This window comes from Urocampus carinirostris, chromosome 3, assembly GCF_059441175.1.
Source record: "Urocampus carinirostris isolate Australia breed hairy pipefish chromosome 3, RoL_Ucar_1.0, whole genome shotgun sequence".
NCBI lineage: Eukaryota > Metazoa > Chordata > Actinopteri > Syngnathiformes > Syngnathidae > Urocampus > Urocampus carinirostris.
The window spans coordinates 17,624,069-17,768,247 of NC_142351.1; the positions used below are offsets into that span (position 1 = coordinate 17,624,069).

The following is a 144,179-nucleotide window of genomic DNA, read 5'->3' on the forward strand; positions in this document are numbered from 1 at the left end:
TTGTGTTTCTAAATGGTCAAAACTCATGTCTTCCCACCTCATTTTGAGTGTCTACAAAACTATAAACTTATCAGTTATGCTTTACAAAACTATTTCCTTTTTCCCTTGATGCATTTGTGTATAGGTTTTTTAAATAGAAAAACAATATACTGCTGAGCGCAGTGGTTATAGCATATGCAGCACAGTTCTGAGGTCATGGGATCAAACCTTCCTGTGTGGAGTTTGCATGTTCTCCCGGTGCTTGCATGGGTTTCCTATGGGCACTCAGCTTTCCCCCCAGATTCCAAAAACTTGCATGTCAGGTTAACTGGCCGGTTCAAATTGTCCCTAGATGTGAATGAGCGAGCTAGTTGTCTGTCTCTGTGTGCCCTGCGACTGGCTGGCAACCAGCTCAGGGTGTCCCCTGCCCGCTGCCTTAAGATAGCTGGGCTTGGCTCCAGCACCCCGCAACCTTATTGAGGATAAGCGGTGCAGATAATGGATGGCTGGTTTATGTCAGACAGCTGAAAAAAAATGCTCATTTTAGGGTTTTACACACTTCCTATGTCTGTCTAGCTAGCTAGCTAGCTAGCTAGCTAGCTAACTAATTACTTACTAACTAAGAAAAGGAAAAAGTACCAAAAAACACAAAAAAAATTGACCATGGCCTACCCAAATGCCCCAACACCCAAACAAGTTAAGGACCTCGGCACCCAAGTCGGTCATGCTTTCGTCCCTCCAGATGAAACGGGACACAAGAAAGCGTCACTTGTTACTTATGTAATATAGTAAAATAAGAGGGTAGGAAAAGGACATAGTAACCGAGCATAATTATCTTATGTGTTCTTATGTGCAGGCTTGGCCAGGTCTTGGGTAAAAGGTTGTGTGTAGCGCTAGCACAGATTACGTCTCATTCGCTCATATCAAGATGTGTTTTGACGAAAGAACCCTTTGGAAATATAACAACTTTTTATCCCTCTTTTTGGGATGTTTATGGCTGCTCCTTGTTAGCTACTTCTGCTCAAATGCTGCATTTCCTCAGGGCGAAGGAAAGCCCTCTTACTTAAAAACCAAAGGATACCTCTGATCTCAGTCTTTGCAGCTTAACTTGTGACACACACAGAGATATTTGTTCAGTTTTGGCTTCTACTAATGACTCTTTGACACAGAACCAGTGTTCACATGGGTGTTTGTCCATAGTATAAAAAGCATCACTTTGAATGCTTGCGTCCCACTCGAGATGTAACGCAACTGCTTATTTCACAGGATCCACGCCTTATCGTTGCCATACGCAACAAATTTAGCGTGTACATTTTTCTCTTAGCGGTCGCAAATAAACACTGTCTTCACATGCAAAAAAGTAAAAAAACCTTGAGTTACTCCAAGTGAGAAATCGCAGTTTCGTTATAAAAAGAAAATGATTATCGTTGCTTTTAGGTTGGTTTCTATGGTTACTGTGTTGTTGCTATGTCAAAATGGAGGACACCGCATTCAGTTTACGCGCAGGTGCAATTTGTGTGATTCACAGCACACTGGAATGCATGTTTATACGATTGGTTCTGAATTTGAAGTCAGCGAAGGGATAAGTAACTCTGCTTTAGGTGGCCATTGTTTGCCAGAGGGATTAAATTGATTCAATACTCAATTAGTACTGTTTTGTTTATTCACTCGGGGGCCAATATCTTGGTGATTGCTGAAACACTGAAATTAAACAGAAAAAATAACTGGATTACAGTACCAGCCCCTCCCACTGTGATTCTTTTAGTTCTCTTCCTGACTCCTAATGAACTGCAGTGAATCTGAGATCGGTAGGACTGCTGATCACAAAACAGCGGAGCGCTTCTCTGCAGTGTGTCTTTTTAATAAGGTCTGCTTCGCTGTGACATGGCTTCCACGATGAGTATTATTAGACATGCTTTACAAAAACAATGTTGCCAGCTGCTATTATTCATGAAGAAGCTATTTCAAATTCCGCCATTCCCACCTTTGACTGCACAGGAAGCCTCCCTGCTTGATTTATTCAGTGTGGAGACGAGCATCCAGGAGAAGACTGTGCATCTAGTGTGTGAATATTCACATCAGCATTCAGTTATTGGTGAGATACTGGTGGAAAAGAGCTAATTTGTCCACGTACGAGCCTACCGACACCAGTTGGCTGCTTGTAAATGTGCAGTTTTGGCGCAAAAACAAGAAGCTTTGGTGACAGATGGTTCACACTTTCACACTTCTTTCTCAAAGACAATATGGAGTTTTAGTACATGCTTAATGAGGGCAGTTTGACAGGATCTCATTTATACTCATAAAACAGAACATGCATATAAGTCATCAAACCATTGCCTCTTGATGTGGGCCTACTTGTATCCACTGTTTTATTTTCGAAAAATTGTAATGTTAATGAGTTATTGTGCCAATGTAATACTGTAAATACTGACTATGGGGACGCAAAGTGACAAAATGGCCCAATTTTACTAAATTTTTTGCGCAGCCTTTTTGAGGTTTTTGGTGCCCGGTCGTGTTTGAACTACAACATAACAAAGGAACACAATTACTTTTCTAATAAAAATGTACTGTAATATGTTAATACAGTACCTTGAGAGTAACGCGCTATGGGTGTCAGTAATCTGTGAGGTAATGGCATTACTTTTTAAATTAGGTAATGAGTAACTGTAACGAATTACAGTTCTTCATAACACGCCCAATATATTTGATATTTAGTTTTGTAGTTTTTCTGTAGAAGTTTTTTTCAAATAGACACAGAAAGTGACAATGGGGACACCAAAAAAGTTAACCACTCCTGGAGGCCCCCTAGTGGTTGTGGGGCCATAAGCAGCCGCTTTTGCCTTGGGCTTGCTCTGGCTATAGACATGATTTATATATCTGTGATATTCTTCAGTACCTGAGAAATGTACTATTTGGTGGTACAGGATTAATAGAAATATAATATAATTTTACTGTTATTCTATAGAACACATTTACAGTAGGAGACAACTAATACATTCTACAAAGCAGGTTTTTCAAAACTAAGGGCTCAACGACCAATTTCGGCCGTCCAAACATTTTGAGTGGCCTGCAGCATGTACCGAAATCTTTACTCCCTCTTAAAAATGAGTTCTGAAGAATGCAATTTTTTGTTCGATATCTCAAAATTATAAATATCTATTCAAATTTTGGAAAACAAGTCAACAATTTATTTCGACTAACCAGTAGAATGTGAATTGGGTATGTGTTAAAAATTCAAACAAAATTATGGATTTTAATACAGAAAAATTACTAAATAAATACGTACATAGAAAAATAAATTAATAGATGAATACATGTATAAATAAACAGTATGTCCTTCAAAGGTTTTGTGAGTAACTCTTAGATTAAACATTTTGAACACCTTTGCTCTGTATCTTAACTGCTGAAATACAGTACAATGTTTTTATTACTCAAAGGGACATTGTGTATTATTTAGCTCCTCCTAGTGGTAATAATTGCTGCTATGGGTACCCCCAAAATGTGAAAAGCGTGGGAAAAAGTTGAGAAAAAGGTGCAGTTTGGTGGAGACAGTTGTCATGTTCCTGCACTCTGGTTTGGTGTCTTTGTAGGCTCTGCCTTCCTCTCCCTCTCTTTCTCCTCCCTGTTTTCCGACCTTACTGTATTTCAATCACCTCCTGGTTCAGTTTTCCACCTCACAGCTGTGGTCAATTATCCTGATTACCCCGACTCTCCCTCTTCACTGATTTAAGAACTGCCCCCTTGGCTCTGTGCTAGCTTGTTGCCTTCCTTGTCACATCCTAAACCCTCTTGTTGCAGCCTTGATGTTATCCTCGTGCACTGAACCCTTACTAGCCCTCCAGATCACAAGTACCACCAGTTTAACTCTAGTAGTACTCTAGAGTATAGCAGACCACCAACCCTTCGTCTGCATCTTGGACCACGATTGTTGACTAGCCCCCTGAAATCCCGTGGACAGAACCCTGTCCGAATAAAGACAGTTACTGCAGTAATATGTGTTTCTGTGATGTGCTTCTGTAGCACCCCGAGTGGGTCCATGACAAAAGTGTCTCTAAAAACATAGTTTTTTCGATTGTGGACTCTCTCTCCAACACATCCCGCAAACTGAACATGAAGAAAATAAATATGACAAAGAACTAGTTGCCATCAGATAAGACGTGTTCTTGGTGTGCCCAATGGATGAGGTTCGCGTGGAAATCTAATTTCCCACATGAAACCACAGATGCCACTTTTTTGCTGCTCTGAAACGACTCTGCAGCTGTCAATTGCAGCTTTGTCATTTGGTTTACATGAGCAGTGAAGCAAAACAGCTCACTTTTGACCCCCTTAGGGTTGAGACTAAATGGACAAACTCAGCTTTTGTTACAATTTGCAGGGTTTGTACGGGTACTCAAAGTCCTTGAAAATGCTTTAATTTTAATGCGATGTTTTCAAGGTTTGAAAAAGGTTTGAATTTTGGGTGAAGTGGTCGTAAATGCTTGTCCTTTTTGCCATTTTTCTCAACAAGTCAGCCAAACAATTGTGTTGACACTGCTCTCTGGTGGCTTTGTTTTGCCATTGCATTTCTTCTTCCCCTCGTGATTAACTGCAGCTGGCATTAGTTCGTAGGGCTATGCCAGGGGTGTCCAAACTTTTTGGAAAGTGGGCCAGATTTGGTAAGCTGAAAATGCGTGAGGGCCCACTATATTGCCTTTCATTCCTTGAACAGTCTTTAATAAATTCACCCACTGTGAAAGGTTTGCAGTGCTTGGTGATCAGCGTCGCAACCTTGTAGCTCGCCTTTGTAGCTCGCCTTTGTAGCTCGCCTTTGTAGCATTTTTATTTGACTCGCAGGGTCTTGCGAAAAAGTGCTGCTGTGTCCAGTTACTTCACATTTTCATAGCGATTGTTCCCAGTAAGCTAGTTGTAGTCGGTATATTTTGTCTGGCAGTGCCTCTTTACATTATATCATCTAAAAGCAACAAGTCTCTTTGCAAATTAGGCAGACACAGTTGTTTCAAATTCCTGTGAAAAATATTTTAATTTCCACTTGTCGGCGGCCCTCAGTCAACTTTCTTTTTTTATGCCGGAAATGGGGTGGGCTAAGATTCTCACAGAAAGCCAAGGGCAAGGTGGCCAAAGGGTGAACATTTTATGTGCAGATTTATTTTATATTGGGGTCAACAATACTGGCAGGTCACATATTAATTTTATGATCGAGGTCGCGGGCCAGTGATATTTTGATCACAGGCCGTAACTGGCTCCCGGGCCGGACTTTGGACACGCCTTGGCTATGCCCAATGAAGTGTCGCTATGGTTCGTGCTCAAGAGGACTTGTGCATGTTACACCTAAACAGGGCACAATGAAATGTGTATTAGTGCAAGGATTACGTATAAATTATGAACATTTATGATGGACCGTGCTAAAAATTTAGTTTCCCAGTTGTAAATTCAAATGGGAAGGACTTTTTGCAACTGTTTATATAAGCTACATATTAATGCCATTTTTACCCGACACCTACATGGGGAGAGATTTGTCCAAAAAAACAAAAATATTTGCAATTTAGACAAGCTCTAAATATCACGACTAGATAAATGCACACGCAAGACTAAAAAGCGCATATGTAAATCACACATAGTTGTGGCTTTGCAAAATACATTGTTCACACCAGTTGTTTTTTTTCTTTTAATGGTGCTCGAGAATTTGGAAATTTGGCTTTGAAAGTCCTCAATAAGTGCATGAATTTGGCCATGAAAAAGGTGTCCGAACCCTGAATTTAAAGCACTTCAAACACTTCATAACGACTCCCTACTAAAAACAAACTTTTGAAAATCAGAGATTCCATTTGAGGTCTGGCTGTAGTTTGAACAGTTGTGTATGCTCGTATGGCAGCGCCATACGGAACCAACAAAACTGCCTTTCGAATATATTCGCACATTCCCCTTCCAGTCAGTAGTAAATCTGCAAGTAGAAACAATTATTTGACTCAAGAACTTTAACTTCAGCGTCGGTGGGGACCACAGAATTGTTACTTGTAGTGGGCGGCAGTTGTTTTCTGTTTTTGAGAGGCAGCTGGGTAGCACACAGCCACACAGAGCAGAGGTTCAGGGTTCAATTCCCGCTACTGCGCCCTCCCCATGCGGAGTTTGCATGATTTTCCCCCCTGCTTGCGTGCGTTTCCTCCGGGCTCTCTGGTTTCATTCCAAAAACATGCATGGCAGGTTAAGGTCTGGTCAAAATTCTCCCTAGATGTGAATGGGCGAGTGAGTTCTCTGTCTCTGTGTGCCCTGCGCCTGGCTGGCAACCAGTTCAAGGTGTCTCCTGCCCAGCGCCTGAAGATAGCTTGGATGGGCTCCAAGACCCTGGAGAGGATAAGCGGCGCGGAAAATGGCAGGATGTCTTTGAGAGGCCTCTTATAGCTGATGAGAAGCCATCACTAGAGTCCCTGAATAAGACAACACTTTAAACTTTAAGAGCCCAAGCCAATTTGGTACAGCCAGTTGCTTAGAGTAATGGTTTCCGACTCAATTTACTCAGGGTGCCACCGGAGTTGGCTTTAAGGAAAAGTGGGGCCGCATCGCATCAAACATTCCACCACAGTAATCCCTCGTTTTTCTTGGGGGTTGTGTTCCAAAAAGAGCCCACAATAGTCTAAGTGAAGTAAAAACCTTTTTTATTGTTTTTTATTACTCAAATATTCCACTACTCTATTTTGCATTGGGCGGCAGTAGCTCAGGAGGTAGAGCGCTCGTCTTGGGATCAAGGGATCCCACTTCAAATCCCGGCTCGTCCGTGTTACATGTCGAAGTGTCCTTGGGTAAGACACTGAACCCCTAATACCCCCAATAAGCAGGTCAGCGCCTTACATGGCTGCAAGGCCGCTATTGGGAAATGTGGAGCACATTGTAAAGCGCTTTGGGAAGTCATTGACTTGAAAAGCGCTATATAAATGCAGATCATTTCATACCAAATAGCAAACCCAAATTCATGGGCTTAACTATTTGTTTAACAAATAGAAGTACTGTACTTAATACACTTTTTTTTATATAAACAACTTTCATCCTGTCAAATTATAATTTTACAAATGATATTGCCGCTTTATTGCACAACTGAATTAAGGACACGATCCACTTTACCCATGCTGCAGCCATTGAGTGGACATTAGGGAAGCATTTACTCTTCGGTCGCCAACCCAAAATGTGTAGCTATATTTGACGCAAAAAAAAAATGTCTGGAGCTGCAAAAAAATTAAAAGGCTTATAAGTTTTTCAAAGATGGTGTCCACAACTTGAAATGTTGTTTCTCTCTGCTGCCATCTTCTGGCTTAAAGGATTGATCCCAGCCTCAGTCAGCTCATCGCTGAAGTACTAATCGTCTTCTTTTTTGGGGTTTGGGTTGGCGTTTGGACTGTATTTGAAACAGAACTTTTCTTACTCTTAACATGTTTATGCTACACTGACCAAAAACCCAGGAACAAGTATGAAATCACCCTTCACTTTCATTTTTTTACTGCTTTTTCAAATTTAAACAAATCTTGAATCTAAAATAGTGGAATCTAGTTATTTGTATAGCCATTAATCACAAGAAGTCGCAAAGGGCTGTACAGACTACTAGAGACTATTATTACACCATCCACTGATCTAAAACCTACATGAGGGCAAGGAAAAACTCAAAAAACTGAAAATGAGCAAAATGAAGAAACCTCGAGAAGAGACCGCATTAGGTAATCCCCCTTCTTGGATGACCAGGCTGCACCAGATGTTGCAATAACAATGACCTAAAGCATTCAACAGCACAGGGGCCCGAATGGAGAACGCTCTCGAACCTGCAGATCTCTTCTTGGCTCTTGGGAGTAGACCAGCATTTTTCAGCACCTTATGTTCTATTGGAAATGTTGACATTTCCCTGCCAATTTAGTTTGTATGTGCAATGTTCAATAAAAAACAAAAAATCAGAAATAATAATAATCGTTAAAAAAATAACGCCTGTCAATGTGCAAAATATATCACGCACTTCCGGGTCCAACAAATAGAAAAAAAGAGACAAAAAACATAAACTCACTCTGCTCCTACACAAACATGTATTTAATTTGTATATATTCTGGAGACTGTGTTTATGGGTAAAATTAGAGTGCATGATAAAATCTACCACTTTTTAATATAAAAAGGATAGCATATATGTCATCCCTTCAATAAATCAAGAAGATGAGCAATGGCATGGTAACTTTCCACTGCATCTTCAGAAAAAAATGACGGCACAGAAGCAAAAGTAACATTAATAGAGGTGGTAATGTGATAAACACCTCCAATACTGCAAGCTGGGGTCACTATGGCAACAGAGGCGATGCTATTTTAAATGGAATTGCAATTGCTACACAGTGTAATGCAAACATGGGTTGTCTGTTTGACGAGTCGCTCTACTGTAAACTGTGATGTGAGCTCCTTTTTTGTGCTTACTAAAGCAGCACGGCCTCTCAGCTGCAGGATCAGAGGATTTAATCGAAATCCTGTTTGTTTTTGTCATTATTTTCTTTCTCAATCTGAGGCAACCAACCATTAACTCGATAGTATTTTTTTCAGCAATAAGCAATGTCTGTTATAACAGTTTGCAATAGTCTTTGATCTGTGCAGCCCTTTGAGACTCTTTGTGATTAAGGGCCATGCAAATAAACATGACCTGACTTGACTTGGAAATTATTTCTATTTTTTGCAAGCACCAGAACAGGTTAATCCCTCAACTGTTTACGTCCCGTTTGCATCTCTGGATTGAGTTGTGCACTGAGTGAATTTTCGTCACGTACTTTCAGGTAATTAGTGTCCTGTGGTTCTCTTAAAGGCGCATTGACTCTCCCTACTGTCACAATATACAGCAGACACTGACTCCAGTAGGTAGACAGTGATTGACATTTCCATTTGTGTATTTTGGAGACTTAGTTCACCAAACATACACTTTTGAGTAGTTTTTATTTTAAAGGAACACGTAGACATAGATCGAATTTGTCTTCTAAACTTGTTCAACGTTTTAGGTCTTTCGTGACGACGGACATGACTCCCAAAACATCTGAGTGCAACACAGACGAGGAAATAAAATCACAGAAAGGCAAAGACATTGAGTTTGAATATTTGAATATATCACATTTGGAGTGGCACTCCCGCTTTTATCTTGCCACGCAGCACTCAGGGGGACCTCTACTTACGAATGTCTCCATATGAAAGTTTAAGTGACAAAGTACCTGAACGGAAAAATATTACTTCTAGTTACGAAGGGGTTTCAGGATAAGAAGTAAAAAATAAAGTACAGTACACGGCGCACCCAGAGTTTCCCGAATGTGATAAACTGGCTATCGCTTAAAAGCTGCCTGGCAATCCTGGCGTGCTTGCTCCGAGCATGCTCTTTGTGTCACTGTCACAGTTCAGACAAGGAGGAGACAAGGAGGAGGAGAGGTACCGGCAAGATGGCAAAGAGGAGGACGCAACTATCATTCAATCAGCCTAAATTAAAGGCATTTTAGAAAAATTCCATGAAGTCTTGGAATTTGTGGGGGGGCAATTTACCAGGAAAATGTGTTTGTATTTATTTGTATTCAGCCAGTATAAACCATAAACATGATATTTACAAGAAATCATTTGACACGCGAACTCTCAATAATGATAATACAATGGATGTAAAAGAATAGAGTAATCGTCGGGCTATGTTACGTTTCCAACTAATTGTCAAAAGTCGGCAAAAGCGGACGTCATTGGATCAGTTTTTCAAGAAACACCAATATTGAGCAATCATTGTTTTATCCACCCAATTGCATTAAATCAATCCAGGCCCCCAATTGGCTGCGCCCGTGTGTGTCATGGCTGCCAGGCGCCCACTTGGCCACGTCCGTGTGTGTCACGGTTGCCGTGGTGCCCAATTGGCCCCGCCCGTGTGGCGCAGCTGCGGCTCATTTAGAGATTGGCTTTCTGTGTATGTAAAGCTCAGCGCTCTCTGGCTTCAGTCTCGGCCCGTCAACAAACTTCTGTCCCACAAGACGTAGGTTCTGTCCTGTTTTCCTGTGATATCTGTAGTCCGGTATTGTTCCCCTTTTTCGTTGTACTATTTAATTTTGGGTTCCAGTTTTGTTTTCCGTCTATACTTGTCCTGTTGGTTAGTTTCTCCAGTTTTGGTTCCCGTCTAGTTTCTCCTGTTTATTTTCGTTACCCTGATCCGTTATCAATCTCTGGCGTCCTGTCCTTCCATGCCAGACCGGCTTCCTAACGTACATAATAATAATAATAATAATAATAATTTCCTTGTATTGTCATTCTGTGTAACAATGTACACAGAACGAAATGTCGATTGCACCTGACCCGTTGTAGCGAGCCGATGCAGCCGCAGCCAACAGAGGGCGCCGCCGACCACTTTTTAAGTCTTAGGAATGACTCGGCCGGGGCGTGAACCACCGACCTCCCAGTCTCAAAGCGGGCGCCTGACTCCCCATTTCCCGTAAAATAAAGAGCTTGTGTGAGAACGTCACGCAATTGGGTCCTGTATCTGTTCTGGTTCTGACAAAAGCGCTATGTGCCTGCCAATATCATGCAATCATCATTTTGCCCAAACCAATATTATATATATATATATATATATATATATATATATATATAAAATATGCCAGAAGATTCCCCACCAATACCAAGACATACCTATGCTCTCTGCTCAGAGGAACAATGGATCAAAATGAATACATTCTAAAAGGTTTGGTCAGTAAATGTTACTTCAGGCTGCTATAGTTTTGAAAATTCAAAATTATATGATTTTGAACATCAGCCTTTTGTATAAAACACTGGAAAACTTCAACATTTATTTTTGTCCGCGTTGCAAATAAAAAGTCACAAATTGTAGAGGTGCACCTTTTCTTAAAGAGTTCTCAGTAAACTATTAATTATAGATAATAGGAAAAGGGACGGCAGAGCTGCTGGAGCTCTACTATTACCTAATGTATTTCGGTGTGTGGCTGGAAATTAATAAATGAATCCAATTTCATTGCTACTATAATGCAATAAATGCATGATACATTTGTTACTATTGGGCAATTGAAAAAGAAGATTTCATGGGTTGCCAGTTACCTCATTTGGACTCACTGTTGTTCGTTGTTTTGACTATTGCATCATTATCGCTATCAGCCAATCATGTTGCTGTTCTTTGATATCCACACCCTTTAGGGCTAATCTGTTTTTGGTAACCTTGAAGATTTAATAAAAAAAGGCTCATGGAAGGTTTTCAGGAAGGAAGAGGATCTGAAAATGTCTCTCCTCGGTCCTCTTGCAAGTTCAAAATCAATTGATGTCTTCTTGCCTTATTCTGAGTGTCTGGTAAAGTTGAATCTTAATATTGCAAAATTGAGTACACACTGGGTGGCTGAGTTGTTAGCGTGTTTGCGGTACAGTTCTGAGTTCAGCTACCAGCCTTCCTGTGCAGAGTTTGCATGTTCTCCCCGTGCTTGCGTGGGTTTCCTCCAGGTACTCCGGTTTCCTCCCACATTCCAAAAACATGCATGTCAGGTTAATTGGCCGATCCAAACCGTCACTAGGTATGAGTGAGAGTGTAAGTGGTTATCTCTGTGTCCCCTGCTCATTGCCCAAAGACAGCTAGGATAGGCTCCAGCACCCCCGCGACCCTACAGTGGATAAGCGATGCAGAAAATGGATGAATGAAAGTACACACCTTGGTTTGATGGCTCCTCCGTCGGTTTTGGAATATTTTGACTTTTGAAAGCTGGATGAATGAAAAACTACGTTCATCATTTATTCCATTTATGTGTTTTCTGTAAGTGCCAGTAAGACGTTGAGTGCTGAAATGGCACATGAGTCACGGTAGGACGTGTGTGTAAGAGAATTCCAAAGACAGGTCATATATCGGGCGAGACTTTTCATTGGTCCTGACGTCATTGACCAAAGACTATTTGAACACAAGCTTCATTCACAAAGACGGTACCAAACAGGCCGTTTCCATAGCAACAGTTGCCCCACAGTCTAAGCAACACATCCCACCCACCTCAACAATCCTTGCTGTCATTTCAGGCTCTGATAAAATGTTTGGCTGGGTCTGAACAGGCATTCACCCATCCGTCCATTCAAAAAATCTTGAATGATATAGATCAAGGGTTGGGAACCTTTTTTGCCCAAAGAGCAATTATAGTAAAATATTTTAATTTGTTGTTGTTGAGAGGGCCATACCTTATTGTTTTAAGACACAATTTACCAAAATAATAATGCCTGAGCCTGTGTTCCATGTCAACAAATATACCACTTTAAACTTGTCTCCCACAGTTACTTAAGATCACCGAGACTCATTTTGACCTTACTTTTATTTCGTACATAATGGTTGCAGAACAAAGTGCAAGCAGTGTTCTTTTGTAAAAATGTCACAAAAACTGCAAACAAAAAGTTTAAGGATTTACATTCCTTCAGTGCAGTGGGCGTTTGTGAGAGAGCGGGGAGTGTGTTGCGTGTTCATAGCTCTGCCCACCCCTACCGCTTACCTAATCAAATTGTTCTGTGCGCTAAGCTATCGTTTGGGGGGGTACTTTTTATTTTGTGGGATTTAATCAAAAAGTGTCTCAAAAGTTAAACTACATTATTTAATGAGTTTCTATATAAAGGATTATTTACAGCCAAAATGGGGTCTGTTTGTGTGACACCTTGACTGTAGGCATGGGTGTGTCTTTTATATACTGGATAAAAAGTGTTTTAATTTTAGCACTGCTGTAGTTAGGCTCAAAGTAGACTGATGCATGCATATCAGAATTGGAATGTGCCACAAGGATTTTTTTTATAAGCAGTATTTTATCTACGAGCGTTATGTACTCATGAAATGAGCCATATATTGCTTGTTAGCCAGAAGTTCCTGGCCCTTTTATAGATTCCAACTTTCAACCCACAGAGTCAAATGACCCGGATCGCTATTAGGGTCCTGCAGAGCTCAATGCCCAGTTGGTAAAAGGAATCAGATGTGTTTGAGGACATAAACATGTTAAATCTGCAGGGCTCTGATCCTCAAAGATCAGAATTGGAGTAACATGTTAATCTCAATTGTAAAAGAAAACAAAAACTGGGCAAGGTTCACATTTAAGTTGTGTTGTTTCCACTGCGATTTTTTTTAATCAACCTCAGTGTTGCACATACCATAAATCAGGGTTATCAAACTCGCAGCCTGGGGGCCAACTGCTGTCCTCAGGATTAGTTTGAGGCCCACTCCTTAATATGAAAGTAAAAGGAACAGTGTGTAAGATTTGACCACTAGATGTCACTACATTCTGATATGCAACAAAAAACAAGAATACACACTACGAGGACTCCAAGTAATCATAAAAACTCGTTACAATTATTATCATTGATGTCATCAAAGGGACAGGGTGTATTATATCAACACTAGGTGTCTCTGTATTGTGAAAAACGAGTGCTCCAAAGCACAAAAGAGAATACAAATTATGGAGGCTCAAAGGGACCAAAAGCACGATTTTTCAAATTTTGTTGCCCAGCCTTTTCGCCAGGGTTATCATTTTTTTTTGGAGGGGCAAGATGTTGGACAATTATGTCAGCTCCCTCTAGGTGAGGCTCATGTTATGTCACCTACAAGAGAGTGCAAATTTACATGATATATGATCATGTATTTTTGCTCTTTTTAATAAGTTATTATTTTTACCACTAAGAGGCAATGAAAAATACACAATTTCCTTTTAAACACAGCCCAAGCAGATAATGGTTTCATTTATTTCTGATTTATTTATTTTCATATCACCCATTCTTGTTTTTTTTTTCCTTTTTTGGTTCCTATTCTGGGTAGAGATGTTTAAAAAATGATATCCGAGAACAGGGGAATGTTTTTAGCATAACTTTTGAATCAAACAACAACAAACATTTGGCCCAACCACAACCAGACCCGAGCTCCAGCAGTAATTTGAGTTTGAGACCCCTACAATACATTATTTAATCGATTTTAAATGGTTTTAATAAAACTTGTCTGAATATTCTGAAGACTAATATGTTGTTTCTTCCAGGTAAAATGCAACACATTATCATATCTGCAATAATTTCTTGTATGTCTTAAACTCAACTTTCAGACTCCTTCATTATCCCAGTTTCTGGAGGACATAGATGAAATAATCAGAATCATGAAATGATATATTTAATTGCCCGTTTCATACAAAACAAACAGACTAACAAAAACAGCGAGACTTTAATTCCAACAGGGAATACCGCATCATCAAATCTAACTGAAATTAAACAGCTGAACAAAAACACAAGATTCCAAATACAAAGGAAGCTTCGTTCCTTTTAGTTTTTTTTGGTTACGAAGCAAAAAAAACAAAGAAAACAAAACACACACAAAATTAAAATGAACGCTATGGCACATTATATTAACACAGAAGAAATTACACAATACAACAAACTACAAGTACTTCATAAAATCGCACTTTGAGGGTTATATTTACACAAAAAGACGGTGATTACGGTACATTCATTATAAGACAACTGTAATTCTGCTGCATTGGCTCATTGGCAAATATCATTCCTATCAATGCAATACTGTATAACAAAATAGAAGATTCTGTTTCCTAAAATGTCTTCTCTGATTGGATTTTGTAATATATCTCTTCTTTTTCCCATTGTCCTTTTTTTTCTTACAAAAGCATTTCATATCAAAAAAGGGTAATTCAGAACATTTATATAAAAATATTTTTCACAGAAAACTATTTGAGTCCAGCCTTAAAAGCATGTGCAAAAATAAAGCTGATAGATTGAGCACTGTTTACAAATGGCTGCAAGAATCTAGTGCATAGGCAAGACTTTGGCAAACAAAATTCAATGTAACATTTTATACACACAGGTAAAAGCTTCAAAAAACAACATGAATGCACTTTAATTCCAAAAGGTCACTTAGATTGTATCAAAGTACTGATTGTCAAGCAATTTGGAATTTTAGATCACAACATAAATTGCAATAGCAAATGCAGCATAAGTGTGAAGACCTTTCACATGAGCATTATGCATCGTACAGTGCACCTGAAGTTCCTTCTTTTGGTTCAGTTTATTTGGTAAAGGCTGTAACTACAAACGCTCACCTACTTACGAACATTTGAGTTACGAAAAACGGTAGACACGAACATTTTTTTGGGGATGTCGAAAAATATCCAGACATCGCTTTAAGTTAGATTTTGTATTGTGCACCTTTTTCCGAGTACAGGACAGTACTGTAGTGCTTCTTTCAGCCGCTACCGGCGTGTGGTGGAGCTGCGAGAGGTAACTCAGCATCCACCCCGTAGAAGAAATTCGGCTTCCTCTTCCTATTTCCTTTGTAAACATTCTATACTGTATCTCCAGCGTGCTAAGAACTTTGACATTCTTATAGTTTAACGTCTCGTGCATCCATTCAATGTGGCTGGTTTAAAGTGTAAAGAAGAGGCGAGCCGTTTCATTTGAAATAAAAGTGGAATAAGAAAATTGATGCGGTTGAGAAAATGGTTGGATCGCTTTGTTTTTTGCCACTTTCTACCACTGAGGAGGAAGTAGCCTAACTCTTGAAGCCCATCTTCCACAAGTAAGTTAAACTTCACTTTATTTGTCTTTATAGAGCATATTATTTTATTAAATGTTTATTTTTCAGTACAAAACAATAAAGGTTACTTATACAAGCCTTAAACATACTTATATAAACCTTAAACATACAAAATATAGCACTGAAGCAACTTACGAACAAACTCAACTCACGAACAATCGTCTCGTTCATAAGTAGGGGAGCGTCTGTATTTACAAAACTGCACTTCTGAGATGATCGACCGCTTTTGATATAATGGATATTTGGTTAGTAAACAGGCATAAGTCAACATAAGGCACGGTTACTTTTTAAATTTGTTTACTCATTTTTGCATGACCTGCATCGCGGCATCTATGTCCAGGTTTGGCCGAGGTGCAAAAAAACCCAAATGTCCAACACTGAACCGCTCCGTGCGATGAGATTTGTGCTTTAAGATTGGCCTCCAGTTTGAACAGCAGTCAAGTCCTTGCAGATGATCTCATTCACTGCAAAACAAAACAGGAGATTTCAGGACCTTCAAAATAAAAACAAGAGCAAGTGAGTACACTCTTTACATAAACTTCCATGATGATATTTATATTTTGATTGTTAAAGTTGTGCTGCAACTAACAGTTAATTTCATATTCGATGAATATGGTCGATTATTTTTTTCGATTAATCGGATTTCTAATCTCCCTCCTATTTATTCAAATATTAAAGTTTTGGATAGATGGATGAAGGTGCACAAAAAATATTTTATGATATGAAACAATTAAAAAATGCTTAGAAATGTATGCTATACACTTGCAAATATGTAAGCTACTCTATTTTTCTACCACCTTATACACAGATCACATTACATTTGGACTTATACGAAACAAAAAAGGAAAACAATACATTTTAATTTGTGTAAAATTTTTTATCCACAAAATAAATAAACAATCAAAAATGTAAACAAACCCACTTTTCAGAATGTTAACAAATTTGTTGTTAGGGGTTAAATTTGGGATTTGATACATTGCCAATATGAAAATGATATATGCTCAATTTGCCCTTGGTTAGAGTTAAACATGTCATTATTATTATATATTTTTTTACTTTATTTATTTTATACTTATTTTCTGATTGTTTTTCTCTGTATTTGTGTCTGTTCCCTTGAACATTGTTAACTTTGTTTCATGATGAAACAGACAAACACGACAAAGTTGAAACTTTTATGTCAATTTTGTTTGTAAATGATGCAATGTTCAAAATGTAGGACTGTATATAGAAAATTTAACATAGCTTTTTTCATAAAAACTGTCTTGACGCCCTCTGGCGGACCGCAGCGGTATGACAGTTCCCAACGTCAATGTAATTTGCATTGATTTAACATTCTTGGTGGCTCATAAATTATGTGACACAACGAATCGATTCTGCAATCAGTTGCAGACGCTTTTAATCATCGATTAAAGTAACAGTTTGTATTGATTAAGGTGCGTGCAGATCTCTGAGGACCTCTACAAGTCGTCCAAACACCGAAGGAGTGTTACAGAAAGCCCAGCAGCGACTTCATTTCCTGAGAGTGCTCAGCAGGTACAACCTGAAGGAGAAGCTGCTGGTGATATTCTTCATTGCAACAATAGAGAGCATTCTAACGTACTGCAGAGAATAGCAAAGCCCTACAGAAGATCATAAAAACAGCCCAAAATATCACTGGCTGCCACCTACCCAGCCTGGAGGACATTGCCAGCTCACACTACCTCATCTAAACACATCCTAAAGGAATCCTTAGACTCCATTAACCGAACTGTTATCATTGGGCCGACGGTACAGATCCCACAAGGCCCGAATAAACAGACTGAGAGGTAGCATCTTGCCCAAAGCTATCATCACACTAAACCACAACCACACATGGGACACGCGGAACAGTTATAAATGCAATATCCCGGTTGTGTATCGTTTTTTATTTTAGATGTGGATACTTTATATTAGAGGTGACTACTTAATATTTTTCTATTTATCATATTTGATATTTGTATATATTTAGCCAACTGGAGTGCGACTCGAATTTAGTTTTTGCAACACAATGATAATAAAGGGGATTCTGATTTAGCGCCTTTTAAAGGTGATTTTTTTTTTAAATCGTTAAAAAACCCCAATTGATTTAATCCATCTATCCATTCATCCATTATCTGCACCGTTTATCCTCAGTAGGGTCGCGGGGTGCTGGAGCCCATCCTTGTTGTCTTCAGGTAGTGGGCAGGGGACACCCTGAACTGGTTGCTTGCAGGGCACATGGAGACAGACAAATTCACTCACTCATTCACACCTAGGGACAATTTGGACTAGCCAATTAACCCGACACACATGTTTTTGGAAATGTGGGAGGAAACCCACGCAGGCACGGGGAGAACACGCAAACTCCACACTGTACTTGAAGCGGCCATCTTTCATGACTATTATGCTACACTTCGATAAAAACAAGTGCAGAAATGGGCATGACGTTACTCTTCAGCACTCCCCCTCACACTCAATTCCTCCTACATATTGTGTTCCGATCTAAACAGCTTTGCTAAAAGATAAAAGCATATAGGCACAGTGGAAAATAAAGCATAAGATCTATTTTAACTTGGTTTGCCATTTTTTACACATACTTAATAGAGAAGTGTGTGTGTGTGTGTGTGTGTGTATAATGTTCACAAATGGGAAGTGATACTCCCATAAAAGTTTTCTTAATGATCCTAAATCACTTTAAGTTGAGAATAAAATAAAGGAATAACCCGCCAGACACTAGAAATGGCCTGGAGAGGGATGGGGGCCACCAGGCTGTGTTTGTCCAAGACACACCACAGGAAATGGTGTCCCTATGACCCTAGCGGTTAATGGATGCACACAAATCTACACACACACACATACATACATACATAGATAGATATATCATTTGTGAGGTGTGTAGATTTAAAAGCAGATTTACAGATTGTAGCAAAAGCACTACTACCAAGGAATAAAAATGACGTTTAAATAAACATACACACAAAGTCATTCATAAAGAATGCAGGTTGCAGAACAGTCTTGCACTACTCAGCAGCAAACAGAAGAGTGTGCTGTTGATTTCAATTCTATTAGGTTACATACAAAGGAGGCAACCAAACTTGAGAGAGGGTTGACTGATGTTCAGCTTTTTTAAGCAATACATTTTATGACAACATATATAAAATACATGGCAAAACAACCACCTTCCCCTAAAAGCACTTTCCTCAGTTGACTTAAAGCTCGACTGCTGAGATTAAAACCTGTCTCACACCAGGGGCGATTTTAAGTTTAGAGCTTAAGGGGGTGCTGAGCACCCAGAGTGTCTGGCTTCTTCTTCTTCTTATTATTTTTCATATAATTAAGGTGATCTAAGATCTATAAGTAGTGTCACTTGTGAACATCACGTTACACATCAAACTGATCCACTGGGTAGCTCTGACAACCATATCCATTATTTTGTATTTCTTTATAGTTACGGAGGGAAATTGACTCTCACCTAAACATGGTGCTTTTTTTAACAGTGAAGGTGGAAGGATGACCATACAGCTGACACTTACACAACATATAAGCTAGGCTGGTCATTGTTGCATTTGATTCAATGCAGCTAAAATGAGGACTCAAATCTGTTGACAATAACAAATTCGTGGTATTGGGTGGTAAAATAGTTGTGTATAACATACTCTCACTGTAATACACCAGAGCCTCTACAGACTCCTCTGCTATGCCTCAAGTGACACTAACCAAGTGAAAGAGGAGCGGGATTAGGAATCAAATGGACTGAACGATTTCAATGCATTGGAATATTTCTTTCACTGCGTTATTCACATTTTTAAAAAATTGTTAAAGTTTTTTAAATCAAATTTTGAAAAGAGAGTTTTTAAAAATCTGAAATATTTGTGGATGCTTGAGGTGAATTTGAGCACCCCCAAAAATAGGCTGGTTACAAAAATAGAGCCACAACACATGTCAGGAGAGGGTTATGACTTCCAAAATAAAATGGATGCAATCAAAAAACCAAAGGAAAGATTCTTTGCAAACGTTACAGTAAAACTGTAGCTACCAGGAAAAGAATTGCACCATATCATCAATATATCACGAGGTTACGATTTTGCATACAACCGCATAAAGTGTTGTAAAATTCAAGCTAAACTTTTGAAAACTGACCAAAATAATAATATTTTCAAAAGTAGAGACAATTGTGTGTCATAGCAGTATACAGTTCATCAATGAGGATGGTTCAGTGCATGCTAAGCTAACACTAAGAACAATTTTTTTGGAACATTGCTTATGTAGGTATTGTGGTACCTATTTACACGGGCACCGCTAAACACTAGAATTTTGATGTACGATATTTATGTGCAACAAAAAACGCTATACGAAGGAAAATCGACTTAACGAGTAGTCCCAGAGGCTACCACTCGTGACCGCTTGCCACCAGCATCCATTCGTCCAGTTTGCACATGCAAACTACTATGTACAATATAATAAAATATTGTGCTGTAATTTTTGTGTGTGTATGTTCATTTAAAGTTACAGTAGCTTTGATTTTAGGTGTACAGTAAATGCTTACTTATCATCAACAGTCTCTTGAGCGCATACCTGTGAACCTCAGCCACTTGCTCCCCCTATTAATGATTGTGAATTTTCCATACTAAACGATAACACTTTACAAACACAACGCGGCAACTATGTACTCACTGCAAGACACACTATGTAGAACACTGCAACAATATTAGCAATCTACAATGACGTTTTCGTCTGCTAACAGTGACAGATGATTGGATTAAGGCCAAAATTAGCAAGATTATATCAGTCTTATTCTATTTTTTTCACGTATAAAAATGTTATACAATTTGAAATGGTTAAAAAAACATATATTACACAGGGAAACGAATATGTTGACAAGTATGCAATCTCTGTGACCCTTCCCTACATTCCCCTTCTACCGCATCACCCAAACACATTGATTCCCCAACATGGTAAGTGCTCATAATAAACTTGCATTTTATCTTGGTACTATAATGTTATTTATCTTAATACTGTATTTTTTATGTTTAATTACCATTCCAAAGTGCTGTTAGTGATCAAGAATATGTGTTTTGTAGCTAGTTAGGATGGGCAGCATGGCGGCACAGTGGTTAGTGCGTGTGCGGCAAAGTTCTGAGGTCTTGAGATCGAACCTCCTGTGTGGAGTTTGCATGTTCTCCCCGTGATTGCGTGGGTTTCCTCCGGGCACTCCGGTTTCCTCCCACATTCCAAAAACATGCATGTTAGGTTAATTGGCCGGTCTGAATTGTACCTAGGTGTGAATGTCTGTCCCTGTGTGCCCTGCGACTGGCTGGCAACCAGTTCAGGGTGTCCCCTGCCCACTGCCAGAAGACAGCTGAGATGGGCTCCAGCACCCCCGCGATCCTTCTGTGGATAAGCGGTGAAGATAATGGATGGATGAATAGCTAGTTAAGGTTTACTTGGATGCTTTTGGGAGGACGGCAGTTGACCAATTACTTTTTCAATAATCAATTTGTTACACGAGCGTTTCCAGCTAAGAGCAGGATTCATTTAATTTATTCATTCATTTGGAACGAAATAAGCTTGAATGAAGAGGTACCACTTTTTATTCCACTGACATGTTGAACAGTGAATGTCCCTCCCAGATCATGTGATTACTTACAAGGGCGACAAGTCATAAATAGCACAAGAGCATTAGTTGTTTCGTTGGGTGAAAAGACACAACCAAGCAAACTGGCTGCCAAAACAAATAGCTAGCATAATTGCAGGTCAAGCATATGTGTGTGTGTGTGTACATTGGCGCGTGAGCGTCATTTTGAGCTTCGACTGCTTCCACTGTGTCACTTGCGACTCATTAAGTCCGATGACTAACACTCGCGTTTTAAAGTGCTCCGAAAAAGCTCTTTGCTTGCTATTCAGGTCATGACGTTGCATGTTGTGTCTGTCCCTCTTGTGATCATGGCGACACACAAAACCACACGCTTTTTTTTTTATCTCAAAACGTTCAAATACAGCTCGTGTTTCTCTTCCTCTTGGTGGTCCCCAATACTAATGTTGTTTGTCACAATTACCCCTCAAAAATGACAATGTTTGATTTTCTTGAAGTTTTCTCAGAAATGTATACCCGAGCCATGTTAACTAAGAACTGAAATAGTTACGCAGGTCATGCAGAATAGTAACTATATCTCCTGTCATTGATACTATTTATAGTTACAGTAGAGTTAGGCAAACTTCTTGATTTGCAGGCCGCATTGGGTTAAAAGAAAATGGCCGAAAGGCTGGGCCAAGTGGAAAAAAACAGATTTTATTTCGTATCTAACAATACAGTCTGCAATTCGATATCCCAGCAATACATGAGGAATCTAATTTTTCTCATATCGCTGCTGCTATTTCACTAAAACACTTTTTTTCTTTTGCCTTTTTTTGTAAACATTCCGTTTATGCAAAAAAGACAAAAAAAGGGAAAAAAGTAATTTTAGAATAGGAGTGACAATATGTATTTATGGAATAAACATGCGCACACACACATATATATATATATATATATATATATATATATATAAATCAGGGTTGCTACAGCTTAAGGCAAGTGAAATTTAAGACTTTTTAATGAGTTTTGAGGTAAATTTAAGATCAAGTTGACAAAAAACAAATTGAAATTATTATATTTTTTTGCACACAATAAATAGTGCCTTGTGCACATTACCTGTCACAGCTTTTAGGCATGTTGAAAAAATGTCATCGGACAGCCACTTCTCATTAAATTTACACCTTTACATGGTCCAAAGTAAAGGTCTCTGTCCGAAGTTGCTAAGTGTATTGTGATTCGACCTAAGAGATGCGTTTGCTTTGAAAGGCCCGACTGAAACCAAATCACAGTTTTGATAGTTCTGGTATCGTGATCACGCCATGTTGCCACCAAAGTAAATCTTTGAATTATTAAAAAAGACAATTGATAAATTTTACACATTTTTTACGTTTGAATAAAGATGAATCTCATTAATGTGTTCACACTTTTAAGGCCTTAGAAAATTAGATTTAAGACATTTTAATGCCATTTAAGGCCTTATTTTTAGAATGATGAATTAAATGCATTTTAAAACTTTTCAAGAATCTATGGGAACCCTGTCCGGTATCTGGTATAGATCCTGTCTGTCCCGTCCTGTCCGGTATCGACCCCGTCTGTTCGGTATCTGCTCATGTATCTGGTATCGATCTCGTCGACCTCTGGCTTCCTATTTTTCCACGCCGGACTTCTGTCTTACTTCTTCCACCCAGCGATCGCCGAATCACTGGCGTTTGTGTTCACGCACATGACTGTCCCATTCCCGCAAAATAAAAGCTTATGAAAATGTTACGCATCTGGGTCCTCTTCCTGTTCTGGTTCTGACAAAAACGGGAAATAAGAAAAATGGATGAAAGAAAGAATGAAAAATAAAGACAAAACAAAAAAATAGTATATTTTTTTAAACCATTTCTTGCATATATTTTGATTTGTTATATTTTGCTGACCGGATTAAAAAAAACCTAATGGGCCCCTGAATTACAGTATAACAAACGTGCCAATGACAAGGGGGAAAAAAACAGTACCATGTTTACAAGGGCGGTGCAAATGTATTTATTTTTCATCTCAGTGACATCATACACTGTTGTGTGTAGAACCTTAAGCAACATTAGGGTGAGTCAATGGGTGTAACTAAAAATAAAAACCAACTCCTCCATAACAGCTCACTATATAAATAGTAATTGTTTCATAAGGCAAATAAGCAAAGCCTCAAGGGGACTTATTGTGAAAAGTTTCTCTAAATGACTGCTGTAGCGTTTCTTCGCTACTTTGGCCGGTAGGACGCTCCGCAGGTACATTTCCACATGTCACATATCGACCGAGCCGTAACAAACCCATCACACGATTCACACTACATAGTTTAGCTACCTGTATCTGCCACCATGGGGGCAGGACTTCCCAAAAAGACAAAAGCAGACATAACTTGAAAAACAGCTTTCGACTGTTGCAATGTCTAAGTGAAATGTTTGTTTAATGCAAGACTTAAAACACAGTAGAAAAACGCAGCTAAATTGAGGAGCTATCAAGTCCGAAGCATAGTTAGTCTGCTTGGAGAAATAGGAAGACGTTGATTCATTTAATAATTGAACTTTTGGATTTTATATCTGAGAACAATCTTTTTGAATCCATGCAATCAGGATTCAGGGCTAACCACTCTACTGAGACAGCCCTGATTAAGGTAACCAATGATCTTCTACTGGCAATGGACTCCGGCGCTTCATTACTCTTGCTGCTGCTGGACCTTAGTGCTGCCTTCGACACTGTGGACCATAATATCCTTCTAGAACTGTTGGAAAAATGGACTGGTCCCTCAGCAACCATCCTCTTATGGTTCAGATCCTACCTCTCAAATAGGACGCATGGTGTTAAATATGGTGAAATAACGTCTGAGCCCTTTAGTGTTACTTGTGTGTTCCGCAGGGTTCAGTACTTGGCCCCCTCATTTTCAGCATTTACATGCTTCCATTAGGTGATATTATTCACAAGTATAATATCAGTTTCCATTGCTACGCAGAAAACACTCAACTATATCTTCTGATGGAGGAATCTGCCACACTAAACTGTGGAAATTTGGAGGCCTGCCTCACTGAGATAAAAAAAATAGATGTCACTCAACTTTTTGCGCCTTGACTCTGAAAAGATCAAAATGCTAGTTATTGGTCCATCTAAATGCCGTGACTAGTTCTCTTGTTCTTTGAACATTGACAAATGTAATATCACCCAGAGTGACTCAGTGAAAAATTTAGGTGTCATATTTGACCCCGATCTGTCTTTTCAAACACACGTAAAAAATATTACTAGAACAGCTTTTTCGATCGTCGCAAAATCGCTAAAATTTGCCCTATGCTGTCTCAGTCGAATGCGGGGATGTGTTTCTTACCTCCCATCTCGGTTACTGTAATGCATTACTCTCCGGTCTCCAAAATCAAGAGCCTTCAGCTGGTACAAAATGCTGCAGCGAGGCTTCTAACTAAGACAAGAGAGTGTGATCACATTACCCTGATTTTAGATAACCTGCATTGGCTCCCTGTTAGCTTAAGATGTTATTTTAAGGTTCTGTGGGTAGTATACAAAATCAAGCATGGACTTGATATCTTTCAAATTGAATTTCCCCCTATGTTCTGATCCGGAGCCTTTGCTCTGAAAAGAGACAAGAAAAGATCCGCATGTTCGAGAGCATTCTCCATTTTCCATCCCCGGTGCTGTGGAATGCTCTTCCCCCTGAGATTCGATCTGCAACCTCAGTGGAAATATTTCAATCTAAGCTGAAAACACACTTCTATTCTATAGCATATGAATAACCTATATTTTATGTTGACAATACCTGTGTATTATTTGCCCTCATGTAGGTTTTAGATCAGGGGATGGTGTCATTATAGTCTGTGGTTTGCAATAATCTGTGGTCTGTGCAGTCCTTTGAGACTCTTTGTGATTAAGGGCGTCACAAATAAACATGACTTGACTTCAAACAATCGAAGAATGTTTTGTTCTAATTCATTCGTTACATTAATGTCCATCATTGAGATTTCCTATGATTTCATCAGTCAGTAAACACATCGCGAGTAGTGGGCACAACTGAGCAGTTGTGTGTTTTGCAAGAAGCTTGTGGTAGTAGAGTGGAGGACCAATCTCACCAGATGTAGAAATAAATGCACGAACAAATAAATACCTACAAATGTATGCCGTATAAATAAATGAACACATAAATAAATCACGTAATCGTTCTCAGGAGGAACAACCCGAAACAGAGGCTGTTGGTGTCCTTGTACTAAGTCAGTGGTGACCATTCTGGCATACAGCATTGCCGTGTGGTAGGCTGTGAGCACAGAAACAGACAGGAAAAACATACAGACGAGTAATCAGCACAGCCCAAAAGATCATCAGCTGCTCTCTCCCCAGTCTACAGGACATTGCTGGCTTGCGATACCGTAAGAGACGTCAACATTATAAAAGACACTTCCCACCGGCCACCACCTCTTTCAACTGTTGCCCTCCGGTAGGCATTACGGGTTTCTCAAAACAAGGAAAGACAGGCTCAGAGACAGCTTTTTGCCCAGGGCCATCGCTCCCCTAAACAATTCAAGTCATGTTTATTTGTATAGCCCTTAATCGCCTCAAAGGGCTGTACAGACCAATGACTAGAGCAGACTACTGACTATTACTACACCATCCCCTGATCTAAAACCTACATGAGGGCAAGGAAACTAAAAACCGTGATGTAAAGGCATTCTGAAGCAAGGTTTGTGTTTTCCCAGTAACATTTTTATTGCTATCATGCAATACAGTTTGGCAGCTAGACTTTTTACAAAATTATTATTTTACAGAAGTTATTTGTAGTACATTTTGTTACTAATTAGTGCAAAGGGCACCCAGTTTTATATGCAATTGTTATTACTATGTTGTTATTATGTATATAGCACTGGTGTGCTATTTTAAGAACAGGTCAAGCACGCAATACTATGAAAACATACCTTGTTGCTTCTAAATGTTATTGCACTTCTTTTTATAACACTATTGTTGCAATGCACTATTCTTTTTTATTCATGAATATTGCACTATTACGATAAGTATTACAATATTATCATTATTATTATATTATAACTAGGCCAGTCTCTCAGCACTAAGATGTAAATGCAAAATAAAAAAACTGTCCATCTGAGATGATGGTAAGATGGGCCATATTTATATAGCGCTTTCCAAGTCACCTCCCAAAGCGCTTTACAATGTGCTTCACACTTACCCATTCACACACATACACTAATGGCCAGGGGCAGCCATACATGGCGCCTAACTGCACTTTTTTTTATTGCACTATTGTTACAATACTTTTACAATACTTTTCATTGCATTATTATCATAACTTTTTATCTTTTTTGTCTTCAAAGTCTTAATTACATGTTTTACCCTGGACATGCCAATTTCGTGACATACAATGTCTCATAACAATATCCATGACAATAAACACAATTCTATCCTATTCTAGATATTTTTTTCTGCCTGGTATCCTGATAGTCTTTTATCTTTTTTTTTAAATGGTTACCCTAGAGTGCCATGTCCAATCTCTTTGCATACAATGTTTCACAATGTTGATATCAATGACAATAAAGACAATCATATCAAAATTTAAGGTATAAATGAATTGTAATTAAATATTCATGCATTTTTTCATTTATTAATTTTGTCGAGTATTTTGTCTCAACAAAATGTTATTTCGATGAGGAAGCGGGTCGTACTGACTGAGCCTTTCACCTATTGGTTGATCGACGAGTGTACCGATCACCGATTAACCAATAGGTGAAAAGCTCAGTGAGTATGACCGCCTCCTCATTTGAAAAACATTGAATAACATGTTGTGACAAAGTACACCACAAAATAGACGATGAATACACAACAAAATACAAGGAATAATTAATACCCAAATAAATAAAGGACAAAATAAATAAAAACATGCGTAAATAAATGAAAAAAAATGCATTCGTGTGAAATATATAGGTAAAAACACACATGTTGTATTTGTGTGTACTTATTTATATGGCATACATTTGTCGGTACTTGCAGCGCTCGTGAGGATAAGCGGAGCAGAGAAAGGATGGATTTGTGTAGGTATTTATTTATCTATACATTTATTTCTACATATGTTGTTTTTTTATCTGTTAAGTTAAGTTAAATGATGCATTTGCTTTTTTAAATTTCTGAATCTGAATCTTGTGTTTCATAAACAGTGGATCTTAGTGTGTTATAACATAGCAATCCTTGTCACAGCGTTGCGGATGTCTGATTTCGCGCTTTGTTGTAGTGCTTTAGTACAAGCTGTCTATGGTCGTCATGGGAACCGAAGAATGACACCGTGCCATAACTTGCTAAATATAGCAAGACAAGAATTAGGGTGTGTGTTCAGTCTTGATCCTTTGGATGATTTGATATAGGAAATCATAGACATGCAATTACAACAAATTTGTTTTTATTGTGAAATAACTGAAAGGGAATAAATGCATTTTTGCATTCAAAAGTCAAAAATTAACCAAAATGTGGTTTCTTGCTATGTAAAATTCTAAATAAGTGAAAGCCTGGCACATTTTTAGGGTAAGCTTTGCAAGCAGCCAAACTGGATTCTCTGCTGTCGTCACCGCATCAGCCGCCTTGTTTATTTTAAGCCGCCGATGGAATTTGCTCGGACACCAAATGCTTTGGGGTCACTTTTATCTGCCCGCGGTGGCGGCAATACATGTTTTTTCCCCCTGACAGCGAGTGAGACAAGTTTAAAGACTGGGCGACACAAAGTGGCGCTTTAACTGGATCTAATGAAGGCTTGGCAAAGGGGCCACTCTCTTCAATAGGAAAGTGTCTGGCTCCCGCGGCCGGCGCCAGTGGGCGGGACGCGAGCGGGCTGCACAGTAGCCGAGTCAGGCTGCAGAACACGCCTGCTGAGAGCTGGAGTTCACCTGTACATCCTCATTAGAGCTAGGATCGGGCCTAAAAAAATCCAGCCCAACCTGACCCAGACCCGCAAGTATTAAAGCCCGACCCAGTCAGGTCAAATCAAGTCTCTCTCTCTGTGCCCAGCAACAGGGTTGGGTAGGGTTACTTTAACTTGATTACTTTCAATTACTTTTGGATTACTCCAATACCAAATATGCTAATAAAAGACAAAAGAAACTAAATATGAATAAAATTAGGACTCACAACACGTGGTAAGCTTTCTCTCCTGGCTTTGATCTCTTTGTTCTCCGGCAAAACTAACATAAAATGCGACAGAAACAAAATGAAAATAAATCCAAACAGCTTGCCAACATCATTTTTGCCGTTCCAGGTATTCCGTTACTCCCCATGCCTGCACAAAATGTAGTAATTTTATTCATATTTAGTTTATTTTGTCTTTTATTAGCATATTTGGTATTGGAGTAATCCAAAAGTAATTGAAAGTAATCAAGTTAAAGTAACCCTACCCAACCCTGCCAGCAATTTGCTGGCAACCACTACTGGGTATACTCTGCTCATTGCCCCACAGCCAGCCAGGCTCCAGCACACCCACAACCAGTGAGGATAAGCAGATGGAAAATGAACAAATTAAGAGCCGTTAAAGACCTTTAAGTTGACTGCAAACGCAAGGCTAACCTGTAGCATCCAACGGTGTCCAGTCGCTGTCTGCTTTGACACTAGGACAGTTACTTTCAATGCTAGATTCCACAGGTTGTTTCTTATTTTCGGTGTCTATTTTTTTCCTTTAAACATGAGTTCTAACTAGCTTCGGGCCGATTGCATGCGCCAAGACCTTTGTGTGTACAACCTGTACTATGTGCTTTATCTCCCTCGACAGGCCTGATCTTCACCTGATGGAACCGTTTCACCTGCTTCAATGACTCTAACATTTTTTTCCACACTTTCTGCGCAGGCCGAGCAGAAACATTTTTCCTGCTTCCTCTAAAGATAGAAAGCGCTTTGTTGGGTTTTACATGAGAATGCAGCATGACAACATGGATGCGAGATAACAAAATAATAGAACAATGGGAGAGGAAAAATGAGATTTGTGAACAGCATAAACCTAAGAGAAAAAAGTTGACTTTCATGTAACACGTTATAACAAGTTACAGGACTGTATGCCAGGATGTGGCCTCCTACGTGTTTAAAAATTAGAACACGCATGCGACTGCTGCATGCAAGCTTGCAATTCCGGGGAATGACCCCTCCCCTTTTTGTAAATGTTTGCAAAAGGGTAACGAATGAAAGATACCCAAAATTAAACATAATTGAATAATATTTGTGCATTATCGGAACTCAAGCAAACACAGGAGCAATACATGTTGAAAACATTTCGCGACATGCATTTTTTATCCACTGTAAGGAAAAACGAGCACTCTTACACCAGCTTGCCAAGTCACTTATTACTAATGATTTTGTTTTATCACTTCCCTGTTGCAAAACCAGACATGGTTCAATGAAATAACCACAATGCACAAAATGCTGATGGCATTTCGTCTTCTATTGTTTGATTTAAATGTTTTGCTGGGTGATCTTGGAGTAACGTATTATAATGGCATACCTCCTAAAAGACAACAACAAACTGTCAATTTGCATTTTAGAAAGCAACAAAACATCAAAAATATTGATATTAGCCTTCAAAAATCATTGTAAGTAAAACTGAATTGCACCCTGCCTCCATAAAAGTGACAGAAAATAATTTGTTACACCTAGTACCATCATCTTGTCTTCAAAAACATTACGCTAATTTGCTGTGACTGAAAGTGGCAGCACGGCGGCGCAGTGGTTAGCGCGTGTGCGGCACAGTTCTGAGGTCATGAGATCAAACCTCCTGTGTGGACTTTGCATGTTCTCCCCGTGCCTGCATGGGTTTCCTCCGGGCACTCCGGTTTCTTCCCACATTCCAAAAACAAGCATGTCAGGTTAATTGGCCGGTCCAAATTGTCTCTAGGTGTGAATGAGCGAGCGAATTGTCTGTCTCTGTGTGCCCTGCGACTGGCTGGCAACCAGTTCAGGGTGTCCCTTGCCTACTCCCAGAACACAGCTGGGATGGGCTCCAGGACCCCCGCAACCCTACTGAGGATAAGCGGTGCAGATAATGGATGGATGAAAGTGATCCATAATTAGAAAACAATAGCATTTACTGGTATCTAGATTTTAGTACAAAGAGTGATTTGTTTTCGACCTAACAAATGATGACGGTACGTTTTTAAATATTAAAGTTATCAAGAAGCGCTAACTTGCTTCTATTTCATCTTAGCATTCATTTCCTTCAAGATTCTACTTGTTTATGTTTACTTTAACCAAAAATGGAAGAGGGAAACGTGTCCTTTATTTGTTGTACCAAGGACAAAAAAAGCTCCTAAACAGACTTGATGATAAAGACATTACTTGATTCAGTGAAACCATTTTGGGAGATTTTTGTATGCATAAAAATACTCAGATTATTTCTAGTACTGTTTTATGTCTGACTATCTGAAAAGATTTTTGAAGGAGAAACATTCAACAAGAAACAGTTTTGCATGTAACAAGTGTATAAACTATTTTTCTAAACATTAGAATCTACTTTAAAGGAGATGCATCCAGCAAAATCAACTTTTTGGAGCTTTTGGCCATTTTAAATACACATTCCCTGTCATGATTACCGTTTTGAATCACCTGTGCCTGCTCATTTGGCTCCAACCGCCGCGGGTTCTGATTGGCTCCCGGTCACTATTTGAACCCAGTCCTGTCAGTCCCCTGTTGTCAGTCCGTCTGCGAACCTCTGTGTATGCAAGGCAAGCCCTTTTCAACCCTGACTCCCACAAGTCCTGTTTTTGCTCCCTTTTGTCTACGGCTACGACCTGTTTTGATCCCGACCACGTCTGCTCTCTCGTCCCGGCTTACGACCCATTTTTGTTCCTGACTACATCTGCTCTCCCGTCCTGGCTTAAAACCTGTTTCCGACCACGCCTTGCTCTCCCAGTCCCGGCTACCGACCAGTTTTAACGTCCCTGACAACATCATCGCTCGCTACGGAAGATCCACTTCCGCGTTCGGATCACAATCAGAGTACGAGAGTGACTTATTTCTGGCATCCAGCGAACACTTACTCTTTCCTTCAATAAAACTAGTGGTAAACGTTACACGATTGGGTCTACCCTTTGTTCTGGACGTGACATTCCTCACTAAAACTCAGATAAACCTCAGCGTTCCTATAGCTTGAGGCAAGTGAAAGAATGCCTTTTAAAATCAATTTAAGACCAATTCAACTAACAAAATATATTTTAAACTAACAAAACACTAAATGAATTGGGGGCAATTTAAAAAAAAAAAAAAAAAAAAAAAAACAGATTTTGGTCTTGTTGAAAATTGTCCATCCGAAAACAAACCTCTCTACAAAGTGTAAAACATAGAAAACAATAATTAAAAACATTAAAAACAATGTTTACATAATGACTCCTCAGTCAAAACTGGCAGATAACTAAATTCCAAATAACTTTTTATCATGATGCGTGAAAAATGACTTTACTAAATCTTTTTAGTTCAACAAATATAAACCTTAATAACATGTTAATATTTTTAAGACTCTTTAAAATTTGATTTAAGACATTTAAATGCCAATTAAGGCCTTATTTTCGAATGATAAATTCAATGCCTTTTAAGACTTTTCAAGGCTCCGTGGGAACCCTGAACCTGGTGTTTTGCTTGAAACACGAGTTTGTTAGAATTCTAGCACAAAATTGCGCACAAACTAGCACCCCCCCCTTTCTCGTGAAAAAGCTGAGTGTATACTTTGGTATTGATAACGTAGGGACCCTTCACTCTAAGTTTGATATGATGATACAATTAGCGTTTATCCAGTGAAGCTCCTATGAAAAGTGAAAAGTGAGTTTTCCATCCGGGCCCTGGTGCGGTGGAATGATCTTCCCCCTGAGATTCGATCTGCAACCTCAGTGGAACTTTTTAAATCCAGGCTTAAAACACACTTCTATTCTATAGCATATGAATAACCTATATTTTATGTTGACAATATCTGTGTATTATTTGTTATTGCAAATCCATTGCAGCCTGATCATCCTGGAAGGGGGATTACCTCGTGTGTGGTCCCTTCTCAAAGTTTCTTTATTTTCCTCGTGTTGAGGTTTTTGAGTTTTTCCTTGCCCTCACGTAGGTTTTAGATGTGGGGATGGTGTAATAATCGTGGTTTGCAATAATCTGTGGTCTGTGCAGCCCTTTGAGACTCTTTGTGATTAAGGGCTATACAAAGAAACATGACTTGACTTAAAGAAGTACTTAGTCGCAAAATATCTGGACCACATTTGGACACCAGAAACTTTTTCTTTGAACTATTGAAAGTTCTGACTGCGGGTCTAGGTTCGAATGTACAACAAATCCAGCGCAAAATAACAGAGACGTGGTTTTCGTCAAATGAGCATCTTACTTCCGGGTTAACTTCATTTCAGGAATAGCATTGGCTTGGCGTCAAAGGTAAGATTGTATTGGTTATGACCTATAGGTTTTTTTGAATTAGGATTTAAAATGACACCATGTGAGTCCTTAGTCAATTAACGGACATCAAAAACACTAACTGCAATGTTTCAGAACTTGGATGCTCTCTTTTGGGTGTCCATATCTTATTTTTCGACTTATTTGGGAATTTTAGTTGCTGCATAATGTTAGAACCCTACTTTTCATAGCACTATTTTTACGATGCTCTATTTTTCATTGCACTATTATTACAATTTAGGCCAGTGTGCAAACCCTATACTGTAAATCTGTTTTGCCTATTTATCCTGACATCCTGAAGTCTTAAGTGTTTATTCTGGAATAACATGTATAACCGTGTTGCAAACAATGCTCACTATGTCGACAATAAAGACAAATCAATTAAATTCAATTTTCAGTAGAAAAGTTGTAATGGCAGCCGAGAAAAAAGCAAAGCTGAACAAACACAGGCAGCTTGGCAGTCACCTGCTCAAGGGGACAAGTCAAACAGTATCACTGTTCTCCCAAGAGTTCATTCAACAAGTCACAAGACTGTTACCGTTTACTGTGGAGGAAAACCTGGTGAAGTCTATCCAAAGACACTTTTGAATGCCGGTTTAATTTTTCCATTGAATCTACAAAAAAAATGCACAAACTTTCCCTTTTCCCTAAAAATGACCCCCTCCCTCAATTCAATCTGGCACACGTGGTGCTGGATTTCTGGAGCTGAGCAGCTGCAAAAAGGAATTTGTAAAGTCGGATTGGCACAATCCTGCGGTCGGGAAAACACGAGTCCTCTGGTGGGTTCCCCGCAGGATCTAGAGGGGGTGGGAGGGGGATATGAGGCCAAGGAGAAGCCCCGGCCAACTACAACAAACAAAGAGGCTTTCCCCGGTTCTCCCAGCCAGGCCGTTCCACTCTTTGACAATGGTTGCCATGGAAGCAGTTTTCACATCATAACAGCAATTTGTCGGTGTTCTGGGGGGCGACACTTTTATCGCTTTGTTAATTTCCTAGATATGCTAACATTTCACCGGACAACAAAAGGGGAATCTCCAACAAAGTTTGGAAACCTTTTACTAGATGATAAGGAAGTTACACATCCCGGCCTCTGCTGCCTTTGCCTAACATTAATTGTGACAGAGGGTAATGGGGCGGACAGGCCAATGCACAAACACATGAGTCATATTCGATGTTATTTCCACTTTATGCTTGAAAGGAATTACCGATTTGATCATGCCAAAATTACAGACTATATCCTTCAATTGTTTTTAAAGGGGGCTATCAGGTAATCCTAATTTCTTAAACACACTTAGTGCGAGGAAATTCATGGTTTTTGCATAAAATCTATATGTTTCAATGGCATGATGGGTGGGTGATTCCTTTAACCACTAGGGTTGTGGGGGCACCAATTCCTGTTGTGTTCCTTGGGCAAGTACAGCCTGGTGCCACCAGTCCCTCTCCAGGCAAACAAATGTTTCCACCCGGTCTCAAACCGGGGACCTTTCACGCGCGAGGCGACTGTGCTAACTACTGGACTAAAGAAACACTATCTCAATTATTTTCTGAGATCTCGAAGATTTTTAAGACAGCATGTCTTGTCTTTCATCCTGCGCTGTGATGTCATCGGAGGAACACAGGCACCCTAGCAACCTGGTTCTCAAATAATTTTACGTGTTAATTAGCCGAAAGGGTATTTAATAAAGTGTTTTAAGCAAAGTGTTGGTGGTTTTTGTGGAGATTGCCTTGGCGTTATGTCGCAGTAATGGTGCAACAAAAGGGCGAACAGCCCAAAAGGGGATTTCTGGCAACAACAAAAAACACATGGAGTGCTTCCAACAAGAGGCTAAACGGGACAAGTCAACAAAAGGCATTCGCTGCCTCAGTGGAAAAATGTGAGGCTGGCCGACCAAAAAACACACAGGCTAACCAAGAACAACAATGAAAACGGCAACGGCTAAGGTGACAAATGGCATAGCCGGCCGGGAATAAACAAACCAAAGAACGTGACAAAACCGGCGTTAACGCCTGGCGAGCTGGACAAACAACACCGAGCTGGCAGCCAACAAGCACAAACCAGGAGCAAACCAAATAGGAAAGCCCTCGGCAGCCCCAACGCTAACAACAACCAACAGCGGCACAACCGGAAAAAACACAAACCAATTACGTACCTCCTAGCAGAAATGAGAGGTTTGCAATTACTGTTCACTACAAGTGCTGTCTGTTTAGGACAAACCTAGGCAATTCAGTCCTGGAGAGGCACATGATTATGGAAGTTTCTCTTCTTCAAATCAGGCTATGCAAATTATAAGCTTGTTACTTGTCCTGGTCATTGGAATGACCTGTAACTGAACAACCTCCAAATTCATGCAGGATATGCAACCCTGGAGGACAGGATTGCCCAGGTTGGATTAGGAGCTGGCCTCACATGTTGGGTTGATTGCATTAGCTAGTTTGAGAATATCGTGTTCAATTACGTCATAGCTCTAGAGCTAGCAAGCCAGATGGGGGAACTTTGAGACTAAATTCTCATGTCCTCCATAATTGTGGGGAGGAACAGTACATGTTCTAATCAAAATAAATTTTTAAAACACTAAACATAAATTCTGTTTAGAAATACCATTAAGTTGGATTGTTTTTTGGCAACCAAGCACCCTCGGAGAAAATAAAAACATGAACTTACACTCACCGTCATCTAGGTAGGCTTGGTCCAGGTTCTCCTCTTTGATTGTCACCCTCCTAGCTTTGTCGGCCGGGGTCCCTTCTGGAGGCGCTGTGGCCTTCTGCTGGCCTTTGTGAGCGTACGTCTGCAGCTGGATGACCGTTGGGTATTGCTGGGAGGGGTTACTGGCCCCATGAGGGGGTGGAGAAGTGTGGGGCCCTTGTGGCGAGTAGCCGTCGCAGTAAACATCGGGATGCTCTTGATCTCCAGCCCGAAGCAAGTGATGGTTTGTGGAGGACAACTGGATGATGGGAGGGTGTTGGCCCAACGCAGCAGAATGTGGCACTGGAGAGCCCGTTTTGACCAGGACAGAGCGATGGGGGTCAGGGATCATGGGCCCAGGGTGCTGATAGGGGACTGCACTGCCACATAGGCCTTTCCCCGCACGAGAGAAGACAATGGCCGGGCTCTGGTTTGGGAAACGGGATTCTTGGTCAGAGAGGCTGGAGCTGAGGCGCTGGCATGAGGCCACGTTAGGGACGAGGCCGTGCTCAGGGTGGAGGACGCCGTGCGGATTCTGGTAGTAGGAATGAGGGAGGACGCCCATGATGGAGGGCACGGCAAAGCTCATGCGGTCCGAGTCGTACTCGTCCAAGGGCTCGGTCTTGATGGATGGGGCTGAACAAAAACATGTTCGCAGTCTTTACCAAACATCCGAAGAATCTGGCGGGCCGCCAGGGTTTGATTGTTCATGCCAGAGTCTCAATAACTTGCATTATTAAAAATGACAATAATATTTTTAAATATATATAAATACGAAGTGAATCATTATAACTTTTAGATTTCTCCTTGCATAAAAAAAATCGCTAACGAAATAGTTTGTATTTGTGCTATGCATCCCTATCTTTGTGATGACATTTGGTTGTTGCAATCTTTGATTAGCCCCGCCTGCACTGAGATTAGACAGCTGGGTAAAATGTGACATTGACAAGCACAGTGTACCCCCCCAATTTGAAAATGTTTCAACTCTTGGCGACAATTAAAAAAAAAGGTTCAGTGCCGAGCATTCCACCCAGAAAAGCTAACCAGTGCACAATTGCACTGCCACCATTTTCAACAGAGCCTAAAGTCGCTTCGCTGCCATCGTAAGCAGTAAGAAAAATTCACTCAGGGTAGAAAAATAAAATAAGAATATCATCTTTACTTTTCCTGTTCCACTGACAGAAGGTTTAGCCAATTCTATTTCTCTTACATTTTAATGATTTATTAACTAAAATAAGAAAAATATACTTTTTAAGGGCCATCTTTTAATGTTTCTTGTTTCAATTATTATAGACGTATTATCGATTAAAAATTATACTATACAGAAAATAATAGAACGTAAAAAAATAAGATAAAATATAGACAAATATTTGAACAACATTGAAGTTAACAAAATTGAGTGATTTTCTTTTGAAGAATAAGTTAAACTAAAGAAAAATTATTTAAAAAAATATAAATGGGGCCCTTGCACTATTGTGAATCAGAATGCAGGAAGTCCTTCAATTGGTTTGAGTGTACTGGTGCTCTTAAATTTTGCAATGTACATCTCATCTCATCTCATTAACTGTACCGCTTATCCTCATTAGGGTCGCAGGGACAATGTACATAGAAATCCGCATAAATAATTGATAGAAAATTAATCCGCAATGAAACGAGCACACAAAAAGTCAATCCAAGGGAAGACTATTGTAAAATAGCAAAAACGATACTTAAAAATTGCTGCTGCGTAAACTGCAAGATATTTTGTACGACATAAAACACCCTCAGTGTCATGAACTGATCTCACATGGCAGCGGTGTGTAGGTGAAGTGCTGAGGCTGACTTCGTTTCCTTTTCCCGTTGACCACACAAAAGGTCACCTTTATGGGATGGCAGACGGAAGTGTCTCGGTAGGACGGCACCTCCACGAATAGCATGCTCTTCAAGATAAAAGTAAGAAATTAACCTCCACTCCACCTGGACCCGCAACAGCGTGTCTAGAGTGTAATGCCCTACTTACTGGTTGACTTTTATCTTTGTCCACTGTCGCTTCCATTTCCCAAATTTGCATCCCATCTGAAAGGTGAAATAGGCAGTTGATTAGTATTCTCTCTTGAATGATGCTTTTGAAATCTGAAAAAGGTTTCAGGATTATCCTCTAGAGAGGATAAAATGCTGAAAGAAATGGAAGTCAAGTCAAGTCATGTTTATTTGTATAGCCCTTAATCACAAAGAGCCTCAAAGGGCTGCACAGACCACAGATTATTGCAAACCAGACTATTATGACACCATCACCTGATCTAAAACCTACATGAGGGCAAGTAATACACAGATTCACATATATTGTCAACATAAAATATGGGTTATTCATATGCTATATAATAGAAGTGTGTTTTAAGCTTAGATTTAAACATTTCCACTGAGGTTGCAGATTGAAAGAGCATTCCACAGCACCGGGGCCCGAAGCCAAAATGGAATTTTGACTTTAAAACTCCTTTCTGGTTTATGCCTATACATAGATACAAACAAATGAAAGTCGGTTACCTGTCAGTTCCAGCTACCCAGTTGGCTTACAGGTAAATACGCTCATGATCTAAGTTGAATTCTAGTACAGGGTAGCACTTCATGCAGGTACAAATATTTTTTAATAACAATCTACATCGGTTTACAGAGGAAAATCCATCTCACGAGCAGTCCCAGAGGCTACCACTAGAGACCACTTGCGACTGCTTACCACCAGCATCAGCTCATCCAGTTTGCACATGCAAAATACTACAGGCAAAAAAAAAAATCCGGCTGTAAAATTGTTTTGTGTGTATGTTTATTTAAATGTGCATGAACTTGTCATGATTGCCGATTGAGCGCAGCTGCGGCGGCTTAATTGGCGCCAACAGCCCGGACAGATGATTGGCTGTCACTCCCTTTTTAACCCCCGGCTTCCAAAGGAAGCCGTCAGATTGTTATGCGAACTGTTGCTTTCGGCTCAGTTAGCCTTTTTGTCCGACTCCGTTTATGCCCTGCTTTTTTCTGCCTGATCTTTGTTGCCAACCTGTTTCCGGAACTGATTACGCCCCGTTCTGCCTGCCTGTTACCTGACCTGTTTTGCCCCGTTACCCGCCTGCCTCCTGCTACCGACCTTGCTTACGAACTCGACATCGCCTTCGATCTCCAGTCCCGGTCAACGACTTGCTATTCCTGCCTGACTCCGATCCTCCTCGCCAGACACGGAAGTGCCACTTCCGCACCGCTTGCTCCTTTTGTCCGTCCGCCATCGGATTGTGGAAGCAAGCCATACTCTCGCGTTTCTTTTTTCAATAAAAACTGAGAAAACGAGCGCTATTGGGTCCTGTGTCCGTTTCTGGTCTGTGACAGAACTTTAATTTTAAGTGGACAGTAAGTGCTTCCGTATCATCATACTTTGTAAACTTTGCAAATTGCTCCCCTTATTAATAATTACAAATCCTCCTTATTTAGCGATTATAAACCTCACAAACACAACACGGCACCTACTCTCAGCAAGACCAACTATGTAGAATGCCGCTATAATATTGGCCGTCTCCAGTGATAGACGATCTGGATCAGAGCCAAAATCGGCAAGAGGAGATTGGTCTTTTTTTCCCTTAAAGAAATTCCCTTATAAAAAAAAAGTGATACAACGTACAACATGTGAAATGATCAAAAAATGTCATTAAGTATGAGAAAAACATCCACAATATCAATCTCTGTGACTCCTCCTTGCAACCAGCCCATCCTCTTATGCAGCACGTGCGCACGTTTTTTCCTCGCCTTTAATTTAGTTTTATGTGTCATGACTATTTCAATGAGCTTTTAGTGATCAGGAAGATGTGTTTACCATACAAACGTACTGTACATGCAATAGAAGTCGGTTACCTGTAAGTTCCAGCTACCCAATTGGCTTACTGGTACAAACGCTCTGATCAAAGTTTAATTTACATACCACATATTAGCATCCACGTAAGCATCGTCAAAAAAACGCAAAACAAGCTGTGAAGGACCATGATATGGCATGATTCAGAATCTTCCTGTAGCTGAGAAACACGTTTGTCAGCATGGTAATTAAAAGTGCATGGTTTAAATGAGTCAGATGGGGGAAACAGAATGAGGGGATTCCACAATTGTTGCCAACTTTAAATAATCAACTCTGCTCTCCCTCTATGACTTCTATCCTGGCACTAATGTTTGTTTACACTGTGTTGCAACTCCACTCTAAGAGAGACACCGACATTTTCTTGGCCCTAAGGACGTAATTATGAAGGGGAAAATGAAATCGAGAGGGCGATTGTGGAGGTTGGTCGCAGTGGCATCTGTCTTTAATTCAGAGGGATTCCGCACTTGTACCCTGTCTGCAGTCTTATGTCACAAAATAATTGCCAGAAATCCCTTTCCGAAAGATTTCCTTTTCCATGTCTGCCTCACTGAGCATTTCTGTCACCTTTTGGGAATTCCATAAGGGGAGTGGGTGTTATTTAAGATAGAATTCTTTGCTCAACTGTACAACTCTGAATCTATTATATTTAGAGTAATACAACATTTGAGTAGAAATGCGCAGGGTTGGGTAGGGTTACTTTAACTTGATTACTTTCAATTACTTTTGGATTACTCCAATACCAAATATGCTCATAAACGACAAAAGAAACTAAATATGAATAAAATTACTAAATTCTGTGCAGGCTTGGCGAGTAACGGAATACATGGAACGGCAAAAATGATGTTGGCAAGCTGTTCGGATTTATTTTCATTTGGTTTCTGTCGCATTTTATGTTAGTTTTGCCGGATATCAAAGAGATCGAAGCCAGGAGAGAAAGCCTACCACGTGTTGTGAGTCATAATTGTATTCATATTTAGTTTCTTTTGTCTTTTATTAGCATATTTGGTATTGGAGTAATCCAAAAGTAATTGAAAGTAATCCAGTTAAAGTAACCCTACCCAACCCTAGAAATGCGCAAAGAGGTGATCCCAATCCATTGAAAGTAAAACATGTGATTAGGAGGCATTTTTTATTTAGCAATAAAAACGTTTTCCTAATACAACATTTTTCAACCCGTGGCTGGGGAGCACTAGCCTGCACTAAGACCTTGTTATGTGTCGCAAGAAATTTCCCAATTTTATCATCGCAAACAAGCATGTCGTTGTTAGTATGTTTGATTTCTTCCAGTGATCAGCCGAGTGTACGTTAACATTCATCCATATCAGTAAGTGGCAGCAGATAACAGTATTTTCCAGACTATAAGGCGCAAGTAAATAACTAAAATTTGCCAGAAAATTCAAAAGTGCACCTTATCATCCTGTGCGCCTTATTGACCAGAAATATGGTAAAATCGGAAATGCATATGTATGACGAAATGCTTCTACATGCTGAAACCATTTATGATTGAACAAATTACCGCATTTTGCACACTATAGGGCGCACTTAAAAGCCTATATTTTTTTTTCAAAAGCTGACCAGGCGCCTTATAATACGGTTCATCTTATATATGATCAACATTGAGTTGCAAGGTCTCACAACTAAGGCAAGTAGTCGCCGACTAGATGTTCCCCGTCAGCGAAGTAGTCCGCGGTGTATGCCGGGATATATATATATATATATACACCAGCGTTTCATTTCCCAACAGATGTGTCAATCATCATTTGAATCGGTCACTATTGGCTAAAGTTATTCGGAGGTAAAGGAGGTGGGTCCTTTTTAGCATTTACAGGCTGGCATCGGCTAAGGCGGGGCAAAACAAAGCCTGCAATTGACAGAAAAAGATGTGAATCACATGTTTGTTTGCTCTGCGGCCTGGAGAAAACATTTTTTCCTGGTCCGTATTTGTAAACAGGAATTATGGGGCTAAACAGACAGCTAGCAAAAAGCAACGTCCATCAATGCAGATGCTTCTTGGCGGCTTTTTTTCTTTTATTTGTCGGCATTATTGCGTGTTTTGGAGTGTGTAAATATTTTACACGGTTGGATTTAGTACACTCACGGATGTAAGAAGACCATGGTTGCGTATTATTATTGAATGTGATGGCTGCAAGACTACTTTGGTGAGCTACCCCAGCTTTTTATTTTCCCAGTATCTTGTTTCAGACTGATCTTGATGTTGCTGTGACGAGTCTATTTTTGAATTCAATCCATCAAAAGTAGGGATCGCAAACAAAAGCGGGGCTGTCGCTCGGGCCTTGGTGCTAAGCTAAGGAAGCTACATCGGCGAAATGGCAGATAAGGACATGAAGATGATTGGAATTGTGCCTAATTCCACCAATATTTCTTCATTGATCTTGCCTGTCAACGGACGCCTGAGACTCAACACGGCCGAACGGCAACATCTTGTGACAATTTCTACAAAGACTTCAGCTGAGTTAAAAGATTTAACAAAGCTAAAATGTGGTCTTTTAAATAATATATCGCTTGCTCCTAAAGCTCTACTTGTTGATAATCTTATTCGTGGTCACAAACTTAACCTCATTGGTCTGTGTGAAACTTAGTTGAGCCCGGATGAGTTTTTACCGTTAAATGAGGCTTCTCCTCAAGACTTCGTGAGCTGTCATGTAGCATGCTCTTTGAAGAAGGGTGACGGTGTTGTGCTTATTTCTGAAAAAACTACTCAAACTTACTCCCCGTACCTCTAATAATTATAAGACGTTTGAAGCTCTTGTCATGTGGTCTTTGTGGTAACTATTTATCACGCACCACGACCATACTCAGTTTTCTTAGATTAATTCTCTAAATTGTTGTCTGACCTATGCAGACAAAATAATAATGGGGGACTTTAACATTCATATGAACTCCCCACTCAGTTCACTTACTGTGGCGTTTCGGTCTCTAATTGATACATTTGGTTTTAATCAAGTGATTGATTCGCCGACTCATAAAGATGGAAACACACTAGACTTGGTTTTGACTCGAGGAGTTTCAACCTCAAATGTGCCGTTGTCACCGTGTACTACAGTGAAAGGTGCCCCTTGGCTCAAAATACATTGAAAACATTGTCCTAAAAGATCAATAAGTCCAGATCTATTTTGAGTAGAAAGAAAGAAAGTCAAGGGTGAAGTGAGGCGTTCAATGTCACACGTTTATTTTTATTGCAGTTACAGAAGAACAAGCGAGCAAATGCGATAAAAATGATTTCAGAAAGTGAAATTATGCCACTCACCTTGCGTTTTCTCCATGAAAACCACTTTGGAATCGGCGCTGAAGTTCTGCCCGCACAGGATTATCTGCTGACCTCCCAGCACCGAACAGCTGTCCGAGTCCTGTTTCTCCACGACGGGAAGTTCATGCGCTGAACGCTGAGCTGCAAAGGAAGAACCATCTTATGAAATCGCCAAAACCCAATGTTACAAATGTTTTCTAAGAACATGTAAACATCATGCATGATCTACAAAGACAATACGTTGTAAAAATTGGATTTAAGACATTTTAATACCAACAAAGGCCTTATTTTCACAATAATTAGAGACGCTCCCCTACTTACAAACTTTCGAGTCGCGCAAAAAAGTAGATACGAAAATTTTTTCCGGGATGTCAAAAAATATCCGGACATGGCTGCAAGTTAGATTTTGTATTGTGCACCTTTTACCGAGTACAGGACAGTACAGTAGTGCTTCTCTCCGCCGCTACGGGCGTGTGGCACTGTGAGAGCTCACCCAGCATCCACTCCTCAGAAGAAATCCGTCTTCCTCTTCCTAGTTCGTGTTTCAAGATACTATACTGTAACTTTGACATTTTTATTGTTTAATATCTCGTGGATCCATTCAATATGGTTGGTGTAAAGTGGGAAAAAGAGGCGAGCCATTTTATTTGAAATGAAAGTGGAATAAGAAAGCTTAATGTGGTTGAGAAAATGCTTTTTTTTCGGCCACTTTCTAACTCTTGAAGCTCATCTTCTAAAAGTAAGTTGAACTTAACTTTATTTATCTTTATAGAGGATATTATTCTATTAAATGTTTATTTTTTGTACAAAACAATACAGGTTACTTATACAAGCCTTAAACATACTTATATCAACCTTAAACATACAAAATATAGCACTGAAGCAACTTACGAACAAATTCAACTTACGAACGATCGTCCGGAACGTATCTTGTTCGTAAGTAGGGCAGTGTCTGCAATTCAATGCCTTTTAAGTCTTTTCAACAATCTGCAGGAAACCTGCAGTGGTATCTGGTTTGAATTGTTATGCAATTGCGGACAGGAAAAAAAATGTACAACCTGATCAATATTTGCACAAACAATCTTAATGCACAAGCACACTGGGTTATAAGCGCATGTTGAAATTTCTGGCCGATTTAGGGTTTTTTTTGGTAAGCGTCAGGGTTGGGTAGGGTTACCGTAACTGAATTACTTTCAATTACTTTTTGATTACTCCAATACCAAATATGCTAATAAAAGACAAAAGAAACTAAATATGAATAAAATTACTATATTTTGTGCAGGCTTGGGGGATTAGCGGAATACATGGAACGGCAAAAATGATGTTGGCAAGCTGTTTGGATTTATTTTCATTTTGTTTCTGTCGCATTTTATGTTAGTTTTGCCGGAGATCTAAGGGATCAAAGCCAGGAGAGAAAGCTTACCACATGTTGTGAGTCATAATTTTATTCATATTTAGTTTCATTTGTCTTTTATTAGAATATTTGGTATTGGAGTAATCCAAAAGTAATTGAAAGTAATCCAGTTAAAGTAACCCTACCCAACCCTGGTAAGCGTTATAGTTTGAAAATACAGTAAATTGTGAAAAAACCTTTGCATTATTATGGGTTACAATAGGTAACTTCTTAAACAAAAGACCACCTGTGTACTCGATTAAAGGCAGCTTCATGTTACAACGGCAACGGTAGATTCTTGCAATCACATGACTACATATCATACAATGTCTGGGGTTGAAAAAATGCTATATTACTACTGAATGGAATGCAACATTCTCGTCCTGCAATTTATTCTATTGGAACTAAAGTGTCAAACAGTGAAGGTAACACACTCCAGTTTAACCTTCGATCCCTCGTGCAACAACGATGTCCACCCGACAGATGTCTTGCGTGCAGACGCCTTAAAACAAGATTTCCCAGACCAGCAAGCAGACTGGAAGTGACGCCTCATAAAATTGATTTTTTTTCTGTACAAATTAGCCCAAACAGGAATGTCGCGTTCCTCGCGAAGCCGGATGAAAAAGTACAAGCTCTTGTTTGAGCTTTGATTACACCCGCAGCTTTAATAAGTCTGTGTAAACATGTAGCAAAGCTCGACTGCACCGTTGAGCAAACACGCAGTAAAATCAGGTGTGCCCGTTGCCGGTATAAAGACATCTTTGATGGCTCCCAACTTATTCGAATGTGCGACATGGAGGATCTAAAATACATGGCAGACACAGAAAGCGACGAGTGTTTTCCGTTTTGCTTACAGCACTCAATGGGATGCGAGGCCACTTGCAGGGAGATGGGTTGTCCTCCGGGCTGCGGGACGTGCACACGAAAGACCAGGCGGACACGCGTGTTCTTTCGCCCCACGTCCGTCTCGCCCTTCCTCAGCTCGATGTCAGCGTTCCGCAGCTTCAGAATGCCGGCGCAGTCGATTCTGTGTGACCGAGTAAACAAGTTGAATGACGACGTGTTGGGACAGAACAGAATAGAATAGTAATGTTTGGCCTAATTACCATATTTTATTTTATATTATTTTATTTTCATAGAACTAACTGTGGTCATTGTGCTTGCTGTTTACGTTCCACCGGATGCTAACGTTCCACCGGATGCTAACGTTAGCATAGCTCTAAATCTCCTGCCCGCTGCTATCAATAAACAGCAGCATGCACACCCTAACGGAGCTTTTATAGTCGCAGGCGACTTTAATCGGGCATGTTTATGGACTGTACTTCCCAAATCCATTCAATACGTGGACTGAGCAATTAGGGAAAAAAAACACTGGACCGTGTGTACAGTAAGATCAAACATCTAGTTGGATCCGCCCATCTCTGTCTGTCCCTCACCCCCTCATACACCCCACCTCCGGAGGAAAACAAAGCCTATACAACAAGGACAGTACAAACATCTTCTTTGTTCCTTTATCTCTTTGTTTTCCTTATATCCTCACTGTAAAATGTGGAACTGGAGTGCCACGTCCAATTTCATTGTCACAATATATCCCATGTTGTAACAATGACAATAAAGGTATATTCTATTCTATTCTATTTTACGCAATATTGGGCACATTGAGATATAAAGCGCATCCCCCCAAAAATGGTCTTTTGTCATACATTTTTCATACATAAAGCCCATGAAACATAGATTACCGCAAGAGTGTTCTTTATACACTTGCGGCATATAATAGTGCTATGATGAATCCGTCAATAAATATCGCTGATTAAAATGGTAAAATATCGTTTAAAATGGGAATTGGACCCACATACTTTACCACTAGACCACCAGTAGTACAATGGAAAGCAAAAAGGCATTACCACCATCTCATTATCACATTATTTCTATAGTACCCAAACACTGATTTGCATAGTGCATTCTGATAGGTAAGAGTCTCTCAATTTCTTCACCTGTGCTGCAATAATTTTACAATTTAATATGCATGTTAATGTAAAAGAGCTTGATTAGTATTTTGTTGGAAGACTTTCTCTTTAATGTTTCTGTCTTTTTTATCTTTGTTGGGGCACAAGTGAAGAAGTGGAGAAACTTGAACCTATCAGAATGCACTATGCAAATCAGTGTTTCTGGCACTGTAAAAAAAAGTATGATAATGAGATTGTTTCTCATGCCATTTTGTATGTCATCTGCTCCACCGGTGGTTAAATGGTAAAATATTGGCGCTCTCACCGCCAACACTCCGGTTCAAATCCTGTTGCATATCATGTATTGCGATTTGTGCCAGCAATGATTATTGATTGATCAATCATTGCTCAAATGCTGGAGTATACCATAAAACCTTGTGTAGTAACGCACATCTATAATTACCGTATGCGTTTTCAATCCTATCCAATAATTACTGATTGCATTTCAAATCTTATGCACAGTAAATAATGTGCACTGGGTTATAAGGCGCACTTTTAAATTTCCAGCCAATTTGGGTTTTTAGGTGCCCCTTATATCCCGGAAAATACGGTATTTAAAGCGGGGGTTACCAACATTTTTAAAGCTAAGAGCTTTTTGTTTGTTAATGATTGGCGCGAATGGCTACCATTTTGATTTCTATTTCTAAAGTAATTTATGTTGTTTCTAGGTTATTACCAGGTTGTAATATTAAAATTTAAATCAACCACTAAAACATCAGTCAGATAGAAATCAAATTCATGAGAAAGTCGCAATGGCCCATTACCGGTGAGCTGTTTTCAGAACTTGTCCGTGGGCTACTCAGGTGTTTGTAGGGAGCTACCTGGTAGCCACAGGCATCAGGTTGGAGAACCTGATTTAAATATATTACATAAAAGGATACTGTGTAATATTTGACCACTAGCTAAAGCTGTATTGTGTATTGCATCTGAAAAAAGTGCTACAAGGCACAAGGAAGAATACAAACTATGGAGACTCAAAAAAGTGACCAAACCGCACCATTTTTCATTCTCATTTTTTTGCCCAGCCTTACACAAGGTTTTTTCATAGGGGCACCCGTAGCAGCAAGACATCGGACAATCATGTCAGCTCCCTCTAAAGGTGAGCCTCATGTTGTGTAGAATAATACAAATTTCTTGACCAACAATTATAAAAAACATCTATAAAAAAAATCATATAGTATATGTAGTTTTGCTTATAATTCAGATCAATAAATTGAGTTGTATTTTTACCACAAAGAGGCGCTAAATATTATACAATGTCCTTTTAGATCAGTGCGTCTCAATTATTTTCTGTCAATTATTATGCTATTTATACTAATATTTATACATTTATACTAATATATATCATCTCCCATCTCATTAGCTGCACCACTTGTCCTCAGTAGGGTCGCGGGGTTGCTATATATATATATATATATATATATATATATATATATATATATATATATATATATATATAATTTATTTATTTATTTTTTTTTTTCCCCTGTGGTGTGAAATGGCAGGTGTCAACTCGCATTTCCGCCATCTAGTGTTAAGGAGTGTTATTGACCTTCGGTTATTTTTTAATTTTTGTAAATGTTGGCGACCGACCAGTTGAGGAATACCGCTATCGAATCACACTAAAATTGGATAATTCACACTGGGTTGACTCAACTCAAAGATGTCCCATCAAATTAGACAAATCAACCAGGAGTTTACATGCGTATATGAATTTTAGGGGAAATATGTCTCGAGTTCCCTCAGAACGGGATGAACAAAGTCATTATTATTTCCGAAAAGCCGGTCATTCTCAGTTTATTATTTATTATTATTAATTTAATTGGGAACTCATTTTGATGAAAAAGAAGTTATAAATATAGGAAAATAAAATGTTACAACAAAATATTTTACCATGACTGCCTCCAGAACCACTGGCGCCACAAATAATTCCAACAACTTCATGTTGTCAACATCATGAAAATGTAAACTACATTCCATTTCCGGATTTTAACATTAAAAAAGTATGACCTGGAGGTTCAGTTAAAAAGGTGTAAGTGGTGAAACACTGCTAAATGATCTTACATTGCTCTCATGTTATTCTTGGGTTCCAGGGGCATCTCCAGGACTTTGGTTCCGTTGACGATCTTCTCGAAACTGTTTGTGGTCACGGTCTTGCCGGTGATGCGATGCACTTGGTAGAAGGCGTGCGGTTTAAGAATGCGCTCGTCGGCCGTGCCAATGAAGATCTGCAGGCTGAGCGCCTCTTTGCCCTTGTAGCCTCGCAGCTGCGGGAGACAACAGAGAGGTTTTATGAAATGCGCAACCATCAAAGTAACAAGCACGTTAAACCGGTTGTGTGTGTTGCCATGTTCTTAAAAAAAAGAGTGAAAAGCTAAACAGTAAATCTGACAACAGAGCGACATTGTGCAAACGCTGGTCTACTCATGATCCCAAGAGCCAAGAAGAAATCCGCTGGTTCGAGAGCATTCTCCATTCGGGCCCCGGTGCTGTGGAATGCTCTTCCCCCTGAGATTCTATCTGCAACCTCAGTGGAAATGTTTAAATCTAAGCTTAAAACACACTTCTATGCTATAGCATATGAATAACCTATATTTCATGTTGATAATATGTATTATTTGCCCTCATGTAGGTGTTAGATGATGGGATGGTGTCATAATAGTCTGTAGTTTGCAATAGTCTTTGATCTGTGCAGACCTTTGAGACGCTTTGTAAATAAGGGCTACACAAATAAACATGACTTGACTTGACATGTGTTGCAGGCCAGGCAGACTGTAGGTGAGTTCCTAGTTACATTTTCACTTTTAGTTACTCGATGCTGCTCTCACCTGCTTTGGATATCTGCCGTATTGTAAAATCTTTGATTGTTCAGTGTATGGTTCAGCAGATAGATAACTGAAACATTCTTCAAATGGTTTAGTGAAAACAGGGTTTTTACACATTAAGGCAAGCTGAATTGAATACTTTTTAAGACTTTTTGATGCTTTTTGAAATCAAATTTAAGACTAAGTTGACCTAACAAAACAAAAAAACACAAACATTTCCTGCGCACAACACATCCCGTACACATAACCTGGCACAGCTTTTAGCTATGGCGAAAAACTTTCCTTGGACAGTCACTTTTCTTTCGGAAAGGTCTCTGTCCGAAGTTAGGGTTAGTTGCTATGTGTATTGTGGGTTGACCTAAGTCTGCTCTGAAAGGCCCAACTGAGACCACTGTTTTGATAGTTCTGTTAAAGTATATCAGAAAATTATTGAAAAAGACAATTAATGAATGTTAATAAATCTATTCAGTTCAAACAAATTTAAATCTCAATGTGTTCACATTTTTAAGACTTTCGAATATTGGATTTAGGACATTTTAATGCCAGTTAAGGCCTTATTTCAGAACAATGAATTTTAAGACTTTAAGCTCTTGTAGGTCTCTTTGTTCCTTGCTTTAAACTAGCCCTTGGTATGTGTCCAACCAATGTGAATAGTGTTATTCGGAATTCTATTAGTACTTGTTTTTGTATATATTTGAAGTAGATCATAAGCAGTGCCCTCTGCTAAGCACAAAAAAGTACACTCCAATATGTATATTAGATCATCGCTATCCTTTCTGAATTGAGTTTTAAAATGTGCACTCCACACTAAAATAACCCCAGAAAGGCAGACGGTTGATTGCAGACATACGGAATTTAGTTAATTGAGAATCACTGAGGGCATAAAAAGGAGGAACTAAGTGAAATGTCCCTTAAAGGATTGATTTAAAATAAATAAAGGAGACAAATTTGTAAACAGTAAAACTAAAAAAGGTATTAGTTTGCAGTAGGTAGGTAGGTACATGTCGGTAAGTAGGATCCCTTAACCACTAGGGTCGTAGCGGCACCATATCCTGTGATGTGTCTCGGGCATTCATGTCTATTTAATTGCAGTAGAGTCACTCAATTGAGGAAGGAAGAAAACATCATGTGTTAACAAGTCAGCTGAAGAGAGATCAGTTATGGATAATGGTGATAAACCTTTGGCTCGAAAGTTGGTGAACTTAATTTTACCCTTTTTCATTTGAGTGCATATGTTTCTGATATTATATTTTAAGGCCTAAATATTGTATGTCTGATTAAAGGGAACAAAAAGTACTCATTCCTCTTGGAAGAGACACTTCACATCTTTGTAACATCTTTGATGACGGCCAGTAACTATGGCAACCGCAGGGAGTGGACAGAGGAGAAACCAGGCGCAAACATGAGAAGTCGGCCGGTTGTCACGGCGACATGCAGGAGCAGTGAGTCATGACTGAACATGAAGTAGGAAAAGTAAAGCAGGGGGGTCGTAACAGGGTGGGAAAAGAGGAAGGGAGGGACAACGCGGACCAATACAGCCGTGTCCAGCCAGGCAGAACGCAGCTCCAGCCATTTGGCAGCATCGAAGAGATGAAACAACAACGGAAAATAGTCTGCATTGGGACACTGGGAACAGGACTACTCAAAGCCAAGAACATTTAGATATTACAGTAAATAAGGAGTAATATTAAAGGAGGTGGGTAATAGTTGCTTCTTGGTCACCAGCCCACCACAGTACAAACAAGTTTTGAGTTCAATTCAAGCGCTGTCTTGCTCTGTGATCAGTGTTCCCTCTAAGCTGCGCGCGTGCGCAATTGCGCACTGCTCGTACATTCTCAGCGCACAAAAAAATCTAGCCTGCGCACAAAAATGAGGGCTCAAAATTACTAATTAAGAAGCGACTCAAGTCAAAGTTACAGTGCATGAAGGTAAAAATACACGAGTTCCCCTGACGTTGTGTCCTAAATGCGGTATTTTGAAGTCGAGTCGAACTGTTGTTTCAAGCGCTGCTCACCGACTTTGTGTGAACGCTCAGACCTGTGGAAAATTAGCGGGAACATTGTCTGTGATCTATATCCAGTGTTGGGAGAAGCGCAATTACTGTTCTCAGTAATAAGTACTGTAACACTTTATTCATAAAAATGTGTAACTGAAAAGTTGTTACGGGATTATAAGATGCATTACATGCGCTACTTATTAAAAACATTTCACGAACTTTAACGCCATCTAATCGGTACCTGTTCCCAATGGCAGTTCTACACTGAATTACTCCAAGCGGCCTCTCAGCCTCCTTACCCACCAAGAAAATGCCAAAACACGAATATAAGAGGTAGATCTATTTGTCAATTGCACAAATACTTAAATAAAAAAAGAATATACACTTTACACATAAAAATGGCAAATATTTATCTAAAATGCTTAGATAATAAATAAAAATACACTAAATACATAAAAATGGCAACAACAAAAATTCAAAAATACTTTGATAATAAATACAAATACACTATACAGTATACATAAAAATGGTAAATATTTTTTTAAAAAGTGAAGAGAACAATATTACAAAATTCTAAAATAGACTTATATTGTTATACAGCAAATCACCCAATCACACACATTTGAAAATGCACTAAAGCCGTTCCTGAGACATGGTAGACCTCAGGTACGACATTATCGACTTCAGTTTTGACAAGCTCTTTTCTGCTTGAGCCACTGTGACTGGCAGAGTGAGTGCAACATTCCAAAAGTTGTGGTCTATGAAGGTGATCAGCTCAAGGAGGCTCATGGTTTTTGATGGCAGGTCAGTAAAGTTCTACTGCACAAGCTGTTTGGAGACTCACTCCCTCATATCTTTCAGATTTATTTTCCCCCTATGTTTCAGTCCGGAGCCTTCGCTCTGATTATGCTGGTCTGCTAGTAATCCCAAGAGCCAAGAAGAAATCTGCAGGTTCAAGAGCGTTCGCTATTCGGGCCCCGGTGTTGTGGTATGCTCTGCCCCCAGAGATTTGATCTGCAACCTCAGTGGAAATGTTTAAATCTAGGGTTAAGACATACTTCTATTCTATAGCTTATGAATGACCTATATTTCATGTTGACAATATACGTTTATTAATTGTTATCACAACATCCATTGCATCCTGGTCATCCTGGAAGGGGAATTACCTCATGTGTGGTACCTTCTCAAGGTTTCTTCATTTTCCTCATGTTGTGGTTTTTGAGTTTTTCCTTGCCCTCGTGTAGGTTTTAGGTCAGAGGATGGTGTAATAATAGACTGTAGTTTGCAATTATCTGTGGTCTGTGCAACCCTTTGAGTCTCCTTGTGATAAACAGCTTTTCAAATAAAAATGACTTGACTTAAATCTGAGCGCCCTTTAAAGGACAGTGTGGAGCCTAGTGCCTCACATTGTTCTACCAATCAAAACTCAGTATTTGTTTCCAATGTGAAAAACGTCTTGTTCATGGCTGATGTGGCTGCATCAACAACTATATTGAAGAATTCTCCAACGTTTTAAGTGCATCACTAATTGGCTCATTATGGGCTTCATATGCCATGTGGTGCACAATCAGGCTGTTTCTACTTTCATGACTATTTTATCCATTTCACACAATTCAGAAAATGCGCAGCAGTTGGCCAGTATTTTCAAAGTTATGAATAATGTGCATTATTTGGAGGACAGGGACCTCCGGCTTATTATTTAATGTATAGTAATACTGCGAACCCCCGCCACCCCCACCCTCGGCCTCCCGGCCGTTTTCAAAGAAACAGGCAGAGGTGAAGTGTCCCCTTGCGCGCCTCCCCTACACATTTCCTCGTCGCCTGTCAGTCTCTGCACACACCTTCACAGCAAGCAAGGGCGTCAAAGCTGCAACGAAGGGGCGCCCATTTGACAAGAGGCAAAGCTATATCGTTAGATAGTACAAAACTGCTTAGCGGCGTACTTTTATTATTATTATTATTATTATTTTTTGGGGGGGGGTTCACGGTAAAATTGATGCCCCTAGCGGCTGCCCGCCTCACCCGTGCCTAAAACCTCCACTGCCTGTTCTTCCTTCGCTCAAGACTGAATAATGAGCCTTTAGTACGACAGCATCACACCACTAATCACATTGCCATAGTGGAGTTGGCATGTTTATGTGGTCCTATAAAGTACAACTCAATACAGTTACAGTGGCACCGTGTCAAGATAGATAGCTAGATAGATAGATACTTTATTCATCCCCGCAGGGAAATTCACATTTCCAGCAGCATCCCTGAGCTGAGAACAATACAATAATAAAGCAAAGAGAATACAATTTACAAATACCCAATGTGACGTGCAAGTCAAGTCAAGTCAAGTCAAGTCATTTTTATTTGTATAGCCCTAAATCACGAAGAGTCTCAAAGGGCTTCACAGATTGTTACACTATATTACACAAACTATTTTCAACCGACAAGAGGAGTAGGTTATTCGTATGCAATGGAGTAGAAGTGAGTTTTAAGTTTAGATTTAAACATTTCCACTGAGGTTGCAAATGCCCAATGTAGCGTGTTATATAGAATATCTAATTAGTGCTACACAGAATACATATTGCAATAAAATTCGGTAATATGCAATGTAGGGGGTGTGGTTTGATGTGGGCTTTTACTCTGCCGGGTAGAGTTAAAGAGCCTCATGGCATGAGGAAGAAAAGATCTCTTCAGTCTGTCCGTGGTACAAGACAGTGACAGTGAGCACAGATTACAATAAATGCACAAATTTGGTTGTGTGTTACCAGTAGCGAATGGTAGTCAGCGCGGCTTGCACCGGAACAAGAAATCAAAGGGAAAACAAATGTAAGAAAATAATTTACGTTAATTGTGTTCTAAACTTTCTCAGCAATGGAGGAGGAAATCTTCGAGGGGTTTCAAGCCCATAAACAGAATGGATATGTAGTCTCAACTTAATTTTTGTTTCCAAGCTCTCAAGATTATACAAGAAGTATGAAAGCTTCACTGCTTCCACAGCTTGGTGTACATGTTTTCTTCTATTTCTTCTATTATGTGGCTGTCGTTAAGCAGTTTTCGGTGGTCAGCTTCAATGAGAGTATGTACGGTAATTTTCCGATTAAATAGTTGCTTTTAGATTAACGTGCAGGGTTGGGTAGGGTTACTTTAACTTGATTACTTTCAATTACTTTTGGATTACTCCAATACCAAATATGCTAATAAAAGACAAAAGAAACTGAATATGAATACAATTATGACTCACACCACGTGGTAAGCTTTCTCTCCTGGCTTTGATCTCTTTGATCTCCGGCAAAACTAACATAAAATGCGACAGAAACAAAATGAAAATAAATCCAAACAGCTTGCCAACATCATTTTTGCCGTTCCATGTATTCCGTTACTCCTGAAGCCTGCACAAAATTTAGTCATTTTATTCATATTTAGTTTATTTTGTCTTTCATTAGCATATTTGGTATTGGAGTAATACAAAAGTAATTAAAAGTAATCAAGTTGAAGTAACCCTACCCAACCCTGTTAACGTGCTACTTTTGGGAGTCAGTAATCTGTAGGGTAAGGCTGAACGATTAACCGAAATCAAATCGACATCGCGATGTGACATAGTGCAATAGTTTTACCACAAACCACTGCGGTTTTTTTCAAGCATTTATAGTTCCAGTTTGTTATTTGAATGACGAAGTGTTTGGCCATCAAAAATTGTCACATTTCGCACTGGTCAATCAGAAGAAGGTTTTTAATGGCAAGAACCAATAAAGATGAGGCAAAGTTTGCAAGACGTGTGTGCACGGCTTTCATAGGCTGGTGTAAGCTGCCAGTCAGTCATGCAGCGCGTGCAAAAAAAATGGCCACCAAAACAAGCGCCACAGTCTGTAGCTTTAGTGGCTCATTACATTAAGAATAAATTCATAAATTAAACCGGACTCTGAGGAAAGTCAGAAAAGCGCAAGGAAGAGCTTATCACCAACGGGCGCTCCCTGGATTTTTATCGCGTCCATGTCGGAAAGGAAAGCTAACAGCTAGGCTAATGACTCCTAAGCCACCACAGCCAAATGTGACTAGTCACAAACGCCAGATATATTACCAATAAAGCGGACGACTTGGAGTTACTACTCTTGGAAAACTGCTGCATTTGTGACTCTTATTTTTTCAATCATCACAAAGACATTGCAGAAGTCGCGGTGACCGGACTTCAGTGTGTAGCTTGCCAGCCGCTCTCTTAATCGTTTTCTTACAAGGAATATTACTCCAAATTATTTGTCCTTTTGTATAATGACAAAAAAGACAATTCATTCAACTGCAATTCTGTTTTTATTTGTACATTTAAAGTTGATATTTTCTTACAGACGTATACTCTCAGTCTCTAAGTATGTATGTGAGCATGTCCCTATGTTTATGTTCTCCCCAGAAAAAAAACCTAACACAAAAAATGCACTTTTCTTTTAAAATCGAAAATTGCATCGAAATTGCAATTTAGGTCTGAAAAATCGCAATTCCTTTTTTTTCCAAATCGTGCAGCCCTTTTGAAGACTAACGGAATTACCTAATAAAGTAAGTAACTAGTAACAGTAACTAATGACTTTTCCAGTAACATGCACAACACTGTCAATAACACATATCACCAATTGCTTTGAGAACAAACTAAAAGTAAAAAGTAAAGTTGAAGCTGCAATGGTCGCCGTCAACATTTCTTGATGTAGCAAGAGAAACGTGACCCAAAATCATTGACAGAGGAAGTTGATTTACTTGTGTGGTTAGACTGCTATGAAGCTGGATGGCGGATATTCAAAAATAAATAAAAGAAAATGTCTGTTTGTGTTGCTAGTTTAGCCTAGAAAAAACAAGAGTCTGATCAAATCGTGAGGGCTGAACAGCTTGCACAGCCTACAATTGCAGCGTAAACTGCCAAAATGCAATTGTGTGTACCTTACAAAATGAAATTTATGTTTTTGGTGATGGATTTTATCAGATACATTTCTTTTTTAATCTTCTAAACACTGAGGGTTGAGAGTAACGTAAAATCAATTCTCTGTTTATTCTGCAGAATTGAAAATAAGGCTGACTTTGACTTGACTTTGACCAGAAAACAGGTTAAAAGAAGAGCAATATAAGAAAAAAATGCCAATGGGATAAGATTTTCCATCGAGTTTTAACAAATACATATATATTTTAAACACACCAAGGTATCCTTGCACGGTTATAATCGGCATATTTGCTTCCTCTCAGTATGTTCCTTGTATGTGTTTAAAATGGTTTTGAAAATAGTGTTGTTCTAAAAGTCTATTGTGCTCTGTACACAAACTCATAGCGCAAAGTCGTCACCCAGGAATGCTTAGGTGACACTCCTGCCTCTTTATGTGTTATGTGTCTATGTTAGGAATGCTGGCGTGTAAAAGCTATGTAACAAGAGAGCTCGCCGTTCATTGGACGTCTACGAGTCTTTGAATGTTTGCGTGGGTTTTGGGGAATTTTTGACAAAATAACAAACTTAAAATTCAACTATTAAATCCAGCTAGACTTTTTACGTACGTCTCACTCATACCTTCTCACACTTTCTACATTTCTAACAAAAGGGAGTGGTGCCAGGGTTAAAAGTTAATTAAGCGTTACTAGAAAGAGGCTAAACTAGAGGTGGTCCTTGAGAGCTGCCTGTCCTGCAAGTTTTGGACGTTTCTCTTGATGCAAATTATCAGCTTGTTAGCGAGCCGTGCTTGATCTCAATAAGGATCCTAGTTATTGGAATGACCTGTTTCAGAGCAGAAAAACTCTAAAAACATGCAGGACTCTTGAGGACTTGGTTGGCAATTCCCTGGACATAACAATAGGATGGTTTCAACATGGGACCAAGGAAAATTAGTTTTATATGAGGTTTTGCAAATACATAGAAGATTGTGCAGAACTCAGGAAACAAGCAAATTATTTTAATATAAAATGGGGGGAAAAAATTCATTAGTGGAAAGTCTATACACTGTATAAAGTATATTTAATCATAATTTGTTACAATCGGCTGCAGTACAGACGCAACCCTACTTACGACCATTCAACTTACGCAAAACGGTAGATACGAACATTTTTTCGGGATGTCAAAAATATCCGGACATTGCTGGAAGGTAAGATTTTGTATTGAGTGCACCTTTTTCCGAGTACAAGACATTACTGTAGTACTTCTTTCCGCCGCTACCGGCGCGTGGCACTGTGAGAGGTCAATCAGCATCAGCCCGGAAGAAAAAAAATCCACTTTCTCTTCCAATTTTGTGTGTAAAATTTCTATGTCCATACTATCTCAAAGAACTTTGACATTTTTATTGTTTAATATCTTGTGCAACCATTCAATATGGTTGGTTTAAAGTGAAAAGAAGAGACAAGTTTCTTTCTGTTTCTTTTGAAATGAAAGTGGAATAAGAAAGCTTGATGCGGTTGACAAAATGGTCGGAACGCTTTTACTGTGGAGGAGTACCTCTTGAAGCGCATCTTCCAAAAGCAAGTTAAACTCAACTTTATTTATCTTTACAGAGCATATTATTTTATTGAATGTTTATGTTTTAGTACAAAACAATACAGCTTAGTTATAAAAGCCTTAAACATACTTATTGTGACTTTCCCTGCGGGGATGAATAAAGTATCTATCTATCTATCTATCTAATCATACAAAATACAGCAACTTACGAACAAATTCAACTTACGACCGATCATCCTTAACCTATCTCGTTCGTAAGTAGGGCAGTGTCTGTATTTTCACACTAACTTTGCTTGTATCTATTGTCGCTACTTTGACAGTGTTATTCAGGAAATTCAGCTTTGATCGTTCTATGGAAAAATCCATGGTCCATCCAAAAGTAAGCCCCGCGCATGCATTGTCTTGATTAGAGTAAATGTATTTATTTATTTTCCATATTGTGACATGTTAAGAGTTTTTATCCCATCAATTTTAAATAAAGTACTTATCAAAATACTTCCAACACACATACGTCATTAGATAGGGTCATATGACAGTTGGAATTGTTTGTTTCCATTACACGCTAAAACATGGGTGAGCAAGATATGGCAGGCAAACAATGATTGCTTTATTTTTTGGCATCTACCGAGTCTCGAATTTGATACCATGGCAAAACATGAGGAAAAAAAGAGAAAATAAGCATATTACATTGTTCTCATAATTGTTGCTGCTTTTTCAAAAAGACACATCTTTATTTGTTGGATTTTTGTTAACATTCCGTTGATGTCAAAAATTAGAAATATGACAAAAAAATAGAAATTCAGCAATCATATGCAATTATGGAATAAACATTACAGACATCTACATGTACATGTTACATTTTTTTAATAAGCTTAAGATAGACCATTTATTCAAATTGGGTTTAAACACTCAGAATTAAACACACATCACGTCCCTTTTTCAAGTTTGATGATATGAATTGAAAAACTCGAAATGTACTACAGCTTGCTTGTTGTTAAATAAAAACCTGGTAAAAATATTAGCAAGGTAAGAAAAATGTAGCCAGCTATTTGAATGTTGAGGACACTATGGACTGGCACTATTTTTTTAATAGTACTTATTTAAAACACTGATATACTATTATTATATGATTAACATATGACGGGTCGATTAAAAAGCTTAAACCACACTGCTTAAAACCACTGATTGAGAAAAAATATATTTTCAATATTCTAGAGTATTTGTTTCAAAACTGTGGATAATGTAGAACAACCAATCTTCTATTTATTATTATGCCCATTTTTCTTTCTAGTCACATATTTATTGGCAAAAGTACAGCTTCATTTGATTTAGTTTTTTGAGTTCAATTCAGCACTTGAAGAAAAATTGTAGTCACATCGGTTAAGCACATTGAATAAAGCAATGTTTTTTATTTTAATAACTGTTTATGCACTGAAACCAATTGAGAGTACATTGGTATAAAATAAAGCCTAAATGATACCCAACTCTAGACTGATTATTTTATTTCGTTTTTCAGTAATTTATGCTGCTGGTTGTGAGGCTGATTTTTAGGTAAACTGGAATGTGTGGCGGTACCTGCACCACAGGGTGTCCCCCTGTGTGGGCCTTGACGGCGCCTCGACTTCCCTCCGTCTCGTAGTGAGCCCTGTGGTGCGGCCTTGGCTGCACCTCGATATACAGCTCGTAGTGGTCTGTGCGGCTGGGCATGGGCCATTCCAGAGGGGGGAGGGACGCCAACGGGATACTGCAGAACAGAAGAGGCACAGTTCAGAAATTGGAATCAAACAACCCAAGTGAGGAATTTTGTTGAAATGAACCTGCAAATGCTGGAGACCAGCGGCTTGGGCCACATCGGAGGAATTACGAAGAACGGTTCCTGGGCAGGATTGCTTTTTAAGTCCTGGTTACAGGACACCAAGTAGTTCCCCTCGCCTTGATGCTCTGGGTACAACGTGTAAACTGGGTTGGAAGTCTTGATGAGTTTACTGGGCAAACCAAAGCCATTCATGGCTTCCGTCAAGGCGCTGGGTGGGTAGTGGGACCCCATGTTATGACCACTCTGCGGAGAGGGACTACGGGAGTGCATGGGAGGAACCAAAGCGGGATTCTTGTACATGTCGTAGGTACGTTTGCCCTGCGGGGAGGCGGAGCGGGAGCCGGGGCTTGGGGAAGGCGGGCACGTTCCCAGGTAGCCGTCTTCGGTTAGGCCGGTGCTCGGGGATGTCCCAGGGGAAGTCCGTGGGGAGCAAGTGTGGATATTCTGCAAGCGGGGGCAAAGGTCTGCCGGGTTATGGCCGCTACTGGGCGAAACACAGGGCGATGCCCAGGGGGAATAGCTCTCTGAGTGCCAGCTGGTGGACGAATTGCTGCTAGCTGGGCTTAGGCACTGCGGTTCGCGGTAGGAGAGGTTCTCATGGCCTGGTACAGTCAAAGTGGGTCGAGGACTGTTGACGTTTTGGTTCTGGTTCTGCAAGGAGTCACGGGTGTGGCTGTAGTGCTCCCGGGACGGTGTGATTTCAATGCGAGGGCTCAAGGCCAAACCCTGAGGCCGGGTACAGTCCAGGTAGTTACGGGCTTCCTGGTCATCGTACTCTGTCAGAACCTCCGTCGGGTGTCCGACGTACGAGCGACCGCAAGTTCTGATTGCATACGGCGGGACCTCCTCCAGGAAGGCTTGGTCTGACTCAGGACTGAGGACTTTGTGAGACACAAGATTTGGGTCATCTGCAAAGAAGAGTACAATTTATATTTTCAACGTTACTATCTCAAGGAATTTGGATAGACCCAACAGACTCCTTTTTATCACAGTGCTCATTACCTGTCTGTCTGGATCCAGAACTACGCCACTATATAAGTAATGTAATTATTATTTGGCAACTAATCTAATTGTCGTCAAGATGTACCATGTGATAAACTGGCAATTAAAAGAATGTCTGGCATTGAAGCACTGCAGAGGTCGCTGACTGGCAACAAATTAATTTCAAATCCCCAAACTATTTTTGACACAAAGATATGAGATTGAAAACATAGGCTGTTTTGCTCAAATGTTTGTGTATTGTTTTTGTACTCAATAGTCTGGCAGAGTTCTAAGGTATAAATGCTCTAAAACAGTGGTCCCCAACCTTTGCTGTACCACAGAATGGTCTAATGTCTGACAATATTGGCCGAATAATAACATTAGTGATTCTAACAATAACAACAAAACATAATTATGAGCCGAAATCCATCGTGTAATCACTAGAGGACAAGGGATGGAGATGACATAGGAAAAGGCATTAGGTTGTATCTCATTATCACACTTTAAATCACGGTACCGTCCCATAAGATACAAATGAAAAAGCACGACGAGTGAATCAACTCTGGTGTATCTGATGATGGAACTGACTTTGAAAGGCATCAAATAAAAACTGTACATTGTAAATTTTATTTTATTATTGAGTTCATAGTTTACATCGCAGCACGGCGGCGCAGTGGTTAGCGCGTGTGCGGCACAGTTCTAAGGTCGAGAGATCAAACCTCCTGTGTGGAGTTTGCATGTTCTCCCCGTGCTTGCGTGGGTTTTCTCCGGGCACTCCGGTTTCCTCCCACATTCCAAAGACATGCATGTCAGGTTAATTGGCAGGTCCAAATTGTCCCTGGGTGTGACTGAGCGAGCGAATTGTCTGTCCCTGTGTGCCCTGCGACTGGCTTCAGTTCAGGGTGTCCCCTGCCCACTGCCCGAAGATGGCTGGGATGAGCTCCAGCACCCCCCGCGACCCTACTGAGGATAAGCGGTACAGATATTGGATGGATAGTTTACATCGTCAATAAATCGTTTGAATCATGGCCCCACGTATTCAACAGCGCCATACCACGAAAAAATAGTTTTGACGATGAGATAAAATCGAATGCCTTTTCCTATGTCATCCACATCCTTAGTGGTCTAGTGGATAATATTCAGGTCTCTCACAACGATGATCCAGATTCGATCAACATCCAATGTTGTGCAAATGTGTTTGGCGATATTCTGGGACTGGTCAATGGTTGAAAAAATATGGTAATATATTCCCTTTGTGTGAAACACCCACCCAAACTTCATTTTGTGAGTAAGTAAAAATACGCGTAAACAGGAAAAAACAAGGCAACTTTTATCTATTTTTGTGTGGCCTGATACCAAACGGTTTGGTACAGGTCTGTACCACTAAATGACACATGACCCCCAGTAGCGCCTCCAGAAATTTTTAATAGGGGTGGCCAGATGGGGCCACTCAGAATCTTGGGGTGGCATACCAAACCTAAGCCATATTATCTATTATATATATATATATATATATATATATATATATATATATATATATATATATATATATATAATGCATTTCAGGTGAATTGGCCGGTCCAAATTGTCCCTAGGTGTGAATGAGCGAGTGAGTTGTCTGTCCCCGTGTGCCCTGCGATTAGCTAGCAACCAGTTCAGGGTGTCCCCTGCCCACTGCCCGATGATTGCTGAGATGGGCTCCAGCACCCCCGCGACCCTACTGAGGATAAGCGGTGCAGCTAATGAGATGAGATATATTTTATATATATATATATATATATATATATATATCATATTATACTATCAATAAATAGCAGCTTGCACAACCCGACGGAGCTTTTATCGTCGCCGGCGACTTTAATCGGGCGTGTTTAAGGACAGTACTTCCCAAATCCATTCAACACGTGGACTGAGCAATTAGGGAAAAAACAATGGACCGTGTGAACAGTAAGATCAAACATCTAGTTGGATCCACCCATCACTGTCTGTCCCTCAACCCCTCATACACCCCCTCTCCGGAGGAAAACAAAGCCTATATAACAAAGACAGTTAAAACATCTTCTTTGTTCCTTTATCTCTTTGTTTTCCTTATCCTCACTGTAAAATGTGGACCTGGAGTACCACGTCCAATTTCTTTGTCACAATATATCCCATGTTGTAACAATGAAAATAAAGGTATCTTCTATTTCAGATTCTTGAAGTAAGAAGGTCAGGGGAACACAATTAGAAAGATTTAAGAACAAGGCAACTGATATACTGTCGATAAGCGTTTGGGTAATATTTGATGTTACTAATGATTTAATGTGCATAGTCCGTAACCCCCCAGACCTTAGTGACGGGTGGACTACTGTGAAGGTGAGGAGCCTGGCTGGTCATTTGGGATGAAATGCACAACTGTTGCTACAACAATGCTATAATATACAGGCAAGTAGGGTGGTCAACAAATTTATGGGCAGGGTTACTTCAACTTGATTACTTTCAATTACTTTTGGATTACTCCAATACCAAATATGCTAATAAAAGACAAAATAAACTAAATATGAATAAAATTACTACATTTTGTGCAGGCTTGGGGAATAACGGAACACATGGAACGGCAAAAATGATGTTGGCGAGCTGTTTGGATTTATTTTCATTTTGTTTCTGTTGCATTTTATGTTAGTTTTGCTGGAGATCAAAGCCAGGAGAGAAAGCTTACTACGTGTTGTGAGTCATAATTTTATTCATATTTAGTTTATTTTGTCGTTTATTAGCATATTTGGTATTGGAGTAATCCAAAAGTAATTGAAAGTAATCAAGTTAAAGTAACCCTACCCAACCCTGTTTATGGGGGGGCTGTGGCCACCTCTGGCCACCCCTTGGTGGCGCCAATGCTGACCCCACGAAAAAGGGACAATGATTTCACACCACAACTCGTTTGCATTTCAGTTTCCAGATTCGTTTTCAAACAATTACATTATTTTGTTGTTATTTAGCCCTCGTGTACAGGCATTGGCGCCAAAATCCGCTCACAAACCTTGACGTCCTTCCTCAGCCTCGCTGCTGCAAGGTGGTTCATATTCAAACAAGTACTCAAAGTCCAGATCCTCGTCCCGGCTCAGCTCCTCCTCCAAGCAGTTCTGGTCGTACAAGGAGCTCATTTGTCTAACGTCTACTTTAGACTACTCCGGGATGAAGAAGGGGCGCGCCCAGGCCTCCAAAATGGAATAAGTAAATAAATGGCGCTCTCGGTCTCAGGGGGGAAGACGAGTGCGCATGTTTCCTGTCTTGCTTATTTGCCTTTGACGGCGGAACAATTGTCACGTCGTAAAGCACAAGCGACCGCCCTCCCCCGCCTCTCTACTATTTTGGGACCTCCGCCAAGGCTTGCATAACCTATATAGAGATGTGGAAAACTTTTTATTTAGCATGCCCTTTACGCTAGCTAACATTCTTTGACAAAATCGATATAGTGATGATCATTGCTATTATTATTGTTACTATTGTCGTTGCTACTACCAGGGTTGGGTAGGGTTACTTTAACTTGATTACTTTCAATCACTTTTGGATTACCCCAATACCAAATATGCTAATAAAAGACAAAAGAAACTAAATATGAATAAAATTATGACTCACAACACGTGGTAAGCTTTCTCTCCTGGCTTTGATCTCCGGCAAAACTAACATATAATGTGACAGAAACAAAATGAAAATAAATCCAAACAGCTTGCCAACATCATTTTTGCCGTTCCATGTGTTCCATTACTCCCCAAGCCTGCACAAAATTTAGTAATTTTATTCATATTTAGTTTCTATTGTATTTTATTAGCATATTTGGTATTGGAGTAATCCAAAAGTAATTGATAGTAATCAAGTTAAAGTAACCCTACCGAACCCTGACTACTACTACTACTACTACTGTTATTTGTGAGTTCAATTTGTGGCTTTTTATTCATGAGAGCACAGCACATAAACAACACCAATCAATATTTAACAAAAGGAAACAGAAAAAATACACAAAATGGTTAAATATAAAAATACATTGCAAAAAAAGAAAAAAATCTATCCATCTATCTACCCTGGCGTTTGTGTTCATGCGCATGACTGCCCCATTCTCGTAAAATAAAGCTTGTGTGAAAACGTTACGCATCTGGGTCCTCTTCCTGTTCTGGTTCTGACAAACAGTAGTAGTAATATTATTGAAAATAATCAATATCAATACGAAAAAATAAGGCAGCGCGGTGGTGAGCGCGTGTGCGGGACAGTTCTGAAGTCATGGGTTCAAATCCAGCTACCAACCTTCCTGTGCGGAGTTTGCATGTTCTCACCGTGCTTGCATGGGTTTCCTCCGGGCACTCCGGTTTCCTCCCACATTCCAAAAACATACATGTCAGGTTGATTGGCCAGTCCAAATTGTCCCTAGGTGTGAATGAGCGAGCAAATTGTCTGTCCCTGTGTGCCCTTCAACTGGCTGGCAACCAGTTCAGGGTGTCCCCTGCCCACTGCCGGAAGATGGCTGGGATGGGCTCCAGCACCCCTGCAACCCTACTGAGGATAAGCGGTGCAGATAATGGATGGATGGAATACAAAAAAAATGTATTGCTCTGGCCTTGTTTCGACCCCAAATATATATTTTAATTGCAATCCTTTGGTGCACAGAAATGTAAATTACGATTTAAAAATATTGGCGGAAGTTTTGAATTTGATATTTAAAAAAAAATCTCTAATGTAAATTCGGCTGCGATTGAAAAAAAGCTTTGCATTGTGCTACTGCACCCTGGTGTCTAACACGCTGTATTGACAACATCCTCATTCCTATAAACTACTGTACAGTATTTCAATATATTCTGACAGGGTTAGGTAGGGTTACTTTAACTGGATTACTTTCAATTACTTTTGGATTACTCCAATACCAAATATGCTAATCAAAGACAAAAGAAACTAAATGTGAATAAAATCACTATATTTTGTGCAGGCTTGGGGAGTAACAGAATACATGGAACGGCAAAAATGATGTCGGCTAGCTGTTTGGATTTATTTTCATTATGTTTCTGTCACATTTTATGTTAGTTTTGCCGGAAATCATAGAGATCAAAGCCAGGAGAGAAAGCTTACCACGTGTTGTGAGTCATAATTTTATCCATTATTTACTGTAGTTTATTTAGTCTTTTATTAGCATATTTAATATTGGAGTAATCCAAAAGTAATTGAAAGTAAGCTAAGGTAACTAAAATATTGGCGTCGGCCCAAAACATCTCATCTTACACGTTTCCCCCGTATTTTATGTGTTTTTGATCAATTCAAATTTCATACGCTATATATACATTTTGTACGGGGATTTAAAAAAAAAAATAATAATGCTATGTATTGTAAGAAACACGTAATTTAGTTAGTAAGAACTAATATAAATGCTGGAAGAATTGTATATGATGTATATGTTTTTATTGGTAAATAAAACAAGCTTGTTTTACACAAATTGTCTGTTTTTATTCACTTTTTCGCTTTGCTGTGAGTAAATAGGTGCCGCGTTTTGTTTATAAGCTTTATAAACGGTTTTAAGGGGAATTGTAATCATTAAAAGGGGGAGCAGTTGCCTGAAGTTGACAGGTAGAAACATGCACACAAAAGAGCAGGCTATAGTGACATTACAAGAGAATTGTTAAGGAATTGCATGCTTCCATTTCTTCATCAAAATGTAATAAATAATCAAAACGTTTTGATTACCATAGAATCACAACACCTGAGCAGTACCTTGATCCATGGACCTCATGGTGTGGTACTGGGCCAGCCTCCAAGTCCCTCTAAACATCAGGAGAGCAAAATACAATATTGAAAAAAAAAATTAAGAATAAAAGTAAAAATATGTTGGAAAAGGATAGGGGAAAAAATCACTCAAGTCTAACCAGCATGGCAAAGTTTTGGTTTCTCAGTTTTAAAAAAAAATGGTAAAATAGACGGCAAAAAGAAAAGTCCAAGTTGGAAAAAGTCTAGTAGACAAGAGGCGGCGGAGCTTCGGGCAGCCCCTGGTTCTTAAGACTAGTGAGAGCGGCTTCCCTGTCCTGCTCTGAATGTTTATAATGGTGCAATGCTGTAAAATAACGGGATTCCCTCAGTGTTTCCTCCTGTTTGGGCTCCCTCGCCATGGAAACCTGGAACCGCTCCATGCTGGGACTCAGGGCTTTTCCTGCAAAGACCCACACTCAGGAATCCATGACGTCTCCCGCTCCCCGGCCTGAGCATTTCTGTGGCTTTCTCTCAGACAGCAGTGCACAAGAACTTCATTGTGGGACCCAAAAAAACCTCTGCCGCTGGAGCGCCACCGGGCAGGGACAAAAGAGACATGCTCTTTGATGACATAACATTCACCAAGGAATGCTGTTGTCTTCGGATGTGACATGGCTGAGACTTACTTTCACAACTTCCTTTTAATCAAAGACACATCAGCAGGGTCGGGTAGGGTTACTTTAACTTGATTACTTTAAATTACTTTTGGATTACTCCAATACCAAATATGCTAACAAAAGACAAAAGAAACTAAATATGAATAAAATTATGACTCACAACACGTGGTAAGCTTTCTCTCCTGGCTTTGATCTCTTTGATCTCCGGCAAAACTAACATAAAATGCGACAGAAACAAAATGAAAATAAATCCAAACAGCTTGCCAACATCATTTTTGCCGTTCCATGTATTCCGTTACTCCCCAAGCCTGCACGAAATTTTGTAATTTTATTCATATTTAGTTTATTTTGTCTTTTGTTAGCATATTTGGTATTGGAGTAATCCAAAAGTAATTGAAAGTAATCAAGTTAAAGTAACCCTACCCAACCCTGCACATCAGTGAAATTATTCTGCCAGTGATTATTGCTGTATGCCTCATGAACATCAGCCTAGTCCGGGGGTCGGCAACAAGCGCCTCTGGAGCCCTTGTGGCGCTCTAGAGATGTTTCAAAATGTTTGGAAATAGAATAAAATGTGGGACAGGAATATATATTTACAGTATATACATATTTTTGCGGAACGGTTTTCTTAACAAAATGGGCGATCAAACTACGGCCCGCTGGCCACATGCTGTCCATTGTGCTTGATAATCCGGCCCGCCAAATGAAAATGATCAAAATAAACAAAAAAATATTTTTGGGGTGCCAACTTTGTTCCCAGTACCCTTTACGTGTCTACAATACTATAGTAATAGTACAAGAATACTACTTTAGTATAATGATACAATACTGCTACGAAAATATGAGAACAGAAAAACTGTAAAATAAAAGTATGGAAATACTACAGAAATACCAAGAAAAAATATTAAAAAAAACACTACAACAGAAATCCAACTAAAATCCAACTACAAAATACCACATAAAGAAATACTTACTAATTGAATACAAGAAGAAAATACACAACTAAATGAAAAATGTGATATAAAAATAAAAGATGTCTACAGAAATGTTACAAAAATACACTACAGTAATAGTCCATTACAAAAAAAAACCTACAGAAATGTTTTGACAGGAATACCACAAAAATATGACGATGGAAATAATACAGAAATATTACACACAAAAAAAGATACAGAAATCCTACAAAAATACTACTACAGAAATACTCCAAAAATAACCCCAAAAAATACAACAGAAATTTTACAAAAATGGGGCAGCACGGCCGCGCAGTGGTTAGCGTGTGTGCGGCACAGTTCTGAGGTAATGAGATCGAACTTCCTGGGTGGAGTTTGCATGTTCTCCCTGTGCTTGTGTGGGTTTCCTCCAGGCACTCCAGTTTCCTCCCACATTCCAAAGACATGCATGTCAGGTTATTTGGCAGGTCTAAATTGTCCCTAGGTGTGAATGAGCGAGTGAGTTGTCTGTCTCTGTGTGCCCTGCGACTGGCTGACAGCCAGTTCAGGGTGTCCCCTGCCCACTGCCAAAAGATAGGTGGGATGGGCTCCAGCACCCCCGCGACCCTACTGAGGATAAGTGGCGCAGATAATGGATGAATGGATGACAGCATAAATGCTACACAAATACTAAAATAATAAAACTACAATAACACTACAGAAATAATTATCAAATTAAGTGCTTACACATTTAAAATAACCCAATAGATGATTTTGTCACGGTTGCCCATTGCCCTTACTTGATGATTTGTATACGGCGTGCATTACCGTTCGATTATATTCACAACAAATACAAAGACGGAATGGTTTAAGTTGTATTACATTCCCAACAAATGCAAGACGAAGTGGTTTTGGTTATATGTTTGCCATTAAATTCCCTAAAAGTGATATAAAAGTTGGATAAAACGAGGTAAAAGTGGTTGTAGTAGCGAGGGGATGCAAATCTCGGCACGGATGCATTTCTCGGCATAACGCCGGCTCGGCAGCTTTTATACCCGTGGTCCACACGAGAAAATGACGCGGAAATGACGCGATGAGGAAGCGGAACAGTCGCCGGCGTCTGTTTTGCGGGCATACCACCGATGAACTGCGGGTTGGCCAATTTTGCGCATTTTGCATCGCGGGCAACCTCGGGCCCAAAAAAAAAACCGCAAAATTTTACCCGCGATACAGACGCAAACGGCTGTGTGACCGGGCCCATAGTAAGATCTTCTGTCTAGTGTGTTTAGGTTTACTACTGTATTTTAGCCAGTGTGGTAGGGTTTATTTGGAGTCGGTTCCGAGTTTAACCAAGAGTTTGATCTTACCCAGTTGCTCCAAGAGTTTGACTTAGTAGAGTCGGCTCTCAATTTAGGTGCAATTGGTTCTGGTTCTTCTCAACTAGCCTATTCTTTGGTTAATCAGTACTACCCTGATAAGTGGAGTAAAGTTCCAGTGACGTGTAGTCAGGGGATCTAGGTGAGGCAGAGCCTAACTTCTTATCGTGGAGATGTAGAATTAAAACATACTATACCGGTATTCAATAGTTATATTTATTCAGTCTTAGTTATTTCTCATTTAACCCCACACTTTTCAGATTTTCTTTTTCAAACCACCAAAGTTTCACATTATATTACAAATATTGTTAATAAAATTAATATGTAATGTATTATTACTGTGCTGAGTGCATGCATATGTAGAGTGAGGCATGCAATTCTCTTGCCTCCTGGCAGAGGGCGATAGTAAGACAGATGATTCTGATTCGGCACATACCTCAGCCCCAACCATTAGAATTCATGACAGTATTAGCAAGCAAGTCAAGCCATCTAGTACACATTTTCTCATGCCAATGACTTTTTCATAAATAATGGATTACCTATGTATTGATGCTTTTATTGAAAAGGAGCAGCACATTGAGTTCATTTGTAGGCTAAGGTAAGACAGTAAAACGGGTTTTTTCTATGCTAAACAGTGTATATACTGTATATTGCTATCTTACTCTGCCAATCAAATGATGAATAAGATGTAGGTTCATTTATTTATAAATCTGAATGCACCTCACCAGACTCAAGTTCATAACACAGAGTAGCATTATTTCCTTGTTTATCCTTGTCTGGTCTATGAACTTTCTGGTTGGGCTACAAGAATCTTCTGTACTGGTTGGCTCGAGTGGCATCTAATTCTTCTAGTCAAGTAAAGTCATGTTTATTTGTATAGCCCTTAATCACAAAGAGTCTCACACGGCTGCACAGATTATTGCAAACCACAGACTATTATTACACCATCCCCTGATCTAAAACCTACACGAGGGCAAGGAAAAACTCAAAAACCTCAACATGAGGAAAATGAAGAAACCTTGAGAAGGGACCGCACATGAGTTAATCCCCCTTCTAGGATGAACAGGCTGCAATGGATGTTGCAATAACAAATAATAGACAGATATTGTGAACATAAAATATAGGTTATTCATATGCTATGGAATAAAAGTGTGTTTTAAGCCTAGATTTAAACAGTTCCACTGAGGTTGCAGATGTAATCTCAGTGGGAAGAGCATTCCACAGCTCTGGGGCCTGAATGGAGAACGCTCTCGAACCTGCGGATTTCACCGTGGCTCCTGGGATCACTAGTAGACCGGCATTTTCAGAGCGAAGAACATAGGGCAAGATTAAATCTGAAAGATATGACGGAGCAAGTCCATGCATGATTTTGTATACTACCAACATAACCTTAAAATCTTAAGCTAGGAGTGAGCCAATGCAGGTTAGCTAAAATCGGGGTCATGTGATCAAACTTTATTGTCTTAGTTAAAAGCTTCGCTGCAGCATTTTGTACCAGCTGAAGGCTCTTTTGATTTCGGAGACCGGAGAGTAGTGCATTACACTCATCGAGACGAGAGGTAACAAACGCATGAATTGTAATCTCCGCATCCGATTGAGACAGCATAGGGCGAATTTTAGCAATGTTGAGGAGATGGAAAAAAGCTCTTCTAGTAATATTCTTATCGTGTGTTTGAAAGGACAGATCGGGGTCAAATATGACACCTAAATTTGTAACTGAGTCACTCTGGGTGATATTCCATTTGTCAATGTTCAGAGCAGTTTTTGAGAAGAAGTCACGGCATTTAGATGGACCAATAACTAACATTTCGGTCTTTTCAGAGGTAAGGCGCCAGAAGTTGAGTGACATCCATTCTTTTATCTCATTGAGGCAGGCCTCCAAATTTCCACAGTTTAGTGGGGCAGATTCCTCCATCGGAAGATATAGTTGAATTTCATCTGCGTAGCAATGGAAACTGATATCAAACTTGCGAATAATATCACCTAATGCAATCATGTAAATGCTGTAAAGAAGGGGGCCAAGTACTGAACCCTGCAGAACACCACAGGTAACACTAAAGGGCTCAGATATCATTTCACCATATTTAACACAGTGCGTCCTATCTGAGAGGTAGGATCTGAACCATAAGAGGATGGTTCCTGAGAGACCAATCCATTTCGTCGCATTTTTATTATTATAAGTTACTAATCATGCATTCAATTTTGTTTTTGTCGAAATTTAAAGTTGCTGGTCAGTACTTAAACATAGTCCAAATAACCTTAATTATTTCTAGCTCTTGAGCTGGCCTAGTTGAAATTAAGTGCAGTCCCATTTTCAATCTAAGATCCAGTCTAGTCTGACTATGTTTTGGGTCCAAAACCATGTCTGAAGAGAAATGAATAATGGAATACAGAACCGGAAAACATACGAATGATTTTGACAACCAGATTATTCTCCACGGTTATACAACAAACACTATAAATGACGTGCTTAGGAGAAGAAAACTGCTGCTGTCCAGACAGCTGAGTTTGCACTTCCGCTTTTGATTTTTCCCGTCTTAAACTACGTCTGAAAGGACTCGTGTGGCACTTTCCATCACCGTAAAATTTACTCAAACTGAGATCGACTTGTCTGGGTTTCTGCATTGCCCTCTATGACTTTTCCTGATGTAACATGTGGAGTTGAGCTCTTAATCCAATCAGCAGGGGAAAGAAGACAGAAATCATGTCTTATGGAATTATTCTGGAGGAAATACATTTGGAAAAAGGAAATCTTGCTTCCATTTGTTTCATTTGGTCCACATTTTACATGCCATGCACATGATACATAGGAAAGTTTACGCAAGAAGAACTCTCAACGAAAACTAAAACTTTACAACTGTATAATCAGTTAAGCAGTCAGATTTTATGATAAAACAGTCACTTCAACTGCATATGGTCGAAATGTAAAATAACAGAGGTGTGTTGTTGGCCTATTAAACATATTCATTTATCTTTTTATGATGAAACCCCAATTTTTAGTCTATACTCTAGAGTAGTGGTCCCCAAACTATGGCCCGCGGGCCGGATGCGGCCCGCCTCCACTTTTGGTCCGGCCCCCTGAACAATACCAGAAAGCATTTTGATTTTTTTTTTCATGTATGTGTATTTGTATTTGATAATAAAGTTAGACTTTTGCAATAAAATGTTCCTTAGTTATGAACTATTTTCATTATTAACTATTCGTTAGTAACTATTTTATACGGCGTAACAAGGATTGCTGACTAGTTAAAATGTTATATTTTGAGATTTTGGTGTTGTTTTGTAAAGCAGAAAAAGTGAAGTAACAGTATATCACCACTAGATGACAGTCTCACAGGTCAGAGAAGGGTGTTTGGGGCAAGTCTCACGGGAACTCACGTGATTTAATGAGACTTGTTCAATAAATCACTCTTAATGTCAACAAGTAAATGGTGTCGTGTGAGACTGACATTTACCATCTATTTTGCAGGTAATATGTACAATAAATTTTTACATTTAGGCACTCCTGCAATCATCACACTTTTTCTGTTACAAACTGACCCCGGCCCCTCATCAGAGAAGGGAAAAGTTATGTGGCCCTCACAGGAAAAAGTTTGGGGACTCCTGCTCTAGAGCATAAATAAATCAGGCAGCATCACTATCTTAGTACAGTCCTGAAGTCCAAAATCAAGGGCCTTCAGCTGGTACAAAATGCTGCAACGTGGCTTTTAACTAAGAAAAGAAAGTTTGATCCAATAACCCCGATTTTAGCTAACCTCATTGGTTCCCTGTTAGCTTTGAATATGATGGCGGCGTGCATGGACGCAGCGGCTCACAGCGCTTCAGCTAATTTTCTATTTATTACCGTCCTGTGTATTATTTGCCCTCATGAAGGTTTTAGATCAGGTGATGGTGTCATAATAGTCCGTGGTTTGCAATAATCTGTAGTTTGTGCAGCCCTTTGAGACTCTTTGTGATTAAGGCCTATAGAAATAAACATGAGTTGACTTGACTTGACTTAAGATGTGATTTTAAGGTTCTGTTGGTATTATACATAATCATGCCTGGGCTTGCTCCCTCATATCTTTCAGATTTAAATTCCCCCTATGTTCCGGTCCAGAGCCTTCGCTCTGAAAATGCTGGTCTACTAGTGATCCCAAGAGCCAAGAAGAGAACCGCAGGTTCAAGAGCGTTCTCCTTTCGGGCCCGGGTGCTGTGGAATGCTCTGCCTCCTGAGATTCAATCAGTGGAACTGTTTATATCTAGGCTTAAAACACACTTCTATTCTATAGCATACGAATAACCTATATTTTATGTTGACAATTTCTGTGTATTGTTAGTTTCTGCAATATCTGTTGCAGCCTGGTCTTTCTGGAAGGGGAACTACCTCATGCGGTCCCTTCTCAAGGTTTCTTCATTTTCCTCATGCGGAGGGTTTTGAGCTTTTCCTTGCCCTCATGTAGGTTTTAGATCAGGGGATGGCGAAATACTACTCTGTAGTTTGCAATAGTCTTTGCAGCCCTTTGAGACTCCTAGTGATTAAGGGCTGTGCAAAATAAGCATGATTTGACTTCACATGACTGTACTTGAGTAGCAAAGCTGACTAATTGACAAAGCCAATACATTTGGAAATTTGGAGATTTACCCTCTAACAACAGTTTGGACCGATACAAACCAGACGGAGTCAACTTTTGTTACAATCGTCTTATTTTATTTGTATTGTTTTTAATCGTTTTATTTCTTACTTTACTTTTTTCATTTAAAATAAGATTTTATATATATATATATATATATATATATATATATATATATATATATATATATATATATATATATATATATATATATATATATATATATATATATATATATATATACACATATATATATATATATATATATACACATATATAAAACAAGGAGCAATATATGCTAATGCCAATGCAATTTAAGGGGACAGTGTGTATTATTTTGTTGCTAGATTTTACTGTATTGTGTAATGCAACCAAAAACGAGCACAGGGGCAAACACAAACTAAAGGGAGTGACCAAAATCGCATCATTTTTCTTTTCATTTTTATGCCTAGTGGACAATTATGTCAGATTCCTCTATGTGAGCCTCATTTTATGTAAAATAAACACAAATTTATTGATCTATGAGTATTTTTGTCAGGACCAGAACGGAAACAGGACCCAATTGCATTACGTTTCTCACACGTTTTATTAAAGGAAAGAGGAAGGGCTGCGCCTACGATCCGGCGTTCGCTAGGTCCTGGAGGCAAGTCGCTCTAGTATGCGGTTTGTGATCCGAACACGTCAGTGGATCTTCCGTAGCGAGCGATGCCGGTGACAAGGACGGAAAAACAGGTCGATAGCCGGGACAGGAGAGCAAAAACGTGGTCGGGGCTCAGAAGCGGGTCGTAAGCTGGGACAGGAGAGCAGACGTGGTCGGGATAAAAAACGGGTCGCAAGTTGGGACGGCAGAGCAGACATGGTCAGGATCAAAACTGGTTGTAGCCGGAGACAGACGGGAGCAAAAACGGGACAGGTGGGAGTCAGGGTTGAAAAAGGCTTGCCTAGTATACACTGAGGTTCGCAGACGGACTGACAAAAGCGGACAGACAGGACTGCGTTCAAATACTGATAGGGAGCCAATCAGAACCCGCGGCAGTTGGCGCAAAATGAGCGGGCACAGCTGAGTCACATCAGTAATGATAACGATTTTAAAACATGCCTATATTTTTTATTATTTTTAAATCATTATTGTTTCTTTGAATAAATTAAGCTTTATTCATCAGTCGGTGCTAAATAATATACACTGTCCTTTTAACTTGTATTTCTAGAAAATAATTTAGAATAGAATAGAAGAAGAAGAAGACCAAATACCTTTCTGCTTCCATACCAAGATAACGCGTGGAAATTATGAAAAAGTCTAGGAATGGCGGTGGAAACCTGGGGCTCCCCTTATGAAAGACCAGGGAAATAATGTGTAAATTTAAATTACCGTACTTTCCGCACTATAAGGCGCACATAAAATCTGATTTTTTTTTAAAAAAAGCTGACTATGCGCCTTATAATCCGGTGTGCCTTATATATGGATCAATATAGAATTACAAGGTCTCGCAACTTACAGTAAGCAGCCACCGACTCCATTTTTCGCATAGCAGAAGAAGTGCGCTGTGCATACTGGGAAATATTAAACAACGATTCTCTTTTATTTGTACGTTTGTATAAAGACCCTGAAATGGCTCCTATTAAGAGACACGCTTACAACGCAGAGTTTAAACTCAAGGCGATCAGTCACGCAGTAGAACACGGAAATAGAGCAGCAGCGAGAGAGAATGAATCAAACACGAGAGTGGCTCAAGCCGGCAGAATTAAGAGTCCCCCTAGGAACTCGCTAACTAAACAATGGTTCCATGGGTGAATTATGTAAAACCCACTACAACTTTTTACATTTTACAGTTGTTATGTTATTGCTTTACTGTTATTGTTTTGCACTTGTTGTTTATGCACAGTACGAGTGTCACTATATTGCGATTGCACTAACGTTTAATTTACCATAACAGTATCAGACGTTTTTTTGTGTGTTGACTAAATGGAGGAAAAGTAAAATGTTCTGCCTTGCTGTTGTTCAAAGATGTTAAAGATGTGTCACGAAAATGCTTTAGCTCAGAGAAAATAATAAAACGGCTGTTTATTCATTTTGGGAGTGAATGGAGTTGTGGAAAGCTTGTTTGTTATCTATTAATAAAGTTTGACTGACCTATCTAACTGTTTTGTTGACATTCCCTTTAGCGCGGCACCATCTAACGGTTGCATTACGTAACTACATCCTCTACTGTAGCCAAGTCAAGTTAAGTCACATTTATTTATGACGCCCTTAATCACAAAAATGTCTCGAAGGACTGCACAGGATTACAATTACAAAATGGCACAATTATCTGATCTTAAACCAGCATGCACTTATAGCGCCTTACAATGGGGTGCGCCTTATGTATGGAAAAAGTTTAAAAATATATCATTCATTGAAGGTGCGCCTTATAGTGCGGAAAATCTGGTAACAATTTCCTAAAACACTAGTGTGTCAAGAGATGACACAAATTCCAAATCAACATCGCCAACTACAGGCTTGACATATATGTAATGTATATATAGAACGCTTTGTTGATGACAATGTTGTCAACATGAATATTTTATCTGAAAAAGTAAATACTTTGCTTTTGTGCTCTGCCTTCAGATTATAGCCGCATCAGTCTCTTAGAGTGGTCATTGAGCTCAAAGCAATGGTGAAAATCTTTCTTGAGTGGTCATGGCGTATTAAAACAGCAAACCCTAAGATTATTCCCGATACAAGAAATAACCTAACATCCTTCCTGCCACAACTTGAGATCCTCCAAGAGTATTTTCCCTCAAGTTTTTTTAATTTTCCACAGAGTGTGAGGTCAGATGTTCCATCAACATGGAAACTCCATACATCCTGATTATGTAACAGGATTCTGATCGATCCCTACATCTCGGGCAAAAGGAATTCGAGTGTCCACGCTTCCAGTGGAAAAGTGGCAAGCTCGCTTGTGGATTTTCCTTTCTTTGAAGCACAACATCCATCTACGCTTCGTCCTCCCCCTGCTTCCCCCCTTTATAAGTGGAGCTCCAGGTTTCCACCGCCATTCCTTGACGTTTTCATAATTTCGACGCGTTATCTTGGTACGGAAGCAGAAAGGTATTTGGTCGTCAAAACAACGTGGAACAACCTTATTAGCGCGTTCTCTCACAATGAATCACACACACACTGCAGAGTGCGGAGGTATTGTGCTCACTTGTACTCCTTTGGGGAATGGGAACCAAACACATCTGGAGGCCTTCCCCAACAGTTGTGGCCCTTAAAAGTTATAAAAATAAACTGCTGCGTGTGTTCTGACGTCGGATCTCAACGTCACAAGAGTGCACTGTTATAGCGAAAAAAAAGCTAGTCGTTGACCTAGATTTAAAACTGGAGAAATATCGCAACCGATGCTTCCAAAACAGTTTTGAGTATGAAAAGAATTTAAACACATTACCGACCTGATAAAATAAGAATGATATTATTTAAATTGGGAAAAATGATCTTCTAACCAAACACAAACATTTTGTTTGGAAAGATGAATATTTTATTAGGACAGATTTTTTTTTGTTTTACTTTTTCTAGTACATTTATCCCTGAACTCTGCAGTGGAGATCTTTTTTAGTTTTGTTATGCATCTGTTTATTTTTTCTTTTCTCTGTCACGGTTGCCATGGCGCCCAATTGGCCCCGCCCGTGTGGCACCAGCTGCGGCTCGTTGACAGATTGGCTTCCCTTCTATTTAAGATCAGTGCACTCACTCACCCTTTGTCAGTCCGTCAACGAACCTCTGCGCCCGCAAGATTTGGGTTTTGACTCTGTCCGGTTTCCTGTTGATATTTCCTGTCCATCTATTTTGTCCTGTTTAATATCAGTCTCCAGTTTCGTTCCCGTCTAGTTTGTCCTGTTTAATTTCGATATCCAGTTTTGATATCAATCCTGTCCTGTCTGGTATCGACCCCATCTGTCCGATATCTGCTCATGCAATTGGTATCGATCTCGTCGGCCTCTGGCTTCCTGTCATTCCACGCCAGACTGTTGCCATACATCTCCCGCCCAACGATCGCAGCATTACTGGCATTTGGGTTACCGTGCACGACTGCCCCATTTCTCGTAAAATAAAAGCTTGTGTGAGAAACGTCACGTATTTGGGTTCTCCTCCTGTTCTGGTTCTTTGACATTTTCGGATAGTAAGAACTACCAACAAAACTTATCATAGCAAATACTCTTCCGAAAAATGATAATAATAATCATGATTATTATTTTATTTTTCTCCCAAATAAAAAAATCTAATTAATGAACAAACAAATAAATAAATAAATCTGCTCACTATGTCAAAACACTTGTCACAAAGAAAAAGGGCTGAAAACCACTGCCTGTGGTTGTTTGGAAGCAAGTAAGGTGCACGTCAAACAAAACAAAAACAAAAAACTTCAGTATAACAACTTAATTTCCTCTTAACTCGCTGACTCAGAACATAATGGGTTGTTTGCAGAGTTCAACTACTCCCTAAATTTAATACTATCCGTTTGTGTCCTACCTGTATTATTAATCCGGGCTTGTGAAGCCCTTGACGTCATGGCAACTGAGTTTGGGCACACCTGTATTAATTGGTTTGTCCAATCATGAAAGACCAGAACAAAAGGTGTCGGTGTAAATCCAGGAAATAGTGGGTTTGTGCAAAAACACCGTTTTGTACAGTGTTGTTTTGAAATGTGTGCCTGGTAACTGCAGAAAACTTTTAAAATCTGAATGTTTCTATGAGAGGCTGTTTGATAAGTAAATCATACTGGCTTTCACATAGAACACCCTTCTCTCACATATCCACAACTATACTTTCATACATACAGTCATACCCATGCATAAGCAATACTATACTCTCTCATACATGCTGCTATACTTTCAAACACACACTACGGTACTTTCTCACACATACTACCATACTCTCAGACACATACTACTACACTATGGTCTCTCTTACACGCATTACTATACCCTCATACACACACTACTATGCTGTGACACACATACTACTATAATCTCAGACGCAGACTACTGTACTCTCGGATACACGCTACTATACTTTCTCTTACACATCTTACTATACTCTCATACACACACTACTATGCTGTGACACACATACTACTATGATCTCAGACGCAGACTACTATACTCTCGGACACACTCTACTATACTTTCTCTTACACATCTTACTATACTCTCATACAAACACTACTATGCAGTGACACACATACTACTATAATCTCAGACACAGACTACTATACTCTTGGACACACACTACTATACTTTCTCTTACACATCTTACTATACTCTCATACACACACTATTATGCTGTGACACACATACTACTATAATTTCAGACACAGACTACTATACTCTCGGACACACACTACTATACTTTCTCTTACACATCTTACTATACTCTCATACACACACTCCATACAAAATATAGCACTGAAATAACTTACGAACAAATTCAACTTACAATCGATCGTCTGGAAGCTATCTTGTTAGTACGTAGGGCAGTCTATTTGCGTTGGGTATGACTGTGTATGTATGAGAGTGTAGTTTTACATATGTGGGTGCAAAAATGACTTCCTTCTCAAACGGCCTCTCTTGATGCAGATACACTTTTTAAATCTCTGAGTTTGTGAAAAAGGAACACGAATTAATGAACCAATCTGGTGCTGAAGTAGCTTATTTTTACACTGTGGTTAAAGTTCCATTCATTTAAACAAGTTTAATCAAACATAAGAATGTTATTATTTCCAAACTTCTTTTATCAACACTATCGCAATTTCATGGCAGTGGCCGCGTTTTTGGCTCACGACCCAGAGTAGGAATTTGATGTAAACACTTGGCATCAAGTACAAAACTAACATAGCACGTCGTCAGGAACCTAATCCTGACCACAGGACAGGACAGCTTGTGGTACTTGCTGGTTCTTTTCCAATGGGAATTAAAATCTGTTTCCGAGCTGGACGGAAAATTTGATCATCCTGAAATGAATCAACCTGCTTCATTTCATCAGTCAAAATTATGTCCACAACCATTTGGATGAAGTGTCCCCCATGCTGTACTAGAACAGTTTCCATCCACGGGGGAAGACGTTTTGTATGGTTTTGGCATGCCTGTGGGAAATTCTCACTATTGTTTGAATGACAAGAAACAACCGAGGATGAGGAAGACTATTTGGAGGGCGTGTTGGCCCTGTTCCAATACCTCCACTAGTTCACCCTTGGAGTGTTGATAGACACCAAACCAGCCCTGGAACTTGCCTTTGGTTTACAAAGGAACCATCAAACATTAACGGTATTCACTAACACCAATTTTTTCAATCAGGCACAGAAAGTGTTGTGTACCTCCAAACAATTATGAAAATATGTTGCAAAAATATTCCACTCACCTGAGAACTTAATAAATGTAGTCTCAAAGTTGACCTATGTAACTATAGAGCTGTCATTGAAGGAACACATCACTTTCAACACGGCAAAACCCGTTAACACAACATGTGAGGCAGCTCCAAAACAGACTGCAATTGTAGTGAACAGCGATTGCTCACTGCTCGTTTTTGCTTGGAGGAAATGAAACTTTGCTAATCCTGTCTCTTGGGGGCTTGTGACTGTTTTGTCGGCGTTGCATGCTTGGATCTCCGAAAGCTACGTCCAGTAGTTTGCCTGCCTGCTTTACAGCGCGATTGCCTTCTTTGCCTTCGCTTTTTTTTTTTAAAGTAGGTGATTATGGCTTTTTGTCTGTTTTTTGCAATTGCTTTTATATTGTCCGTCTAGCTTAGTTAGCGTCGGAGCTGCCGAGGGTTTTCAAATCAAATCATGTTTATTTGTATAGACCTTAATAACAAGAAGTCTTAAAGGCATGTACAGATTACAATTACACCATCTTTACTGATTTGTAAGCTTCCAATTAGCCACCGTTAGCAGCACAGTGTGTCGTTTGGCCGGCTCGTCTGCCGTATCCATTGGTTTATTCCTAGCCGGGTTCGCGTTTGTCATTTCTCACTGTTAGTTTCCGGTTAGTCCTCGTGTGTCATTTTTGCCAGTGTGCTCCTTTTCGGCTGCTCAGCTAATGTTGTACCATTACTGCATCCACCTGAGACAAACGCCAAGACATTCTCCAAATAAACTTATTCGACTAATTTACACGTAAACCAAGATGGTGGGTGGCTTGCTCGGTGCCAGTGTTCCTTACGTGACGTCACAGCTCAGAAAGTCAAAGACGAGGCAAGCCGTCTTTAAAATGAAATCATCTCGGTAAATAATTGAAATATACCAATGAAATATCTTATGCAAACAGCCTGTACATTTTCCACACATTTTGCATGTTTTGTAATTTGGGGATAACATTAAGGAGCATCAACTCAAAATCAATAATTCAAACGGGCACGCTTAATTTTTCTCCAATGAGGTTTTTTTCCCCCCTTGTCCTCATGTAAGTTTCGGATCAAAAGAAGTTGTGGTGGTGTGGTACAGGCTTTCCAAAAAACAGACCGCTCCAATTATTTCTCATGGTAAAAAAAATCACTTTGATAACAGTACAGGTAACCTCTGATTTTTCTTGTCAGCCCTATTCAAAGTTTTTCAAACAAAGCATGTAAATGTAAATGTTCTGCATTCATATGGCACAATTCAAGTCAAAGAAGACCGCCCAAAGCGCTTCACAATTTGCTTGACATTTGTCCATTTTACACACTAACTAACCAATAGCAGCGTCAGCCATGCAAGGCAACTACCTGCTTATCGGCGGCATTAGGGATTCAGTGTCTTGCCCAAGGACACTTCGACATATAACACAGAGGAGCCGGGAATCAAACCTGCAACCTCTTGATCTCAAGACGAGCGCTCTACCTCCTGAGCCAATGCCGCCGGTGAATGTCTGGAAAAGTTCATTTAAAAGTTGTGGATTAAGACAGTTATATCATGTCATCCATCTATTATCCTCAGTAGGGTCGCAATGGAGCTGGGGCCCAACCCAGCTATCTTCAGGCAGTGGGCAGGGGACACCCTGAACTGGTTGCCAGCCAGTTGCAGGGAACACAGAGACAGACAACTCGCTTGCTCATTCACACCTAGGGACAATTTGGACCGGCCAATTAACCCGACATGCATGTTTTTGGACCCTGTACCGTTCCGTCGTGGTGAAGAGGGAGCTGAGCCGAAAGGCAAAGCTCTCGATTTACTGGTCGATCTACCTTCCTACCCTCACCTATGGTCATGAACTGTGGGTTATGACCGAAAGAACACGATCCCGGATACAAGTGGCTGAAACGAGTTTCCTCCGCAGGGTGTCCGAGTTCTCCCTTAGAGATAAGGTGAGAAGCTCAGTCATCCTTGAGGGACTCTGTGTAGAGCCACTGCTCCTATGCATTGAGAGGAGCCAGTTGAAGTGGCTCGGGCATCTGATAAGGATGCCTCCCTCGGGAGGTGTTCTGGGCATGTCCTACCGGCAAGAGCCCCGGGGGCGACCCAGGACACGCTGGATAGACTATGTCTCTAGGCTGGCCTGGAAACACCTCGAGCTTCCGTCGGATGAGCTGGAGGAAGTGGTTGGGGATAGGGACATTTGGGCTTCCCTGTTAAGGCTGCTGCCCCCGCGACCCTACCCTGGATAAGCGGAAGTCAATGGATGGATGGATGGCATGATTTTTGGAATGTGGGAGGAAACCGGTGTGTCCAGACCAAACCCACGCAAGCGTGGGAAGAGCATGCAAACTCCGCACAGGAAGGCTGGTAGCTGACGTTCTAACCACTTAGCTTCTGTGCAACCCTGTTATATGAATTATGATTTATTTTGTTTTTATTATATAGAGGATAAAGTGCTCCCTCACTTTTCGCTAGTTATCTGTTCTACGACAAGCACAATGAGTCAATATTATTAGTTTTTCTTTTTTTCTTTTTTACAGCTGTAAACAACCAGTAGAAACGTCCAAATCTATTAAAGTTCGATTTCACAAATATAGTTATTTTAGTTTTCAAAGGGTGGAATAAATACAGAGCTGTTGTCGTCGTCGTCGTCACAAAATTTGTGATTATCTATTTCTGCAAAATGTGAACATCAGAGCACGGGAGACCTGCGAACATATTATTACACCAGTCAAAAATCAGCCCATGAAAACAAAGCAGGACATTTATTAACCAGCGACACCATATCGGCACAACAGTCCCTCTTCAAACACCGGTAATCACATTTCAGGGAAAAAAAGTTAATACATTAAAATACCCAAAACATATTTACAATCAACCAACTTATGTTTTCATCATTTATGGCATCATAATAAATATTTTTTTCTTTCAAATAATTCCCTTAAACACAGTTGGTCAGAAACACAAAGGTTCACCGCATCACCAGAAAAAGTAAGTAAATTCACATATTGGCAATATTAACAAGGTAAGTCATGTAGTTATCATCCCTTTATGTTGAAGCTAGGAAAAGGTCTCATGGGTATTATGTTTTTTTTGGCCTCACATAAAAGGTGTCTAAAACACCTCCTGGGGTGCGGGGCAGTATAGAAAGACCAATTTAACTCCAGATGGCTCGCTGACATAGGCCGCCTCCACTGCCTGACGCACAAACAACCGCTTAACTGGTTTTCAAGCGTATAATTCGGGAACTTCTTTTAGAAAACACAGTTTGCGGGGTGAGAATCGAGTCTTGAGGTTAGCAATAAAACTGCTAGCAGTTGACTTAATCCAATTCATTCTTTTACAACAAACATGTGCGTGAATAGATAAGCAAGATGTGTTGTATTTATTAGATACAGGCAAAACACCCACATTTGTTGAGAAGTGAAGATTTTTTTGGGTGGAAGGTGTCCATGTCACTCGCTGTGGATCTTGCACTGGGTTGGATCTTGGGATGTGTCTCCCTAGGAGGTGAGCTTGGAGTAGCTGGGTGGGGAGAAGCGCCTGCGGAGATACTTGAGGATGTAGAGCGGCAAACAGCTGACCAAGGTGATGGAAGTGACCTTCCACAGGAACGATGGCGTCGCGATGAAGTACACATCTAAAAAAACAGAAGGATGATGATGATGATTGCTTCACATGGTATAAAGCTAATAAACCTGAAGTTTTTCCTCTGAAGAAAAAAGATCTGACACGGCAAAAAATCTTATCCTATTGGCACAAAAATTCTCAAATAATATGTATAATTTTTAAAGAAAAATGTCCAATATATAATTTTACTATATTTATCAAACTCATTTACCTAGATCGTGGTGTCTAACAGTCGGCCCGCGGGCCGGATCAGGCACGCTAAGGGATTGAATTCGGCCCGCGGGACAACGCTCGAAGATGCGCAAGAAAAAAGGAGCTGAAGCTTGAAATATGTTCACTTGATGTTGCCAATGCCAGGTGCTTCTCACAAATGCTGTACTTATATTTCTCGCAAAGACACACTTCTCTCTCTTTTCTTTTCTCTCTCCCCCCTGTCACCATTTCTCTTTTTATCCCTTTTGTTTCTCTCGCTCCCCCTCTATTTCTTTCTCTGTTTTTTTCTTTCTCTCTATTCTACTAGTCCGGCCCCTGAGAGAATGTTTGTTCTATCGTGTGGCCCTCGAGTTAAAATGATTTTGACACCCCTAAGTTAATAAAAACTTTCTCTAAATTAAGCAAAATTATTTGATTTCTCATTTAAGTGCTTTTATTTCCTATAAACAGAAAAATGAACAGCCGTATGAAACTAATGTAGTTTTAGTAGTCCATAGTGTTTCAAAAAACATAATATCCTTTGAGATGTAAATATCACAGAAAGTACATGATTAGGGCACATAAATTCAAAAATATCAACGTTGGAGATCATGATATTTATTCTTTCAAATCTGGTTGGGAAATCCAAAAGCACGTGGATTATGTGCACAATTTGACAGATGTTTAATATGTGCCTGAGACACGGCATATGTTAGGTTGGTAATCCAGCTCTTACCAAATACAATAAAGCATCCATCCATTCATTATCTGCACCACTTGTCCTCAGTAGGGTCGCGGTGGTGCTGGAGCCCATTCCAGCTGTCTTCGGGCAGTGCGCAGGGTACACCCTGAACTGGTTGCCAGCCAGGCGCAGGGCACACACAGACAGACAACTCACTCGCTCATTCGTACCTTGGGACAATTTGGATCGGCCAATTAACCTGACATGCATGTTTTTGGAATGTGGGAGGAAACCGGAGTGCCCGGAGGAAACCCAGGCAAGCATGGGGAGGACATACAAACTCCAGGAGGTTTGATCTCATGACCTCCGAACTGTGCCGCACACGTCCTAACCACTGCGCCGCCTTGCTTCACAATGATGCATATTTTTTGTAAAAGTCTCCTACAGATCACTATTTTTTATAGACAAACTATGTACTCGTGACTTAGTACAGGGAAATACATGTATTCATAATTATAAATAGTTATGATTATTCAAAGGGTATTGCATTTTTAAACACCCTGTATTTTAACTAGACTTAAAACGTTACTATAATAAAATGGAAAGAAAAATATTACTGAAAACAAGCAAACTTTTCCCCCAAGAGGGAAAGAGTTTTTGGGTGTGTGAAAATCGTTGATACTGTGGTTAGTTTGAATCCTTGGATTGAAGTCAACGACAGATTTAGACTCACGGTCTCTAACATGGTGCTCACAGGCACCGGGGTGCACCCAAGGCCTAAGGTGTTTGCGAACTTGTTTTAAAAATAGTTCGCCGGTACTGGGTCATTGTGATTTTCTAGTGAACTGATCTTTTTAGTGGTTGACAGTCTATTTAATCCTACTTTCAATAATTATCATGGTAATAACCGAATGATAACACAATAATTAGTAACAAAAAGTAGCTTACATCTTGAAAAAGGTTTGAGACCCCAGATTAAGAATAGGTTGGCAGTGAATAAGTTTAAATAAGTGGCAAAGAGGATGAAACCCAAATCTAGGAGCATTTTTAGACATGTTGAAGACCACTAAAAATGAGTAGCGGCCTGCAAATGGCCCCTAGGTCAAAGTCAGTGTACAACTACGAAATATGGAAAATTATTATCACAAGTATAATAATTTGTAGTATTATTCAATGCACTTATGAGATTAGTAGGATTTTTGTATATGTCCATGACGTTATACATATAATGAATATAACTAAACTTCAAAATTATTTTGGATGTAATCTATCTAAAGAGAAAGGGAAAAAGACAAATGTCCTCAGTAAGCACAACTTTTAAAATCCATTTTTGTGGACCGCAATACAAAAAAAGCGTCCAAAACGGCAAGACTTGACTGCACGCCAGCCCTGCCTTGCAGTGGTCGAGATTGAAAAGCTCAAAATAGACCCTACGGCCCACAGAAAGACAGAAATAAAGGCCGGTAACCTTTTGGGTGTTGTTGGTCATCAAAACCTCATCAAGACCCAAACATTGTTGTGGTTTATTTGAAGTTCCTTGGCTTTCCTATGTTTATCTTCAATATAAATTATAGAATAAGGTTGGTGATAATCAAGATAAAAGGTAGGAATTGATTTGATTGGATCTCTTCATATAGGTTGACTTATCATCTCACCAATAAAGTCGTGCAGGAAAACGAGTGACGCCACGTAGCAGGACAAGCTGAGGAGTTCGGCCACCATCATGAGCCAATGCCACGTCTGGATGGTCAACGCCACCATGAGCAGCTCGGTGAGGATGAGCGACGTGAAGGAGATGGCGACGATGTGGACAAACTCCGACTCAAACAGCAGCAGCGCCCCATACATGATGATGCTGCCTGTGAGGTGAGGACCGTCAGGAAAGTTTTGAGTTACAGTGCCTCTCAACCTGCAATATATCAGGCTTCTGCAGCTTAGTGAGTATTATCATGTGATTAAACAAACTTGAGACAAGAGATTAAAAGTCAGACTAGAACAAAGTAGGGCTGCAACGATTAGTCTACAATGAATTCCATTGTCAAATATCGACGCCAAACATAATAGAGTGAGCCATCTCTGTATGAATATAATCTCTGCTGAGAGTTGGTTATGCACAATAGCGTCTGTCTTAAGCAATAACATACCGAAATGGCAGCGTCAACGTCAAGTACGCGCAGCAAAACTTTGTGAGGTTTGAGAGCATTTTCGCCTAAAAACTAATAAGGACAACTAGCAAAGCAGATCTTGCGTATTATGGCAATATCTCGGTGATGCAACAACATTTAAAGAGCATGGCAGACAGTTGAACAAAAAGAAGTCTGGCTTGCCTCAGTAAGGTTCAAGTAACATTCAAGCCAATACAGTTTCGATGACACGATTTTACATTTTATAAATGTATATTTTGCTATAAGGAATAGCTTGAGCGTTATGCCAGGCTGCGGCTGACAAACATATTTGAAGATAAATCATGCGATCTGAAAAAACAATTGTCAGTCGAGAAACGTTAAAAACGACAAAAGTCAGTTCGTAAAACGGTTACACTTGAAACTGAATGTACCTCAAAAATTGCACGTCGGATTGGTTTTATTTACTGTTTTACTGCTGCCAAAGAGCCTGTTCTTAGTTGACAGGGATATAAAAATGTTTACTTGATTTTGATTTACTATTGATTTCCCTGTCTCTAAAAACGGACAGAGGTTTATTTTTGTATTTATGTCTTTCCTGACTGAGCACGGTGAATATTTGGTCTGCATTTTTACTTAATTTAATTCGCAGTACAGACGCTGCCCTACTTACGATCGTTCGTAAATCAAATTTGTTCGTAAGTTGCTTCAGTGCTATATTTTGTATGTTTAAGGTTAATATAATTATGTTTAAGGCTTGTATAAGTAAAGGCATTGTTTTGTACTGAAAATATAAACATTTCATAAAATAATATGCTCTGTAAAGATTAATACAGTTGAGTTTAACTTACTTTTGGAGTTTCCTCCTCCGTGTGAGAGAGTAGCAAAAAAAAAGCAATCCAACCTTTTTCTCAACCGCATCAATCTTTCTTATTGGATGCACGAGATATTAAACAATAAAATGTAGAAGTTCTTAGCGCGCTGGAGATAGCATAGACCATATAGAATGTTTACACACAAACTAAGAAGAGGAAGCTGACTTTTTTTCCTCTGGGTGAATGCTGGGTGACCTCTCACAGCGCCACACGCTGGTAGCGGCGGAAAGAACCACTACAGTAATGTTCTGTACTCGGAAAAAGGTGCACACAACACAAAATCTAACTTACAGCAATGTCAAGCTGTTTTTCGTCATCCTGAAAAAAAATCTTCAAATCTAATGTTTTACGTAAGTCAAATGGTCGTAAGTAGGGGAGCGTCTGTATGTTCAATAAAATATGCATTTTTCAATGTACCGGTACCCATTTTTCTTGTGTTTATCTCTTTCATGCTAAATTTAAGAAAAAAATGAATAATTATCAGATTATTCGACTAATCATTTCAATAGGCGAAGATTTGTCGACTATTAAAATGGTCTGTAGTTGTAGCCCAAGTACGAAAAAGAACAAAATGGACAAGTGAGTTCTTACCTTGGTAAATACTTATTAAAACCCATATCAGAAACGTCTTAAAGGATAAAGGTCTTCCCTGTAGAAAAAAGACATGGAAACATGTTTTACCTAAGTGTGGGTATCATTATAATATAACACTTGAGTAAATATTGGTTAAAAACCTTCAACAGGTCTTTGTACAGTTCCGGATACAACATGGCCACCTCGGACTTGACGTCTTTGTCCAGCACCAGGGAGAAGACAGGAAACATTGTGTAGATGGAGGAGTAGCTGAAACAAAATTGGGACGTTTCATTGTTAAGCGTGCATTGTTAAACGTGCCATTGCTTGCTCTCACCCAATAATGAGGAATCCTTGGTAGAGTGGCACTGAAGCAAAATAGAAGACTGATGAGAAGACTGCCTGCATCAGAAAAGATCAATTCAGTTCCACACTTTCCTCCAGTTTTCCATTCTTAATGGGACACTGTGTAATATTTGACCACTAAATGTCGCTGTATTTTGCAGTGCAACCGAAAATGAGTGCAATAAAGCTCGGAGACTTAAAGTGACCAAACTGCACCATTTTTTCTTAATAATTTTATATCGTATCCCTTCAAGATTTGTTTGTTTTTAAGGGGTATCCGTAGCAGCAAGATGTCAGACGATTATGTCAACTACCTCTAGGTAAGCCTCATGATATGTAGAACAAATTCAAATTTCGTAACATAAAAAAATACTTTTTTTTTATGCTTGCTTATATGTTTATGTATTTTTTCTTATTATTCAAATTAATGTAGTTTTTTTCTTAATGAATGATGTTTTTTTTAACAACTAGGAAGTGGTAAATAAAACATGTTGTCCTTTTAAGGCAGGGAGGTAAAACTTAGTTTGGTTTGGGAGCCCGATCCAGATTTCTGTTCTGAGACAGGTGGGATCAGGACAGAGGATGCAAAAAAATCCATATGTAATGATAGGATGAATGACAAGAACATAACACTTCATTATTTATTATGATGTGGGGGTCTTGTGAAGATAAAAAAGCTTGCAATATTGAGTTATTAAATATATTAGCATAGACAAAAAATAGGCAGGGCCATGTCACATATGATCAGCAGCGAAAAAAACATCATGAACTTAGTTTACAGAGCTGGCTAAAGAAGGTAAAAAGTGTTTCATTTTAATTAAGATGTCATATATCTTTTCGTGTTATTCGTAGGAGTGGTAACACACATTCTTTCTAGTTAAAAGCAAACTGTAGCAAGAATCTAGCCAACAGAGGGAAGCCACAACAGCGCTCATCTCATCTCATTAGCCGTACCGCTTATCCTCATTAGGGTCGCGGGGGGGCTGGAGCCCATCCCAGCCATCTCCGGGCAGTGGGCAGGGGACATCCTGAACTGGTTGCCAGCCAATCACAGGGCACACAGGGACAGACAACTCATTCGCTCATTCACACCTAGGGACAATTTGGACCGGCCAATTCACCTGAAATGCATGTTTTTGGAACGTGGGAGGAAACCGGAGCGCTCATCTCCCTTGTGCTAATTTTAAAAGTGACATTACGACAATGATATATTGTGGTAATTTAGATATCGCCCTATCTTGATATATAAAGTGTTAAGTGCTCCGATTGGTTGGCAAACAGACCAGTGTATTTTTGCAGTTGCGCGTCTTTTCCTAAATCATTTTGGCTAGCAATGGGATCCCAAAAATACAAAACTCTCCAAACTTGCCAAGAGACTAAAGCTTCCACATGAACATTCTTGGCTAAAAAGCGGCAGCATGACCGCCAAACGCCTGCAACTATTTTGGGCGTGCGAGGTGGGCATGGCTGATGCAGCATTGAGCTGTCAAGTGCCACGCAGGCCCGTTCCCAGCTGCGGCCGTCCAGAGTCAGGGAAGAGGCCTCCCCCACTCCCCCGTGAGGTGGTGAGTCACGGGCTCGCCCTCTGTGGCTGTGGCCCCACAATTTGGACCGTGACACAGTAGCGGCGCTGTGTGGACGCTCTGACTCATGACCACACCTTCCTACCCCGCGTCAGAATAGTGTTATTTTGTCTGAACTTTTTCTGTTGGATAAAATCCTTTGGCTATGGCTAATTGTGTGTGTCTACATTTGTGCTTGAATTTGGGGATCCATAATTAAAAAGTATGTTACATTAAGACACAGGTGGGCAAACTACAGCACTTTTAATCTGGCAAGCGGAATGAAAATGTAAGACAATTTAATGATAAAAAAAAACATACTCCTAATTAGTTTACAGAACACAGTATGTAGATTCCTTCTGCTGACACGTACTTGAGAGTGTGTGTTTTGTAATAATATTGACTGGTTGAATGGTGGATGGTTGAATTGTAATTTTGGACGCATCGTCAATTATGTCACCGGCCAGCCACGGGGTGATCGGCCTCAAGATTGCGACAATCCTAATACATCATGAGAGTTGCTTTGTGTTGGGCAGCAGACTTTGTGAAGGGCCATTCATGGCAGGGGGGTCCTTTTCCCTGGGTAAAGCCTAAGCTGACCATAACTCCTGGCTTTCTACCTAGGGGTGATTTACAGCCACTGGCTACTTCTTTTGGCTGCCTCTGATGCCCCGGACTCCTAGGTCTAACAACAGTTTGGTGGTAGATCTTGCCACAAAGCCTCTGTAGCCCACCCCCACTGAGAGGACTTCAGTGTTCCAGAAACAATGTTTTGCTTCAGTTGCAAGCTCAGCATAGCATAAGTGTTTTTAACCAAAAGCCTCATCCACAGAGTCCTCCCAAGGTATTATGAGCTAGGTTAAGAATGGGACCAGAGCATGAAGTCCGATCTCAGGAGGAAAAGTAAGCTGTGGACCAAGATCAGCCAGCATCCTCAAGTCCCAGGCCAAGCGTAACTGGCCTTGCTCGGTTGGTATAGAGCTGCTCTTTTCTTTAATTAAATAGTTGTTGTTTGGGTGCCACTGTCATGGTTAGTCCACCTTTTTCATGGCCAAATTCAAGCACTTTTAAGGACTTTCAAAGACAAATAATTCATTTTCTCAAAAACAATTAAAAGAAGAAATCCTGTGTGAATCACTTATTTTGCAAATGTGTTCGCCATTTTCAACTAAAAAGTACCCACAAAAAAACACAAACCTTGTAAAAAGCAGAAAAAAAGGAAAATGGTGCAGTTGGGTTACTTTGAGTCTCCATAATTTGTATTCTTCATTGTGCTTTGTACCACTTGCACAACAAAATACAGTAACATTTAGTGGTGAAATGATACACAATGTCGTTTAAAGTAATTATGAAGACAAGTCATATTACATCTAAATATTTATGGTGTGGTAGCGAATAAACTAGCAACTTTGAGTAAAAGAAACAGAAAAAACTGAACTCCTTCTAATGTGTTAGGCAGTAATTAATGCAAAATGACGCAAAGGGCTCCGAACACACACACCAGCATCATACCTGCATGGTGCTGATGCAAAGGCTCCTATGGATGACAAACTGGCTGAGGGCGGCAGACCTCTTGTAGCTGTTTCGTCCATGGACCATCAGGAGACGACCCAAATGTTTGAACTGAGTCACAGAAAAGTCTGCGGCCAGCGAAGCCTGTTTGCCTTCCTGCCCAACGCAAGTAACACAAACAGGCCAGTGAGGACTCGGTTCACTCTAAAACAATGAACCCTTTTGCGCTCTCACAGAAAAACAGAAATATTGCTTCTAAAATCATTTTGAAAAAGTGTATACTTTGTGCAGTAATGACACCAAATTCTGCAAGTCATAATAGCGCTAGCAAGACAATTTTAAATGCATAAAAAAAAAAATCATCAAAAAATAATGTCATATTCCTGGTCTGTTTTGTTTTCTTTCCATTTGTAAAAAATCTGTTACAATGAAACGGACACATGCACGCGGAGGGCTTTTGCCAGGAAACGCGATGAAAAGAGACGAAAGAGACGTTTGATCGGCTCACTTTTCCTTCCACTCCCACGCCACAGTCGGCTTCCTGGATCATGCTGACATCGTTTCCTCCGTCCCCTAAGAGAAAACAAAAGCCATAGAGGTGTCACCATCCACATCGCTAGTTCTCCGCTTCTCAGACACACCCTTTTTCATTTGAGAACATGACAACAAATACAAGATTGATGGATTGTGCCAATTTTCACAATTGAACTTGCGATGTGTTTCAATTGCTCCAACGCAAATATGTGAGAAGATCATTAAAAGTTTGAGTTACAAAGGATACTGATGTTTTGACAGAATTCATGTGAAATATATCAGATCATCATTTTGTCTGTTACGCACCTACAGCGCAGGTAAGCTTGCCCGTTCTCTCCTGCAGCAGCCGGATGATCTGGGCCTTCTGGGTGGGAGCGCAGCGGCAGCAGACCACAGCGGGACACTGACACGCCAGCTCCATAAACTCATATTCGTAGTATTTGAGACAAATCTGCAGTAATGGGGGGAAAGATGGGAAGATGTTTAGACGATGTTTGCATTGTCAGACATAAGAAACCTGGCATGCATGTTTTTGGAATGTGGGAGGAAACTGGAGAGCCTGGAAGTAACCCACGCAAGCACGAGGAGAACATGCAAACTTCGCACAGGAAGGCTCGTAAATGGATTTCATCACATGACCAACTGTACCGCGGACGCGCTAATCACTCACCTGCCGTCCTGATAAATACTGGTGTTCTTTTAATATTTTAATTATTCTTAGTGTTGCTTTTCAATGCATGAAAAAAAACTGATCCAAAAGATTTATTTTAACCCATGTTGTTTGGATTTGTGAATAGATGCTTGCACTACAAGTAGCAAAGGAAAATTCCATCTGTACTGCTAGCATTGATTTCCCTTAACGCGACTGCAACTTTTTAAAAAAAATTAAATTAGTCAGAATGCATTAAAGTTGGTTTCTTTTTTCAAATCGCCTTTGTAAAAGCTTAGCACAAGCAGCATTCAGCTATCTAATTGTAAAGGTTTCCTCACAACCCTTTGTTTATTCATCTTTTGTTTTCATACTGCCCGTATTCTACAAATTGTCACTGATGCTCTGAGTGAAAAGTCACAGTACAACCTTGCTTTAGAGCAACTTATTCTGAGACAGTGCATTTATTCTGCTAAACGAAAGGTTAGCATAGGTCACTGTACCTTATTTTATTTTAATTGGCCACTGGATATTTCTGTTTAATTTGAATATAATTGATAGTTAATGTTTAATATACTGTAATGCGTTTTTTTCTTGTTGCATACCACCAGTCCTGAATAACAAACTGTACCTCCGAAAGGTAAAGATAGAAATTTGCCCCAAAAAAAGGGAAGACCAAAAGAATTAACACTGTGGAAGCACTGACGGCCTGCCGGCAGGCCGCTGTGCTTTTAACAAACAAATACGAATCTGTAAGTTGTCGACAGTCAATAAGAAACGTCATGCTATTTATCAATGGAAAGCTTAAACTCTTAGATATGATTACCATTTTAAAATGTACTCATCACAGAAACATTGCGATCAGTCACAAATGATGTAGTGAAAGGTAATTAAACGTGCTTATGGAATATGCTACAAACTTTGGTTGAATATATTATTGGGTTATTTTGATTTCAAGTAAATGTTTTTGACGTAGATAAAATTGGACACTACTAATAACCTTTTCCATCAAAATATTTGTTTTTTCAGTTTTTAATCTAATCATGCAGAAAGGACTATACCTCGAGTGAGTCCCCTGATATCACAAGGGCACAGTCGTGTTTCCTCCTGAAGGCATTCAGTTCCAGATGGGCCTCTCCTCGTGTGGTCACCTGTTATCATAGCAACTGCATTAACAAATGTTTTTAAGCATACTCACACAAAAATCAATAGTTCCTATTGTACACAGCAGTCCTTATAATAAACGCTATCATGTTGCAAGTTTATCTGGGATATGTGTAAACCTGTAACTGTTTGGTGGTACAGTACATAACCCCCTAAATACAGGAATCCCTAGGTTATCGCAATTAATGGGACTAGAACCCCCCAAGAGAGGTGAAAATCAGCATAGCAGCGACGCCTCTTTATAAAACTTTGAGATGACTAGTGAGTATACGACTGTAACAAAACAACAACTATAGATCTACAAATAACACAGAACACAGAATTGCAGTTGAATGGATGAAATTTCTTTGTTATTATACAAAAGTCTGATGAAAGTGAAGGGCTTTCTTCTTTCAGTGTATAAAAGCAATTTAGAGAGCAGCTGTCTAGCTGCACGCTAGCATGGAGGATCTTTGAGCAGTGTCTCTGTGGTGATTTAAATACAGTTTGTTTTGGTGGCTACATTGACTTGTGGGCCCGCCCCGCTCTTTGACTGACCCTGCCTATCACAGTCATGCACACAGAGAGTCAAGCCCGCCAAACACAAAGAGTGCTCCGCTAACCTGCTCCCGTGAGGAAATAGTTACTGCTGTTGAAATAAGGGACAGTGTCTGCAATTTCTGCCTTTAACCCAAGCTTATCTGCTTGACATTGGTTATAAAACACAATTTCACTGTATTTGCTTCTGTCTTGTATGCTGACGTATGCATACGTATGCGCCTTACTAATGTGCTTTCAGTCATTAAATTCTCTGTTCCCATAAGTTATATTATACAAAATGAAAAAATGTTCCTCAGTGACTGTAGAAAAATCTAGTGTCACATTTAACTAATTTGCAAATATAGCTAGTCAAATGTTGTATCAGACAAAATTGTATAAAATGTTCATGCTGTTCTTTTAAACAAAGTGCAACCAAATCCATTAGTATGTGAATAAATTAATTATCTGCATCGGAGCTACTAGCAAAAAAGCTGGTGCACACTGCCAGGGCCCGCATGCATAAGTGCAGGCAGATTGTCCCATGCCATGATAAAAAAAAATAATCGAGTTAAAAAGGAAAATATTTGAATATGAATAATGATAATTAGATTTCCATTTTCACCAGCTTAATGTGATTGTTAAGACTTCTGCACTTTTTATAAATTGCTGATTAATTTCCTTATTAATCCATTTGTGTTTCATCATATTTGTTGTTAAAAATAAAAGGTATTTGTGACAGAGGAATATTTTAGCAGAGCTTTGTGTGGGAAACATGGTGCAGCCCAAATTCATACAGACCCTAGCTCCAGCAACCCCCCAGGTAAAATGACTTTGAGACTTTTGATAGAGCCAAAAGATGATGGCCTTGTCTTAAAACTGTTGCAGAGCACATACAGAGAATGAACGATTCAGACTCAGAACTAGAGTGCTGAAGTTGTCCCATTGTCCTAAATGAAACTAATTTAAGGATATAAAATACTAACTCTATATAAGTGTCTTAACAGAGCACAGTCTGCAAAATATTTCTGTATAAGAATAAAATTAACATTTTGATATTGTGTCTAGCAGGGGAAAAAAATCCCCATAAAGAGACATATTCTCCATTTTCCATTTGAAACTTACAGCTTCACAATCTGGACTCAAGCCAGTTTGATTGAGGAAACTGTGTCAGCTTCCAATTTTGACAAAAAGAGAGAAGCATCCATCTCTGACAGCTTGTGGAGTTAATCTGTCATGAAGACTAACGTTCAGGCCAGAACATTCGTCGGCCAGTGACACTTCAGACGTCAGTGCGCATCAGGACTTTGGTGGCATTCAGGAAACTAATCCAGATGTGCAAGTTGCAAGCCTAGTCAGCACTCCCACAGTGTCCACTGGGAGTCAGGTTTTTAAAGCGTGCCAACCATTGTTATTCTCTTCCAGTTAGCATGGTTGGACGCAAACGAGTAACCTAAATAGGCGGAACCGTTTTCTGAGGCGGCTTGGCGCCAGGCAGAGCACTGCATGTAGACCGTTCGACCCCAAAAGCTGAAAAACAAATTAGGAAATGAGGCCTTAGCGTGTCCCAGCGGGAACACTTTGTTAGTCTTCTCCTACATTTTGCTCTCCCTTCCAGTGACTTGGATGTGTTTACCAGTAGGGAATGATTGATGCTTTGTGGATGCTGGCAGGGCTATCGCAAGCGGACAAACGCTCGCAAAGGGAGGGATCGACGTCTGACCCAGATCGAGTTGGGCTTGCAGCATCTACACACTTACGGGTTTGAAGATGTGGATGTCCTGGTTGCGGGTGATGAGGTGGGCATTCTTGGCGGTACACGTGGCCGTTTCCAGCTTGTCTCCAGTCAGCATCCAAACCTTTTCAGGAGTCAAATAATAAAAAAATGCATTGTTATGGATTTTGGAGACACAAAGTACATCCAACTAAATCAGCATTAACGCATCGTTTTAATATGGAAATTCCAGTGTTTAAGACAAAACTTAGACTCGAGGTAAGATCTTTGTCCCGGAACCAAACCCGCCCGGAACCAATTATTGGGTCGGGCCTCAAATGTCAACTATTATCTCAGGCTTGGGCTAGGCTGGGCTTCTCTCTTGCTGTTTTTTTTTTGTTCAATATTAGTGATGTGTCATCCAGTGATAAAAACAGCTTGTCCCGCACTTTGAAGTCTGTCATGTGCTCAGCTCGTCCTCCAAATCTCCAAACCTGCAGAGGGTAAGCCCGGAGGTTGGCGACGTCATAGTGGACCGACTTACTGGGCTGCTGTCGACGCTGCCTGAAAATAATCTTCCGCACAATGACGATCTCTGGAGTGGCTGAATGTCTGGAGAGATATGTAATACCGTCTGCAAATTTCCTGGCAGAACCGTGCCTTAAAAAGGTGCGTCGGCCCTCATAGCAAAAGCAATGGAATAGCTTTGCCCACCTTCGCAAATTTTATGTTCAATAAGGCCCTTGGAAACCGGCTCCGTGCACTGCTCACCTTTGTTTGTTTACAGTAGCCATTCTAATCACACTTTAAGCAACAGGACATTTTACGGCCGGGACATCCAGCCATCATAACGTTACTCTGTGGCTGTGTCTACACACATCATTTGTTCTGTGGTTCTGTCTTTGACAGTGCCAACTTAAAGCCACAACTTTGTACAGTAGGTGTCAAATAGTGCCCGAAGGTATCTAAAAAGTCAACAGAAGATATGGAATTGAGCCTGTTGCAAGGAACTTTGGTTTCTATCTTATTGCATTTTAGTTTTCTTCCTTAGACTATATATTTATTGTTGCTTTTAAGTGTATTTTCTGTAGGCTGCAGAGTTAATTGTCCCTTAGGTACCAATAAAATGTCTTGAAAAGCATGTGAACACTGACTGATTTAGAGGAAAAATATACCATGTTCTAGATTACCAGTATGATGATTTACCCTGGTTTAGAATGTCAAAGTTTCATGCTTCTGCACAAACAAGGGTCTTATTGTTTTTTGTAGGTGACATCCAACCAGGGCATAACATAATCGGCTGCTTGTTGAGTTGAATAAATAGGTTCCTTTTAAAATTGATTGGCCCGAATTAACTTTTTTCCCCTCGACCACAGAGTGGGAAAAGGCTCAGTAGTTAGGGAGGAAGCGAGCCCTAAAAATATCCCGCATTTAATGTAAATGTGTTGTCCACCTTGATGCCTGCATTACGTAGGATCTCCAAGGTGGGCCTGACGTCAGCCTGCAGCTGGTCTTCCACACCTGTTAAACACAGGAGCTCCATCTCCATTTCCAGACTTTCAATCACCGTGGCAACCTTTAGGGAGCGGTCGTGCACACTGAGCTTGGCCTGGACGTAGCGTGCCTGGCAGTGAAGGGGCAGAGAGTGAAATAAGGTGATTTTACTTTTTGGGGGAGATTCGGCAGAAAAATGAAAGTAGAAAAACACATTCAAAACACATGCAGACTGCTGGTTAAACTATCTATCTATCTACCTTGGTCATATCTTTCAAGAGGGGTGACCGAAAGCAAGACAAACACATACAATAAGAAAATAAAAGGGAAAAAAAGCAAAAAACACACACAAAAGTTTTTTAAAAGTTAGGCGCCTCGGCACCTAAGTTGGTCATGCTTTCGTCCCTCCAGATGAAATGGGACACCAGAAAGCGGCCATGTCACTCGGACAGCTGGTTAAACTGAGGTGGGGGAAAAAAATCCGTGCTATATAAATCTAAAATCTTGCTCTTTCAAGCAACCTCCGCAGACATTTGAATGAGTGTGTTGTCCGGCGATTTTGGGAGCTGCGGCTTGGGGTCACTTGCCAATGAGATAGCGCAAAAACAATCCACCGGTGACTCATAGAGGAAACACAAAGAGTGTGTGCTTTTGTGTTTGTGACTCACTGCTGCCCACCAGCTCCAACACACAATTATACAGTTCAGTGAATGAAGTCTGCAGGGGGAGTGACCTCGCCCTTTTTGAACAATGGGTGAGATGCGGGGACGCAAGGGAGATCAGAGGTTAATCTAATTACCCAGCAACAACCATATTTGTTAGAACTATACTAGAAGTCCCAAATCCCAGTTTCCATGACCACCACTTTCTGGTTTTGGTGTGCTGTATATAAAACTCCTTATTTGAACGGATAAACATTGCAGTTTCTGAAGTGTCCATTTAACAAAGCACATTATGTACACAGCCCCATAGCTATTCGTGGACAAATAGGGGGGAAAAAACGGTAGCCAGTACCTTTTGCTTTTTCAAATGACGTACCAAAAAAATAATTAAGTGACTGATTTAAAAAAATAAAATTTTTAAAAAAGAGTTTGGTAGTAGGAGAATGGCATTTTAAGTGTGCATTGAATTAAAACCATAAACAGTAAATTGCAGGCATTAAATGTTCAAAAAAAGATATACCTCAAAATCCTGATACTGTTCCTCAGTCAGGGACTTCTTGGAGACCACCAGGACCCGCAGACCTTCTCTTGCCATGTTCCCACACTACAAAACAATCAGCAGTGTTTAGTTTATTCAATAATAACACTCACTAAATAAACTGTATACTACGCCAGACCTAACTAAACAGCAATGGCCATTAATAAAACATTTTTCAATTACTTAACCAATTTTCAAATTGTATCTGTTTTAACCTTGAGATTATCACACATAAATGTATTCAATTATGATGTTGTTTTAATTGTCATTTGTGGGGGTTCTTTGTTAAGTGCCGTGAAAAAGTATCTGCCCCCTTTCTGAATTCTGCGGGTTTTTTTGCATATCCATCACTCACAAAAGGTTTCAGTTCTTGAAACCAATTTTAATATCACACAAAGACAACCCAGGTAAATACAGAAAGTAGTTTGGAAATGTAATTTACATTTATGAAGGCACAAAGAGAAATCTAGGCCTATCGTGCGATATGTGAAAAAATTAGGTCAGTGTTCATGACGCCACTATAAGACGCAGGCAAAAAAATTGTATCCATGGGAGAATTCCCAGGCAAAAACCACTGTTGTTACAAAAGAACACAGAGTTATTTCGTATTTGTGAAAAAGAATCTTGATTATCCTCAAGACAATTAGAGAAACATTCTGTGGACTGATGAGTAAAAATGTAAACTTTTTGGAAGGTGTGCAGCCTGGTACATGTAGCGTAAAAATGGCACAGCATTTGACAAAAAGAACATGATGCCAATAAGCAAGTGTGGTGGTCGCAGCGTGATTGTCTGGGGCTGCTTTGCTACTACAGGACCAGGATAACTCTCTGTGGTTGATGGAATAATGAATTCTGGTGTTTACCAGAAGATTCTGAGGGAGAACATCCAGCCATTAGATTGTGCCCTAAAACTCGAGCATTCTTGGATGATGCAGAAAGACAACAATTTGGAACACAGCAGCAAGTCCACCTCTGATTGGCTCAAAAAAGACAGGATGAAAAGTCTGGTGTGGCCAAGTCAAAGTCTGGATTTAGGTCCAATTAAGCTGTTCATGCTAGAAAACCCTCTAACACGGCAGATTTGAAAAAGTTATTAAATGAAAATTGGTCCAAAATTCCTCCACAGCATTGTAAAATACTCATTAACAATTATCATAAATGTTTGATTTATGTTGCCTGAACTCACTATTAGGTTCGGAGGACAATTACTTTTTCACATAGGGCCAGATAGATTTAGATTTTTTCGGGGCCTAATGGAATCAACATTTCAAACAGCATTTTGTATTTCCTTGGGTTGTCTCTGAGATATATAAAATTTGTTTGTTGAGCTGAAACCTTTGTGAGTGATAAATATGCAAAAAAAACAAAAAAAAAAAAAAACAGGAATCAGGAAGGAGGCAAATATTTGTTCACGGCACTGCATCTTTTTCGTGCTTTGATTTATTTTGACAGTTTAGTTTCTACAAAGATTGTACACCAATATATTCTATATGTATTTGTATAGGACTTTTAGACACTGAAATTAAGCTGAAAGTGCTGTATAAAACATTACCATTAAAAAAAAAAAAAAAAAAAAAAAAAAAAAATTACCGCTCCCCAGCCAACATAACACACAATGTGGGTAAAAAAAAGTAATGTTGAAAAGCAATATCTGTTATTTCATATTAAATGATTTACATTTTACACAAACCAAAAAAAAGAAACCAATTCATTACTATTGAATACGTATCCTCATGCACTTAACTCATTCAGTACCATAACGTATAAATATGTTATCAGAAGCATTATCCCTGAGTGCCAAAACGTAGATATTTTTGGGGGGTTTGTATGACAAAACTATTCTAACCTAACATAAATCACAACTAGAATGGCTGGAATAGCGTTGATCAGATCTTTGTCCACACATCTAGGAGCCTCCACTTCTTTGTGCTGCTTTACTTCCTCTATATAGCAATTGAGAGTGTGGGCGGCCCCAAGTGGCCCATCACTAGATAGATAGAGATAGATGGATGGATAGATAGATACTTTATTCATCCCCGGAGGGAAATTCACATTTCCAGCAGCATCCCTGAGCTGAGAACAATACAATAATAAAGCAAAAAGAATACAATATACAAATACCCAGTGTCACGTGCAAATACCCACTGTAGCGTGTTATATAGAATATCTAAATAGTGCTACACAGAATACATATTGCAATAAAATTCGGTAATATGCAATGTAGGTGGTGTGGTTTAATGTGGGCTTTTACTCTGCCGGGTAAGTACACTAAAAAGGTCATGCAAAATTCATGTATCGTCCATGCATCAGTTCAGTGTTCTTGAAAGAAAATGGTTTTTAGCAAGCAAAGTGCCCGTATGTGTTTATGGAAAGCATTGTTTAGATATTGGAGGTATCACAAATGAAAAAAATAAAATAAAAATCACCACAGTGAAAGTTTTGCTTTAAATGCATCCTGTCACAAAAAGATGTTTTTGTCAGAAGTTATCTTAGAAAACAAGTACTGGTACTTTCAAGAAACTTGGGTCCTCCTCCGGAATAAAACGTGGCCGAAAATAAGTGTTCCGACCATTTTCTCAACCGCATCAAGCTTTCTTATTCCACTTTCATTTCAAGAGAAACGGCTCGCCCTTTCTTGACACTTTACACCAACCATATTGAATGGATGCACGAGATATTAAACAATAAAAATGTCAAAGTTCTTAGGGCGCAGAAGATAGTGTAGGCGTTGAATGTTAGGTGCGCATGAATGATGTCAGTAGGGCGGCGAATGTCGCGAGAGTTGGTACAAGAGTGTAGGGGCGCGCGAGAGTTCGGTGTGTTTACAATATACGGATGCTGACTATTGTCGCTCTCCAAAGAGAACGTAAGAGTTTTTTTCCCTAAATGAGGAGCAATCCGTTAGCCACACAAAACGACACACTACATTGGTGGCAGCGGTGGGATTACGAGCAGGTGAAGCAGAGATGTTTGCACACGAAGAAGAAGAGGAAGCAGATTTTTTTTACTTCTGGGTGGATGCTGGGAGACCTCTCACAGTGACACCACATGCCGGTAGCAGCGGAAAGAAGCACTACAGTACTGTCCTGTGCTCGGAAAAAGTTGCACACAATACAAAATCTATCTTAGAGCAATGTCAGGATATTTTTCGGCATCCCGAAAATGATGTTCCCATCTACCGTTTTACGCAAGTCGAATGGATTGTAAGTAGGGGAGCGTCTGTACTGTGATTACAAACTTAAATTATTTTCCAATCATTTTTTTTCCTTTTTTTTAACTGCACATCAAAATCAATGTTTTAAACAACTTCTTGTATGGCACTTTTAAATCTGATCTCGCATAATCATATGTAAATACACACAATCTTACAAAACAAAATTAAGTTAGCAGCTGGAACCAAACCACAGATACCGAGGGCTGATATAAGATTGTAAAATAAAATTATATCTACATTTAAAAAAATGAATACTAATTTTAGATGAATAACAATACACAGAATTAAAAATTACCTACCTCTTCCTCGAGCCAATCATTATACTGAACGATACTGGCCATCACCACATCAGCACCCTTCATGTAGAACGTTATCTCTCCAGTTGACTCATCCTGAAATGGATTTAATACAATTACAGTATTTAGCATGATTGGTGACTTGATAAAATGTTTTGCAATCAGAGTTCTACGTCATTTGAAACTTATCACAAAGGGGCAAATACCATGTGTGCCAAGTGTACACACAACAGTCCATGTAAAACAATACCAGTCATCTGACCAACATAATAAAGCAAGATATAGGTTTCACAACTTTCCCTTTGTTACCATTTGCAAACCAGTATTAACCTTTTATTTTGCTGTTTTACCTCTGAGGCCAGGCCAAATAATCTCTTATCTTAACACACATAGCCCCAAAAAACCTGAACTCTTGTCTGTTTCTGAACTTGCCTTCACGGAACAATAACGAGTCTCTTGACACTCACTCGTACGATGATGCCCATCCTCTTGCTTTCATAGGTGAAGGGGAAAATTTGCAGAATGCTGAAGTTCATTATTTGGCCAGTGGGGGTCCGGAGTTGCATGGAGGACTGGTCCCTCCCTACAAGTGTGAGGCCAACGCTCTCAGTCCACTGCACCAGCGACACCTGCAGGCAGAGTGAGAAATGCCCTGAATGAGGTTGGATTGACAGAACACTATTTATTGATCAGAATTCCGTTGTGACATCAGTAATGTTCCTTTACCTAAAAAAGGAAGCGAACGGGATTCATAGTCTTTCAGACACAAACAGCATAAATCAATGTCTGAGGCATTTAGAGCACTCAGCAGTATTGACTCACAATCAACACGGCCATTGCTAAAATTTAAGGATTGTTCAGCATAGTTTCAAGGACCGATGCAGCTACGCACTTCCATGTGAATAGGCATGTAGGGGAGAAATATAGGGAATAGACAGTGAAGGATGCATCAAAGAATTAGTTCAATCTTTCTATGGTAGCTGTAATGGTAGAGAAGAGAGATACAATTTTCAGAAACACACATGACAAAATAATGCTGACCGGAATTTGGAAATGTTCTAATGGCTGATTCCTATGTCATTTTGTGGTGCATGCAAATACGTGTATTTCTTAGACATACTAGAAAACCCTATTATTTTTCCATGTTTTAGGACAGTATTTGAAAACAGGGCCTTTCTTATTTTCACCATTTTTATGCTAAGAGACATTTAATTAAAAAAAAAAAAACATGGACGAGCTTAAATTCACATTCCACCCCTTTCCCCCCATTCCTGCTAACAAATGTAAGTCCCTGACAGTGTTGACAAAAGATAGAAGCAATTACGCACGGTGGGAAAAAATACAAAGGCTCTTTGGATTCAGTTGGGCATTGTTAAAACATACTTAACAGAGAAAATAGCCTCTATAAACAAATACCCAATATAGAAAATATTAAACATTCAACTTTTGAGGACACCTCAAACAACACACCCCAGTTAAACAGATATTGAAGACAATCATCATAAAAGCCCCAAAAAGCAAAAAGAGGATGCAACGATGCCATCCCATTTCTAATTCAAACTTTAATGCATGATATATTAGGGTTGGAAAATTTAACAAAGTAATCATTTATTTTAGCTTCTCAATATTGTAAGGCATTCAGCAATATCTTAAGACTTCCTTCAGGGATGTAGGACAGCAAAACCAGTCTAACCGATCTACTTCTGGAATGTGTGCTTCAAATGTCTCATTAGCGTCACGTACAAGGGGACAAGGGCAGTCGTTTCCCTCAAACAACAAATGTAGGTGGCTTTTTCAATGACAAAAGCTGTGACCCGTGAAACACGGGCTAAGAGGAAACCTAAAAGGGGATAAGTGCAAGAGGCTAGGGAGCACATAAAGGAAATCCGTATTTACGCTGCAGGATGAGGATCATGTTGAATTCAGAAGACCTTTTCCTGGCTTTCAAAGAATGCGCACTATCGATGACGTTTGGCTTGTCATACTTCAGGGATGGAAGCGGCCAAGTGGTCACAGAAACAAACACACAACAGTCCATGTTGGGATCACCCAATGCTGTGATATAATTAATGAGGGGAAACAGGCAAGCAGATCACCAATTATGGCTGGAGGTTTAACAACACTCGACTCCAAGAATTGGCGGTAGGGGTTTTTACTTTTCTTTCCGCAATCAAATACAAACACTGAATAGAACCTCAACTTTCAGAATGCAATGGGACATTTCAAGTCAATGAAATGACATAAAAAATTATAAGCGTGTATAAAAAAACATACCTCATCGGGACTGGCGGCTTGGTACACTCTGCAGGTGTCTTCGTAGTGCTGCTCTGCCTCAGCCTGGTCAGTCACGCCGTTGGACTCGTACGTGGGCGTCACATTGTGCACGAGCGCGATGGCTTTCACCGCCTCGTGAACTCTACTGCTGATGGTCTTACGGACCTTTGTGGCAGTTGGTGTTCTGGAGGCCAGAAGGTCATGCGAGGGCTGGAGAGCACACACAGGCCACAGATGAGGAAACATGGTTTTCAAGTAGATTATTGTGGGAACATTTACCCTGTAGTTTCTATGGACAATAATTGCTTAGGTTTAGGAGTGTTTTAAGCAAAGTTTTGGTATTTTTTGTCGAGGCGTTGCATCACAGGCAGATAAAGTAATAGTACAACAAAGGGCGAGCAGCCAGAAAGTGGCTAATTGACAAAAATAGTGCTGTTAACAGGGGGCTAACCGAGGACAATCATCGAAACGCGGTTGCAGCCTCGGCGGAAAAACGCTGGGCTGCCCGACCAAAAAACATGCAGTGAGCACCCAGGCTAACCGGGAACCAATAAAGAAAAGCGTAAAAGGCTACATATTTTATGGACGGGAATAAACAAAACAAGGACCACAGCAAAACTGGCACTAATGCCCGGCTACCCTGTCAAAAACGCTCTGTAAGCAGTCAGGCTAACTAGGAACAAATAACGAAAAGGGGCAACGGCTATGGCGATTAACACAAAGCTAAGCGGGGAATAACCTAAGGTATACAGCAAAACTTTCACTGACACCAGGCTAGCAGGACAAACACACATAAAGCACCTAACAGGCGCCGACCGGGTGCAAACAAAACAGGAAAGCCCTCGGCAGCCCTAAAGCACGTAACTCTGGCAAAAGTCACAAGTCTGTCAGAAAATTATTGTTGCAGAGCATTAGTGCCCTCTTCCATAGAGCAGCAGATCACCTAAAATTTTCCTCCGTTTCAATAATTAGAAACAGATTGCAATTTTAAAAATTAATTATTATTTGATCAGGCAGTAATACAGCTCAATAATGTTTCTAACCTTAATCAGTTTGAAGATAACATTTGAGAAGATACCTAAAAACTAGCTGGTCATTTTGCCAGTTTAAGGATTATTGTTCATATTCAATAGTAAGATAAGTTAAAGGTGTAGTAAAAAAAAAGGTTCTTCTGCTACTCCTTGCTCATAAAATACCATCGCTCTCCTTAAATTAAACAATATAGTTAAGATACATATGAAATTTCATTTAATATAGCAAAAAAATGAAAGAGAAAAGTTAAAATATTGTTCAGTAGAAAATGTACCCCAAAAAAGTAGTTACCAAATTTATTTCACCAACACCACCTCATAGCTGAACCACAGCCAATAATAACAATACTTTTGATGATAGAAAATTCATATACAGAAGTAAACGTAGGCTATACTGCAACCCGCCTTGAAAAATGGAATTTAAAAAAATATAACTGGAAAATTGATTTAGGAAAAAAAAAATCTACAGGCAGTGTGCATTGAAATGTTTTTATTTTTTTTCAATGAAAAAGTGTGCCATGGCGCAAAAAAGGTTTTCAAACCCAACATTCGACAATGTCACAATTCGGAAGCAAAAGTAGCACTGTGACGTATTTGTTTATATCGGCTTGACTGACTGGCATTGGACAGCTTTCACACATTATTGCACTCATCAAATTCATTTTCCAATTACTGAAGCCCAGAATAAACATGAATAATTAGTTTTCCACCGTAACTTTATTATTAGACTGCCACACATTGCACCAGTCATTAAACATGTTGTAGTAGTGGCTGGCTTTTGGTTTAATCCAGTTTCATGCTTGGCTAACTTGTGGTGTTTGGGAGAACCAAGTGCAGAATCAGAAGGTCAGCGCTCTAAGCAATTAAGAATTGATGTTGGTTTAAAAAACAAACAAAACAAAACTCGAACTTTGAGACTTTTTTCTTTCTAAATATTTAGTGCTCGGTCACTAAAATTTAGTGATGAAGTTATGCTACTAGTCATGATGTGTACCTGTGTGTAGGCACTGAATACATGGCTCTGCACTTCATCCATGGAGTCCATCCCATACGCCACAGTCCCAAGGTGTAGGCGCCGGAACACCATCTCATTTTGAGTGAGAGTCCCTGATAATCAAATATTGTTAATAACATTTTATATTGTCAGGTATTTTGGTTTACATGTTTTTTTTTGAGGTTTTCCACTCAAACCTGTTTTGTCAGTTAGTAGGTAGGAGATGCGGCCTAGTTGCTCGGGGATGGTGCTGGCTCGCACAACCGTGCCAGGTATCTTCGAGTCCTTCTTTATCATCCAACTGAAAACCATCTTTCCCATGTCCAGATTGACACGCAAACTGTACCAAATGAATGACAACCATAAACCTCAGAGTAGTTTGCACAATCAAATTAAGCCCTTTGGTATGAATGCGGTGCCACAACATGCAGTATTTCATGTCCCACCTGATAGGCACAATATTAGAGAAGAGCAGGAGGAAGCGCAGGATCTGCAGGTACCAGCGTCCTGCAAAGTGCTGCAGGGCCACCATGACCAGAGACACGACTACCAGTGCTCCAAACAGGATCTTAGTCAAGCAGTTCACCTCCAGGTCGAACAAGCCCACCTGACACAAAAAGTAGAAAATAAGACAAATTCACGTTGCCAAAGCATGCCTGGACTTTATATGGCCACAATCGGTCAGAGTGAATATTTGCAAGAGGTTTTCTGATATTTAATCACACCTTACTGGTGCTGCATTTTTTTAACAAATACAAAATATGGTTCGCGTAAAGATGCATAGTTCTTGAAAGCTCAGTAACATGTATGTCAAGGTAAGGCAACTGTACCTTGTGCCTTGGGTTGGATGTGTTCATGACGCTGCGCAATTCTTTGCCAGTATAAATGACCAACCCGACTACCGTGCCTATGGTGAGGAAATACATTTTAACAAGTATCTAACTTCACCACTTCAAGCAATGACAACAAGCTTGTCCAAAAAGAATCTTATTCCAAAAAAGTTGTCTGGTATATTCTTTCTAAAACGGTACGAACTCACCAGAGGCAACCACCGTGCTGGCCCACAGCGTGTTTTCAATGCTGAGACTTTCGTTGATGGGAGGGTCGCCATCCTCCTGTCCAAGATAACATGCCATTGAGATTTTTCCTCCCATTAAAACATTCCAGTTTGATTCAGAAGTAGAAGAAAAAAATCAGGAGAAAAAAAGATTTCCAAATTTGCATAGTATTTAGGGATGTTTATTAACAGACTTTCTTCATATGATACAATAATTTTGTTTAGTTCTTGATACAGAATCCACATTTTCATAACAATAGTACATTAGATTGACTTACCGCTGGAAAAAATACTGATATTTAAGAAAAACACTTCTAAATCCAAGTACAGTATTTTGCATTTATTTAATGGCAATTTACCCTTCCTTTAATATCAGATTTGATTAATGAATATTTCTACCGTGACAAAGAGACACATTAATTGTTACAAAACACTACAACAAACTCGAATTATCCTGAAGCAATACACAGTTACCTTTCTTTATATTAATATAATAATAATATAATAGGGGGCGGCAGTAGCTCAGGAGGTAGAGCGCTCGTCTTGGGATCAAGGGATCCCAGTTCGGATCCCGGCTCGTCCGTGTTACATGTCGAAGTGTCCTTGGGTAAGACACTGAACCCCCAATAAGCAGGTTAGCGCCTTATATGGCTGCAAGGCCGCTATTGGGAAATGTGCAGCACATTGTAAAGCGCTTTGGGAAGTCATTGACTTGAAAAGCGCGATATAAATGCAGATCATTTCATTTCATTTCATATCACTTGTGTGCTAATATTAATATCTAACCATGTAATTTTCCATGCTTAGTTATTTAGTAACTTGCTATTAATTAAAAAAAAACTGCTTGGGATCGTAAAATTATAAAGAACAAAGTACTACTGAAGAATTCACATTTGGAATTAAATGACCTACTCGATAAGGCAAAAAATAGTGATATTTACAATGACTTCTATTAAAGATTCTTTTTCAGACCAAAACAAATACAATCACTCACCCTGGTGAAAGTTCCAATGAAGTTATGGATGTCAATGTTTGGCTCTTCTGCATAGACATAGGATCGAATCTGTAAGAGTTCCTGTGAGACATCGAGGGCATTACTTTGATTGCTTCGCAACAAATACAATTCTAGTTGTGCTAATAAATGCTTTAATTCACATGCCTTTCTGCAAGATTTGAGTGACTGAATGTGTTCAATGGATCTTTTATTTTCACTGGTAAATTGGCTGTTCTACATTTACGATTGAGTTCAAGTAATGTACTTACTGAGGCTGTCGGCAGCCTTTGTGTGCATGCCACTGGGAGGCGCAGTTTCCAGTCTGTCTCCCCGTCCAGCTGGTCAGTGCGCAGGAAACAAGAGCCTGAGAGGGAAAAGAACAAAGTGCTTAACCTCACAGACAATTACACCACCAGGGGGTGACAACAGAAAGTCTGTGGTGTCAAAAAGTGACATCTCTATTCGTGATCTGAGTCAATGTATGCGACACTTGTGCATGTTCAAGGTTTATTTAAACAGCAATTATGAAGAAAACGCGTTGTTTTTATAAAACAAAATGAAGAGTTTTGGTGAATTGGCTTAGTCACATTAACTAGTAGGACAGAAACCTGACCACACTCATGCTACATTCAAAATTAGCAGACATGAGTCATACACCCCCTCGAAGAAAAATCCTAGCTCTGGCCCAGGCTCTTCATAATTGACCTAATGGCCTCCATATGGAATAGAGATAACCATACACTATTTCCAGTATTTGTGTTCTTCCCCTTGGGCCTGAAGTCACAGCAACATGCATGCATGACCATAATTAAAGACATTTATGTTGAACTACAAATACAAATAAAGCAATGCAGCTGTCGCATTAGTGAAACTTAATACACATGTGACTGATCAGTCGCATGAGGCGCTATTGTATAGTGAAACCTCTTTAGTTTCTGTTAGCAGAAGTAAGGGGTTACACCTTTTCTTTTTTTTCTTTATTTAACTGCCACTGAAACAGCTCGAGAATTTAAACAAATAGAAAATTGCAGATGTTTTTGTCCTCTTGTGATAATAAAGAACTAAATCTCTGAAACAAAAATAGACAGGCAAAATCAATTAATGGTCCTTGTTGTGTGTACGTAGAACGGGAGGCAGCAACACTCTAACCAACCTCAAAACCCACACATCTTTCTCCTCCTCCAACCACAGCAGTTGTGACTGATAGTATAGTACTGGACCTAATTACAATTCAGACATTATAGGACTTCCTGTCCAGGCTCAGGACTAATCCCTGCACCTCAGCGCCTCTTTTAAACAAGTCATTTCCCCATCCAGAGTTGGATGAATGACCAGCAGATGTTTACCATTTCTCTCTGAAGTCCTTAAAAAGATCATGTCAGCAGGAACACGCTGGTTCTACAAAAAAAGGCAGAAAAAAAACATCACTTCCTGCTCTGGCACCACTATCCTTCTCATTACCACAGTGCATGCAGAAAGTTAGTAACAATGATAAAAAGAATAATTGGAACAACCCCAGCCGAAGACCCCACCCACCCCCCAAAAGTAGGTGTTCTATTCATTGCAGACTGAAGCCACTTTACTTTGTATAACAAAATGACAAAAGCATAATGTTGGCGACCAAATATTTACGGAAAGCTCACAGTCGTGTTGACTGTGACAGACGACATATGTGACCTTTTTCTTTGGCCGAGCAGTGACCAGTGGTTCAAAAAGACGCTCTCCATTAGAAATTGAGACAGGGGTGTGCTTCTCACATTTCATGTGCAAATACATCAATGGAACAACCACAAATACCGTTCAAGTGAAAATCTACTCAAGCTTGGATATTCTTACCCTACTAAAAGTGTAAATTTGTAACTATTAGCTCAAAGCATAAGAACCAAGATGGTCAAATCGAAGCATTTTTAACAAACCTTCTCTACTATTATAAGGTCTCCAACTTGTATGTTGCTGCTTTTGATCTTTGCTGTTCCTAACGGAAAAACAAAATTGGAGAAGATGTTAAAGATACAAGAGTCGGACAAAAAAACCAAACCATATCAGGAAAATCAAATAGTAATAGTGCCAGCTGCTTTCCCGCATTCTTTACCGGTCACCCAACTGAAGTTTGGGGGAAGTAATTTTCCATGCAGATCTGAAGGAATGTGGGGGGAGTTGAGCCTCTCTCTCTCATTCCATTTGGAATTAACAGGCAAATTTGTTTGGAGGAGATCACTGACCCCTGACCTGTGCCATGACCTCTGGCCAATGCATATGCAAGACATTAAGGCACATATAATATCGCTACGCGTCAGGGTTCATGGGAATTCACATTTCTTCTTTGTCCCATTGTGGCAACTGAATTATGTTAAAACCAAGCAAATGCATTCTATCAGAAATTTAAATATTTTAAATGATCAGCATAAGGAGGTTGATGGCAATGTGTCATACAGATTTTGGAAAAACCAGTATAAACAAGAGACAACCGATCTTGGCTTATCCATCAAAGTGGCAGAGTGACAGAAATTACAAAAGGTCTTCTGCTTTTTTGTTATTACTTGGACTTTATATCTGAGCTTTAAATGACAGAGCCTCTCCCAGACACTAGAAGCTTTTACAGGGCCATCATACAGTAATATATCTTGAGACGTAGAGGATGTGCCTTAGGAGGAAGCATTGTAAAAACTGACTTAAAGAAACAGCGTGCAATATGTAATGCCTCCTAGTGGTAGAAAAGAACTTACAGTCGATAAAAAACAAACACTGATTTAAATATTGGGCAAAAATACATGAACTGTTACTCAGATGTTAATTTTTAGAGAAAAAGGTCATAGGTTGAGGAATTTGTATTTTTTTCTATAGCGTAATCCCTACCATAATTGTCTGACATCTTGGTGCTACGCTGTACTCTTGGCACTGTTTTTTGTTCGCCATAGATTATACAGTTCCACCTATTGGTCAGTATATTACACATTTGGGATTTGAACAAGGTCCACTATTTTTTACTAAAGCTACGTTCCTGTAGGGTGATCTTTTAGATCGGTTGTCTGTGTAATCTGATTGGAATAGAATATATATTAAAAAAAAAACTCATTCTCAACAATTTTAAGCCTAGACCAAACTGAAAGGTTTCTTGCAACGGGAATAAAAGAAAAGCCTTGTTTCCTGTGTTTCATTAAATGTTATCTTGTGTTTAAGTAGTTAAAGCTTCAAAAGAAATGGTTTCTACCCCAGAGCCATCACACGAAATAGCACAAAAAATTTAAAAATATATATCTTGCCAGTTGGGAATTCTTGTTCCTGCTAAATTTTATTGCCATACTTTTCATTGCACTATTTATTGAACTTCTATTACAACTCAGGCCAGCCCCCAAGCATAACCTTGTAAACATTTTTGCCTGTTTATCCATTTTGTCAATCTCAATATATTTTTTGTATATTTATTTCATGTTTATCCTGAAGTGCCATGTGTTTTCACATTGCAAACAATGTTCACTACCTTGTTATCAATGAAAATAAAGACAATTTGATTCAATTTAATTCAAAAGTCTTAAAACATTGAATTAAATTGAGTTGGTCTCCCAATTAGTAAACTCACAGGGACTGGAGCTACGCTCTCTATAATCCGGTGTTTGGTTGACAGAATTATTTGTCTACAATTTAAAAGGGAAGGTATTTAAATTTGAGAAATCCAAAACCAAGTGGTTACAAAGAAAATTACATTGTGTTTATTGCTGCTATACATGATAAAGGTTTGCAGAAGACTTATAAAAACCATAACCAGCATATTCTTAGACCTTTGGCAAAGACATTGCCTGTTTTAAGCTCGGAGGGAAAAAGCTGGAGAGAAACAAAGTCACTTTTTTCTTCTGTCTGATTGTCTCCACATAAACATTAAGTGCATCTAGTGACCACCACTTCTCTTTTGCTAAAGTATTGTTTCTGTTAAAATCTATGTTGTTAATTGCAGCAGTGCATGGTGAAAATGAGTATGATTTAAACTAAAGTATAGAAGCCGCTAAACTCATTCAGTGCCACATATGTGAAGACCTTTGCATGTCATCTGTCCTTGGTGCATTTGTGATAGAAATATTTTATTTGTTTGAACAAAAAATTACAAATAGAGTTAAACCCTTTGTTTAGCTCCTCACATAATTTCATGGCTCTCGTCATAATTTCTGTTTGATAAATAGCTGCTTAAAGGTAGGAGTGGGAAAGATCTGCATTGGTTGGTCCAAAAAACTGTCATCCTGTCTTCTGTCAAGCTGGTATATTAACATGCTGAGTGGACGTGAGATAAGCAGTATAGGGGCAATTAAGGCGAATTCCTAAGTACTAGCAGATAACTGCCATAAATCTTTAAATCAAACTAAAGATGACTGTGTCAAAGCATCGTTGTCATCTTTATTTTCCAAACCAAGGATGCAACACAAACAGCGGCCGTGTTATTGGCCTTGATGACCAAACAAAGCCACCGGCTCAGAAGTAATCCCAATTCACTTTACACAGATCTTTGGCATCAAGCAGATCATGCTACATACACATCCATAGATAAGGAAATGCAGTGGGAATGGAATTATTGTGCAGTTAAGAGCTCCTTTGACAAGCACCTGGTGACGCAAGCACACATCATCGCCAACCCATGATTGTGGTGGTCTGGCATGGAGTCCAGAGTAGGGCAAATTATCAGAGACACCAAGCAACGATGTTGAAATAGACTAAGAGCAGATAATGGCGGACAAATCCACCGATAATTTCCGGAGCGACGTAATCAAGGAGAGCATTTCATCGACATTCCACCAAACTGTCTCCTTCGTAGCGTGAAGTCTAAAAACGTTGCAAATGTATTAATTTGTTGCTCCAGAACGTCCGGGTAAAAAAATTTTATCGTTCAACACTAAAAATAATAACAACAATTGCAATATAGTTGTGTTATGCATGATTTGTAAACAGCTATAACTTATTTACACACTATATTTTAATAATCTAAGTGTGGCAAAATATATGATCTGGGGAAAGTCAGACATAAACAAGAGAGAAACAAGAGATTTATAGAAAGTTCATTCATCAATATTGTTTTTCTTCTTCAAACTAACCGTTATTTAGCCAACAGAGTACAGATTTGGGGTGTTGGTTTTGTTAATTTATGCCAAACACAAAATATTTGGTTATTTTGAATTTCAGAAATGCAAAGGAATCTCAATTCATCCCAAAATTCTGATTGAAATACCTCCTCTTGGAAAAAAAACAAACAATGCAAATCTAACCCACTCCTGCCATTAAGCAGCCATTTATCGAACAAAAATTAGTAAGAGCCTTTCCTTAGAAACAAGCATTTTCACAAATCTTCCCAATATTCAACTACTATTTTACCGATTTATATCTACAGACCTTAATTTTCCATAGCAAAATGATGAAAAACAAGGCACACAGCACTTTAATTTGAGACAAGCATCTTGCACTAAACTATTAAAAACATCCCACCAAAACATCCAATATAAAGCATTTATTTCTTTTTCTTTTACCTCTTGTTGACAGCTTGCTGTAGATCTGAGAATTCACCTCTTTGTCTCGAATGTAGCATCTGATTTCATCAACGGCCTCTCGAATAATAGTGATGGTTAAGACCAGACCCTAGATTGAAAATCATGTTACAGTGAAGGCTCATGGAGGTGAAATGTCGATAAATTACATTATCGAATAACATTGTGAGAAAAGTGACTTATTGACCAAGAGAGTCTATGAGGGGCCACATACCAAAGGGACCCAGTATGTGTAAAGGTCACCCAAGCGTAACTCCTCCACAAACTGAGAGCAGGCCAGTAACAAGAAGTACAAGTTGAAGAAGTACTTGAACTGATTGAAAAGCACCTGATGGGGAAAAACACACAGGCTGTCTTTTAAAAATCATAATCACACCATACTAAAATTATGAAGAATGCAACTGTATTTCTATTATCTAAATCAAGTCTGATTGGAAATGGTGAACAGGAATTTTTACTAGCTAGGCTGAAATTACAAGTATAGGCTACAAGGTCTTCTTTGCAACTTGTCACACAAAGGAAAGAGTGAGTTGAAGCTAATTAAATTCACAAATTTTGAATGGGAAGATGGTACGGGACTTCTAACGAGTTTTCTACCTTACAAGACACTAAAAAAACTTAACACACTCACAAAAGGGATGACAAAAAAATAAGAGTAAATGGTAGTTTACACATTCCCACAGATTATCCAGTTATCAAAGAGTTGTTAGAGTAGCATTTTTTAAATCTATAAATCAATATTTGGCGGAGACACATCGATAATTCATAATGTAAAAAATTATTGTCTTTTAGCTCACCGGAACATTGATAAACAAAGTCGTGTCTTCATTATGTTACCAGTCACTGAAATATGTCATTCCACATATCATTGGAAGGCTTTAACTATTGGGATTCAAGATATCATGACTATTTCAAGATATACCCGTCACAGAAACATCCCGACCAGTACAAGACAAGATAATCGGGAAACTATAAAAATGCGATAGCTCACCCAAGCGCTGGGAACTTCTATTCATGACAAAATTCCCCACAAAGTCCAGTGAATCCAACAATGTAAATGTTTCCTCCAAAATACACGATAAAAAAATCCGCCTAAAAGCATGTCTGCTTTGTTGGACATTTCTTATTGTAATGTTTTCTTTTTGCTTGAAGACTCCCCTTATAAACAGACTTGTCAGATTATTTTTAATAGTCCATTAGCATCAGACCTTTTTGTTGACACCGCTTTGCGCCAATTGCAAGATTTATTTTACGGTCCCTAGCCAGTGACAAACTACGAGTGCCAGTTTTAAGAAGAAGAATAAATAAATAAAAAAATATATAATAAAAAAATAAAAAAGACTCATGACCGATTGATTCCGCTTCAAAAATCTTTAGCCAATAGTGACCGATTCAAACGTGGATTGACACATGACATTTCCAAAATAAATATGTCCACATTTAATGTGTGTATTCAAATTAGAGCGAAGGTAAACATGCGCAGAGCCCATTGAGATTAATTTTTACGCACCATTATTATGGGCAGGTGTGCAAAATCATTGATATATTGATAGAAAGAGAAGTCAAACATTTACAACCCTTTCACAATCTCTACAAATTGGCCAAAGTAAAATACACTAATGCAAAATTTTAAGGGCTGTGAACTGTCATCTCCAAATGGGCATGTCAGATTACCAGTGGTCCTCCAACCTATCTGGAAATGCCTAGACCTAGCATTAGAAAAATGTGTAAAATACCAAAACAAGGTAAATTTAACAAGGTACTAGGTAAGGCTTCAAGCTACTGTCACACCTATTTTTCATTCAAGATACCCAGGCTGCACTCTTTGCAGGCGTTTGATTGGGGGGAAAAAACAGGCTTGAGTATAAAAACCTATTTTTGAGCGTTCCAACTCAGATTACTCAATGTTAGTAGCCCTTCCAGCGATTATTTCAGTTTAGGAAAAAACTTCAGAGTGTTACCTTTCAAAAGAGAACAAAACAGTCACAAAACAGTCCATATTCTCCAAACGTTTCTAGAACAGCATCCGGTTTAGTTTGGGTACGTCTAGGATTGGGATTTTAGGCGAATTTTACAGGACCGGTAAGGGGTTAAACAAATCGTTTTCAGATAAATAACTGTACTTAAATCACAGGCTTCATGTGACCAGAGTAGATAATTTAAAAATGTGCCACTTCCTATCTAGGAACAAATAAAACTTCTTCACGCAGACATTTAACACTCAAGTTACACCTTGACTCAGTTCCACTGCCACCAATGTGAGAGATTACTAGCAATACAAAGCCAGTACTAGTATATTGAAGATTCAGTGGAATGTAAGCAGAAAGACCAAAGGCTAAGAGACAGACAGCGATAACAAAAACTAATTGGAAAATAAAATACCAATTTGCATTGCAAAAACATTTTTGCTTTTGTCTTGCTTGGCAAAGGAACAATACCTACTTTAACTACCCTTCGAAACATCCTAAGACAACTGAATATATCAAAGCAAATGTTTACGCAAAACAAAATCACAAAAGTGAAAACAGCACCTGAAGACCCAGTCTATTTCACATCCGAGAAATATACAAACAAATGAGATGTATCACATTTGCATATGAATCATGATTAATACACATAAAAAACACTGGTTTGAAATACAAACCATTAAACAACATTAATAACAAGTACATATTTTAATTGTTCCAAGTTTGGCCAGATAAGTTAACCCCTTAACGTTTCTGTAAAATTCACAATCCAAGACGTACCCAAAGTAAATCGAATGCTGTTCTTGAACCATTTATGAACAGTTTTGGTCTCTTTTGAAAGGCAAGACTCTGAAGTTTTGTCCCGTACTAAAACTTATCACTAAAAGTGCTACTAACATTAAGTAATCTGAGCTAGAACACACAGAAATAGTTTTAGCAAAGTTATTTTCCCCTCACCTGATTTTTGCAATTAAATGCCTGCAGATGAGTGTAACATGAGCATCTTAGCCAGAAAACAGGTTGAACAATAGCTTGAAGCCTTACCTGATACCTTGTCAAATTTGATCACAATCTGAAAAACAAAACATTGTATTTTACACATTTTCCAAGGGTAGGTTTGGACGTTCCCAAAAGTGGCCATTTTGAGACCAACAATTGACAACACTTAAACCCTTGCAAATGTGTATTTTACTTTGGCCAATTTTTTTAGATGTTATGAAAGAGTAGCAAACCTTTGAATTACTTTTCTGCATCTTTATCACTATTGCACGTGAAAATGAATCACTTGTGGCGTTAACCACACTTTTTTGAGGGTCTAATTTGAATACAATCGGGACATCTTCATATTGATTTATTCAACATTTCATTGGCTAACGAATGTGTCAATCATCATTTGAATCGGTCACTATTGGCTAAAGTTATTTGGAGGGAAATGACATGTTGTTCTTTTAATCAATACGGGCCCATATAGGCTCATGCTGGCTGTGGACTGTGAAACAAAGCCTGCAATTGGCCAGAAGTAGAGTCAATCAAAAGTTCAGAGGCCAATAGCCTATAAAAAAATAATTTTACAAGTTTGTTTGTAAATGGGAATTATAGGGCTAAACATACAGCTAGCACAAGGACTGTCCATTGATGCAGAGATGCTTTTAGGCAGTTTTTTTTTTCATCCCTCAACATTATCATGTGTTTTGGAGTAAATATTTTACAAGGTTGATTTCACTAGACTCTCGCTGATGTAAGGAGGCTATGGTTGCATACTATCATCAAATTTGATGGCTGCAGGACGACGTCTTTGGTGAGCTCTGCCGGATTTATAGTTTTCTGGTCTCTTGTTTAAGACTGATTGTAATGTTTCTGTGATAAGTACAAGTATTTAATCTTAGATAGTCAACTGTTAAGGGGTTAAGCATCTGTATTTGGGCCAATTTCTCCTCATTGGTTTTTGACTATGACACTTAACAAGATACAATGTGCCAGACTGAGCTGTTTTTTTTTGTTTTAGGATACAAATACCACTCCCAATTCTGAATTCTAATTGAGGAAATATGTAGGGTTGTTGGTAGAAGTAATGGAGTGTTGACGTCTGAATGAAACTAACCCCAGGCAGGAAGGTGAAGAAGTTGTACTTCTGGTTGTTAATGACATTCCGGGGGTACCTCTGCTCCCGCTTTTCTGGATGGCCGAGCCACACTGTGCGGGGAAGAAAGTCGCACATGCCGCAGCATTTGGACCATGGGCAGCACCTGAGATAAAGGAGGCAAATTGTGATAAAAACCGCAGCGATTTAACAAAATAAGATTCAAAATTGGAAATGTCAAATTTGGCTATCATGCTTAAATACAACACAAAATATGTAAACTTCCACAATTGCAATTTCATTAAGGCAAAAATAAAGTAAATTATTGCCCTAATCCAGGAGTTGGGAAAATATGGCTTGCGAGCTGTACATGGCTATTTCATGATTACATCTCGCTGAGAAGTCTTCTCTGTTCCATTTCCATTTTGATGTATGTGAAGCCGCAACAATATAGTAACCTGAACACTAGGTCCAAAATATAAAGGGCTAAGTTTCAACTAAAGTTTACACTAATGTGTTCTACCAAGAGACCCAGTTCTGGCTGTAGATCTTTAAAGAGTTCTTTATATAGAAATTCTCTAAACAATCTTATGTTCACTGTTGAGACGCTTTCTGATGAAAACCCACAGAACTGTAGAAACTGTAAACACCCGAAAACGTCGGCCAAGCACCCAGAGCAATTTGATTGGATGAGCGGACAAGTTGGGCAGATCTCTGCAAACATAGTCCACTCCCCTAAATACAACCGTATTCTTCTCGTTTGCAATATATTGAGACATTTTTACAGAAGAGCTCCTACATTGTTTTGAAGCCATTCTTTTTTTAAAAAAAATTACGGTCAAAATGAGCATCAACAATCTTAGGTAACTGCAAGAGCGCGAGAGAGAGTGCGAGAGAGAGAAGGAGAAATTTTAAGTGGTATGTTTGTTGATATGGTGCACACACACTCTGACATTCTAATTAGTATTTCATCAATTTTATCAAATCATCAAACGTCACACAGTGAAATGATATGCGCTGAAGAATTATCTCTTTTCTGGGGAGCGGCTTAGGCGGTTTTGTTGAATTTTGTCTTAAAATATATGGTTTTGCTCTTTCTCGCTTTCATGGCTCTTTGAGTTAAAAAGGTTCTTGGCCCTTGTCCTAATCATATGTTTGGAAAAAGACAAGACGAAATAGATCACCATCTAGTAGGGCTGCATAATTACCTGAAATCTAATCAATATTGCGATGTGACATAGTGTGGTTGTGTAATCGCAAGACACTGCGTTTTATTCCAATTATATATATAGTTTTTTGTTTGAGCGATGGGCCAAACAGAATTATCACGGCTTGGTTTTGTAACGTGCTGGCTAATAAGAGGCAAGTGTGTGTTAGGTTGTTCCAAGGGAGCCGTATACTTTTCTAAGGCATTGTATACTGCTCTACAATTGTAGATGAAATATCCATTCCCTCAGCCTATCAATGATCTTTGCTATGTTTCATTTGTTTTAGGATAAAGAGACTTTACTGTAAAACCAAGTGTTTTTTCTTTGATTAGTTTTGGCTGACAGTAAACTTTAAAAAGGTGTTTTGTTAAACAGTTGAACAACTTTTTTGTGAGTGTCAGAGTGCTGACCAAATATTTTAACAAATGCCATCATAAATGTAATGCATTAATTTCAATAAAATGGCTAATCAAATTTTAACGATAAAACGTTAAAAAAAATTGAGACTATGTGAATATTTTAAAATTAAAATTACTGGAAATATTTCAGAAAATGTTCCTTATATGGACTCATAATAGGATTGCAACTAACGACTATTTTATTAGTCGACTAGTCACTGACGATTTGTCGAATTATTAGATTTGATTAAGAAACAATAACAATCAACTTTATGCTAAATGTAGTAGGCTAATGATAATAAACACAAAAAATAAGACAATGAAAAATACATCCAACATTGAACATACTACAGATTCATACAAAAAATAAATAAATACGCTCTACCCAAAACAAATTAGGCACTATGCTCAGTCAGTAGGGGCATAAATTCATGATTAAACCTATGCCCATTTTAGAGACAGACAAATAAATAATAAATTAAAATCAAGTAACATTTTTTTACCCTGTAAATCAAAATCAGGCTCATTACAAGTAATAGAACAGTAAATAAATATAAAAATATTGTGTGTATTTTGTGCAGTGCAGTCAGTCGTCAACGGTAAAGTCTCTAAAAGTACTTAAAGATTCTCAACAGTTTGAAATCAAATGGTTTTAACAATTTTTTATTTTTATTTTTTATTTTTTTAACAGTGGAATTCATTGTCGAGTTTTTCTCCATTTCAGCCCTAATGTATAAGTGGCTAACTTCAAGATTCGCACCCAATGTTCCACGTCACATCTTGAGTTAATGTGTTGCGAGGATGCATCTACACAGACGGTTGAACCAAATGTGCATAAGGAGGGGGGAAAAAAGGAAATTGTGGGCAAATGTGTAACTTTTCCTAAAGTTAAATCCATGCCAACATTCCAAATGAATCAACTCAGTAACCTCATGATTAATTAATAACTACACTGTTATTTATAAACTTGAGCCACAATTAAAATAGGCAGTAAAACGCAATTACAATCAGGACAAAATGATTAGGGAACATATGCTGTACTAAAAACACAATCAACATGTGATCCTCGGATTGCTTCAAGAAATAAAATGCAACGACTAGTCATGTGCAATTCTGACGCAGTCTGATCGTGGTAAACCTCCCTTGTCAATTAACTCACAAGGTTCATGTTGGCTTTCCTGTCATATAAGGAAAGAAATTAGTGCATGAAACCAGAACAGAAATCTGTATGACAATGGCACTTATGGTTGCGCATTTGAAGCAACATTGCCTGCCGACGCTGCAAAACTCACTTAACAATTAAAGTGCTTTAGATTCTACCGTGTTAGTGTCTGAAGTTTTATTTAGACAACTATTTCATTTAGAACAGGCTATAACAGAGTTTTCCTGTACATCGGGTATACATACAGTATTTCATGTAGAACCCTGTTGTTAAAAAAAACATATAACTCATCTACAGCATTTGTTACGCGTAGGTTCACAGTTGAAGTTCATTCACAAATATTTTCTTTTAAAACGTGATTTACATATCAAATAAGAGACTTGTTTATTTTCCCTTCACATTCTACTTGTAGTTTTTCCCCCAAAATATCTGATATAGGCCTCAGATCCAACCTTGCATTTTGTGATCCGTTGCATCTGTACTGTTAAACCCCAAATACAAAATGAGTTGCCTATAGGTCTGTTCTCAAAACGAGTTACCCTGGATGGGACACTGTGATTCACTAACAAGACCCAAAGTAAGAACAAATGTAAACATTTATCTATCCAAATTAAGAATAGAGGTGGGCAAATTAAAATAAATATAAAAGGATTTGCTGGTAACCAGTTAGGTTGTCCCCTGTTTTGCATACAGCAAAAAAACAAAGTGCATTAAATAAAAAGAGCACATATAGCTCTTAGGAGGCAAGTGGCTCTCTTTCGCTTTTGCAAAAATGATTAAAAATTGAAAAAGATGAGAGAGGAAATATATGCCTCTTTTAGTATGGTTTTGGTCGGACAAAAAACATGACACAAAAAACGTTAACATGTGCAGAATAAATACTACATTTTAACTACTTCTGCACATTTTCCTTAGGCTTGTTTTCCTCTCTTCTGTGTTCCCTTCTAAAGGGGCAGGATCACAATACAACCTCTCGCTACAACCCTAATTTCAACACAGAAGTCACAGGTTAGAATACAATCTTGACATTTTTTTATAATTAACAAAGTCGCTGTTTATATTAAGTGATTTCTGATTATTGTCAGTATCCATTTTGAAGGATATTTAGAGATGTTATTTGTGTTTTGTTGCTCAGGCCCAAGTATGGGTACATTGTTTTGGTATCAAAAGAGAGAGTAGAGCATCGATGCAGCTGCATTTCACCCATGGACTGACTTGTGACAATTGCATGGAAATCAAACTTAAAATATATTAATTTGACTTTAGCTTTATAGAGGCTGCCATTTTATTTCTATGAATGTGTGCTGTGTTTTATTGCACTGTTTTTAGCCCGGTTAAGTGGCACATTATACTTGTTCCATTACGTTGTGTTTTTTTTTTTTCAAATCCTCAAAATAAAAATGACATCAAATACATTATTAGTTTATTGTATTACTTCAATCTTATCAAACCAAGCGAAACATAATGTAATTCATTAAAATTTGTTATGAAGTTAAACTCGAGGCAGTATCATAAACCGGGTAGTCACGTGGTGCATCATTCTCTACAGCACATATGTCAGAGTCAAGGCCCGCGGGCCACATTAGGCCCGCGAGAGGGTTTTACCTGGCCCGCGTGACGATATCAATATATTATTAGATCCGGCCCGCAGGCCGCTGCAAGCCAGCAGTACGCATGAATACTACATTTCCCACAATGCAACGGGGACGCGCCGAGCGGGAGCAAAGCGGGAGGCGGTTTGATTTATTCAGCAGTCGATCAGCAGCAGTCATTAGCATAACAGCAAAAATTAGCCCACAGATACCCATCAACAATGGCTAAACGGAAGGTGGACACTGAAAACCGGGGCTTTCAAACAAGGTGGGAGTTGGAGTACATGTTCACGGAGGTAGCTGGAAAACCTGTGTGTCTGCTATGTGGAGAAAGTGTGGCGGTGATGAAAGAGCATAATATTAGACGGCATCATGAAACAAAACACACGCCTCAAACAAGTAATGTAGAGTTGTAGTAATACAGTACTGTATATAAATGTATGTAAATACAGTAATAATACAGTAATGTTTCCTGTGCAATTACACATTTGAAGTTTTTACTCTGTTCAAGTTTAAAAGTTAAATATGCACATAAAGAAGGTCTTGTTTTTTGTTGTTCCCCTCGGGAATTTTAAAGCTTTATTGTCTATGTTGACTATGTTGTTTTTGTTTGCCGACTCTGTCCTGGGAGTGTTTCTTGTTTTTCGGCTTTTCATGGAAAATAGATCTTGATGTGGACAACAGTCTTTTGATAAAATTGTCTCCTATTTAGCAGAGAAAATGACTTTTGATTGTTATTATTTGTTAATCAGTAATTCCTTTTTTTCACACTAACCCAGAGAAAGCACAGAAAGGAAAGTCAGTGTACATTTGAGCAGGACAGATGAGGTCCAGTGTGTTGATTGCTATTGGTTTTAAGTAACAAGAGATTTTTGCACTTTATTTTATTGTATTTCGAGGCAATATTTCTTTTTAATAATTTCAGATGATTGAATGATAGAAAATGGTTATGAGTTGTTGTTATGAGTTTTTTATATAAAGGACATTTGTATTTTGTGCCTGCTAAAATTAAAAATGACTGACAGAGTCATAAGAAAATATTGCTTTATTTATCCAATCATATTGTAATATATTTGTTGTGTTTCCAGTAGGTTAAATCTTGGTTTCAGTAAAGATTGGACAGTCCGGCCCTCGGCTTGTAGCCAAATGTTTTATTTGGCCCTCCATCCATTTGACTTTGACACCCCTGCTCTACAGGATAAACTGCATCCAACTTAGTCGTTTTGATAGTATGCCAAAAATAGATACTTACAGGATGTGTTGCATTGGAATATTTAAGTAGGTGTCTATGTACCTTATTTTAAAAAAAAATATTTATTTTTAAAGAACCATTTCATTTAGTTATCCATCTAGTTATTCATACATATAAGTACATAAAAAAACATAGATACAAACATTTACAAAACGCAAAGTCCTTTAAAAGAAAAACTGCCTTTGAGCCTTTAATAGGTTACAAATGCAAAGGGCGTAATGTAATCACCACGAAGAACGGTGAGACTTTTGGTGTTTTCTTGCTGGTTTTGACCATGCTCTCGAAGCTAAATGCAATTGACAAGGAACCACAAATTTAGAAGAGGGGCTGATCATTGCTGGGTGTTGTGAAAGGCCCAGGCAGGCCATGAAAGTAGGCACGTTATCATTTCCCAATCCCCTTTTCAAACCCCCTAGTGTTTGGGTCCACCAAGTCATCAGCTTGCAGTATGGTAGACTATAATGTAAACTCATCCGACTATCTAGTCTTCACCCTGTAGCGGCTTATCTCAAAGATGAATGACTTACAGATGGAAGTCAGGGACTTACGATCTTGCACCCAAGAAGAGAACTATGGAGGCTGCCGGTCTTTTTCCACAGGGAATTGTCAGCGGAGTCCAAAAGTGTGAGGTGAAGGCCTACGGATCTGTGAACGTTGTGGTGTTGGCTGCATTACCACCTCCAGCAACTACTGGGTGCACAACCGCCCGGCCAGACACTCTCCCAAGAAGGCAAATTAAAGCTTGGGAAGATTTTAAGGTTGCTGTGCAGGACTGTATGGATGGCTGACAAGGGACTGATCACTCAGGCAGTGGTCCCCACTGTATTGGTGCCTGACCTCCTAGCACAACTGCATGGCACAGCGCTCACAGCCCATCAGTCATTTGAGCAAGTTGTAGCACGTGCTAGAGGTGTGTGTTATTAACCCACAACAGACAATGACATCAGAGCCTGGTCAATGGACAAAAGCCCTAGTTCCTCAACATGCAGACTTGGCATGTGGAGAGGACTTCCCAATGTGTTGCAGCCATCATACTAGAGTTACCCCCTACAGCCAAGGGCAACTGTTATGTGTTGGTTGTGGAAGACTCTGGTGGGGGACACTCACACCGTGCACAGAAGAACTGGGCCTGAGTTTATCACCTGCAGGGGAGTCAGTCGACCATCACGACTTCCTGCCTGGTTATGTTTGCGAGTGATGTTTTACCTGTCAATTATGTTAAGCCCACTTTTGTTTTTTTGCTTTTCTTTTTTTAAAGAACAAATATTTCTATTGTTTTACAGTTTTCGCTTTACTTCGTGTAAATGAGAAGTTATTTTAGTTGGGGGGAAGCATGAAGGCGCAAAAAATGAAGCACTGTTGAATGACGTGAGCGGGTTGACGACTGTCTGTGCCCGCGGGAAATTAAAGTCTGAGTGTTGTGTTTTCCAAAGAAGCCGTACATGTTCTGTAATTTTTCTACACCGAGGAATGAACAAGTTCCCTCCCCAAAACGACACATCAGTACACACGCCGCTGCCTGTCAATGCAAAGATCAGGCTCATCTCTGAAGAGCGGGATTATGCTATACACTGAAAAAATAACAGCAACCAGCTGATGAAGGTACTGTATCAGAGTCAGATCATGGTGCTTCTCCTGCTACTAGTAACTATGGAAAACAATACTGTTTCATATCGGGGAGTAGACCTCTATCCCAAAAATACAGCTCGGAGAGAGATGGGCGCCGCCTGGCTATACTTGCCCAAGACTCACCACAGGAAGTGATACTCCTACAACCTAGGTGGTTAAGGGATCCGTGAAGTCAAGTCATGTTTATTTGTATAGCCCTTAATCACAAGGAGTCTCCAAGGACTGCACAGACCACAGATTATTGCAAACCATCCCCTGATGTAAAACCTACATGAGGGCAAGGAAAAACTCAAAAACCTCAACATGAGGAAAATCAAGAAACCTCGAGAAGGGACCGCACATGAAGTAACCCCCCCTTCCAGGATGACCAGGCTGCAGATGCCAAGATATAGATAATCAACAAATAAAGCAAAAGCCTTTGGGAGCGATTTATTATTTAGTTAACATTGTGACGAACGTCAAGAGATCAATGCTAGGATCTGTCAATGGTGAATTAATTGGGCTCGTTTTGGCACCACTGACAAATGTCTTGACCAATTTCTACAAGGCCCGATCCTTTTATTAATGTTTGTATTGTTTATAAATAAAGCAATGTTAGCAAACTTGGTGTAAAAAAAAAATCACAATCTGTTTAATAAAAACATCACCTAGGGGGCTTCGTGTGGCAGCGTTTGACTAACGACTTGGCAAATATTGAAGTAGTCTTCCAGTGCACTTGCTGCACGCAGTCTCCGGAACAAGGATGGAAGCTAAGGCTAAAGCTAGCTGCTAAACCGCCCCCGTTGAACAACAACACTCGAGTATACATAAACACAACAATATATACATAGCGTATACAACTAATCGTTTGTTTAACTCGCTGACGTTTTAAGACAAAGCAGCCATTCGTTTGTAAGGAATGTGAAGGTGCCTGAAGAGCAAAAAAAAACGCCACGGCTGCTAAAATAAACGCGTTTGCCAGTTAGAAGAGCCTTGCCTCACCCATTTCTGTGTTTGCTGTTGTTTCTCTTTGGCCGCCGGACGGGCTGCAGGGGGATGTTGTCTGTCATTCCGGAGAAGAGCCCCGCACACAGCCTGGCTGGGGCGGTTCTGACTTGGGAGCTTCTGGGCGGAGGCTGTCACGTCGCCCGGTGCTGCGGACAGAGAGCCCGGTGGGACACAATAAACACAAAATGGGCGAGGATTCAAAACAAAGGTCTTGCTCTGGATAAACTGAGAGAGGTGGCTTGAAGCTTTATTCTGATTGTTTGCAGGTGCACATAATAATGGGATGAACATCTCGAAACCTCATCTCATTAGCTGCACCGCTTATCCTCAGTAGGGTCGCGGGGGTGCTGGAGCCCATCCCAGCAATCATCAGGCAGTGGGCAGGGGACACCCTGAACTGGTTGCCAGCCAATCGCAGGGCACTCAGGGACAGACAACTCGATCGCTCATTCACACCTAAGGACAATTTGGACCAGCCAATCCACCTGAAATGCATGTCTTTGGAATGTGGGAGGAAACCGGAGTGCCCGGAGGAAACCCACGCAAGCACGGGAGAACATGCAAACTCCGCACAGTAAGTCCGGTAGCTGGATTTGAACCCACACAGGAGGTTCCCAAGACCTTAGAACTGTGCCGCACACGCACTAACCACTGCACCGCCATGCTGCCAGATCTCGAAACTTGATTCCTATAACATACATATGCATTTTTAGATTAATTAAAAAGGGCTCAGCTAGCACGGCTGCGCGGTGGTTAGCACATGTGCGGCACAGTTCTGAGGTCATGGGTTCAAATCCAGCTACCAACCTTCCTGTGTGGAGTTTGCATGTTCTCCCCGTTCTTGGGTGGGTTTCCTCCGGGCACTCCGGTTTCTTCCCACATTCCAAAAACATGCATGTCAGGTTAAATGGCCAGTCCAAATTGTCCTTAGGTGTGCCTGAGCGAGTGAGTTGTCTGTATGCCCTGCAACTGGCTGGCAACCAGTTCAGGGTGTCCCCTGACCAGCCGGAGATGGCTGGGATGGGCTCCAGCACCCCCGCGACCCTACTGAGGATAAGCGGTGCAGATAATGGATGGATAGATGGAAAAAAGGACACTAAGTATGTTGTTACCATAACATAGGTTTTCCAGCTATATTAAGTTTATTATTCAATCATCAAATCATTACTTTGATAATCACATTAATTATTTTAGTCGTTGTAAATGCACATCATATTTATCCACATATTTTAGTGACGTGCTGAGTGTATTCTTTCATATACAGTGGCTTGCGAAATTATTTGGCCCCCTTGAACTTTGTGACCTTTTGCCACATTTCAGACTTCAAACATAAAAATATAAAAGTGTAATTTCTTGTGAAGCATCAACAATAAGTGGGACACAATCATGAAGTGGAACACACTTTATTGGATATTTTAAACCTTTCTAACAAATAAAAACGAAAAAGTGGGTGTGCAAAATTATTCAGCCCCTTTACTTTCAGTGCAGCAAACTCTGTCCAGAAGTTCAGTAAGGATCTCTGAATGATTCATCGTTGATCTAAATGACTAACGATGATAAATGGAATCCACCTGTGTGTAATCAAGTCTCTGTATGAATGCACCTGCACTGTGATAGTCTCAGGGGTCTGTTTAAAGCGCTGAGAGTATCATGAAGAATGAGGAACAAACCAGGCAGGTCCGAGATACTGTTGTAGAGAAGTTTAAAGCTGGATTTAGATACAAAAAATTTTCCCAAGCTTTAAACATCCCGAGGAGCAGTGTGCAAGCAATAATATTGAAATGGAAGGTGTATCAGACCACTGCAAATCTAACCAAGATCGGGCCGTAAACTTTCAGCTCATACAAGGAGAAAACTGATCAGAGATGCAGAGGTCTACAGCTGAGGTGGGAGAATCTGTCCATAGGACAACAATCAGTCGTGTACTGTACAAATCTGGCCTTAATGGAAGAGTGGCAAGAAGGAAGCCATTTCTTCAAGATGTCCATAAAAAGTGTTGTTTAAAGTTTGCCACAAGCCACCTGGGAGACACCAAACATGTGGAAGAAGGTGCTCTGGTCAGATGAGACCAAAATCGAACTTTTTGGCAACAATGCAAAACGTTGTTTGGCGTAAAAGCAGCACAGCTCATCACCCTCAACACACCACCCCAACAGTCAAACATGGTAGAACGCAGCTCCATCAGTGGGTCTTGAGTGCACTCTGATTTTATCTTTATTTTGAAACTTTGTAATAAATGTCTTCAACTGCATTGCTTCTCTCCAGCTCTATTTTTTCAAAGTAGGAATACTCGGTCTGGTCCCAGAAAATAACGAGACATCGGAATGGCCTTTTGCCTTCAGCATTTAAAGCGTTCATGGCCTAAAAAGGTGAGAAGGCTGTGGAGGAAAAACAGTTTTTAAGTACACTTGGCACTCCTAATTTTTATTAAAATCGGTGTTACATTTTGTTTGACTTTTTCTCAGCTCAAACTAATTTGGACATGACAAATGTTGTTGAGTACATTCAGATTCAGATTCAGATCTACTTTATTGTCATTCTAGTACACGTGTATACAGAACGAAATGTTGATACATCTGACCCGCACAGTTTCCTTGAATGTACAGATATAAGTAAAAGTTGTATTGTATTATGGCTACGTATAGTATTTTACCATAGTGCCGATAGTGCAAGAGGAGTAGCTAACCAGATGGCGAAAACATGTGGCCATGATTGAAATCCTTTATTTTCAACTATGAACACAATGTGTGTGTGGTTTGTGGATCCCTTAACCACTAGGGTCGGAAGGGGCACCATTTCCTGTGGTGTGTCTTGGACAAGCGCAGCCTGGTGGCGCCCGTCCCTCTCCAGGACAAAACAAACATCAATTTTACATTGATTTTTTTTTCAATGTTCTTCAAAGTCCGATTCATCATCAGATAACCCAAAAAGTTGTTTCCCTCGAATTTTTGTTTTCTCCATTCTCTAACTTTTGTATCTGTTCGCGAGAATAAAAATTGTGTGATGAGAAAAATCTTACACACAAATAAAGTACAAATACAAACGCCTGATTCACTCTGGGAAATCTCACAATACCCTCCCCACCTCAAAACATTTTCTCCTCCTATTTATACAATTTACGTAAGTTACCCTTTTTGGCATAAAAATAATGAATTTCTCGTAAGGTTGAGAGATTTTCATGCCTGTATACAACATATTACAATTTTGACAATAATTTCAAATTATTAATATTTCCATTAAGTACAACTACAAGTATAATATAATTTTATGAACATGTAGGTCTACTGTACTATATAGAACATGATTTAACAGAATGGCCGAATGTACAAATTATATAGTTGAATTTCCTCATAAATTAGCTTTTATAGCTCAGATAAAATAGCAGATCTGTCAACCTTAATTGCTTCCCTTTTTGAAGGAGGGGTGTGTCATTTGAGGTATCTTAAAAAGTTAAAAATAGAATATATATTTTTTCATGTGATAACAATGCCCCACTGAGTTCGAAGAGCCCTTATACTTTTCCCATCATGTTTATCTGCTTTTATCTTTTGGAGAAAGTGTTCAAGGCGGAACACATTAAGAAGCAGAGATAGCAGAGATGGGAGGAAGAGGGGCAGAGAGTGATTTCATGCTCATCCCTGCTGTTTTTTTTTGTAGCATGGAAATGGTGAGAGTAAGGAAGGCCTGTTTTCAAATACGTCCAACCCAAACACCCCAAAAGACGAAGAGGTATTTTGAGCGTGTCGAATAAATGCATGCACAACATAAGGAGTTTAACAAACAATGCAATGATGACAAAAGCCAGGAGCTGACAGCAGCAAGTAACACAGGTAAAAATTCCGTACACCAGGTTTAATGATTGCAATTTCGCTTAAGCGATAATAAACCTTACAAACACATAGTGGCACCTATTTACTCACACTAAAAGATTGTAAAAAAAACAAAAAACCAGATAATTTATGTTAAATAATATTTGCTAGTGTACATTGACCATGTTAGATTTCTACAATCAAGTTGTCGTCTGCTGCCAGTTAACAAGACAATCTGGATTAGAGCTGAAATGGGCAAAAAAACAAAAACCCTTAAATCTTTTTCTCCCTGTACAAAAAATATACGGCATACAAAATCATTAATTAGAAAAATATACAATACGAGGAAAACATCTAAGTTGATAGGTATGCGATTGGTAAGCGTCTAAGCTTAAATGACAAGAGTGCAAACAAAGTCAACCCTATAATGGGTCCGGGATGCACGGCATTCTTTTAAAAACATCCATTATCTGTACCGCTCATCCTCAGTAGGGTCGTGGGGGTGCTGGAGCCCATAGCAGCCATCTTCGGGCAGTGGGCAGGGGACACCCTGCCAAGCAGTCGCAGGGCACACGGGGACAGACAATTCGCTCGCTCATTAACACCTAGGGACAATTTGGACCGGCCAATCAACCTGACGTGCATGTTTTTGGAATGTGGGAGGAAACCGGAGTGCCCGGAGGAAACCCACGCAAGCACGGAGAGAACATGCAAACTCCGCACAGGAAGGTTGGTAGCTGGATTTGAACCCATGACCTCAGAACTGTGCCGCACACGCGCTAACCACCCCGCCTCCTTCTTTTAGAAAGAATATTTTTTAATTTTTTTTTTCAAATCCACTGTCAGGACTCAAAATAATTTCCTTTTCAAGTTTTATTAATAAATGAGTGACAATTGAATGGCCGGGAGGGACGAGAGAATTTATTCATTTATTCAAAAACAGCAAACAAAGTTGGACCGAAATATTGGGGGTGAACAAAACAATATGTAAACAAGCCACAAGGGCTTAACATTGAATTGTAGACACATCTCGAGAAGCAGTTTTGACATTTTCCGCAGACAAAAAAGGCACAACTTGGCAAATGCATAATTATTAAGGAATGTACAGCAGAAGGGGGGCTTCAAAGGAACTCTGAATATTGACTTGTAAAGTGTCCCGTGATACATTCATTCGAAATCAAGACAGCAGATTCAGAATAGTAAATAAAACATGTTCTCAAGAATGTACGGGGAAGAAATGTATGGTTAACATCGAGAAAAGGAGGTGTGGAGAATTAAAATCTCAATGAGGTAGAACTTACCCCCAAAACTCAATTCTGGTGTGTTATAAATAAATTAAAATGCTACAATTGGAAAACCATTATATTTGAGCGCTGGCAAACCCCAGAGACAAAATTGTACTTTTCTGCTTTGTCCCATTAAGAAAGCATTATAAAGTTAGACTGAGATGCCTCAAAAAAATGTAACCGTATAGACCTCAAATAAAGTGCAGGCTGGACAATATTCTGTATTTGGAGCTCAGCCAACTAAACAGGACACTGCTTTGAAAGATAACAAGAAAGGCAGCAGACTAGAGTTATGGATGCAATTCTGATAGAAAAGTCATGCTACATGGTACAAGTCATAATTCATTCTGACAGAAAAGAAGTTACGCACTTGGAAAGCGAACCATTACTCCTTTTCCATAACTTACAATCATTTAAAACTTATGTGTACACAACAGGCAGATACTGAAATCACCTGTCCAAATGCCCCTTCAAGGCGAAATACTACACTACAACAACACATGGTCATTCAAAACTCATAGCAAACAATAGAAGGAAAAGTAGTCATTCTGGATCAATATGGTTAGTTATGAAAAAAATAATAATAGTTATTAACGTTGTGAAAATGACTTTAAAAGTCAAGCCCTTAAAGTCCAAATCCTTCAAAAAGTATTTAAAAAGACTAACAGCTGGAATTAAAGCAGAGTTTCAAGTAAAGTCATACATTCAAACTTTTGAATAGGCGGCAACAATGTCACAGAAAGAAATACCCGTATATATTCGTATAAAATACAACTACAGTAGTTACCGGTACATTAGGTGAACTAAAAAGCAATTCCATCGAATCAATTGAAGAGATGTGACAAGATTAGTGGAAAAATACTTAGGCTGAATTCCACGATTGTACCTCATTTGCAAGAAGACATTCAGGGTAAGAGTTCAGTTGATTAATTGACTGCAATCTTCCCCTCCTCCATGAAATGCGGAAACTGGGATTTGGGTACACTGTCGGAGCTGTTTTTCTCAATTTCGGCCATTGAGGCAGGCAAGCCAGAGTGGGATCCGTCCATCTTCATGAGGCCTCCTGTGGATCCAATCAACGGGGCGCCGCCAGCAGGGCTCCCAGAGAGGGGGATTCCTCCCCCTTGGATGACGGAGATCTCGTTGGTCTTCATGGTCAGACCGCCGCTAAATGCCGGACTGTACTGGTTCCACATGGATGGGTCAAAGTTCATGGCTGGGGTAGCAAGTTCTTTGGGGGCTTGCAACATTTCTGGTAACATCTTTGGCTCTGAGCTCATTGCCATAAGAGCCATGGGATTATCCAGGGACAGACGCTGACCACGTCTCGAGGAGTTGTTCCACATGTGAGTACCGATATGTACCTGAAGGGGAAAAAAATCCACAATTTAGAAATCAGAAGCAGAAGTGTGACAATATTTGAGTATGGCAATAAAGTGTGATACTTTCATACGATCAATTGAATACGCCTCATTTAACTAATGATTTGAACTTGATCCCAAATGATTTGACATCTGTAATGTCGTGAAAACCACCAAAAGTCTTAATACTGCATTCTGGTTGATATATATATTTTTTAATTTAATATGAGTAAAGGAGCAAAATTATTTTTGTTTGTATCCTTTTAAAGCAGCAGCCATTTTAAGAGTTTTTGTGGAGGCTCAGCTATTAACCAGTCACAGTTCACCTGCTTTCTGAAGCAGATCCATGATTGGTGATTAAAAGGTGGAGCGCATCGTTTCAGCTTACCTTAAAAAGTTGAAAATGTATTACTTTCTCTATTAAATATGCGTTACAATGTCCAACTGAGTTCAAAGTGCTTTAATTTCCACTGCACCTATCTGCCTTTCTTTAGCAAATCTGTTTGGAGTGGAGAAATGGTGGCCGGAGGGAGTGCTGGTAAGTGACGTCATATTTGGGGTTTTGTTTGTAAGTGTAGCATGAAAATGGTGAAAGTAACAAAAGGCCTGCTCCAGACGTCAAACCAAACCCCAAGAAAGATTAAAACAGAAGACTTTATCCGAATGAGTCTAAGAAATGCTCGTACTTGCATGTGCATCATGAACGAGCTGACTCAGGCTGCAATGATGACATAAGCCAGGAGATGGTGGCAGAGGGTAAAAAAAAGTTACAAATGTAATCATCCTTTAAAACCAACTCTCAATACGGCTGTCCCCACAGATTATTTCACAAGTTAGCTTTTACACAAAATGACAAAGTATGACTGGTAGTGACCCATCCAAAATAGTATTGTAAGTGAATTATTTGTGGTTGACTTTCACATTAAGTTAACAAAATACTACAGCAAGAACTTTATCATTGTTCCCTGCCTAATGAACATTCTTCTTATTTGAAGCCATTCCTCAAGATCAGGGGATGGTGTAATTGTAACCTGTGCAGTCCTTTGAGACATTTTGTGATTAAGGGCGAAACAAATAAATGTGACTTGACATGACTTGAAAATGCGAATGTAAGCTTCGGTCTTCTCGGATTAAATTGATACTTTTGGACGCTGTAGAAGTTAATTGGGCCGGCAGTGCTTTGTATATGGCACGTGTTGCCAGCATTTAGTCATAGCTCGCACTTATCTCGTGCGACTGATGTCAACGACATAACTAGCATTAAAGGTCTAGTTCAGGGGTGGCGAAAGAGTTTGACACAAAGAGCAGAATTTTTTAACTGTGAGAGTCAAAGAGCCACACCATGCAATGACCTGCCATGACACAGACACACACAATCAAAAACATTATTTCCCATAACACGCTCCTCTCCTTACAATACAAGAAGTATTGTTCTTGTATTGATTTCAAGGAAAGTGTCCACCCTCAATACACACACACACACAAAAAAAAACTAAACATGAAACAAGGCAAAGAGCCACAGTATATAGAAAATATGATGAGGCAAAGACCCGCATTCTTATTGGCCAAGATCCGCATACGGCTCTTGAGCCACGTGTGCACCACCCCTGGTGTAGTTGCTAGCCTCTGACTTTTCGGACAGTAGTAGCCTTGGAAAAATAAAACAAAATTGTCTGTCCTATTATTTTGAAGTGTGTACTTTAGTTTTTGCAGTTCTCGCAAGAGAAAGGAATGACAAAAATATAAAAATTACATTGGTATATTATAATAAAAACATATAATAAAAACTTTGATAAGTAGTCATGATGCGGGATTTGCATTAGTTCTATGTCTCGAGTTTTTAATACACGTCGTTATCGTAAAATACAACAGATTGACTTCCTGACAAATGTATTGCCAGAAAGTCCCATTGTAATTGTGAGACTTTAATCACCCAGATTATTTTACAAGTGTGAAACACACCTTTAGGTTTCCCTTGGTAGTGAAAGCCCGGCCGCAGATGTTGCAGGCGAATGGCTTCTCCCCAGTATGAGTGCGCTCATGAATCTGCAAGGCGCTGGCAGAGGAGAAGTTCTTCCCACAGACGTTGCAAACATGCTGCTTGGAGGACCGGCGAGGAGCTGTAGGGGCTGGTGAGGAAAGGGTAACACCTGGTGCCATTTGAGATGCAAACAAACTGTGGGTGCCCAGTGGGTTCTCTTGAGGAATCTTCAACTCAAGACTTGCAGGGATCCTCATAAAAGGCAAATTACTTGCAGCTATCGGTACAAAAAAGACAATCCATTAAAAGACAGGAAATATAACATTTTTCTTATTTACAATCTGATGATCTCACCGTATTCTCCACTTGGGAATGGCACACTAGGTTCTTCTTTGATGGCTTTAGGGATAAAGCTGCTTGAAGATGTAAGGTCAAGGGCCCCGCTTGATTCAGGACCATTTTGGGCCATCCCTTCAGAATCAGGTTTGTAGCCGTTATGGGCAAAGTCATCCGTTGCAGATTCCGGAGACCTGAGGCTACTCGTGTTGATGATGGGAGAGGTGGAATGAAAGGAAATCGCAGACTCAGAAACACCTGGGCTGGAGCCGTTCTGATATTCCTGCTCCCTGGAAATGGACAGAGGTTCTTTGGGGGTCCCCTCACTCTCAGATGGGTTGCTACTCTGTCCTTTTAGTGCAAGAGCAGTGGTTAGATTCTTTAAGACATCAAGGCTGGATAACGCGGCAGGGCTGGCGTGACTCTGGTTGGCTACGACTGATGGGAGAGAGTCAGAGTTTTCATTTGGCTTCTGCGAGTTCAATCCTGGTTCTTGACCATCATTGTTTGCAACAAAGCCATTGATGTCCACTGATTTATCTTCTGGTGGTGTGCACTCAACCGTGTTGTTTGCTTCAAAGTGGTTTTCTGGCACTGGGTTGTTGGGGATTTGTCCGCCCATGTGCATGCGTATATGCTGCTGCAAAACTACAGCATTGGTAAACTTCTTTTGGCAGATGGGACAGGAGTGCTGCATTTTGAGAGGAGTGTTGGCCCTGTGCACCCCATAATGGGCCTTCAGATTGCCTTTGGTGGAGAAAGCACGGCCACAGATCTTACATTTGTAAGGCCTCTCCCCGGTATGTGTGCGATAATGCATTTTGAGCGAGCTCTGGCAGCTGAGGATTCTGTGGCAGATGACACACTCGTTGGGATCATTTGTCTTCTTTTCCAAGCAGTCAACCATCTGCTGTAGCTTTGCAGTGCCAGAGCTTTGCTCTCCAGAAATTGTATTACTGTTCATGTGATGTAGCGTTTCCAGGGGCTCTTTCACCTCCTTCTGGGTGTGATCCATTACTGACTCCTGGCTAAAGACATTTGAGGAAAGGGCTGGGGAGCAATCGCTTGCTGACGAGGGTGTCTGGGAAAATGGGTCTCCGCCACCAAAACCATCAAATGTCTTAAACCCAGAGTGTGTTGAAGGATGGAACCCTGGAGCAGGATGACTGAGTATTGGATTGATTTCATTAGACTCATCCATTGGCACAGACATACCAAAGGGGATACCGCTGCTAGTGGGAATGTTATCAAGGTGTTCGGGGACGGGATGAGGGTTCATGGTGATGTTGGGATATTTATCTTTGTGCCTTTGGAAATGCACCTTGAGGTTCCCTTTGGTTGTGAAACGGTTTCCGCAGATATTGCATTTAAAGGGCCTCTCCCCAGTGTGTGAACGCAGGTGAATCTGTAGAGCACTGTCATTGCCAAATGTTTTTCCACAGTACTTGCATTTGTGCTTATATAATAATTCTCCGTTCTTTGACTCAAGTGGTAGATTTAGCAGCTTTCCTTTTGCTTTCTTTGAATCAATCCCTGACTGGATAGCACCAAAAGTCCCTGAGAAACCGACTGCACCTGCCGAGTCGGGAAGTAGTGCTGGTAAACGGCCAGACAAATCCGGAATGCCCTTTAAAATGTCAATTTTAGAGGTCATTCCGGTCAAGCCTGGTGGCCCAGAGGTAGGGATGCCAGCGGGAAGAGGAATTTTACCTTGTTTTGCTGCTTCCATCGTCAGGTTTTGACTACCAGTCCGTTTCCCTATTAATGCTGCAGCAGCAGAAAGCTGCTGGGAGAGATGTGCACCCAAGGCTTTCAGTGGGTCCACTGCTGCCCCCACTGATGACCGGAGACATTGCGGCGTCATCATGGCCACTTGGATTCTGATCTGCTCTGTAATCTGGATTTGTTGGAGTTGCTGTTGCTGTAGGCACACCAACTGTTCCAAGATCATTGGGATCACCTGCAGGGCATCCTGCGAAGACATGGGCGTTGTTTTTGAAGTGATCTTTGAAAATGATTTTGGCGCGTCAGTAGTCATGGCTTCATAAGTGTTTGGATCCTGCATATCAGGGGAAGGTTGAAAGTTCTCCTCTGGACTGACAGTCATATCTTCTTGGTCCTCCGTGAGCATGGACTCCTCTTCTGGTCTTTCTAGTTGGTCAGTATTGGCAGCAGAGATGGAATGGCTGCTGGACCGGCTATCATCGTGGTCACTAGCGCCGTCTTCTGGAGAAACTTGTAAATATTCCTCCGTCACCTCACTGCCGTCACAATCTTTCATAATGAGCACTTGTTGGCTTTTGGCACAGTTCGTTTCATGCTCCAGAAATTCTGCTTCTTCAAAGAATTCGGCACAGCACTTGTTGCAGATGCGGGTCTGATCCATTCTGAACCTCTTCACATCTCCTTCGGTCTCATGTGCTGGATCATCTTGAAGGCCTGGTGGTAGTCAGAAGATACAACTTTAATACTATTATTATTTTGACAAAGACAACATTGTAGCAATCGATTCCTTTTCTTATCTTCGCATCTCCCAGACACATTTTTAACCACAAATAATCACAATATAATCCTTACATTGTCATTGTACTCATTTTATAAATCGTACAGAACTACTACATAGAATAAATACTACCCAAAACTAGTCTATCCAGGCTCTTTTCCCACTCTCCTGAACAAATTTGAATTGACCTTTTGTCCACAAGGCCAGCAGGGGGCAACCACAACCTTAAACATAAAATCTGAACACTGCAAGAGCACAAGGAACCATTGGTATTTAAAATCATGGGGCAAGAGACCACTTATGACAACACTGAGCAGTCGTTGGACCAATGTCAGAAAAAAATATCATATGCTTTTACAAATATTTTTACGTTTTGGTAACCAAAATTAACTAACATAATGGAGACTCTTGCAGAAAGATAGAGCACAAAAATATTCAGTTTTAATTCTCTATTTCTTAACAATTGTGAGTATTGTTGAATGCTAATGCCTTGCGACTAGAAAGAAGAGGGCAGACCACCTGTTTGCATTTGCCCAAAGAAACTGTTGGACTTGATAATTGCTCAGCAGGAGTTACTGGAACGGTGTCACAACTCACACAAAGGTGCATTACCATACCCATAAGAAGTTGTGGGGAGAAACTGGAGATTTGCGCACAATACTATGCAATGGCTCTTTTATCGCAATTGCATCAGAGTAAAACCTACCGCCTAAGGCTGCAAGAACTAAATAAAGCGAAAACATACGACATATAAATGCCTCGTTTACATTACGTTTCTAATTAACGACAGTTAAAACGGCGCAACAACAGAATTAAACTTTGTATAGCATTTCAGGTTTTTCATTCACAGAATGGGTCGAGAACTCTTCTAGTGGAGGCGGGGGGTTGGAGGGGGTTATTTGGTCACCCCCCTCAAACTTCCCACCCAACAGGCTCCTGAAAGGGCCACTCCATCCCCCACCCCCCATGCACGTACCAAAGGAAACAGTCATGCATTAAACTGGGGGATTTATTACTTTCGGGTCAGTCCCATTTCATACTTTTCCAGGTTATCTTAGAGATAAAGTTACATTAGTTTCAAAGTTAGAATAACTAATCGCGAATGCGATCGATTGAAATAAGTGCAGTTTAAATGGAACGTCAATTGAATTCAAACACGATGCGTGATTCAGAAGTGCAGATTTACATTAAAAATTGATCCCCTCCAAAATGAAAATGGGAAAAATAGTCGACGCGTTTTACTCACGAACCGGCTTCAACGTTTCCTTCTACAGCCGGGTGAATTCATTCAAACAATCCACCCAAAGAGGTTTAAAATAAGAGAGCAAAAAAGGGGGATGAGATAAAAAGCAACAGGTAAAATGAATGAAATGAGTTCGATTTATTTCCACAGACTTTTGATGAGTTACCTCATACATAAATCCACACCTGAGTAACCTTTGTCAAGTTTCGATCGGCGTCCAAAAATCCGGACAGCGCAGTCCATAACGCGTAAGTGATCCATTAAAACAATTAACTCCGAATAAAACTCACCATTTTGTACAGCCGCGGGTTCGTCCGAGTTGATATGCTGCGGTTTGGATTGCTTGCGCCTCGACATACTGCGACCATCTGGCCCAAAAAGAGTTCCGCACAATTATCCTCGTCTTTTTCTACAAATTCTTTTAGCCTTTAAAAAAAAATACTCACCCCCACCACCACGCTCCCACCTCCTCAAATGCGCATGTCAACGTAATTATTATTATCAATAATGCATTGCGAGGAGTTATCACGTTCCTCCGACAGCTGATTGGCTCCAGTCCAAGTCGTCGCGCATTATTCAAATAAGGCTCATCGATGGAGGGGGCGGGCGGAGGCCTGCCAGTGGCCAGGCCCAAGGCGCGGAGGCCGGCTCGATCACGCCCAGCTCATTGGCCCACTCCACAACCTGGAACTCCAATCCAAATACAGTAGTCTGCAAGATTTTTACTAGACCGTCCCCTCAAAAAACATAATCCCCAAACTTTTATATCTCGGTAATGGGAAATAATCATTTTTATAAAGTAGTTTTTTTTTTTTTGGTTTGAACATATATATGCCTAGCATTGTTTGCTGTTAATAGTGTCAATAAAATTGTTCAAACCAAGCCTGGATACAGCAAATGAAGAGACTACCGTATTTTCCGCACTGTAAGGCGCACCTAAAAGCCTTTATTTTTTTCAAAAGCTGACCATGCGCCTTATAATACAGTGCGCCTTATTTATGGATCAATATTAAGTCGCAAAGTCTTGCAACTAAAGCAAGCAGCCGCCGACTAGATTTTCCCCCGAAGGCGAAGTCGTCCGCGGTGTATGCTGGGATTTATATACCGGCGTTTCATTTCCTAACCAATGTGTCAATCATCATTTGAATCAGTCACTATTGGCTAAAGTTATTTGGAGGTAAAGGGGGCGGATCCTTTTTATCATTTACAGGCTCGCATTGGCTAAAGGGGCGAATCAAAGCCTGCAATTGGCCGAAAAAGATAACTGTGAATTACACTAGAGAAAACACTAGAGACTAGACTAGAGACATCCCAGCCATCTCCGGGCAGTGGGCAGGGAACACCCTGAACTGGTTGCCAACCAATCGCAGGGCACACGGGGCCAGACAACTCATTCGCCCATTTACACCTAGGGACAATTTGGACTGGCCAATTCACCTGAAATGCATGATTTTGGAACATGGGAGGAAACCGGAGTGCCCAGAGAAAACCCACGCAAGCAGGGGGAGAACATACAAACACCGCACAGGAAGTCTGGAGCTGGATTTGAACCCACAACAGGTTCCCATGACATGAACTGTGCCGCACAAGCGCTAACCACTGCGCTGCCGTGCTGCCTGTTTTACTACTGATTTACCATTCTGTATTTGTAAATATTTTACTCTCCTGGATTTACTATACTCACGGTATTAAGAACACCATGGTTACATGAAGGCAGCAAGAGAATTTAGGTGAGCTGTGCGGATTTATGTTTTCCCGGTATCTTGTTTTAGAACGATCTTGATGTTACTGTGATGAGTCTTTTTTTAAACTAAATTCAATTCAAAGTGTTTATCGTCATAGTAAAGAACCCCGTTTCCCTGCACAATAAAATTCTTACTTTGCTGTCCACAAAGTTGCCAGCAAAAAATAAAATGGAAACTAAGAAATGTTTGTTTGGTGACATTGTACGGACACCGCATCCGCTCGTGTCTACGACACGTATTTGCTTCTTTGCAAGCTTTCGGAATGTTAAGGGGGTAATAAGTTTGACTGAACTATCTGACTGTTTTGTCGACGTTCCCATTGTAGCGCCTTATAATCCGGTGCACCTTATGAATGGAAAATATAGGACCAATAACTATTTTTTGGGGGTTTGCCTATAACCCGGTGCGCCTTATAGTGCGGAAAATACGGTACATGCAAAGTTTGCAAAGTGGACTGCGCATCATGGCAGTGGCTTGGTTACACACACAATTTTCAAGAGAAAAGTCGGACTGTTGAACAAAAAAAAAGAAAATCGGACTCCCGTTGGTAATCAGGGTTGGGTAGGGTTACTTTCACTGGATTACTTTCAATTACTTTTGGATTACTCCAATACCAAATATGCTAATAAAATACAGAAAGAAACCAAATATGAATAAAATGACTACATTTTGTGCAGGCTTGTGGAGTTACAGAATACATGGAACGGCAAAAATGATGTTGTGAAGCTGTTTGAATTTATTTTCATTTTGTTTCTGTCGCATTTTATGTTAGTTTTGCCGGAGATCAAAGAGATCAAAGCCAGGAGAGAAAGCTTACCACGTGTTGTGAGTCATAATTTGAAGTATATTTAGTTTATTTTGTCTTTTATTAGCATATTTGGTATGGGAGTAATCCAAAAGTTAAAGTGAAAGTAATCCAGTGAAAGTAACCTTACCCAACCCTGTTGGTAACATTCAAGTAACGTTCAAGGTTTTGATGCATTGTACATTTCATACTAGTATAATAAAGAGCAAAGGCAGAATGTCACACTTTCACTTTACCTCCAGAAAACTTGTTAGAATATGATATAATAAATTGTGAATGTGTTCAATTGCTGTTAAGTGTCAATAAAATTGTTCTAACCCAAAAACATTTTTATTAACAGCAAATAAACAATGTGGGGGGCAGTACGGCGGCGCAGTGGTTAGCGCGTGTGCGGCACAGATCTAAGGTCTTGGGAACCTCCTGTGTGGGTTCAAATCCAGCTACCGGACTTCCTGTGCGGAGTTTGTATGTTCTCCCGCGTGGGTTTCCTCCCACATTCCAAAAACATGCATTTCAGGTGAACTGGCGGGTCCAAATTGTCCCTAGGTGTGAATGAGCGAGTGAGTTGTCTGTCCCTGTGTGCCCTGCGATTGGCTGGCAACCAGTTCAGGGTGTCCCCTGCCCCCTGCCCGGTTGCTGGGATGGGCTCTGGCACCCCCGCGACCTACTGAGGATAAGCGGTGCAGCTAATGAGATGAGATGAGAAACAATGTGAGGTTTGTTTGGTTTTCTCGACAATTTTAACAGCAATTAAGCATATTCACAATTTCGTTATATCTGACAATATGACGTTTTAACAATTTTTTCCGACAATTTTAACAGCAATTAAACACACAATTTCATTATATTATATCCCAACAATATGAGTTTTTATCGACAGTTTTAACAGCAATTAAATACATTCACAATTTCATTATATCATATTCTAACAATATGAGGTTTGAACAATTTTTATTGACACTTTTAACAGCAGTTAACCAATGTGTTAAGGGCAATACTATTGTGCTCTGTCTTCTCAAGTGGGATGAGATCCCACCCTCCCAAGCAGCATCCTCCAGTCCTCTGCCCGGGATGCTCAGATGGGTCCTCTCCCTTCTTACTTTTACCTTCCACAACCTGCAACTAAAGACCATTTTGACAGTTGACTAGTCACTGATTACTGAAACACATACATGTCAACCTGTACGTTTTTGCCGTAAAAAGTACGTTTATTATGCATTTTAAGACGTGTACGACGTACCAGGAAATCTGTACGGAAAAACACATATTTGTCAATTATGGGTACCATCCGGTATACACCGACTATCACGAAACGGCAAATTAATCAAGTCAAAGGAGTTCGCCGCGGAAGCCTCTATCTCGGTATCGTTTTTTTCGTTGCAAACGGAGCGAGCGGTTTGATGCTACTGTGCGCATGCGTCTGCCGCCTCGGATTTTATGTGGTAGTTATATAGTGAAAGGAAGTCCGTCTCTTTTTAGAGAACCGGCTTTTCTGGCTCAACTTATTAAAGAGAGCCGGCTCTTAAACGGCTTACTTGCTTTGATGCATTATTACGAATTATTATGTTGTATAAAGAAGTTAAGATAAAAAGGAAGTATAAAAGGAGAAAATGAAAAAAGACAGGTTCGTGATTATCCCTTTAATCACTACATTACCAACAATAATTTAATGCAGAAAATGAATTAATCATTTGAATAAGAAAATGTATTATTCTACTTTGCATGTATGTTTTTCCTTCTACAGTGAACGTCCAAGCTACTTAATTTTTGAACTTATTTTTATAATAAACCTCATTCATGTCGAGCAACTCAGTATCTCACAACAAAATGTTAATTAACAATGTAAATGATATAACGAAACACATGTACAATATAACATGTTAAACTACATAAATAAACACGTTTGAAAAAAAATATGGTGTAAGATTATTTTGAATTTTTTTAAGGGAAAATACAACAGTTTGTAAGGGCATGGAGCCGTGGAGGTTGACAGGTATGGAAACAGTTCGTCAAATGATTATTATTTTTTCAAATTTGGCATAAATTTGACATAATTATGAGGAAAATGATAATAAACATAAGAAGGAGTGCATCTTTTATTGATTACACTGTGAATTAGCACAAAATATAAAATAGAAATGCCCTACCCAAAACCAATTAGGCACAGTACTCTGTGACTAGCGACAAATCCATAAATAAACCTCTGTCCATTTTTAAGGGACAGGCAAATAAATAAGAAATTAGAAATCATGTAAACCGGGTTTTAATCCCTGTAAACCAAGAACAGGCTCATTAGTGTCAGTAGAACACTAAATAAAACAAATGTTAGATAGATAGATAGATAGATAGATAGATAGATAGATAGATAGATAGATAGATAGATAGATAGATAGATAGATAGATAGATAGATAGCCAAAGATACCAGTATGAAATGTACAATGCATGTCATCAAAATCTTGAAAGTTACTTGAATATTACTAACATGAGTCTGATTTGTTTTTTGTTCAACAGTCTGACTTTTCTCTTGAAATGTTTTTGTGTAATCAAGCTACTGCCAAGATGCACAGTCTGATTTGCAAACTTTGCAAGTAGGCTTTTTATTTGCAGTATCCAGGCTAAAATGCTCCCAAACGTAAAAAGTTTTGGTACCCGTGCTGGATGTTAACGCCGCCATTTCTGTATTTTAATGTAACTACTCAAGGCGCTATTGCACATAAGCATACTTACTAACACTACTATATAGTGGAAGCTATAGCTGAGTGAGGAATGAGTGGAGAGGTGCTGTAAAAGGATAGTGGGATGTTTAGATGTGTTCTAAGGGATGGACAGGGCACCCGTATGATGCGACAGGGGTAAACCAGTGAAAGCTGTCGGGCTGTTGAACAGAAGAGTGTGTTGTGTCACCCTGACCCGAGTGACATGGCCGCTTTCTTGTGTCCCGTTTCATCTGGAGGGACGAAAGCATGACCATCTTGGGTGCCGAGGTGCTTAACTTGTTTGGGTGTTTGGGCATTTGGGTTGGCCATGCTCCCCAAAAAATTATGTGTTTTTTGCTACTTTTTCCTTTTTTAAAAAATGTTATTTATTTTTGTATGAGTTTGTCTTGCTGTTGGTCACCCCTCTCGAGGGATATGACCAAGATAGATAGATAGATGAAAATGTATTTTTGTCGTCTTTGT

General features: G+C 39.7%; 3 protein-coding genes across 6 annotated transcripts; all 3 read right to left on the reverse strand.

Moving 5' to 3' along the window:
* Positions 1-14,148: 14,148 nt before the first annotated feature.
* On the reverse strand, positions 14,149-65,692 carry nfatc2a (nuclear factor of activated T cells 2a). Of its 3 annotated transcripts, none has more exons than XM_088330903.1 (10): positions 65,570-65,692; positions 58,860-59,766; positions 58,618-58,786; positions 47,844-48,046; positions 44,628-44,800; positions 42,381-42,521; positions 37,244-37,299; positions 37,031-37,163; positions 35,224-35,880; positions 14,149-16,011 (listed from the first exon to the last, which is right to left on the reverse strand). In XM_088330903.1, the coding sequence occupies exons 1-10, from the start codon at positions 65,625-65,627 to the stop codon at positions 15,956-15,958; spliced, it is 2,553 nt and encodes an 850-aa protein (XP_088187029.1). In that variant the 5' UTR covers positions 65,628-65,692; the 3' UTR covers positions 14,149-15,955. The 3 variants fall into 3 exon arrangements, with proteins under 3 accessions (XP_088187029.1, XP_088187028.1, XP_088187027.1); XM_088330902.1 differs by lacking the exon at positions 65,570-65,692 and adding an exon at positions 62,856-63,123 and having other exon boundaries at positions 35,230-35,880; XM_088330901.1 differs by lacking the exon at positions 65,570-65,692 and adding an exon at positions 62,856-63,123.
* Positions 65,693-82,255: 16,563 nt separating this feature from the next.
* Positions 82,256-126,173, reverse strand: atp9a (ATPase phospholipid transporting 9A). The gene is made up of 28 exons (XM_088330905.1): positions 125,925-126,173; positions 117,724-117,868; positions 113,870-113,983; positions 113,638-113,746; positions 110,047-110,105; positions 109,477-109,528; positions 108,400-108,494; positions 108,131-108,211; positions 107,119-107,194; positions 106,910-106,986; positions 106,526-106,686; positions 106,277-106,419; positions 106,080-106,192; positions 104,055-104,264; positions 102,248-102,409; positions 101,784-101,876; positions 98,253-98,336; positions 97,030-97,200; positions 95,623-95,721; positions 93,244-93,333; positions 91,840-91,984; positions 91,508-91,572; positions 91,000-91,155; positions 87,918-87,982; positions 87,742-87,850; positions 87,599-87,656; positions 85,665-85,868; positions 82,256-83,145 (listed from the first exon to the last, which is right to left on the reverse strand). Exons 1-28 carry the CDS (start codon positions 125,990-125,992, stop codon positions 83,009-83,011), a joined length of 3,141 nt encoding a protein of 1,046 aa, XP_088187031.1. The 5' UTR covers positions 125,993-126,173; the 3' UTR covers positions 82,256-83,008.
* Positions 126,174-130,638: 4,465 nt separating this feature from the next.
* On the reverse strand, positions 130,639-138,958 carry sall4 (spalt-like transcription factor 4). 2 transcript variants are annotated; one of them, XM_088330907.1, is made up of 5 exons: positions 138,896-138,958; positions 138,740-138,817; positions 134,722-137,142; positions 134,349-134,644; positions 130,639-132,389 (listed from the first exon to the last, which is right to left on the reverse strand). In XM_088330907.1, the coding sequence occupies exons 2-5, from the start codon at positions 138,804-138,806 to the stop codon at positions 131,952-131,954; spliced, it is 3,222 nt and encodes a 1,073-aa protein (XP_088187033.1). In that variant the 5' UTR covers positions 138,807-138,817; positions 138,896-138,958; the 3' UTR covers positions 130,639-131,951. The 2 variants fall into 2 exon arrangements, with proteins under 2 accessions (XP_088187033.1, XP_088187032.1); XM_088330906.1 differs by lacking the exon at positions 138,896-138,958 and having other exon boundaries at positions 138,740-138,886.
* Between the last annotated feature and the right edge of the window lie 5,221 nt (positions 138,959-144,179).

What these genes read in the sequence shown, in the direction of transcription:
- nfatc2a (XM_088330901.1), bottom strand. Translation starts at nt 62,979, where the DNA reads ATGAGCTCCTTGTACGACCAGAACTGCTTGGAGGAGGAGCTGAGCCGG. An exon ending in CTGGTCTCCAGCATTTGCAG is followed by an intron (nt 58,787 to 58,859) that starts GTTCATTTCAAC and finishes TCTGTTCTGCAG; the next exon opens with TATCCCGTTGGCGTCCCTCC. An exon ending in CACCTACACACCGCTGCCAT is followed by an intron (nt 35,881 to 37,030) that starts GTGAGATCAGTT and finishes GTTTTTGTTCAG; the next exon opens with CCCCATCCATCAAGACCGAG.
- atp9a (XM_088330905.1), bottom strand. Translation starts at nt 125,992, where the DNA reads ATGACAGACAACATCCCCCTGCAGCCCGTCCGGCGGCCAAAGAGAAAC. An exon ending in TTTAATAAGTATTTACCAAG is followed by an intron (nt 85,869 to 87,598) that starts GTAAGAACTCAC and finishes CTCACCTCACAG; the next exon opens with GCAGCATCATCATGTATGGG. An exon ending in TTTCCTGCACGACTTTATTG is followed by an intron (nt 83,146 to 85,664) that starts GTGAGATGATAA and finishes CTGTTTTTTTAG; the next exon opens with ATGTGTACTTCATCGCGACG.
- sall4 (XM_088330907.1), bottom strand. Translation starts at nt 138,806, where the DNA reads ATGTCGAGGCGCAAGCAATCCAAACCGCAGCATATCAACTCGGACGAA. An exon ending in ATTCCCAAGTGGAGAATACG is followed by an intron (nt 134,645 to 134,721) that starts GTGAGATCATCA and finishes TTGTACCGATAG; the next exon opens with CTGCAAGTAATTTGCCTTTT. An exon ending in CTACCAAGGGAAACCTAAAG is followed by an intron (nt 132,390 to 134,348) that starts GTGTGTTTCACA and finishes TTTCCCCTTCAG; the next exon opens with GTACATATCGGTACTCACAT.